Source organism: Pinus tabuliformis, chromosome 5_1 (genome assembly GCF_031772625.1).
Source record: "Pinus tabuliformis cultivar Carrire ecotype Pingquan chromosome 5_1, CPIR1, whole genome shotgun sequence".
Lineage (NCBI taxonomy): Eukaryota > Viridiplantae > Streptophyta > Pinopsida > Pinales > Pinaceae > Pinus > Pinus tabuliformis.
In genome coordinates this window covers 384007146-384151324 of record NC_142305.1, presented here as the reverse complement: position 1 = coordinate 384151324, position 144179 = coordinate 384007146, and positions in this window count along the sequence as shown.

Sequence of the window (144179 nt, the reverse complement as noted above, 5' to 3'; positions counted from 1 at the left end):
GACCTACTTCAAGAAGATTGCATTTCCCTTCCAAGGAGGAATTACAATCATTGACCAACAAACATTTCTCCCCAACAGTTCACAAGTTACGGGAAGCATTCCAATGATCCATGGAAGCAATCATTCGCTCCAAAATATCGGAGTAGGTCTCCTAAAAGACCCTGCCTTAATGGGTACTTTTGCCCTACCCCCTCCAAGTAATCTGGCGGAAGTGGCCACAGTGGAATATGAAACCCTCTATATCTAATGGGTTTGGACTCCGAGGACGGTTCTTATCTCATGTCGACCTCGTTAAAAAATGAAACAAGGAGTCTTGAGAATGGTTCTTTTACTGTGTCAACCTCATTAAAAAATGAAACAAATCCCTTTTCTCAAAGGTAAACCTTCATTCCAACCACCGAGTTGAATGCAATGAAGCTTGGGGGGCATGCACCTCGATTTGCGTTATTACGCTGGGGGCATGCAAACTTATCATCGAGCAGTTTTAACACATAGTTCATGCTCATTAAAAAATAAACATAAGACCGAGCAGTGTTTTTCCGCGTTTAAGCTCGTTAAAAAATGAACTATCCTCCGGTAAATAACAACCGTGAATGTTACATTATCAGCCATTAAAGCCTTGGTCGTGTTTGCACCGTCACCTCCACTTTTCCATTGGCCGATCGTTCACCTCCATATGATTGTTTACCCATTTTGAGGAACAGCTGCGAAGAGTGATTTCACTAGCCATCCTTGTGACATTGCCGTGATTGGAAAATTCCAACCCATACCTGGAATCAGCTGCTAACCCGTTTTATCACTCGTTCCTCAAAAGACGAGTCTTCTTTAAGCTCTTTTCATCTGACTCGTAAAATATGAAAAGATTGCCGAGTTTTGGCCTTCCAGCTCGTTAAAGCGACCGGAAGAGCTATCCCTCCTCTAGATTTTAATCTTTTTGGACCTGAGGGATTATTGCACAAAAAGATCGAGCGCTTGTTTTGTTCGGCTCGTTAAAACTATCGAAAACTCATCCCTTCTGTATTGTTTTATACTTTTTCGGACTTAAGGGATTAGATGACGAAAAAGGACTTTCGGAGTTGACTTTACGTACCTTTTTAGACTCTCTAAAAATGAAAAGGACCGAGTTATCTTTGTTGTTAGACTCGTTAAAAGCATTAAATAGCGACAAACTTGTCTTTAGACGAGAACGAGTTTCACTATCGCTAGGCTCGCTAAAACATAGCGATGGGCTTGCCCGAAGGGCAAGTTATAGAACAAGCATATGTTATCCTCCTCAAGCTTGACAAAAATAAAGAGGTACTGGTCAGCAATGACTGGGGAAAAATTGGGAGAAACTCAAGAAAACTTTGATGGTAGCAAGTCGCTCTTGAACATGACACTTTTCCTCCGTACCACAGTCGGGTTGGGTTGTTTCATTCACCGGTCACATCACCATGGTCTCGCCATACCATCCATATTTGGGGTAATGCTACCGATCCATCGCGTAAGTGTCGCCATATGTTCAAGAGAAGTCCCATCCACTGCCATACATTATCCTTCATCCTTTCATGACCGCCACCCTGAATCATATGTCATCAGATCGTTTGCACCTCCATCAAAATCATTAGCTCCGTTCCGTGTCACTGATGTGGGATACATTAAGGCCCTCCTTTGACGGATCACTTCTTGTCGACATCAGCTCATTATCCAAGAAGTTGATCTAGTAACAACCCCTTCAGTACTTTGAAGCTTGCATGCCTCAATGGCAAGTTTCTCACTTCCGGCGACAGGTATACATCAATGACCTTCGACCGAAATATTTTGCGTGGTGTTTGACGCCAAGTCCTTTATTCACACCACGTGAATTGTACTGCAGTACCTTGAGGGTCATTATCATTATCGGTGATTCCTCTCGCGCTTGTTAACGGTTTACCTCATTGACCGATAATCAAGCGATGTCTTTCCATGTTCGACTTCAGAACATTTCTCACATGGATCGACTTTTACTTAGAGTGAAGATCGAACAAGTTTGAAGACCCCGGATCTAGTTTCATCCATCCGGGCTGCGATATATATTCAGGAAAGATAAAGACATTGACATGTACATCATTGCAGCAGATAATCATCCTACCCAAAGGATGATAATTTCATAAAAATTATCAGTCTACCATCAGACGATTGTCTGTTCTATGTACAGAAAAATGAATTTATAAAGCTGAGCATGGGAATGCCCACCTCAGCTAGATCATGAAAGCAGTATGAAAAATAATGTATTGTATTGTATCTTATTACAGGTCTCCTCCCAGCAATGAATGAACTTCGGATCCTCCTGATAAAGCATTTCACTCGATAAACGGCCTCATACTTTAGGGGGCAACTGTTATAGACATTTTTGTGCCTTAAAGCTATAAGCATGAAATGTCCATAATCTAAGGGATCCAAAGTCCCTAAACATGTTGTTCCTACCCCTAGAGGAACAAGGCTAACAAACCACAGCAATTCACAGAAGTTCTCCACCAGAAACTGCTCAAAAACAAGTCAATTCAGGATCAATTCAGAGGCTCCACTAGCTGTCTGCTCTGAAATGCAAAGTCTGCACTGGCTACCTGCACTACAACGCAGCTAGAAGCACTACCAGGGTGCACTGAGTGGGAATTGACAAATGGAAAGTTCATTCAACAAGGTGTCAAGACCCTGGAAGCTTCCAGAATCTTCCTCAATGACACTTGCCTCAGTGAATTCGACTAGTGATGAGTAAGAGGTTCTCAATCTCCAAGTGGAAGCAAGAACTGACAGAGGGAGAGGACACTAGTCAAGTCTCAAGCTGACTCATCCTCTCTCCAAATATCTATATATGGATCTCTCCTCCATGAGATCTAGAGGCTGGAATTTTGTTATTGCAAAGAATTGTTGTTGGTTTGAGATTGGAACCATTGGGTGCTTAATGCTTTGAAGGAAGGTGAAGATATGAATTTCATTTGTTGGGAAGGAGATGCTAGATTGGAGCCCTCTGGGTTGTATCTCTTCCTGAACCTTGTTATTCATCAATAAAGCTATCTTGGTTTCTCCTATATACTGGTGTATCTTTGATGTATGATTTCATTAGTATGTTTAGTTTATTTCTAATCTTGAACTAGTTATGAATATGAATCTATGTCTTTGTGTAGTGTTCTCTTCTTGTGATCTTGCAGAAACCTCTTGAAGTTGGGTGAGCGAGAAGGCAAGTAGCTGGGAACTCCCAAAGAGAAGAGAAACTAGATCGAGGGACAAACGGAAGACACTGGTTAGTCCATCCATCTCTCTTCATTCTTAATTCATAAAGGAAGAATACTAGAATAGCTGTTTCTGTTTGTTGCTAAGGCACTGTGACATTGCCTTAGCAACAAACAGAAACAGCTATTCTAGTATTCTTCCTTTATGAATTAAGAATGAAGAGAGATGGATGGACTAACCGGTGTCTTCCGTTTGTCCCTCGATCCAGTTTCTCTTCTCTTTGGGAGTTCCCAGCTACTTGCCTTCTCGCTCGCCCAGCTTCAAGAGGTTTCTGCAAGATCACAAGAAGAGAACACTACACAAAGACATAGATTCATATTCATAACTAGTTCAGGATTAGAAATAAACTAAACATACTAATGCAATCATACATCAAAGATACACCAGTATATAGGAGAAACCAAGATATTTTTATTGATGAATAACAAGGTTCAGGAAGAGATACAACCCAGAGGGCTCCAATCCAGCATCTCCTTCCCAGCAAATGAAATTCCTATCTTCACCTTCCCTCAAAGCATTAAGCACCTAATGATTCCAGTCTCAAACCAACAGCAATTCTTTGCAATAACAAAATTCCAGCCTCCAGATCTCATGGAGGAGAGATCCATATATAGATATTTGGAGAGAGGATGAGTCAGCTTGAGACTTGACTAGTGTCCTCTCCCTCTGTCAGTTCTTGCTTCCACTTGGAGGTTATTGCTTCCACTTGGAGATTGAGAACCTCTTACTCATCACTAGTCGAATTCACTGAGGCAAGTGTCATTGAGGAAGATTCTGGAAGCTTCCAGGGTCTTGACACCTTGTTGAATGAACTTGCCATTTGTCAATTCCCGCTCAGCGCACCCTGGTAGTGCTTCTACCTCCGTTGCAGTGCAGGTAGCCAGTGCAAACGTTGCATTTCAGCGCAGACAACTAGTGGAGCCTCTGAATTGATCCTGAATTGACTTGTTTTTTAGCAGTTTCTGGTGGAGAACTTCTGTGAATTGTTGTGGTTTGTTAGCCTTGTTCCTCTAGGGGTAGGAACAACATGTTTAGGGACTTTGGATCCCTTAGATTATGGACATTTCATGCTTATAGCTGTAAGGCACAAAAATGTCTATAACAGTTTCCCCCTAAAGTATGAGGCCGTTTATCGGGTGAAATGCTTTATCAGGAGGATCCGAAGTTCATTCATTGCTGGGAGGAGACCTGTAATAAGATACAATACAATACATTATTTTTCATACTGCTTTCATGATCTAGCTGAGGCGGGCATTCCCATGCTCATCTTTATAAATTCATTTTTCTGTACATAGAACAGACAATCGTCTGATGGTAGACTGATAATTTTGATGAAATTATCATCCTTTGGGTAGGATGATTATCTGCTGCAATGATGTACATGTCAATGTATTTATCTTCCCTGAATATATATCGCAGCCCGGATGGATGAAACTAGATCTGGGGTCTTCAAACTCGTTCGATCTTCACTCTAAGTACAAGTCGATCCATGTGAGAAATGTTCTGAAGTCGAACATGGAAAGACATCGCTTGATTACCGGTCAATGAGGTAAACCGTTAACAAGCGCGAGAGGAATCACCGATAATGATAATGACCCTCAAGGTACTGCAGTACAATTCACATGGTGTGAATAAAGGACTTGGCGTCGAACACCACGCAAAATCTTTCGGTCGAAGGTCATTGATGTATACCTGTCGCCGGAAGTGAGAAACTTGCCATTGAGGCATGCAAGCTTTAAAGTACTGAAGGGGTTGTTCCTAGATCGACTTCTTGGATAATGAGCTGATGTTGACAAGAAGCGATCCGTCAAAGGAGGGCCTTAATGTATCCCACATCAGTGACATGGAACGGAGCTAATGATTTTGATGGAGGTGAAAACGATCTGATGACATATGATTCAGGGTGGCGGTCATGAAAGGATGAAGGATAATGTATGGCAGTGGATGGGACACGGTTGACTTCTCTGAACGACTTCTCTTGAACATATGGCGACACTTACGCGATGGATCGGTAGCATTACCCCAAATATGGATGGTATGGCGAGACCATGGTGATGTGACCGGTGAATGAAACAACCCAACCCGATTGTGGAACGGAGGAAAAGTGTCATGTTCAAGAGCGACTTGCTACCATCAAAGTTTTCTTGAGTTTCTCCCAATTTTTCCCCAGTCATTGCTGACCAGTACCTCTTTATTTTTGTCAAGCTTGAGGAGGATAACATATGCTTGTTCTATAACTTGCCCTTCGGGCAAGCCCATCGTTGTGTTTTAACGAGCCTAGCGATAGTGAAACTCGTTCTCATCTAAAGACAAGTTTGTCGCTATTTAATGTTTTTAACGAGTCTAACGACAAAGATAACTCGGTCCTTTTCACATTTAGAGAGTCTGAAAAGGTACGTAAATTCAACTCTGAAAGTCATTTTTCGTCATCTAATCCCTTAAGTCTGAAAAAGTATAAAACAATATAGAAGGGATGAGTTTTCGATAGTTTTAACGAGCCGAACAAAACAAGCGCTCAATCTTTTTGTGCAATAATCCCTCAGGTCCAAAAAGATTAAAATCTAGAGGAGGGATAGCACTTCCGGTCGCTTTAACGAGCTGGAAGGCCAAAACTCGGCAATCTTTTCATATTTTACGAGTTAGATGAAAAGAGCTTAAAGAAGACTTGTCTTTTGAGGAACGAGTGATGAAACGGGTTAGCAGCTGATTCCAGGTACGGGTTGGAATTTTCCAATCAGGGCAGTGTCACAAGGATGGCTAGTGAGATCACTCTTCGCAGCTGTTCCTCAAAATGGGTAAACAATCATATGGAGGTGAATGATCGGCCAATGGAAAAGTGGAGGTGACGGTGCAAACACGACCAAGGCTTTAATGGCTGATAATATTACATTCACTGTGGTCATTTACCGAGATAGTTCATTTTTTAACGAGCTTAAACGCGGATTGAAACACTTGCTCGATCTTATGTTTATTTTTTAACGAGCATGAACTATGTGCTAAAACTGCTCGGATCTTGCGTTTATTTTTTAACGAGCATGAACTGTGTGCTAAAACTGCTCGAATCTTGCGTTTATTTTTTAACGAGCATGAACTGTGTGCTAAAACTGCTTGATTACCCAGTCATATGATAAGAATACTCATTAAGATTCTATTTTTTATGGAGCTTCATCTCACAAAGCTTTGCTCCGGATCCTTTCGTTATGCAAGTTCGGAAACGACTAATCCTACGAGTTTAAAGGGTTAGACCTACAGGTTTAAAGGGAGGACCTAAAAATTGGGAGAACAGATTTTAATCTTTTTGGACCTGAGGGATTATTGCACAAAAAAATCGAGCGCTTGTTTTGTTCGGCTCGTTAAAACTATCGAAAACTCATCCCTTCTGTATTGTTTTATACTTTTTCGGACTTAAGGGATTAGATGATGAAAAAGGACTTTCGAAGTTGAATTTACGTACCATTTCAGACTCTCTAAAAATGAAAAGGACCGAGTTATCTTTGTCGTTAGACTCGTTAAAAGCATTTAATAGCGACAAACTTGTCTTTAGACGAGAACGAGTTTCACTATCGCTAGGCTCGTTAAAACATAGCGATGGGCTTGCCCGAAGGGCAAGTTATAGAACAAGCATATGTTATCCTCCTCAAGCTTGACAAAAATAAAGAGGCACTGGTCAGCAATGACTGGGGAAAAATTGGGAGAAACTCAAGAAAACTTTGATGGTAGCAAGTCACTCTTGAACATGACACTTTTCCTCCGTACCACAGTCGGATTGGGTTGTTTCATTCACCGGTCACATCACCATGGTCTCGCCATACCATCCATATTTGGGGTAATGCTACCGATCCATCGCATAAGTGTCGCCATATGTTCAAGAAAATTCGTTCAGAGAAGTCAACCGTGTCCCGTCCACTACCATACATTATCCTTCATCCTTCCATGACCGCCACCTTGAATCATATGTCATCAGATCGTTTTCACCTCCATCAAAATCATTTGCTCCGTTCCGTGTCACTGATGTGGGATACATTAAGGCCCTCCTTTGACGGATCACTTCTTGTCGACATCAGCTCATTATCCAAGAAGTTGATCTAGGAACAAACCCTTCAGTACTTTGAAGCTTGACTGCCTCAATGGCAGGTTTGTCACTTCCGGCGACAGGTATACATCAATGACCTTTGACCGAAAGATTTTGCGTGGTGTTCGACGCCAAGTCCTTTATTCACACCACGTGAATTGTACTGTAGTACCTTGAGGGTCATTATCATTATCGGTGATTCCTCTCGCGCTTGTTAACGGTTTACCTCATTGACCAAAACATTTCTCACATGGATCGACTTGTACTTAGAGTGAAGATCGAACGAGTTTGAAGACCCCGGATCTAGTTTCATCCATCCGGGCTGCGATATATATTCAGGAAAGATAAAGGCATTGACATGTACATCATTGCAGCAGATAATCATCCTACCCAAAGGATGATAATTTCATAAAAATTATCAGTCTACCATCAGACGATTGTCTGTTCTATGTACAGAAAAATGAATTTATAAAGCTGAGCATGGGAATGCCCGCCTCAGCTAGATCATGAAAGTAGTATGAAAAATAATGTATTGTATTGTATCTTATTACAGGTCTCCTCCCAGCATTGAATGAACTTTGGATCCTCCTAATAAAGCATTTCACCCAATAAACGACCTCATACTTTAGGGGGAAACTATTATAGACATTTTTGTGCCATTACAGCTATAAGCATGAAATGTCCATAATTCAAGGGATCCAAAGTCCCTAAAGATGTTGTTACAGCTCCTAAAGGAACAAGGTCAACCAATGACAGCTTCTCCCAGAAGTTCTCCACCAAAAACTACTCAAAATTGGTCAAAACTGGATCAGCGCACCTTGTACACATGGGAATTGCATTTCAGTGCACCTTGTACACACGGGAAATGCGTTTCAGTGCACCTAAATACACTGTGAGGGTGCGCTGATCAGAAAAAGACAAGTGGCGGAGACAGTTTGCGAGGTGGATGATCATGGAATCTTCCAGAAACTTCTCATGGGACACTTGCCTATCAAAATCGCCCAAGGATGAGTAAGAGATCAATGAAATCTCCAAGTGGCATCAAGAACTATCAGAGAGAAGACACTAATCAAAAACCCAGAGCTGACTCACACCTTTGAAAATATCTATATATAGATCTCTCATCCCAGAGATCCAGAGGTTAGAGGCTGGAATTTTGTTATTGCAAAGAATTGCTGTTGGTTTGAGACTGGAATCATTGGGTGCTTAATGCTTTGAGGGAAGGTGAAGATAGGAATTTCATTTGCTGGGAAGGAGATGCTGGATTGGAGCCCTCTGGGTTGTATCTCTTCCTGAACCTTGTTATTCATCAATAAAGCTATCTTGGTTTCTCCTATATACTGGTGTATCTTTGATGTATGATTGCATTAGTATGTTTAGTTTATTTCTAATCCTGAACTAGTTATGAATATGAATCTATGTCTTTGTGTAGTGTTCTCTTCTTGTGATCTTGCAGAAACCTCTTGAAGCTGGGTGAGCGAGAAGGCAAGTAGCTGGGAACTCCCAAAGAGAAGAGAAACTGGATCGAGGGACAAACGGAAGACACCGGTTAGTCCATCCATTTCTCTTCATTCTTAATTCATAAAGGAAGAATACTAGAATAGTTGTTTCTGTTTGTTGCTAAGGCACTGTCACACCTTAGGTGGATAGGATCGTCCTGCATAGGCATTTTTCCCCACAACACCTGGAGATTTAGATCTCCCTCTAGATTCAGATCTCCCACTCGATGACTTTTTTTTTTTTTATTCTGGGACATTCCTTGTACAAACAAGGCATCACCATTTTAGCTCTCCATATTTTTCCGTCTCATCTCCTCCATCAGTAAGGATGATACTATTTCATCAAACTGCAAGGCAATTACATAGCTACCTATTGCAATAACCAAAATATCCCACAAATCTAGTAGAGAACACAATAAACTGATGCACTTATCTTCATCTGAAATTTTAATATCAATAGATAATAACTGACTTACCATAGTATTAAATGCGTTCATATGCTCTGTCACCGAGTCTCCATCTTTCATCCTCATGTTATATAGCTTTTTCCTTAGGAACAGTTTATTCACCAGAGACTTAAATTGGTACAAAGTCCCTAACTTGTCCCACAAAGCCTTAGCCATAAATTCCCCTAATACATTCAACAATACTGAATTTGAGACACACAATCGTATTATTCTCTTTGCCTTCCGATCTAACTTTTTCCATTCTTCATCGGACACTCCCGTTGGTTTAGTACCTGGATCTATCATGATCCACTGATCTTTATCCACCAATAGATCCTCCATTTTGAGTTTCCATAACTCAAAGCTCTGACCATTACATTTCTTGATATCTATCTTTCTACTGCTCCCAATATTTTTTCACCACCAGAATCGATCCCACAATTCTCCCACTGAATGGGGTCTACCACAGGCCCGAGCGAAACCCCTCAGCAAAAAAGGCGTCCCCTTGAAGCCGAAATAGCTCTGATACCAAATGTAGGTTTTAACCCCATACAAAAATTACCTGCATACGAGTTCTAAAACGCAGAAAATAAACAATAGTGAGAGCATACACATAGAACAAATATACACAGAGATTTTCCCCTGGATCCCAAAACCGGGACTACCAGATTGATTTTTCATTATGTTCCTTTCAATGTTACAATAAATATATATACATTTTGAAGCATCTAATACCATGGAACGAAAACCATTGCACCCAAAACCATGTGAGAAAACCATGCACAAAACCATAGGTAGGTTCATTGCACCTAATATAGGGTCCAAAAAATTTTCCTTGGGGCGCTTCCCTAGACCCCGTAGAGGGGGGCTAACCACCCCCCTGTGACCCCCTGTTGCGCAATCACTGCAACGAAGAGGGAGCTAGTCGTGGAAATAATATAACACAACCCAACACTCCATGAACTTAACATGTCATTTGACAATAATCCTCCTAGCCCCTAGAATGAATATCTGATATGCCTTAGAGGTCTCATTGTATTCCACAAAGTACCCCCTCCGCAATCTAATCTAGCTCTAAGCATGTATCTCTAGAAATGTGACAATATGCTAGGCTGCCAAATATCCTGAAATGAATGACATCTAGCCTCTTCCTTATGAATGCCTCTTTTGGTGTCATCTTGTCCAATGCTCTATGTGGAACCCAATTATGAATGTAGACTACCATACTGCATTCCTCTACCCATAAGTAGCGTGGAAAATCCTAGTCATACAACATAGATCTAGTTTCCTTCAATATATAATGATTCTTCCTCTCAGTGACCCCATTCTACTATGGGTTGTAAGGAACTGTCCATTCTCACTTGATTCCTGCCCTGGTACATAAATCTTGGAACTCCTTTCCCATGTACTCAACTCCATTGTCTGATCAAAGAACCTTCACTTTCCTACTTGTCACATTCTCTACTAGAGATTTGAACTCCTAAAAGTGACTAAAGACCTCATCTTTGGTCTTCAAGAAGAATATCTAGGTATTCTTGGAGAAATCATTGGTAAAGGTAGTGAAGTACTCATATCCTTTAAGCGACTTTGCTGACATCGTTCCACATATATTTAAATGCACTAGATAAAAAACACCCTTCGATTTGGTGTCACTCCTTGGAAAAGTTTCTTTTGCAAACTTCCCCAAAACACATCCTCTGCAATCATTGTCATGTTCTATGCTTACCTCTGGAACACCTTTCACCGTCTCACGAAGAAATCTAAGTACTCCATGATGTATATTTCCCATCCTCCTTTGCCATAGCTCCCCCTGATCCCTTGGATTAATGCTTCTAACAAGTGCCTTAGGAGTATCCATCTACAACCTATACAATCGGTCACTCCTAACTCCAATTGCTATGGGTGATTTCTAATCCTTATACCTAATCAACACGTGTGCCCCTCTAAAGAGTACATCATACCCTTTATCCTTAAGGATAGATACAAAAATCAGGATCATGCCCAAGCCTGAGACATGTAACACATCATGAATAGGAATTGGCTTTCCATTCTCCCATTGAAATATAACAATCCCTCTTGCAACTAGATTGCACTTGGACTTGTTCCCCATTTTCATTTGGAATCTAATTTCCTCATCCTTATATATGGAGAATTACTCTCTAACTCCTGTCATGTGAAATGATGCCCCACGGACTATATACCAAACACCCCATGAGGTCGAGCTAGATAGGTAAGCAATAAGTGTGAATTCCTGATCCATTATGTTGGAGAGATTAACTGCACTCATTGACGTTGTTGTCTCTTCTTGCTCTTCTTCTTAGTCTTCTTTCTCTATGGAAAATTGATGACATAGTGGCTAAACTCGATTTGACCTTGGAAAGGTCCTTCTTGTTCTTCTCACCTTTTGGGTTTGGTCCCTTACTAGACCCCTTATTCACTTTTCCTTTTCCTGCTAGAGCCACATTCTCCTACTACTCCTCACTCTTCTTGATTCCTACTATTGCTGCCACTTACAAGACTAATTCTAATCTCCTCCTGAGTGAAATCGCTCCATAATTGATCCCAAATTGGTAAGGTGTCTCATCTATTAATGACTTTAATGAATACATTCAATTTCTTAGTAAATCCATTAAGGGCTATACACACCATCTCATCATCATCTGGTTTATCTCCCACTGCAGCTAACTTGTCCTTTACCAATCTAAGCCTGGTGAGGTAACTTGTAACGTCTTCACCCTTTTTCATCTTGGTATTCCTCAATGTTTCTATGATAAGTAGCTTCCTATTAGTGGTAGCATCATGGAACAGTTTCAAAATAGCGTCCCAAATTTTCTTTGTTCTATCACTTAGTGATATGTGAAAATATATGGTCCTTGACTCCATCAATGATTATCCTCCTCGTTTTTTCATAATCCTTCCTATATGTTATGAGTTGTGCTATATCCGTTGGTATGACTACCAACAAATCCATGTGGTCACATACTCCTTGAAACCATTTTCTTCCAACAATAAAGAAATGATGGCTTTCTAGACACCAAAATTTGAGGCTCCATCCAATCTGCCTTAATCTTTTAAACTTACTGAGGCCATTTTTCAAGCTCCTGGAAATATAGAAAAACCCAAATAAAATGACGAATACAAACTGGGTTTTAAAACCTCATATTTTCTCTTCTTATGCCTGCAAAGAACTCTACTTCCCTCAGATATAATTTCATACCATGTGAATTTTTTTATACTATTGCAGTTACTGGTTATTATTCACCTATCTGAAAATATTATTTGTCTTCTTCAATTTATATGTGGAAAATATTGAATAGAACATTGTTGTAAATTCATGGAAATTAAATCACATGAACTGAGAAAATATTGCACACACATAAAATAATGAACACAACTATTTTTGGACAAATGTCTCTGGAAAAACTTTGAAGAGAAAACCAATTTAGTAGATTATGATTTTTATTATTCTTCTTCAACAAAATATGTGATTGAAATTTTACAACTGCTTGTTGTAAACTATAAAAGCTTTAGTAATTTATTTTCTACAGTGACCAGCACATAAAAATACCTGGAGCAAACTCAACCTCCCTCTGCAAGTGCATATAGCCTCACATGTGTGGCCTTGGCTAACGAAATTTTGGCCTTATGGCCTCTAGCAATAAAACTCGACCTCCTCTAGCAATAAAACTCGACCTGGCCTCTCAACCTTTACTAGAAAAAATTGTGCTCAGAAACTAACTCTTTATCCCACATGTGTGATTACAAACTTAACCTCCATAAATCCTTATGCACCAGGAAAATCTCAACCTCCCGCAGACAAATCAAACTGAAAATTTCTCTCTAGGTCTCGAAAACTAGAAGAAACTAATGAAGAAATTCTCTCCAAAAATCTTATAGTCAATCATTGTCAATTCCTCACTATTTGGTGTCCTCCACACTATCACTATGCCCTTGCTGTTAGTACAAATTTGTGTCTCAAATGTATTCTCCAAATTCCCATCGATCTCCTCTTATAATATCTCTTTGAGTAATCAACAACCACGATCTAACTCCAATTGATGGATAAGATCATCTTGACTTCTAAAACTTACTTTTCTGGAAGTCACTAGAGGAAAATCAATTTATCTCAATTAATCTTGATTAATTAAACCATTTCCCTAAGTTAGACTTAGGAAAATTAATAAACTAGCTAATTATTTCCAATCAAGGCAATTTTCCTTAGAAACATTTCCTGGGTATTGGAGAAAATTAATCCACTGTGTTTCTTAGCCTCATGGACACCATCTGACACTAGAACACCTACCTGGGCTACATCAACTAATAGAGAAGTCATCAATAAAAGTGACATAGTACTCATATTCGCTCAATGATACCGAAGACATAGGTCCACACACATTAGAGTGAATACAATCAAGTATCCTTGATATCCTTCTATCAATGCTTAGAAAAGCAGTCTTGGAGTAATTTCCCAAAGCACATCCCCTACAAAAATCATGGTGTTCAGTACTAAACTCTTGCATTCTTGTAACAATCTCCCTTAGTATCCTCAGAGCCCCATGGTGCAAGTGGACCATCCTCTATGCCACAACTCACATAGATCACTACTACTGGTAGTCGAAACCAATGCTATCGTAGGTTAAAAAATGAACCTGTATAGCTTCCCATGGTGGACTCCAATCACTTTGGCCAAAGTGATACTAGATACCCTAAGATACATAAGAAAATATCCATCTTGGAACGCCACCTCATCTCCCTTTTCCTCATTAGTTGACATTGCTATCAAGTTCTTCTTAAACCCTGAAACATATAAACCCTTTGTCACTTTCAAGGAAGGTTGTGACTCCCTTTGATACTAGAAACCTTCACAATAGAATCATCACCAAGAAACACCTCCATATCTACCTCCCTCTCAGTAAGACTAGTAAAGTGCTCCCTGGCACCTATCATATGGCATGAGGCTCCACTGTCAATGTACCAAATGCTAGAAGGTGTGCCACTAGTGGCAAGTCTCACCAACAAGGAGAACTCCCTCTTAAACTTGGTGGAAAACTCATCCACCTTTGTTGAAGCTACACTTATCTTCTTCTTATTATTAAGACTCACTATTTTTTCCCCTCTTTGTTCCTGTGTCCCCTCTCTGGCTCGAACTCTTCTGACAAAATGTTGTTTCTCTTTGGAAAATAAAACTTCCCAAGGAAATCAATCTCAAGCGTGTTCCTCCATATACTCATCAACTTCTTCTTATAATCTCCAGTTTGAAATGCATCGACAAAGATTAAATATTAATCAATGGTTGAGATCATTTCCTAGTCTATCAATGTGAGTTTCTAGAGAGATCTCACCTTCCTCAATTAGTTACTGTTAATTAATCATTTTCCCTAAGTTAGACATAGGAAAATTTTATTTATTAATTAATTAACATAATTAAGGAATTTCTAGGTGGCTTTTCCTTGAACCTTTTCTGGGTTTTATATTCCTAGTGTTTCTTGGCCTCTGATAATTGTTGAGACTAGAACATCATTCGATGCTACAAAAACTAACACTCCCTCTTAATGAGGAAGGTGTTATCTCCAACTCTAGTGCTGCACTATTTCTACAACATCCTATCTTTGTAACATACTCCATACATATTACCGATGTCTAGCCACTGTGCCTGCCAACCACTACACAACTCTGATGTCGCATCTGTGCTATTGCTGACACTGCACTATACAAATTGTATTGTTGCCAACTCTACATCTACACTGCAACTCCCTCTCAATTGTTGTTATTGCTACTGCAATTAAGAGGCATCCAAAATATTGAATCATCTATGTCTATGTGTTGCAACTATCTCTTGAGAATCTGACTGCTACTAGCCCTTAAACTTTCCACTGAGGAATTTGTGCTTCTACTAACTTTTCTATTGAGCCTCCTTAGCATCTAGCTGCTACTAGTCTTCAACTGTGACTCTGGAATCTGACTGCATGAACGATATTGATCCTCCTGCTACTAAATATTGTGGGGCCCTGTAGCGAGGTAATGATCCATGAGGAAACACCATCTGATGCATTCCTCAAGGGGCCCTGCCCAAATCTGCACAACTCTAGGACTATAGCTCCATATTGCCCCACTTAAGTCCTAAAGGTGTAACTGCAAACATAGAAAAATCTCCTCCATATTGGAGGACAATTTGTCTATCTTTGTGGATCTTGTCGCCTGGTCCTATTTCTCTTGTTTGTTCTTCTTCCTTTAAGGACACTAAGTATTGTGGTTTCCAAACTCACCACACTTGAAACACTTGACCTTAGATAGGTTCTTTTTTTCTTTTTCTTCCCCTGTGAACCTTGTCCCTGATTGGGACCCTTTGATTCAAGGGCCACATTATCTTCCTCCTTCTCACATTTCGATCCCTTGATGTTGCTTCTGCTGATGGAGGAGGTCACAAGTGCTTTCCTCATCTCCTCCTGTTGTAGGTCTAACACAACTTATCCCACCTAGGTAGAGTATCTTGTCCCAAAATTCCTTGGACGAAGATTTCCCAATCCTCTAAGACATTATTCAAGGCCAAACACACAAGATTTGTATCTTGAGGCGCTTCCCCAATGGTTGCAAGTTGATCCAAAATTTCTTGAATTCTGGTGAGAAATGGATCAATGCCTTCAACCTTATGCATCTTGATGTTCCTCATCTCCTCCTTCAAGAACATCCTCTGTTTCTCTGAAGGATTCTACTATAACTGCGCGAGCGCATCCAACGTCTCCTTGGTTGTATTCTTGGTTGATATATGTGAGACTATATGGTCCCAAACTCCATCCAGGATCATATGCTTCACCTTAGCCATCTCCTCCTTGAATTCCTTTAGCTAATATGCATTACTAGGTTCTTCCACAACGTTCTTTGCATAAATTTTCAGACCATGCTCATCAAGGAGAAAGGACATCCAAGAATTCCAAATGACATGGCTCGAGACACCATCCAATCTATCTTGATCTCTCAGCCCGACTGTGGCCATCTCAGAAATGACTCAAAACTTGAAAATTCCTCATATTTTCCTAGTTGGCTTCCTATTATGAAACTCACACCCCCTTCTAGAATGCGCGGAACTACTCTGTATGCCTCGCTCTACCATCAACTACTTCATAGAACTATTCGCTCAACCTTTTCGAATTTCCTTTTCTAGAAAATTGGTGCACGAGTTGTAACCCTAGCTACTCGAACTCGCTAGTCTGGAAAATTTGTACGACCTTCTACAACTGAAAATTATGGTTCTCCTCCAAAAAACTGGGACTAAAAACCCTCTAGAAAAATATGGAAATTCCTTCTGTGTTTGCACTTTCTCTTACACTCAACTTTGATTTTGCTATAGCAAAAATGTTGCAAAACCCTTTTGTATCCAAACAACGAATCTGCTCAGCGAAAACTGATCTTCTCTACCTGAATTGCTTCATGGATTTATTGTTGCCTGCTAAAACTGCTACTGAGCTCCACGAATTTTTCCTGCCACCTACATTGGAAAAAGGTGAACCCTCTACCTAGCTGCCTAGTAGTTTGAATTGCCTTGCTAACCTCTACGCAAATTGAACCACCAAACTCCCTCTGAACCTGGATAATTTCTTCCTTCCGCTTCCGAGCTTCCTTTCTGATCAAATTTTCTCTGATACCATGTAAAATTGTTAACTATTGCAACAATTGGAAATTATTATTCTAACAATAAATTAATTTTTTAGTTTATTTTCTATGAAAAACAACAAATAATTCACAACTACAATTTCACCAAAATAATTACGGCAGAAGATAATTTGGAAACTAAGATAATATGGGCATGCACACACAAAAATATGACACTATTTTTTGGGACAAAAGTCCTCAGAAAAACCCAATGTGGGAAAGTCGGTGCAGAAGTTGATGGTTTTATGATTAAGCAGCAATAAGAAACTTATGAGTACAACCAGATGCCCAAGTTGGCAATCCACTACAAGAAAAATAGCCACAAAAATTAATGAGACAATTTTTTGTCTCACCTGGCATTGATCCAACTCCAAAAATAGCAAATACTAGACTCCACGAAACCCCCGCATCAGCCTTTGGACCATTCCTGTGCAATAATTGGTATGCTCTGCCTTGAAACTACAATTATTCAAGCCATCTACCCAATCCAACCTCTGAGAATGACTCGTTGGCCCCTTCCAAAAATTCTCTCGACCTCTAGCAATTAAATCGACCCTCTATCTGGCCAAATTGAACACTGTCTCTAAATCTTCTCCAAAAGCACTGCTTAACCTCACTAAGGAAACTTTGCCCTCCTATAACTAACTCTCTAGAACTAGAAACCTTCCTCAGAATGCTACTACTCTCTGGAAAATCGAACTGCCCAAGGAAATTGATCTCAAGTGTGTCCTTCCATCTACCTATCAAATTATTCTTATAATCTGTATTTGGGACTCCAACGACCAAGAATATATCTTAATCAATGGTTGAGATCATTTCCTAGTCAATTTGTGTGATTTTCTAAAGAAATCTCACCTTCCTCAATTATGTTGTTAATTAATAATCTTCCCTAAATTAGACTTCGAAAATTTTAATAATTGATTAGTTAACTTAATTAAGGCATTTCTAGGTTGATTTTCCTGAAACATTTTATGGGTTCTAGAGTCCTAGTGTTTCTTGGCCTCTCTAACAATTGTCGAGACTATAACACCATATGATGCTACAAAAACTAACAGAGACTGCATTTGTAGGGGTGAACAATAGTTTATGGGTCAATCCAGACTACGTCAAGTTGCACCTAAATAATTCCAAATGGTTAGTGTCTATTATGTATGTAGGTGGCATTGGTTTTGGTGCAATATTACTGATGACAATTGTCACAACATAACAGTCCCTTCTGACAACTTTCATGTTTCCCAAGGTATTTCATGATTGCGAATGCAAAAATGGTCTAGTTAGTAAAAAATTCAACCCAAACTCATATTATAGAACATGATGAGAGGATTCCATGTCAATGTGATTTTCTAATCTGAGCAACTAGTGGAAGCTAGTTACAACTTATCAAACCTAGTCAATAGAGCATGAAAAGCTTCCAAGGGGATTTTTAGATAGAGAATTGGGTCGTTTGTGACATGCATGATGTCAAAATTGGTCTACTCAATGAGAAGAAAAAAACTCACATTTTAGATTTTGAAAATCCTCAAGGGAATTAGAGATCATCCCCTTGGGGTTGATGATGTGGCAAGATAGGTTTCGAGGAGGATTAACAAGGGAAAAACTTGATATAATTTGATGTTTAATATAGCAACATTAGTCTAAAGAATTAGAAAATCAAAACCCATGTCTCGGTTTCTCCAAATTCCCAAGAGTGTTAGATTTCTAGCAAGGCATGATGATGTGGTAGGTAGGTGAGAATGTGGCAATGTTGGGAAAGATATGAAGATTTCAATAGATACCCAATATAGATTCAGACAAACTTCAACATACCCAAGTGTCAAAATTGTTAGGAAGTCAAGGGTATTAGAGATCCAACTTCTAGGTGGCTAAGTCCAATCAATAAAGGTAAAAGTCAAGTACAAATTAGTCATTGGTGAATTCAACTTTTTTCCCCCGAGGAATTTGTGAAAATTACATGTTGTAGATGTTGTAAAGCATATCAAAAAGTTGATTGTTGATCACTCAACAATTATCTGAAAAATTTTAGTGTATATAATTGTCCAAATCCACCAAAACATCTAATATATCAGTTCATCTATACGTAATATATAAATAATGATCTTCTATAAATAAGAGTCCAGTCAAAAAGCTTGTTGCCATAAAGCCATCAAAATTGGTGAAGTCAACTAGCCGTAAAGGGAATTAGTTAAGAAATGGACCATGAGAAAAGGGAATTTTGAGGTAAATTGTGGAAACTTGTATAAGTTGATCCCCTACTAGGTGAATTAAAAATTACATTTTAATATTTTATGAATTAATTTACTAAACCGTTGTTATTGACTTGAGACAAGTGTTATCTAATAAAAAGAGCTCATCTATTTGCAAACTCTTGTACACTTTGTATAATTTTGGAGTGGTTTTTAATGTTCTTTTTCTTGCTATTGCTATTGGACATTATTTTTTGAAATATAATTCCATCTTGCTAATAATTGAATTTATCCTAAGACTAATGTTCTTTGTCATTGATGAGATAACACACTACGTGGAAGAAAGCAATTAGGGTTTTCCACTTGTCTGTTTTGGATTTGTAGGTGAATCAATCCAAGGAATTTAAACTACATTGAAAGGAGGCTTTATTATTCCATGTATTTTGTATTTTTCCACACAAAGAGGACAAAAGTTGGAGATGCAGCAAATAAAGGGCCACTCCTAAGGAAAATTGAAAGTTGTAAGGTGAAATCAGTAATAATGGAGGTGATTTCTGGAAGGATCAAGCCCACTTCCTTGACAAGAATTTGGCATAGAAAATTAGAGGGACATCTACTTCACATTCCAACAAAAAGTGAGACTCCAAGGCACAAGCATAACTTCAACAACAAAATCCATAAATTCTAAAATTCTCCTTTTTATTTTGTGTAGCTAGGGTAGGATTTGCTTCTTGGTTTTTATTGTCATATTAATTTACAAGTTATTACTTGGGGAAAGTTAAGAAAATGGTTATATCTAACCCCTATCTTGATACAAGTTCATATTCCCTTTATTTTACTCTTGTATCTAGCTTCTTCGTTGCATATCAACAGGTTAAGAAGGGTTTTTCTTTGTTGGACCCACATTTTCAACCACACTAGAACTTGATATTTTCAATGTTATATTAATGTATGTACATAATTTTATGTTAGATTTGATTTACTTTATTTTTCATTTGTTTAATTCATCAAATAATTTTATGAAAAAATTATGGGTAAAAAAACTAACCCAAAAATATGAAAATCAATTTCGAGCTAGTTGGAAATTGCATTTTCAACAAAAAATTAGTAGAAGGGAGGCCCCAAAGCCTCTATAATCACCCTCTATCCATTCCACACTTTAGGGTAACTCCCTAGAGGTGTTTTTCACATAGTGTATTGGTTGATTAAATAGAATAGGCAAGTATGCCTGAATTGTTACATAGGCTTAAAAATATGTCATACAAGACAACAAACTATTTTCATCTGTAGCCCTATAACTAGACATCAGAATTGATAAATAATTACATATTTGGTTATGATAAATTTAATAGACAAAAATATATAAAACAAGTCAAGGACACCTCCACCCCTTTGACTCCATATAAGGCACTGGACATAAACCATAATTGTTGGGGGATATTTAGAGATTCCTCCTATGGCCATTTAGGGGGTATTGGACCTAAATAGTGAAGGCTTCGAACGAGGTGACAATGGGTCCCTGCCTTGTGTGTGCCCATCTAGCAAGGTTGTTAGGACCTTAGCATCTTTTCTAAAATGATCGATAACAAATAGGACTTTGGCATGCATTGTTAATTCATCATGACTCAATGGAAAAGAATTATCCTTCGTCATCTAGAAAAGGGAAAAGATGTATTAGCTAGTTCTTGTTGTGAAAGGAGTCCAGTAGTAGATTTTAGTCATATTATCCTACTCTATTTCATCCCTCCTCTTCCACAACTTTTGTATAAAACCATCAAGATCCTTAACCTAATCTCCAAAGGTATGAAACAAATGTATATATGAAGTCAATTAGAAAACCACTTGTGTTAATTACCTACATAGTCATGTGACTAGGAAAACCTAGTAACAATATCAATTACATGCAACACATTTGTAATACAAATTTACATTTGCTTCAAATTGCTAATACTTTTCTTCACTGCATTGAAATCTAAAACCACTCATCAATATAGGGATTTATAGAATTATGATAATAACATTCATGTTACAATCCAAAAATAGGTGATAAGAAAAATTCAACTTGTGTATAATATAGGAATACATGAACAAACAAAAAAGAAGAAAGGTGTATAAGATAAGAAGCTTGTAATTAGTATGGAAAAGATTGCCAAGAAATTAGCAACTATCCACTTTTTTCTTATTTATTTTCCCTTCTTGTTGATTTGTTGTTTAGTGATTTCAATTTTTTCCAAGTTGTTGACCCTCATCGAGTTATTCCTATGTCCAATTTTTTGACCCTCATCAATTTATTTCTATATCATATCTTTTGAACATATAATGAAAATTATAGAGATTTGTTACCACAAAATCTAGCAGCTTAGTTCAAAGCCTCATTAAGCACTCTCGGTCTTAGGGAAATAATGAAATCATCCACAATCATCACCTTAGTGGCTTCTCCCCTATTGTTCACCCACCACTATCATCTTATTGGCTTCTCCCCTACTGTTCACCCACCACTATCACCTTAGTGGCTTCTCCCTTACTATTTTGTCATTGGATATTATCCCCACAAGGGAGGATTCCCCAACAAATCATAAAGCTTAGGTGAAGAGATCCTGTTTTCATTGCAACAAACACCCTCCAAAATTTTACCTACACTTGAATTTTGGAGCCTACTGTGGATCTTGAGATCGGTCGTTTCATGGTCACTTCTTGACCAGTCAAAGTCACTTGCTCACACATACTTAGTTTGCAACAAGTTCATGAGTGCATTATTTTATGCAAGCTTGAATAGGCATAGCACAATCCATCAAGATAGTTCCTGTGAAATATTCAACCTATGTCGATAGTCAGTGCACATTTTCATTGACAATCTATCACTTTTGGTTGCATTTGTACTTATATTTCAGTGAGTTTTTAAATTGTTGCTTTTGCACACCTTCGCTTTCAAAAGTGTTGTTTTCATGTTTTTGACTGTTGCTTTTGCTTGCTATCCCTTTAATTAGTATCAGACACATTATCTTTTCTTTAGCATTTGTCGCTTTCACCGTCGTTCGCACATTGCAAATGTTGTTCACACTTCTCCTACTCATATAGAAAATGTCGTCCTTTAGCATGTTAAGTGTCACACAATGTATAAAATCTAGTTATGGTGTATTTAAAGGGGTAATATTTGTGATAATGAGTTATTCTTATCATGTAGACATGTATCACACTCATTTCCAAAGTTTTAAGCACTGTCGCACAAGTGTCGCCATGGTCTTCGTAAAGTGTATCTTTGACGTCGCACTTGTCTTAAGTCTTCGAAAAGTTATCACACTAAGGGAAATATATTTTTCAAGTGTTCTATATGATCTATGTTGTGTCTTCAAGTGGCTAAGTGTGTGATCACAATCAATACTTATCATTGTTTACATCAACTTCTTGAGTCCCACACTTAGTCAAAACTGGAAAATTTCCTAACCGAGAAACATAGCTTCATCCATCCCTCCTGAAATGAACATTGCATAGTATTAGCCCTCAATATGCAACCCTACCTCTTGGAACTCCTCAATGTGGAGTTTCTGCCTCCCTGATTTCCCCAACTATGCAATCAGAACGCCCAAGATCAACTCTCTCACCTCCAAAACTCTGTAATTTGTTTCCCCTACCCAATAAGAACTATGCATTATGCACTCTCAAGGCTCAAGCCTTAGACCTGAGCTCCTGAACTATGCAATTGGGCAATCACCTGGCTTCCTCTACCTTCCAGAACTATGCAGTGGGAAAAATCAATGCTCAATCCATCATCCTGGCTCCTTGAGCAACCAATCTATGCAATCTATTACATAGTCCAACCTAAACTATGCATTGCGCAATATCAAGGATCAAGCCTGACCCTTAACTGCCTGAGCTACACAATTGCACAGTCGCTAAGCCTCTCCCTTAGCCTACCACCCGGTTCTGGCTCAATTAGTGGAATATCATGCAACATCTTAAACTAGGGGTTTATTAGACTGTGTCATCTTTTCATGAGTAAATTACATATGTAGGTACTCTTTCATGCTGTGACAAGATGATGAAGAATGAGATGGAGAAGGAGAACATCCTAGCAGACACCTCTATAGTTGGGAATGAAATTTGATTGATCAGGAGAAAGCAAAGGGACATCAGTTTGCGACCACAACTCAAGACTTGATAACACTAAAGGCTCCTGATCTATAAGCCATATGGAGGTGGAAGAAAGATCATTCTCAAGAAGACATACGACAAGAAGTAGCAAGCATGGATTGACATTTCCATGTCATCATGAAGTCCATTTCATCGGTGTTATGGCATGTCATGTCACAAGTCATCATATGCCACACCATTTTTTGGATTATGTAAATTCTTATTCTAAATGTATTGTAAAGTGGAAGTCCAAAGGACATGAACAAAATATAAAGAGTCATGGGAAGTCAAATAGTCATGAGGGTAGTCAAAGAGTCACAAGGGATGTGAAGGATCACCCCATTAGTTATATATACACCTTCATTGTACTAGGAGAGGACTTTTGACCCTGGCTCCTCCCACAAGGCATCAAAGATACAAGCTAGTTTTATTGGGGAGAAAGTAATGGCTCCAAAGCTCCACTATTGGAGCTAGTGGCGTTCATTGTATAAATGTGTCTTGGGAATTTTACTTAATATATGAAGCCTGATGGCCAACACGTTCTTCATGCATGGATTATGAATATTTGTAAGACTATTATTCGAATGTTTATGATTCATGTTTGTTTTCACATGTACTAAAGTAGTTGAACCATTTTGGTTATTTTAGTGTTTATCATATTGAGAATTTGTTATAGTGGTTGAAATACCCATCGCATCTTTGTAGACTATTCCGCTAGATGTTAGATGGATATCTCTTGTTTGTGTGTGTTTCTATTAGAGTGATACTATTACCTCTATCCTAGAGTCTTACTTTCTTCTCCCTCTACAGTAGAAGAACCTTGATACACCTGCAACTGAACATTCACAAGACACACTTGATTTTTGCAATGGCACATACACGATTCTCTCTCTTACTAATAGCTAAAGCCAAGACAAATCTATAAGAATACATGGAAACCAGGCTGATACTCTAGATGGGGCTCCTACTCCAAATAGGGTGAGGTCTAATTGAGACTTCACATCAGGAAGACCCCTGTGTTTGATGAATTTCCAACACCGTCAACAAAATGGCGGTAGAAGGAGGGCCATATGACAAATTGTGCTTGTTGAGTCTGTTTTGAATCTCTTATCTTAAATGTCTCATCTCAAAATAATACTCTCGGGATGTTTTTCTAACCTATTCCTCGGTAAAATTTTAATCCTCGATGAGTCTCTTTATCACTTTTATCAGTTGAAGTTTGATGGTGAGGATGGAACATTCGTAACTAGTGCATTTCTAATTTTCTTAAATTTTGTGAATATTACGAAATCAATGATGAAGGGTTTGCTTTTGTGGTTTTCTTCCTCGCCCTTGCAAATCGTTTTAATCACAAAGGATGTGAAGGATCACCCCATTAGTTATATATACACCCTCATCGTACAAGCAGAGGACTTTTCACCCTCTCTCCTCCCACAAGGAATCAAAGAGACAAGCTAGTTCTTTTGGGGAGCAAGTAGTGGCTCCAACGCTCCACTATTGGAGCTAGTGGTGTTCGTTGTATAAATGTGCCTTAGGACTTTTACTTAATATATGAAGCTTATTGGCCAACACATTCTTCATGCATGGATTATGAATATTTGTAGGATTGTTCTATGAAGGTTTATGATTCATGTTTGTTTTCACATGTACTAAAGTAATTGAACTATTTAGATTATTTTAGTGCTTATCATATTGAGAATGTGTTTTAGTGGTTGCAATACCCATCACATCTTTGTGGACTATTCTGCTAGATGTTAGATGGATATCTCTTGTTTGTGTGTGTTTCTATTAGAGTGATACTATTACCTCTATCATAGAGTTTCACTTTCTTCTCCCTCTGCAGTAGAAGAACCTTGGTACACCTGCAATTGAACATTCACAAGCCACACTTACTTTTTGCAAAGGCACATACATGCTTCTCTCTCTTGCTGACAGCTAAAGCCAAGGAAAATCTATAAGAATACATGGCAACTAAGTTGATACTCTAGATGGGGATCCTACTCCATATAGGGTGAGGTCTAACTAAGACTTCACATCAGGGAGACCCTCTTAGTTGATGAATTTCAAACATCGTCAACAAAATGGCACTAGAAGGAGGGCTAGATGACAAATTGTGCCCATTGAGTCTATTCTGAATCTCTTATCTTAAATGGCTCATCTCGAAATAATACTCTTGAGAAGTTTTTCTAACCTATCCCCTGGTAAAATTTTAATCCTTGATCAGCCTCTTTATCACTTTTTTCAGTTGAAGTTTGATGGTGAGGACGAAACATCCATAACCGAGCCCCTTTCTATTTTTCTTAAATTTTGTGAATATCACGAAATCAATGATGAAGGTTTTGCTTGTGTGGTTTTCTTACTCACCCTTGAAGATCATGTTAATCACAAGGGCTGTGAATTATCACCCCATTATTTATATATAAACCCTAATTGTACAAGTAGAGGACTTTTCACCCTGGCTCCTCCCGCAAGGAATCAAAGAGACAAGCTAGTTCTTTTGGGGAGCAAGTAGTGGCTCCAACTCTCCATTATTGGAGCTAGTGGTGTTCATTGTATAAATGTGCCTTGGGAATTTTACTTAATATATGAAGCCTGATGGCCAACACGTTCTTCATGCATGGATTATGAATATTTGTAAGATTTTTTTGTGAATGTTTATTATTCATGTTTGTCTTCACATGTACTAAAGTAGTTGAACTATTTTGGTTATTTTAGTGCTTATCATATTAAGAATGTGTTGTAGTGGTTGCAATACCCATCACATATTTGTGGACTATTCTACTAGATGTTAGATGGATATCTCTTGTTCATGTGTGTTTCTATTAGAGTGATACTATCACCTCTATCTTAGAGTCTCACTTTCTTCTCCCTCTGTAGTAGAAGAACCTTGATACACCTGTAACCGAACGTTCATAGGCCACACTTGATTTTCGCAAAGGCACATACACACTTCTCTCTCTTGCTGACAGTTAAAGCCAAGGAAAATCTATAAGAATACATGGCAACTAGGCCGATACTCTAGATGGGGTTCCTACTCCAAACATGGTGAGGTCTAACTGGGACTTCACATCAGGGAGACCCCCTTAGTTGATGGATTTCCAACAAGGTCAACAAAATGGTGCTAGAAGGAGGACCAGATGACAAGTTGTGCTCGTTAAGTCTGTTTTGAATCTCTTATCTTAAATGGCTCATCCTGAAATAATACTCCCTCGATGTTTTTCTAACCTATACCCTGGTAAAATTTTAATCCATGATGAGGCTCTTTATCACTTGTCTCAGTTGAAGTTTTATGGTGAGAATGGAACATCTGTAACCGAGCACATTTCTAATTTTCTTAAATTTTGTGAATATTATGAAAATAATGATGAATGTTTTGCTTGTGTGGTTTTCTTCCTCACCCATGAAGGTCATGTTAAGCAATGGTGTCCTACCTTACCATCTGCTTCCACCCATTATTTTCATCATTTCCTCGGGGAGATTTATCAAGCCTTCGGTAGTTATGATTATCGAGATGTTTATAAAATAATCAATAAACTAAGAATGAAGCCTAATCAATCAGTTGAAGATTTCTCTAATAGATTCCCTCACCTTTTTCATGAACTTCCTGGAGAAGCCATAGATTGGGATTTCTTTAAGCACAAGTTTGGGCGTTTGGTTCACATCTATTTGCACGATTAATATGAAACTCTTGATGCTTCTACTTCCCCAACTCTTGTTAACCGTGAGACACCCCTAATTTCAAAGGAGGAATAAGCTATTCAGTTTTTTCATTGTCCTCCTTCTTTTCTAGTTTCGATGAGATTTCCTTTGTGTGATGATAATAAAGTTGGGAAATATGTGCATCAAATTCCTAATCCATCTTCTCATCCTCCTTTCTCTTTTCATGATTCAAATTCAATAGAGGAAATCCCAGAATGGCTCACGAACCCTATGGTGAAAACCAATTTTTCCATTCCTCAGGATGGTATTAACACTCATAAATTTAGTCTTGAATCTCATTCGAATATCTATTATCCTTTATCATCTATGTTCCATAACCCTTTGTACCATGATTCTCTTGATCGATCTACACCACTAACTAGTTTTTCACACTCTCTTGATTTTCAAGTTGTTGGTCCAAATTGTGATCAGGTTCAAGGTAGTCACATTACGTAGGTAGAGGAGCAGGAAGGTGAAGATTATTTTAATATTTCTTCTCTTTTTTCAAAATCCTCCATGTGAAGATGGTGTTTCCTTATTCTTGATTGATATTGAATCTGATAATCCTAGTAGTCAATCAAATGCGATTGGTTTGAATAATCAATCTCAACTCTTGGGAAACAATCATTCTGATGAGGCTTAGTTTGTTGATATATGTGATCATGGATGCCCAAGTGCACCAACTGATCTTCTAGTTCCTCAATAATATTTTAATTTAGAATATTTAGATGTAGAATTTGATCTAGTCAAAGGAGATGTTCTTATCGAAACCCCCTCTTCATCTCACTATCCCTTGTGCCCTATTGTTTGTGATGCATCTACTTGAGATGGAGACACTCCATGCTCTTCAAATTCTTCATCTGATGAGTTAACTTCTCAATTGACACAAGGTAGTAAGGTTATCCATGATAAGAAACAAAATATTTGAATCATTGAGTATTCTTTCCATCCCTCATCATCTCTTGTTTTGCATGAAGACAAATCTTCAAATAATCTTTCTCATGAAATTTCTCTGATTCATATATATTCATATTTGCAATTAAAATAATCTTTCAACTTAAGTAATTTGGTTGTTGAAGTTGAAATGTCTAGTCAAATTAGTGACAAAGATGGTTGTCATCTGGTGAGAAGTGTTATTACTAAAACTAGTGGTAGCATCTATCCTTACACCATGCATGATTTGGTTTAATTTTAAAAATGTGATTTTACAATCCTTAAAAGTTCTGAGACTTGTCAGCAAGTCGAGGCACTTCAACCTCCATTGATGCTTATGTTAGTATCTCACGACTCTAGTAAGGTCCTTGAACTAAGTCAGATCTAGTTTATCTCGCGGAATACGTCTCTTTTCATGGTTTCACTAGATGTAAATTCCTTCTTGAAATATGTTTGGTATTGCAGATGTAGTCTTTCAATCTTTCAAGATTTTATTTCTAATCAGATTCGCAAATCTTCCTCAGTTGATTCAACTTCACAGAAATCTCTTGTATCAAACTTGGGTTTGGAATGTGTATCTCTCATATAATCATGGAACTGTGAAGTTGACTTTTTCAAAAATCATCTTTGGCTGAAGCAATCATGCCTATCAGATTCATTTCAAAATAATCAATTCCTGGTTTTTCTTGTGAATGTTATATCACGAATATTTTTTTGCATTGCACCGGTAATCCTCTTGAGTGCTAATGAATTTCTGAGTTATTGTGCAAATCAAACTTTTCTTCATTCACTATATCTTGACTAGTCTCATGTGTTTTTTTTGTACTAGAATACTAGAATTCCTTTTCACTTATTTCAAGTATTACCATGACAATACAACATGCGACCAGTCATAAGGAAATCATTTTTTGCATTTTATCATGCGAGGAAGGTTATTCATTTGTTCAATGAATTTGCAAATATGTTCAAATTGATCTATCTTTGTTATATTCTAACCAAGAATATCTGGCCACAAATGGTCCATATGATCATAATATTAGCTGTAATTTGTTTTATCATTTTTCCACCAGCATATTTGATGAAAATTATTTCACATCGATTAATCTCTATGATTTATCTCACTGTTCGGATACTTGTTAAGAAGCTAAGGCACTTCAACCTTCATTGATGGTTATGTGAGGCCCTCACTATCTCGACAAGCCTTCTAAACGTGATCATATTTATTTTCCCTCACAAGATTCTCATCATGATCCCTCACCCTTAATTGCAAATTTATCTCTTAAAATATTTCAAGGTTCTCATGAGGACTATTCTGACTTTCATGATCCAATCGTTGAATAGTTGGAGAAATCTTACTTGGCAGGCTCCGTCGTGATTAACATGTTTCTATATTTCCCCATACTTTCCAACAAGTACAGTGTAGATGAAGATACATTCGCAAGAATCTTCCAAGTTTTGTTTAACTATGGTCTTCGTCAAAAAGGTAAGAATGTGAACAAGTTAAAATTAGTGGTTGTGACACATCTTTCTGCCGACATGCAAGACCTTATTTCTATTGTGCAATTTATTCAAGTGTAGAAATTCTCGATGTAGATCACCTGATAATGCAATGTAACTAAAGCAAAATACTTGATCTACTTCTACTATCCAACTTGCGGAAGCTTAATTGATTTTGAGCAAGATCAAATAGAACACATATAACAGAGAAGAAGAATCAATCACACATGAAACATAGAAGAATAGTCCGACGAAAGCCTCATCTAAAAACCCCGCTATCTGTATTATCATACAAGTGGAAATACCTCAGGATTACACAAAGCTTTAGCTCTCACAGCTATCCAACTCTCAATACAATCCCTCTCACTGCTCATAGACATACTAGACAACTCATATGCCTTTCCCTCTGTCCTCCAAGCCTCCTATTTCCTTGTGTTGTGTTCCCTGGGTGCTCCTGTTGTAACCTTGTGTGACACTGGTCTCACACACTACTCCAACACACTATAAAAATGTGCAAATATCAAGGAATGAATTCCTTCTGCATGTAAGAGATTTTCTTATAAGAAAATTTTTTCAACTGATAGTACATTGTCATTGCCTTTAATAGCAACTGGGCCTTTGTCTGAACTAACATGCATGAGTTATTCATGAGAGAATATTCAGTTATCTGGAGTACACTAGTTTCATGTGTGCATGCATTAGACTGAACTCACAATCAATTCCACAAACTGTTTGGAACTAATCTAAGTAGACTTAACTCAGTTAACTGAGATAACTAATTACAACTCAAATACAAATCATCCTTATCTCCTTAATTAAGGGATAACTTCCTCAATCAAAGGGATAACTGTTGCATGACTTCACAAAGACTTCATGTTTGAATTTCTCCAACTAATTAACTGAGGATGAATTAATTAATTATTTTTCAAACAGCTGGTGAGACTAAATTCGAATTTTAATTCAAGGACAAATTAAAATTGGAATATATCCTGAAATTTTATCTATATCAATATTATTTTTAGCATTTCTAATTGTTATTTTCAACATCAAGATCTTATATTTTCTATTGCACATTGTTTTATCTTAGTTTCAATCGATCATATATTTGTGATTGCAGGTCAGGAAAAACTATAAAGGCTACATTAGAAATTTCATTATACCTGATGTTACAGGGAAAAGTGTCTATATAGAACTGCTCTATCCCACTAAGGTGTGACAGCTGCCTTAGAAACAAACAAAGAAAATCTACTTTCGTTTTTCCTTTATGAATTATAGATAGAGAGGAACAGAAAGACCAACCTCTGTCTTGCGCTAATCTCCTGATTTGATCCCTCTCTTCTTTGATAGTCCTCAGCTACCTGCTCCCTTGCACGCCCAGCTTCACAAAGTACCTGTAAGATCACAGAAGCATAGCACTATACAAAGACATGGATCTATAATCATAAACAATCTAGGATCAGATGTAAATTGACCATACAAATGTAACAAGCATCAATGACACAAAAGCATGGAGGAAAACTCAAATAGCTTTTATTGATAAACAAGAAAGAGCCAAGAGGAGTTACAACCAGTTGTTCTGACCCAGCATCAACCTCCCAGCAAAGAAGCCCCTCTTCACCTCAAACAAAGCTTAGATCACCCAACAATCTGATGTTTGTCTCAAGAAACCAACAGCAATTCCTTACAATATGCAAAATTCCAGCCTCTGGATCTCTGGGATGAGGGATCCATATATAGATATCTGTAAGGGGGATGAGTCAGCTTGTGATTTGATTAGTGTCTTCTCTCTGATAGTTCTTGCTTCCACTTGGAGACTGATGGTCTCTTACTCATCCTTGGTCGAATTCAGTGAGGCAAGTGTCACAGGAGAAGATTCTGGAAGCTTCCATTGCCTCTCCACCTCGCGGAATGACACTGCCATTTGTCATTTCTCGCCCATCGCACCCCACAGAAGGGACTTTTGAAATGCAACGCACCCTCACAGTGTATTTAGGTGAGATGCAACGCACTTAGCCAGTGGAGCAGCTGCAATGATCCTGTTTTGACCAATTCTGAGCAGTTTCTCATGGAGAACTTCTGGGAGAAGCTGTAATCTGTTGACCTTGTTCCTTTAGGGGTTAGAACAACACTTTTAGGGACTTAGGAGCCCTTGGTTTATGGACATTTCATGCTTGGGGTTGTAGGGCCCAAAAATGTCTATAACAGTTGCCCCCTAAAGCATGAGGTCGTTAATCTTTTGATGTCGGGTGAAATGCTTTATTATGAGGATCCGAAGTTCTTTCAATGCTGGGAGGAGACCTGTAATAAGATACAATACAATACATTATCTTCATAATATTTTCATGATCTAGCTGAGGCGGGCATTCCCATGCTCAGCTTTATAAATTCATTTTCATGTACATAGGACAGACAATCGTCTGAGTGTAGACTGATGATTCTGATAGAGCCATCATCCTTTTGATTGGATGATTATCTGTGCAGCAATGATGTACATTTGATGTCTTTATTTCCCTGAATATATATCGCAGCCCGGATGGATGAAACTAGATCCGGGGTCTTCAATCTCGTTCGATCTTCACTCGAAGTACAAGTCGATCCATGTGAGAAATGTTCTGAAGTCGAACATGGAAAGACATCGCTTGATTACCAGTCAATGATGTAAACTGTTAACAAGCGCGAGAGGAATCACCGATAATGATAATGACCCTCAAGGTACTGCAGTACAATTCACGTGGTGTGAATAAAGGACTTGGCGTCGAACACCACGCAAAATCTTTCGGTCGAAGGCCATTGATGTAAACCTGTCGCCGGAAGTGAGAAACTTGCCATTGAGGCATGCAAGCTTCAAAGTACTGAATGGGGTGTTCCTAGATCAACTTCTTGGATAATGAGCTGATGTCGACAAGAAGTGATCCGTCACAGGAGGGCCTTAATGAATCCCACATCAATGACACGGAACGGAGCAAATGATTTTAATGGAGGTGAAAACGATCTGGTGATATAAGGTTCAGGGTGGCGGTCATGAAAGAATGGAGTATAATGTATGGTAGTGGGTGAGACACAGGTGAATTCTCTGAATGACTTCTCTTGAACATATCGGCGACACTGATGTGATGGATTGGTAGCATTAACCCCAAATGTGGATGGTATGGCATGACCATGGTGATGTGACCGGTGAATGAAACAACCCAACCCGACTCGGACACGGAGTGGAAGTGTCATGTTCAAGAGCGACTTGCTACCAACAAAGTTTCTTCAAGTTTTCTTCCCAATTTTCCCCAGTCATTGCTGACCAGTACCTCTTTATTTTTGTCAAGCTTGAGGAGGATAACATATGCTTGTTCTATAATTTTCCCTTCGGGCAAACCCATCGCTATGTTTTAACGAGCCTAGCGATAGTGAAACTCGTTCTCGTCTATAGACAAGTTTGTCGCTATTAATCTTTTTAACGAGTTTAACGACAAAGATAACTCGGTCCTTTTCAATTTTAGAGAGTCTGAAAAGGAACGTAAAGGTAACTCCAAAATTCCTTTTTCGTCATCTAATCCCTTAAGTCCGAAAAAGTATAAAACAATACAGAAGGGATGAATTTTCGATACTTTTAACGAGCCGAACAAAACAAGCGCTCGATCTTTTTGTGTAATAATCCCTCAGGTCCAAAAAGATTAAAATCTAGAGGAGGGATAGCACTTCCTGTCCCTTTAACGAGCTGGAGAGGCCAATGGCTCGGCAATCTTTTCATATTTTACGAGTCAGTTGAAAAGAGCTTAAAGGAGACTCGTCTTTTGAGGAACGAGTGATAAAATGGGTAGCAGCTGATTCCAGGTAAGGTTTGGAATTTTCCAATCACGGCAGTGTCACAAGGATGGCTAGTGAAATCACTCTTCGCAGCTGTTCCTCAAAATGGGTAAACAATCAAATGGAGGTGAATGATCGGCCAATGAAAAAGTGGAGGTGACGGTGCAAACACGACCAAGGCTTTAATGGCTGAAGTACTACATTCACGATGGTTATTTACCGGGGAATAGTTCATTTTTTAACGAGCTTAAACGCGGGGGGAAACATTTGCTCATGTCTTATGTTTATTTTTTAACGAGCTTGAACTATGTGCTAAAACTGCTCGATTGAATGGTCCCTTTTTTATTTTACCATAAATAGCTTTGTTCTTTCAAAGATTGTACTGTATTTTCAAATGCTTCATCAAACTAGTCAGAAATGAACAATATATGCTTGAAAACGAGTTAGAACACTAATATTTTACTTTGAACTACGTAAAAAGTAATGAAAAAGTGTTTTTACCTCTCATTTTACCATTTCATTTGAACTTTGGTTTGTTGGAGCTTTGGAGGTGCTTTCCCCCTTTGATTTTCATCAGCTGATTTCGGGAGATTCTGTGGACGATTCTCGGCGCCGTCTGGACCAGGTAGGAGCTAAACCTGAGCTCTTTCATTTCATGGTTTCCATTTTGCATTCTGAGCTTGATTCCTAGTTTTTCTGAGCCCCTGGGGTTTGAAAAACTCGTTCTGCCTTCAGCGCACCCTCTGTGTATCGAAAGGTGCGTTGAATGTTGGCCTGTCTAAAGGCCATCTGACATGCAACGCACCCAGAGCACTACTGTAGGTGCGATGGGCGCAGAGAAGGAATTCTGTGCACAATTTTTGATGGAAATTTTGCCTGTTTCTTACCAAAATCAGGATCTAACTCTTCTCTTGTTTGTTTTTCAGAGATCTTTGGAGTAAGATGACCATTACATGGCGAGAACGTGAGCATGAAGAAGAGGACATGCTTGCCCTACATGATCCGGTTACAGTAAACGCACTGCGGAACTGTGGCTTGCTGAAGTTTTTCCGCATTTCTAGCATGAGACAACAGATCAACTTACTGCAGTATTTGCTCGATGCTTGGGATCCTACCAACCAGGTTTTCCAGATCAGGGGCAAATCTATCCCCTTGACTGTAGTAGACATCTATTTCTTGACTGGCTTGTCGAGGCGGGGTGCCCCCATCTCTTTATCAGGTTCGGCCCGAGGAGGTGACTCTGTGAGAGATTATGTTCGCCGGTACTGCAGAGAAGGATCTCAGCCGAGTAAAGACGGCAAGATCATCATCCGTGATGTCACTGACAGGTCCCTCAGGACTATTCTGTTTACTTTTGGTAGGATGGCCGGTGGTGCGGCTCTTCATGTAGCCAACCGATCTTATATGCAGTATGCCTTGGAATGCCTCCAACCGAAGGTGTTCAACTGGTGCGACGCAGTACTTCTTGTGATGAAAGAACAGTTGACCAAGATAAAGAGCGGGAGGTTGAAGAACTTTGGGTATGGTTCTATTTTGACCGCCTTTGCCTTGGAGAAGATACCACTGATGCAGCCGCAGTATATTGCACTCGATTTACCTTCACCTACTGAACCACGTATGCAGAGATGGGTTGACCATATGTCTAGGCATGCTGGTCAGTCTCAGATTTCATTTTCTGATACCTTCTTCAGGTGGTTTGATCGTCAGGAGATGGTTTATTCCGAGTATCCATATGCTGGCATGGACTTCCGGGGTGATCCAGATTTAGTACTGCCGGATGGCGAACAGTGGGGCGCCATTGGTAAAATCTTTGACCATATTCCTGTTTATCGTTTTTCATTTATAATGTCCTTGTGCTTTATTCTATCAAGACTTTAATCAAACTCATGTGTACATGCAGATGTTGGTCCTGTTCGTCCAGTAGTTCGCCTGAGAGTACCAGCTGCCGCCCCAGCAGGAGAGGCTGTCGGAAGGGCTATCCTTCGTGACCTCGATGTGGCCGAGACTCTCACAGCATTACAGGAGCAGGTTGAGGGCCTCACTCTTGGTATTCCAGATGTGAGGACTGACGAGCTACCTTTGAGGTTACAGCGGCATACTACTGGTGTGCCAAGACGATGGACTCGTCTCTTACGCATGATCGCACAGGCTGTGACTTGCTATCACGAGCATCATTAGACTAGGGTGCCCCCTAGCATTTTGAGTTTTTGGTCATTTGACCGATTTTGTCTTGGTTACAGAACATTATGTGTAAACCATAAACAGTTATATATATTTTTGATTTTCGGAGTTTTATTTTGGTTAAGTTACATGATCCAAATGCAAACATTGATGGTATGTTTCTTTTTATAAATGTTGCAAATGTCTATCTAACACATAATTTGCTAATGAGTCAGTTAATGTGTTTAAGTTTCTGGAAATATGTTGATATTGAATAAAATCAAATTGTCTTTCCAAAATCTTAACCCTTAGGAACATGCGATAAATAGCTGGGTTTCGGACGGAATAGATACCAGTGAGTTGTAGTATTACGAGTTGTGAGTCTAGCCTGACAATTAGTCGGCGTATACCATGTGTGATGGCATCAGAGAGAAGTTCTATCAACGCGCTATATTCAGCGATGTTATTTGTTGATCGACCAATACATACCCCTCTGAAACTTACTAACTCGCCGCTTGGATCAAAAATAGCCCAGGCTGCGGAAGATAGGTTCCGCGAACTACGACTCGCTCCGTCGGCATATCCAACACATGACTCCAATAGGTTTGACATCTGCAACAAATGTAAAAAGTGGATTACTTGACCAAAATAAACACTTTAGCGAAAACAAAAACATAACAAAAGCATACAGGTTACCATTACGCATAGTAACGCTTGAGGTACAACCCATTACGAGGTTGCGCCAGTGGAATTCCGTCATAATCCATTAACTCGTAGGCTCCTTTTGCTAACACTCGTTTAACAATATAGGGGCCCATCCATAAAGACTTAAATTTACCTGCTCCCAATTTATCGGATTCTTGGTCGTAAAGCAAGACCAAGTCACCTTCTGAGAAGACACGGGGTTTGACATTTTTGTCGAACTGCGCCTTGACTCGTTTCTTATGGGCTTCGTTAGCCAAAGCGGCATCACGACGGGTTTCATCCAATTGGATTAATTCCAAGAAACGAGCTTCTTCTTCTGAAGTTCCGGGGAGGAGATCAATTGCGAGTTTGAGAGACGAGATTTCGCACTGGATTGGTAAGACTGCTTCCAGGCCATATACCAGTTGGAAAGGTGTAAACCCGGTTGCATTCCTTACCGATGTTCGGTAAGCCCACAAAGCTGAGTACAGGATTAGGTGCCATCTTCTCTTGTGAACTCCAATCATCCTTTGCAGCATGCGTTTCAGGACCTTGTTGATTGCTTCAACTTGTCCGTTGGCTTGCGGATAATATGGAGTAGAGCTGTCGTGAGACAACCCTAGTTTGGCAGCTAATTCGACCATCATGTGATTGCGAAAATGCGATCCATGATCTGTGACTATAGCCTGTGGTACGCCGAATCTGGCGACTACATGATTGAAAAAGAAGAGGGCAGCTGTTTCACCAGTATTATCTAATGTAGGCATCGCCTCGGCCCATTTGGTAAAATAGTCAACTGCGACTATGATATACCCATGCCCCCCGGTCGAGGTGGGGTTACATGTCATGAAATCGATGCCCCATTTGGCGAATGGCCCAACAGCAACTATTGGCTGCAGAGGTGCGGGTGGTCTTCTGGTTTTGCTATCGAAAATTTGACAAGCATGGCAACTTCTGACTGCGGTTATGCAATCTTTGAACATTGTTGGCCAGAAGTATCCTGCTCGTAAGATTTTTTGCGCTGTAGCATATCCAGATTGATGCCCCCCACACGCGCCTGAATGACAATCATTCAGGACTTTTTCGGCCTCCTCATGGGTGAGGCACCTTCTCAGAACTGTATCGATACCACGACGGTAAAGTGTATCACCGACGATCATGTAGTCTTTTGCTTGGTATCGAATACGTTTTTGTTCGGAGTGGGAGGTGTTTGGCCTATATTTTTGGGTTTGGAGATAAATGATTATATCCCCATACCACTCATTGCTTGAAGATATCAGAAACAAACTTTCGTCCACGATTGTTTCTTCGGATGTTTCATCGTTGGACGACGATGGGAGATCGCACAATAATTCTGCGAAAACTAGAGCTTTCTTTGACTTGGATTTTACAAATTCCAGATCAAACTCTTGTAGGATTGCTATCCATTTTGAATATTTTCCCCCCAGCAACTGTCGCGACAATATATAAGTCATGGGGTTGCAATCTGACAGAATGGTAGTTTTTCGAAAGAGGACATAGTGTCGAAATCTCTGTATCGCTTGAACAGCTGCGAGTGCTAGCTTTTCAACGTAAGAATATTTGCTTTCTGTATCATTTAAGTTTTTACTTAAATAATATATAGGATGTTCAATTCCATCGACTTCTTGAACTAAAACCATTGCGATGGTCGTATCCGCTGCAGCCAGATACAGGTTAAAATCTTTTTGATAATCAGGAGCGTACATTAATGATGCTTTCATTAGGGATTCTTTTAAAGCATCAAAGGAAGCTTGCGCAACCTGATCCCAGACAAAGGGTACTTCCTTTTTCAAAAGACGTGTATAACCTTTAGCAAGTTCGGCGTAATTTGGAATGAACCTCCTCAGAAAGTTTGCTTTCCCTTGGAGTTTCTGAATCTGAAGCAAATTCGAAGGTGGAGGCAAATTTATGATTGCCTGGACCTTACATGGGTCGAGACGAATCCCGTCCTTTGAGACTACAAAGCCAAGTAAACGACCAGAACTGACGCAAAATACACATTTGTGTGGATTGAGTCGTATCTTGTAGTGTCGGCAACGTAGAAATATCGCTCTTAAATGCTGCGGGTGATCAGTCCGCTTTCGCGAATGAGCCGGAAGGTCGTCGAGGTATGGTTGAACGATGTTTTTGATGTCATGGAAGGCATAATTCATTGCCCTCTGAAACGTCGCCCCTGCGTTCTTTAAACCAAAGGGTAATTTTCGATATGCGAATGTGCCCCACGGACAAATAAATGCAGTCTTTGACTGGTCCTGTGGGCGGATATTTATTTGATTATACCCGGAGAATCCATCCATGAATGAAAAGATTTCGCATCCGGCGCATTCATCAATTATCTGGTCAATGAAGGGTGTAGGGTAGTTGTCTTTTGGACAAGCTTGATTTACATCCCTATAATCGACGCACACTCTAATTGTTCCTTGTTTTTTCATAACAGGGACAATATTCGATACCCAATCGGTTAGAGGAACCGGGTAGATGAAACCAGCATGGAGAAGTTTTTCAACTTCTGCCTTAATGGCAGCGGCTTTCTTGGGGTGCACCTGCCGTAGCCGTTGTCGTACTGGTTTGACATCTGGATACATCTTAATTTCGTGTTCAACGATACTCGAGTCAATGCCTGGCATTTCACTATATGACCAAGCAAAGACATCTCTGAATTCGCGAAAAAGAGCGTTATATATTTCCAGTTCTGAAGGAGAACAACATTTGCCAACATAAATATTCTCTACAACATCTGTTTTGGTCGAGATATTTATGGCGATAGTCTCTTCAATGTTGGACAAGTTTCGCTCGGAATCCACCGTGTTTACAGTATTTGATAGGAAATCAAAAACTGAAGGATGATAAAGGTCATCTTGAGTATCTTCTCCACAATCCGGAAGAAGGGAACGATGGTGGGAATCATTCCATGGTGCCCCTTCAATTACCATTGATTGGACAATTCCTTCGTCGGTGACATGCACTCGCGACCAAGGATCTGAAGGGGTACCATATTCTTTAGACCTATCTATCCAAACGCTTGATGAGCGTTGATTTGGGTTTGCCTCCCATGCTAGGAACATTGATTGCTACAATATTTCCGTTGGGCTTGGGGGCAAAACCATTGCATGATCCATGTCGATATCGTTTTCTGAGATCTTTTTAGAAGATATCATATTGCAGGTTCCTATCGACGCTACTTCCGCCAGTTGATTGGAGGTGGAAGGGCGAAAGTTCCCATTAATATAGGATCTTTTAGTAGGCCTACTCCGATATTTTGAAGCGAATGGGGGCTTCCATGGATCATGGGAATGCTTCCTGTAACTTGAGAACCATTGGGGAGGAAGTTTTGTTGATCGACGATTGTAATCCCTCCTTGAAAGGGAAATGCAATCTTCCTAAAATAGGTCGACACAACAGCAGCCATAGCATATATCCATGGTCTTCCTAGTAGGATGTTGTAATCAAGATTTCCATCGATTACTTCAACATCTATTTCTACCGTTTTCCCTCCTAGTTCAACTTTCAAGTTACTTAGAATACCATATGGGGTATATGTCCTTCCGTCGAATGCTTTTAATGTCGTCGAAGATCGCGACAAGGTTGGAGATCCTAAAGTTTTCCAGCAACTCATCGACATAATGCATGTAGATGCCCCCTCATCAATAATTGTTCGATGAACAGTTTTGTTGAGGGCTTTCACTTGAACAAGGAAAGCTAGTTGAGCTGGTAATTGAGGATCGTATCCTTTATGATCGAAGGATACAAGATTGGAATCCTTTGGGTCTATCCCACCAATGGCTGATAATAAAGCCTGCCTTTGGGATGGGCAATTCTGTAGTACTTCAAGAGTCGACATAGCGGATGGCGATTGGGCCAAATCTTCCACTATATTATAATGTTGTGCCGCTCTAGCGCGGGGATTAAATGTCGACTTGTGTACTACTCCCTTTGGCGGTTTTATTGTCAATTCAGGAATGATGGGCGGCGCAACTTCTGTCGAAGTTGTTGTCGAACTACTAGGTTGATCTTTATCCTTGTTGTTCGACAGCTGTGGATTCCCATAATCTTTGTTCCTTGTCGATATCAAAGCATCATTTTGCTGTTTTGAAACCGACAACATTAGCACTTGAGACGGGGAAGCATTTCCACTTTCAACCAGATTTGTTCCTGGATTTGGAAACGGATCAGTTAACACTGCGGAGGTTTTTGAATTCTTGAAGAATTTCTTAAGCTCAGCTCTGTGTGGACAATTTGCGGTCCAATGATCCTCATCGCATATAAAGCATGGATTTTTTGGTTTCCTATCTCCAGGAGGGTTTGAAGAAGATTTTTCAGGTGATGATTCCTCCTGTTTCTTCTTCTTCCCTTTGCCTTTCTTCTTGCTCCCTGGTTGTTTGGTTTCTTTGCCTTTATCTGTCGATACGGCATTTACTTCCGAAGCAAGAAGTTCATCTTTTGCATTTTGACCTGAAATCTTACGGGCCTTTTTGGATGTAGCCTTTGTCGATTTCGTGTCTGTTGTGCCAATCACGCCATCGCCGGCATGAGAGTCATTGTTTGATTTAGGAGGAGGAGGAATTGAGAATTCCGGTCTAGGGGCGTCAGGTATTTTATCGTAGAGCGTGCCGGACTGAGTGTAAATCAAGTCCAAATATTGCGCACGAGCGATAACTTGCTCTTCTGTTACGACTCCCCCCTTTGCCACATCTTCCGTGATGGAAGGTAGTAATGACTTGATAAACCATTCAGCTAAGAGCTGATCGGGGACATACGTTTTTACCATTCTACGACGACGTCGCCACTCATGTATATGATCAGATATGTGAGTGGCCGTTGTCTGTTTGAAGTTGGTAAGAAGTTCTGTTCCCGTTTCGTACCTTATTGGTAACTGAAAATGGGTTAAAAAGGTTGTGGCTAAGGTACTGAAGTTGTCGAACGAAGCTCTAGGCAATTCGATGTACCATTTTGCCGCTGGACCCGTTAACGTCCTCTGAAAGAGGCGAAGTCTTATCGAATCATCATTTAGGGTGTTTGATGAACACCATAGATGAAAGGTCATCACATGATTCGATGGATCTTCACCCGGATTTCCATTAAATTTAGGAATATCTGATGGAAGTTTATGCGGAATCGCTGGCCACCAAGGGGCGTAAGCGATTGGATCGTTTGTTAACCGATTTAAATCAGGTAACTCTAAAGTTGCCACAAAGGGTAACTGTTGATTCAGGTTAGGTGAAGCATACCCAGGATAAGATGGGATTGCCTGAGCAGTTGGTCTTTGCATACCGGCATAATGCATTTGATGCTGGTAACTTTGGTAAGGTTGGTGGGCATGACCATTGTAAAATGGTTGATTTTGACCGTTTTGAATATACGGCTGTCCACTATTTGCAAAGATTTGTTGCTCAGAACCTTGGTATACTTGTTGGAATTGCGGTTGTTGGTATTGTACTAGCCATGGTTGTGAAGCCATGTGCTGTTGCCCGATACTAACAGTTTGACCAAGATGAGGGGTAATTGTACCCGTCTGAACCTGTGTCATTCCACCAGTCGGCGATTGTGGTTGAGTCGCAGGGTCAAGGGGCTGTTGCATTACAACCTGAGAAACCTGAGGTTGGCATACAACAGGCAGCGCTTGAACTTGCGACACCGTCACAATAGCTGGCGTAGTTGGTATATTTGACATAGGTAAGCATTGTTGCATCGAATATACAACTCTTGGTTGTTGAGGTAGTATTGGTACCCAACCGCTTGAGGTAATTCCAGTATAACCTGAATGTTGTTGTGAACTCCCGTATGGATATCCTCCCGGAGGGGATAATGAAAGGGTATACTGCCCCCCATACGGTGGTAATCCAGAACTCAAGGGAATGGTTTGCCCTTGGGGGCCGGACTGCCCAAATTGACCTCCAAATGGATCAATTTGTTGAGACTCAACATAAGAGTTTCCGGATATTATTCCGGATGAACAAACAGGAACAGACCATACTGTCGAAATGGCCCCTGAGTGGGCTCCTTCTAGCGGTTGAGAGCTAGTCGGGACAGATGGTATACCGGCGAACATTGTTGGAGTGATAGCAGGGAGTTCTGTCGTCGCTGTGTCAGACGACACAGTCCTAGATGTTGACGGTTGTTCAGACATTTGTAGTCTATCCAAAAGATTACCTAGCGATTCTACAGGAGCTTCCGCTGGTGGTAGACTAACTTCTGATGAAGAAGGATATAGAGTGATCCCGACTCCAAATTGCGATGGAGTACTCGTTGGAGGATCTTCTACAATCTCTTCTATGGCAATCAGACCAGGTGGAAGGGGAAGACCGTCAGGTCCGTAGAATATTTCTGGTGCCGAAGAAGGTATGGAATCGGCAGCGACAGATGTTTGAAGAGCAAGACTCTCCGAACCGGTTGTAAATGGAACTGGTTCGGTAACACAAGTGTTTACTCTCAGACTAGGATCAGTATCACTGTCCTTCTGTGGCTGCTGAACTTCTTCTGTAGAGGCAGGGATTCCAGAAATGTTTGGAGTAACCGGAGTCTCTGATGTTGTTGGAACACTTGTTCTAACTTTAACAGGAGATTTGGAACCGGTTAAACGAGTTCGCTTTGTCCGTACTAGCTTCGATTCCGGAGACAAAGACGGTTGACTCGTAAGCCTCCGCGAACGACGGGGTTTCAATTGACTTTCTTCCACGATTGCGGATTACTCGATCAACTAAAATAAAGGGGAAGTATGTTTCCGAATTAAATGAATTTTAGACGCTTTGACACAACTTGTTTTTTCAGTTTTTAAGAGTCGAGAAAAAACAAAAGATGACTCTAGTCTCCTTCGATTTTTAATGAGCCTGAAGTGACAAGTGCTCAGATGGACCTTTTCCGTTAAGGAGTCTGAAAAGGAACGAAAGGGACTGCTCTGGAAATCTAGGTAGAGGGATTACCAAACCAATCGCAAAACTGCAGAATACTTTTTACGGTACGGCAGTCAATCTTCCCGAATGCTGTGTTCAGTGCATTGCGATCGATAGGGCGGCAGACACGGCTTCCTATGGATAAAGGATTAAGCCTATTGGGGTCTCCCAAAATATACTCGACGGTACGTGGGAGCACAAGTCCGTACTGGCACTTATCGTCTCAAAGTGGAGGAATCACCCAACCATCAGTGAGAACAACAGTTACCAGGCTTTACGACGCCGGAATACGTCTCTAGCCTAGACTTCTAAATGTTGTGCGTTAAGTTCCAAAGCGTTGTTAGATTCATTGAATTTATTTTAAGTTGATCTTGTTTATGAAGTTTGCCTTTCGGGTTCACCACGAGATGTAGATGTAATTCCTAAAATGCAATCTAAGATGATAAACAAACTTTTTATCTCCTTTATGCAATGAAAATCCTAGCTACTAGGGAAAAGAAAGACAGAATCTTTTCACAAAGAGCAAAGAGCACACTCTAAATGCACTTTCCTAAATCAAGCCAATCAGACTGTCTATATGCAAATGCACATGCATGTATTTGTTTTCGACTTTCTTAGTATATGAATGCTAAAAAGAAAGTTGATGCACAAATCTGAATTTCTTTTCAAGCGACAAATATCAACAAGTTTCTTTTCGAAATCAAAAAATGGAGACGATCACAACACTTTACGATTTTGAAATGAATACTTGTTCTCGACACTAGAAAATTACAAATTCAGACCAAAAGCAATAGTAACAGGATAATCGACCATCAACAGCAATCAAACTCTTTCCTACGATTGAAATCGACACTTGCGACAGTTTCAAATCAAAGGACGACAGTACGATTATGCTACTTTTGCAAAGGAGAACTGTAAATGACTCAACAAACACACAAAAACATCTACAGTTCTTTTGTACAAAGGAGGCGGAATAACAGCAAGGAAAAGGGGTTTCAAACAGACATATACTGATCACAGGCAGCAAAATTCAGGAATAGAACTGGAAAGAATGAACCACAGAAGCCACAACTGCACAGAGCTAGTCTGATCAGCGCACCTGTAACACAGAGAATCTGAAATGCAGCGCAGGTTGTCCACTCGGGAAGTGCGCTGAAATTCAGAATCTCTGAACAGTACCTGCGCTGGGCCAGAAACGAGACTCTGTTCGGGTTCCGGGTCACAGTTTGCAGTTCAGTTCTTGGGTTTTGGCCGAGCAAAAAGCAATCAGTAATGCAACAATCAGGGGTAGATCTAAGGAGGATCTAAGAGCTATCACAAGGGCAATCAGATAGTTTGTGAATCAGTTGTTTAAATCATAAACAGATCCAGTAGATGGATTGAAGTAGCAGTTATCTACTTTGCATTTGTTATGGCAAATGCAGTTCGAATGCTACTTGTAAGTTTATGAAACAAACAACAAAGAATGATAAACAAACAAACTAATTAGTCCCCAGCGGAGTCGCCATTTTGTTACAGGGAAAAGTGTCTATATAGAACTGCTCTATCCCACTAAGGTGTGACAGCTGCCTTAGAAACAAACAGAGAAAAGCTACTTTCGTTTTTCCTTTATGAATTATAGATAGAGAGGAACAGAAAGACCAACCTCTGTCTTGCGCTAATCTCCTGATTTGATCCCTCTCTTCTTTGATAGTCCTCAGCTACCTGCTCCCTTGCACGCCCAGCTTCACAAAGTACCTGTAAGATCACAGAAGCATAGCACTATACAAAGACATGGATCTATAATCATAAACAATCTAGGATCAGATGTAAATTGACCATACAAATGTAACAAGCATCAATGACACAAAAGCATGGAGGAAAACTCAAATAGCTTTTATTGATAAACAAGAAAAGAGCCAAGAGGAGTTACAACCAGTTGTTCTGACCCAGCATCAACCTCCCAGCAAAGAAGCCCCTCTTCACCTCAAACAAAGCTTAGATCACCCAACAATCTGATGTTTGTCTCAAGAAACCAACAGCAATTCCTTACAATATGCAAAATTCCAGCCTCTGGATCTCTGGGATGAGGGATCCATATATAGATATCTGTAAGGGGGATGAGTCAGCTTGTGATTTGATTAGTGTCTTCTCTCTGATAGTTCTTGCTTCCACTTGGAGACTGATGGTCTCTTACTCATCCTTGGTCGAATTCAGTGAGGCAAGTGTCACAGGAGAAGATTCTGGAAGCTTCCATTGCCTCTCCACCTCGCGGAATGACACTGCCATTTGTCATTTCTCGCCCATCGCACCCCACAGAAGGGACTTTTGAAATGCAACGCACCCTCACAGTGTATTTGGGTGAGATGCAACGCACTTAGCCAGTGGAGCAGCTGCAATGATCCTGTTTTGACCAATTCTGAGCAGTTTCTCATGGAGAACTTCTGGGAGAAGCTGTAATCTGTTGACCTTGTTCCTTTAGGGGTTAGAACAACACTTTTAGGGACTTAGGAGCCCTTGGTTTATGGACATTTCATGCTTGGGGTTGTAGGGCCCAAAAATGTCTATAACACCTGACCCCAACCTTCTAGCTAGTTACGTTAGGAGTAGGTCTATTGAATATTATTTACCTGCATACTCATCCTGCATTCATTATTTATAGTTTGTCTTCTATTTTTTTATTTTTGTTTTGCATCATGTTTTCGTTTAGCCTCCTTCTATTTTGCCTTCTAGTTTTGTTTCCTTGATGTGTGTTGTATTTTCTTTTGTTTTGTAAGATCTTGCATGAAGATGCGCTTTCAGCTCAAAAGGCAATGTGGCAAAATAGAAAAGGACTTTGTGACGCTGCAATAGTTGGCTAACTCTCTATCCGTCTTCCTTGTCTTGGTTACACATTTTGGTCGATGATGTTTTGATGGAAAATATGATCCTTACGTAATGAAAGCCTTGTGTTGAACCATGATCACCATGTCTATTCTGGAAACCTCATGCCTACACGCAGGTCTTTATGTTTCAGTGTTTTTAGGATTATCCAATCAAGTAGAGAAGGACAAGGGGAAAATATAAACTATCAAACCAATATCAAAGGTCTTATATATGATTCTCTGAAGGGAAAACCTCTTCTTCTCTCAATAAGTCGAGATCCCTCTTCCACCCATAAAATAAATAACTGTCGATGCACATTCCTATATAAAATAAATAAATAAAGGAGAAAGAAGAGAAAGAATTCCTGCACAGAGAGGTGAAGCAAGCAACTTCGTGGGGGTAATGTCCAGACCTACTGGAAGCATAGCAATATTTGTGTCCTTGAAGTGACTTCATCTGGGTACTATCTAGGCCAGCTAGTAGGAGAGAAACAACAAAGATGGAGAACTGTACTCTGAAAATCTAAAGCTCGCGGACTTCATTACCCTCTTCTAATTCAAAACATTGTGTGATCGTTGATTTTGTGGCTTTGTTTGATGGAGTAAAGGAATGAAGGGGACTATGTTTATGCATGAGGTAAGTGTGAAAGCCATGGTAATTTGAATGATGAATCAATACTCCCTGAAGAACTAGAACCTGCATGAAAGAATTGATATTTGCGATAATGAGTTATTCTTATCATGTAGACATGTATCACACTCATTTCCAAAGTTTTAAGCACGGTCGTAGAAGTGTCATCACGGTCATCTCAAAGTGTATATCTGGCATCACACTTGTCATAAATCATCGCAAAGTTGTCACACTGAGGGAAGTATGTTGCTAAATTGTTTTGTGTTGATTTGGGGTAGCATCAGATGTGATCTTAGCCTCAACTTTTGGAGGGAGGATTGGGCACATGTATTTCAAAGAACCCAGAAAGTGTTTTGGGAAATTCCACCTAGAAGTGATATTATTAAAATAATTAATATTTTTAATGGGTTCCTAAGTCTAAACTTAGGAAAATCAAAATATTAATGGGAATTAATCTAATCATGGGTGAAATTTCTAGAAAAAGACACGGATCAAGCCAAAACTATCTAAGCCTTTGATTAAGATTTAATCTAGGCCATTGGTTGTCCAACAGGAAGATATAAGAAGGGGCTTGAGGGTCATTTGGAAGGCACACTGAGAGGTCAAGGAAATCAATTTTCTGAAGTGAGAAGTTCTCAGGAGGAAAAATCGATTGAAGAGATCTCTTGTAGCATAGGGGCAGTGAGAATCCAGAAGAAGGAATTTCTGAAGAGTATGAGGCAAAGGGAGAATTAAAAGATGCCCAAAGGAAGGCTGACACTGGCCCACGCAGTGTTGACGTAGAGGCAGCATGGTCCTTGAGGGGAAGTCAAGTTTCCTACTAAGGGAAGTCAAGTTTCAGTCACTGGAAGTCAGGGTGTGAGTCTGGGAGGCAGAAGTTCCATTTTCTCAACTAGCATAGGATCTAGAAGAGGGGCAGCATAAAACCCAGCAAGGATGATGCAAAAACTGTCAAGAATGACAAAGTTCTGTGCAGAGGACACACAGAGGGTGACGCAAAGCCTCCAGTTTAGTAGGATCAATCACCGATTCTCCAGCGATAGGGTGAGATAATTTCACCAGTATTTTGTTCAATATTCTCTTTGTATCAGATTGCTAGTTGAGCATCCTAGAATTGTACTCATATTTTCTCCTAATAAAGCCCTTAGAGTTGCTGCATATGTTTTCCCGCATTAGGTTTTTCTAGGGACATTTGTCCAAAAATAATGGTGTCCTATGTGTTTCTATTTTCCTTACTTAGTTTCTGTGTTTTAGAATCATATTTAATTTGGTGTAGGTTGCTTCAGTAATTTACTTCAATATTTCATGAAGAAATCTAAAATAAGTTTATAATGTAATTTACAATCTAGGTGAAGTAGATTTAGTTGGTCGCAGTGGACTCCTGAGATTGTTAGATCTAGGAATTTTCACATGGTATCGAAGTTGTTGATGTGAAACAGGAAGAGTAGATCTAACACTTAAGCAAGGGCCAACTTATCGTATCAAGCAGCAATTAGAATCCCCTAAGGGATTGCATAGTTCTAGCTAGGAGGGCTATATTTTCGTGGGTGTCTCTCTCTGAGTGAGCCGACAGATAGGTAAGACTACCAAATTGATAATTTTCCAAAGTAGAGGAAGCTATGAAGAGCCACACTGAGCTAGAGGGATGTAGCTTTTTGCAAGCTGAGTGATGGGCAGAAAAGTCGTCAGAAGGAGGAAGAAGATCGCATAGTGAGGGAATACTTCCTGAGTGATTTCTTATCGAGGAAATCAATATTTCTCATTTGCTGACTAGCAAAGGAGCAGCAGCTTACCAACTCCATTAGGGAGTGTGTAAGCCAACCTAGAAGCTATGTAGTGGGGAGAAAGAGGGAGTTGCTTGAAATTTTTTGGAGGATATGGAAACCAGTGCCCTGAGGGATCTGGACAGGTTGGACAGAGCTTCCAACTACATCATATTGAAGGCTAGAATGTATTTCCTTATAGATGAGCATTCCCTCAAGATGTTTCTTGATAGTGTGGTAGTTTTCCCAGCAGATGCAGATCTGCTGAAGAAGTATAGAACTGAGATGGAAAAGGCCAAGAGGTTGATCCTTGATGGATTCAAGGATCGCGTGGTGTGCCATGTTGCTAGAAAAGGGACTACTAAGGAGATGTGGGATGCCTTGGCCACATTGTATCAGGGGTCTTCTAAGAAATGGACGATGTACTTAGAGCAGAAGCTGAGATCTGCTCAGATGTATAAGGGAGAACGTGTGGATCCATTCCTCACAAAACTAAAGGAGACTCATGATGATTTGTCGGTTGTGGGGCACACACTTTAGGATTTAGAGTTAGTGTGATTGTCTCTAAACTCTATCTTGGATGAATGGCAATTCTTTGTCCAAAGTATCCTGGACAGAGCGACATTTCCAAATTGAGATGAGATGTGAGCATCTCTTAAACAAGAAGAGGTGAGGAGAAACCTGCTCAAGGTCAAACTTGATGGAAGTATAAGTAGCAGTGGGTCGAAGCCCAAAGTAGAGGAGGACGATAACACAACCCTTGCATCGAAGGGACAGCAGGGGAAATAGAGACGAAGGAAGTACGTCTCCAAGGTGCAATGTTTCAGATGTGGTGAGATGGGCCACTATGCATCCCAATGTCCTTTGAAGAAAAATGACAAGGATGAGAAACATGACCCTAAGGTTGCATCCGCAAAGATTGAATAGGAGGAGGAGTTCACCATGATAGCCAAGACACCTCCAGGAGGCAGGAGGGCTGATATAGAACTGTAGTTAGATAGAGCTACAGATGGGCAAGATCCTTGAGGATCCCACCTCTTGGATCATCACCTTGCTATGGGAGCCCATGATCAATAGTAGTGGGATGGAGGATTTTTTAGTTAGTGCCATGGAGTGTTCATTCGACAGATGCAGTAGTTAGTAGTGCCAAAATGTGAGTAGTACAGAGCAGAGAGGAATCAATGTGAGTGTAGAACCTCTATTTTACACCTATTTGTCTACCATTTTCCTCCACTTTTCCTTATCTTTCCTTCACTTTTGCCTCATTTTCACCATAAAACCTCTCAGATCATTACATTCAGTGTCAATAAGCATGATCAAGCAAGTTTTGCTAATGGATGCTTATTTGTTTAGTTTTTGACTTACTTGCAGGAATCCCGCAGCTATCTGATGATCCCGCAGCTATCTGAAGATACTGCAGCCTTTTTGTTAAATACTATGATCCACGTGTCGGTTTGCTAGATGGGCCACATGGGCACTCAGGTATTAGTGTGCTCGAGGTTCCTGTCCCTTTGTTCCAGCCATCCACGTCACTTTCACCCATGGTCAAAGCTGGTTTAGCCACGGTCAACTCAAGGTGGTTTAAACGGTGTTTGAGAGCTGTTTGGTCACGGCACCTTAAATGGTGATCTGTCTATGATCTACGGGTGGCAGAGGACGCAATCCAACAGGGGATTTATTATCCATGTCGACAAGAACCACTGAACTCGTCCACGCAACCGTGATGTGTCCAAGGACCATTAATACGCATATTGTTTTATTGTTTTTCTGTTAACTAGTTGTACGCGTAGGATAACTTAGAAGCTCCTATAAATTGATGCGTCTGCGTACGCTCAAAGAACTTTTGATTAGTTGTATTTTGCTGCAATCGTGTTGAATTTAGAAGCGTTTGTGAACTCTGTTTTCTAGTGCTATTCCAGCACTCTGTTTTGTAAACTTTTTGCAAATGGAGAAATCAATATAGCACTGTTTTGAAGTTTCCAGATCTTTGAGTTCTCTTGTGGCTGAATGAACAGAGGGCCCCTGCTCATCTCAGCCTTTGTAAAGTATTTCATGTGCAGCATTCCATTATTTTCTCATTTGTTTCCTTAAGCATGTATAGTTTTATTTACTTGTTTTCCTTTATTTTCAGCTGATCAGTGTTATTTCTTTGCAGGTTTCTTTTAGCCCGGGATTTATTTTATATGTGTTGTGTTTGCTTTACAGCTAATGGTATTTGAAGTTGACAATTCAAGTGCTGCCTTTGTCTTTATAGTTAGTTTTTAATCTTATTTCTCAAAGAGCTGTTAACATACATGAATGATCTTCATCATAAACTACTATCTTTTAAGATCAAAATATCACTAACTTGCAGCTTGTTTGGGTGCTTTTTGGACTGTTCTTAAGCTACTTTCTTTCCGTACTTTACACAGTACATGTGCTTTGAAGTATTGAGTTAGAAAGAGTAAATCATTACCACTAGTCTTTAAAGTAGAAGTTTTTGATTTTAAAGTGCTTCCTAGACTATTTCCTCACTACTTTCTAATCATGCTTTCCATAGTACATATGGCTGAAGTAGAGAATTAGAAATAGCAAATTATTATCATTAGTCTTTCAAGCATATTTTTCTCACTTTTATAATTCCACTTAAGCTACTTTCTTTCCGTGCTTTACACAGTACATGTGCTTTGAGGCATCGAGATAGAGAGAGATAATCTTTATTCTTGGGTTTTAAAAGTGATTCTCTTTTTTTTTATTAGCAGCAACTTGAACGGTGTCTAGTGCCATTGGTAGTGGTCATTTGCTTTCAAGTTTATTTCAAGTCATTTCAATTTCATTTATTCATTCCAAGCATTTCCTTTCAAGCAAATAGTTAGAGATCACTCAACACACACTTCCACTCATTTAGAATTCACTCTACACACACACCATCACTCACTTGTTTATAAATTCTCATTCCATCTAGGAACATAATTAAACCGCAACAACACCCCCAACGATAAGAAAAACTCTAAGAGGATACTTAAGTACATATAGTACACCTTCACTTCATCAGCTTACGAGCCCCGGGTTGACAATAAATACTAGCAATTTAGATAACACTAAATTGACTAAACATTTTGGCGCCGTTGCCGGGGAAGTGAAATTAAGTAGCCATATTCTTAGAAGAAAAAAAATATATAAAAAAAAAAAACAACAACTTCAAGAAAAGAAGTTAATAACCTATCTAAGTATGCTCTCCTCTTGCACTTTGAAGTGATCTGGAGGATCAGAAAGGAGAAAGTTATTAATCTAATAGTTTCTTGAGTATGCTCTCTTCTTGCACCTAGAGTGAACTGGAAGATCAGAAAAAGAACTATTTAACTTGACTTGAGGATAAAATAAAAATGACATGCATAGAGCTAGAGATTCTAGGGGAAGGTTTTTAGCTAGAGCTCGAAGTTCAATTTTTACAAGTCCATCTGCTTCAAGAGATAGACAAGAGATACCTCCCTTATCTCCAACCGAAACTCCTAGTCCTGAAATTCAAGAACCAAGAGTTGACTCTCCTATACCTTCTATTGAGTTTGAACTAGGAAGAGACTCTTCTCTTTCTCCTACCAGACAACCAATTGTAATTGAGGAAATAGACTCACCTGAAGAGGAGGAAGAAATCTCTTCTCATTCACCCTTTGTAGAAGAACCAGAAGATTTTGAAATCCCTAGGAGAATCATCATGGCAGAAGAAGAAGGAGGAGGTAGAGGTAGAGGAGGAGGAGGAAATAACAATAACAATGGAGGAGGTAGAGGTCCCATTGGAGGAAATAGAGATGGGGATAACACATTTGGGTTTCCCATTGTTGATGAGGACTCCCGAGCCACCATGAAAAACATATCGCCATCTGTTCTCCCAAATTTTCATGGATTAAGAACTGAGGACCCTGAAACATTCTTGTTTGAATTTGAAGTTGTGTGTCGAACTTATGACTATCTGGATGATACTCAGAAACTCAAACTGTTCCCATCAACGTTAAAGGATCAAGCTTTGAAATGGTTCATGGGGTTACTTACTCAGTCCATTAGGACCTGGGATGAAATGAAACAAACCTTTTTGGATAGGTATTTGGACTATTGTATGCCTACTAATCATAAGGATGAGGTTTTCAAAATGATGCAAAAAGAAGATGAGAGCTTAGAAGATTTACTTGAGAGATTTCAATATAATTTAAAAAGAGCAAAAATGAGCACCTTGGATGAAGAGACCTTAAAAGCCCTCTTATTAAAAGCCATTAGGGATGAGTGGATAGATATCTTAAACATGATGGGGAAAGGGGATATTTCTCAACTTCCTCTCAGTGATATAGCAGAACTATGTACCCATCTCTCAAGAGGCAAATCAAAAACTCAAAAAGGGCCTAGAGATCCTTCTCTCCTTAGGGCAAATAAATCTGCAACAGGATCAGTGAGTAGGGCTGAAATCGGTAATATGCTAGATGAATTTAAAACTGACATCTTAGGGAGTCTTAGTGAACAAATTGATACCCTTAAGATTCAGAATAAACAAAAGGCAGAAGCCGAGGCTATGACCATTTTTTGCCCGAAGTGTAGAAAGAAGCATGCTTTAAGGGAATGTCCCTTGGAAGCACAAGTTGTGGAAACCTGTGTAATTTGCTCAGAAACTCATGAGACCAAGGAATGTCCTTCAATCCCTGGCCTCAAGGCAGTCTTTCAAGAAGATCCAAGTACGCTTGAATCTCTTTGTTTTGTTGCAAGGAAACCTTGGCAGGGGCAGCAAAATCAAGGGTTTAACAACTCTATGAATTTCCAGCCCCCACCAAATTGGAATCCTTGGCAACAACCTTGGTCACAACCACAAAATCCTTTCCAAGCATGGTTGCAAAGCATGCAAATGCAAAATCCTTATGGGAGATTTGCCCAATTCTATCAATATCCTCAATCCTTTCAGAATCAGCAAGCTCCCCAACTTCCAAATCAAGGTCAACAATTGTCATTACCATTCCCTCAACAACAACCTCCTCCACAAAATCAAAATTCTCAACTCTTGTTACAATCTCAGCAGAGGCCAAATCAACTTCCCTCTCAACCTCAACCAAACCCCAATAATAGGAATCCTCAAAATGCTTATGTGATGGAAGGTCAACCACTTATGGAAGGTCAACCATTCCCTACCTATATGGTTGTCCCTCTCAATGAGGTCCAACTCAGATCAGGTAGAATCTTAGACCAACCTTCTACAAGTACTCAACAACCAAGCATTTCTGAGGAAGAATCTCTCAAAGCCAATAAAGGTTCTGAAGTATCCCTTCAAAACCCAAGCATTAAAGAAAAAGAAAAAGAATCAACTCCCTTAGTAGAGCAACCTACATCTTCAGCTATTCCTCCTTTTCCTGAAAGATTGCAAATTGATAAAGGAGTGGAGAAGCAGATTTGGTTGCCTGACTATAGCTTTCTAGATGAATTGAAAAATGTCTGTATCAAGATCCCCTTGTTAACAGCCATTAAGGAGATTCCCATTCTAGCAAAGACAATAAAGGAGATGAGTTTGAAAAAAACAATAAAAAGAACCAGAGACACAAAAAGGATACATCTAGTTGGAAAAATTGCAAACATTATGATGGGTAAAATTACCATGCAAAAATATGTAGATCCCGGTAGCCCTATTGTTAAAACTCATATTAATGGGGTTGAAATCCCAAATACTTTGATTGAGTTAGGAGCCGCTATCAACATTATGAGTAGACAGACCATGGATCAGTTAAAACTTCCTAATCTTCTCTTTACACCTACTTTGCTGCAACTTGCAGACAGATCAATCATTAAACCTGATGGTGTATTGGAAGACATTCCAGTCTCACTAGACTCTTGGGAGTATCCAGTTGATTTTATGATTTTAACTCCCAAGAACAATCTAGGAGGACATCCTCTTATTTTAGGAAGACCTTGGCTGGCCACAGCTGATGCTTTCATAAGTTGTAGGTCGGGAGACATGTATATATCAGATGGTAATTCTACCAAGAAATTCAACTTGTATCCTCCCGCAAAGGCAATAACAGAAATAGGAGAAGATGAGTGGATTAATGATGAGGAAACTCTTCAACCTGTTCTAACCATCTCTGAAATCAGTGAGGACAGTCAAATTCTAAATACATTAGAAAATTTTGAGGCACCTTTAGAATATGACTCTTCACAATTCCAGTTAGATGCAGATATTGAATATCTCTCCTCTAGACAAATGTCTCTCTTCTCAATGGAAGAGTTTGGTAGTTCTACAGTTGAAATCTTTCCAGGAAAAACATTAAACATTAACAAAAACTTGGAAAGACTACAACAAGAAGAATTAACTAAACTGTTGCAAAAACATTCCACTGCCTTTGCATGGGAATATACCGACATGAAAGGAATCGACCCTAAGACTTGTATTCATCATATTTACATTGAAGAAAACAGCAAACCTATTAGGCAGCCACAAAGACGGATGAATCCAAATCTTAGGGAAATTGTGAAAGAAGAACTTCAGAAATTGCTCAAGGTAAACTTCATTTACCCCATTTCAGATAGCCAATGGGTTTCTCCCTTGGTTATAGTGCCCAAAAAGAATGGTAAATGGAGAGTTTGCATTGACTATCGAGAATTGAACAAGGCAACCTTAAAGGATCATTTTCCTCTACCTTTTATTGATCAGGTATTAGACACTTTAGCAGGTAAAAAGTATTTCTCATTCTTGGATGGTTTTAGTGGTTACAATCAGATTCAGGTAGCACCTGAAGATCAAGACAAAACCACCTTTACTTGTCCTTGGGGGACTTTTGCCTATCGAGTACTCCCTTTTGGTTTATGCAATGCACCAGCCACATTTCAAAGGGCTGTACTAGGAATTTTCTCAGATCTGATTCATGATTGTGTAGAGGTTTACATGGACGATTTCACAGTCTATGGTAATACATTTGAAGAAGCTTTGGCAAATTTGGAAAAAGTACTGGTAAGATGTAAGGAAACAAATCTTTCTTTAAGTCATGAAAAGTGTTTTATGATGTTTACTGAAGGGATTGTTTTAGGACATCATATTTCAGGAGATGGAATCAAAGTTGATAGATCTAAAGTAGAAGTCATCTCTAAGTTACCTGTTCCAAATTGCCAAAGAGATGTTAGAAGTTTTCTTGGGTTTACTGGTTATTACAGAAGATTTATTGAAAACTTCACAAAGATAGCATCCCCTCTTTTCAAATTACTTACCAAAGATTGTGAATTTAAGTGGGATCCTGAATGTCAATCTGCCTTTGAAGCTTTAAAGTCTAGAATATCTGAAGCACCCATTTTAAGGGGTCCAAATTGGAAACTCCCTTTCCACATTTCTACTGATGCTTCAGATACAGCTTTAGGAGCTGTTTTGGGACAAAAGGATTTGATCCCTTATGCCATTTATTACACGAGTAAGAATTTGACTCCTACTGAGTTAAATTATACTGTTACTGAAAAGGAGTTTCTAGCCGTTGTTCATGCTATAAACAAGTTTAGACACTATATAACCGGCTATGAAACCTTTGTCCACACTGATCACTCTGCCATTAGATACCTCATGAACAAACCAGTCACTAATGGTAGAGTTACAAGATGGCTTTTGCTTTTACAAGAATTCAACATAACTGTGTTAGATCGACCAGGTAAGCAGAACACAGTAGCTGACTTCTTGTCCAGAATCCAAAACACTAATGAGGACTCTCCGGTAGAGGACAAATTTCCAGATGAGTATTTGTTTGCAGTAACTACCAAGACTCCTTGGTATGCTGATATTGCTAATTATTTAGTTACTGGAAAATTACCTTTACATTTATTTCCTAATGAGAAAAGGAAAATCATTCAGGATAGTTCACTTTATTCTTGGATTTCTAATGAATTGTTCAGAACAGGGCCAGATTTGATGATCAGAAGATGTGTACGAGAGGATGAGATGCCTGACATCCTTAAAGCATGTCATGACGAACCTTGTGGCGGACATTTTTCTGATAAGAGGACTGCCTATAAAATCCTTTCATCAGGATATTATTGGCCTTCTCTCTTTAAGGATGCAAAGCAATATGTTAAAAGGTGTGACAGTTGTCAGAGAACTGGGAGACCAACTCTTTCAAATGAAATGCCACTACAGCCACAGGTATGCATCGAACCTTTCGAGAAATGGGCTCTAGATTTTGTTGGACCAATTAATCCGCCATCCAAGCAAAATAGATATATACTGGTTTGTACTGATTATGTTACCAAGTGGGTAGAAGCTATAGCATTAACTTCTGCTACTGAAAATTCAGTTGTTCAATTTCTTTTCAAGGATATTTTCACTCGTTTTGGTGTCCCAAGAGAAATTGTAACAGATCAGGGAAGCCAGTTTACATCAAGGATGGTGGAAAAGCTGATGGAGGAATATAAGATTAAGCATAGAACATCTACTCCATACCATCCGCAAGCGAATGGTCAAGTAGAATCTACAAATAAAGTTCTTGAAAGCATCATCACAAAGACTGTTCATCTTCATAGAAGAGATTGGGCAGAAAGGCTTCCTGAAGCCTTATGGGCCTATAGAACTACATGGAGGAACACTACAGGACATTCTCCCTATGAACTTGTTTATGGGAAGGAAGTCCTGTTCCCCATTGAGTTCCAAATCAAGACCTTCAAGACAGCAGTTCAATTGGGGATGAGCTTAACAGAAGCCCAGAAGCACAGAATGGACCAGTTAAATGAACTAGATGAAATGAGACAAGATGCAATTCTAAGAACCGATCTAGTTCAGCACCAAAGAAGCAAATGGCATGATCGACATATCAAAGAAAAGAAGTTTCAAAAGGGTGATTGGGCACTCTTGTTTGATTCAAAATTTAAAGACTTCAAAGGAAAATTTCAAACTCATTGGCTTGGGCCATATGAGATTGATGAAGTCTTTAACAATGGAGCAGTTAGAGTGAAGACTATTGATGAACTTCAAACTCCCTTTATTGTGAATGGCCACCGGTTAAAAGTCTATCACAAGCCACTCTCAAGAGAGGAGTTTGTTAAGTTATTCCAAGGCGATTCTGAAATGAGGCTGGTGGAGAAGAATTCTTCTCCTCCATCAGCCTAATCTCTGTTTCTTTCAATTTCAATTTCAATAAAAAAAAAAAAAAAAAAAAAAAAAAAAAAAAAAGAAAAAAAAAAAAAAAAAGAGAAAAAAAAAAAAAAAAAAAGAAAAGAAAAAATGAATAAATGTATGAACCTGAAAACCAATCTCTGATTGGCAGTCTCATGCAGAAAACATAAGGTGAAAATCAGGGTCACCTGACACCTCATGTTTTCCAAAAAAAATCTCTCTCTTTCTTTCATTTCCATTTCATTTATTTCATCTCACCATTTTCTTTCATCTTACCATCTTCACTTCACCTCACTGCTTTTCACTCATTCATTCATTCATTCATTCATTCCATTTCACTTCATTAATAAAGTTTTTTTTAGGCAACTAAAGTATTTTATGCAGCTAGAAGACTTCATTACAGTTTCTGCAGCCATTTGACAATCCTGCAGTCGATTAGCTTTCCTGCAGCCTTCTGTACCTGCACAAGAAACACAGTTTGTCTGAAGAAAATATTTACAGTTCAAAATCATCAAAGACAAGGAGAAAAGATCATGTGCTAGCAATAAAGTTAACAAAAGGTTAGTAAATCATCAGAAGCCAAATCAAATGTGATCCGAGGTATGTTCAAAACTCTAAACCTATGGTTGTTTCATTATGCGAACTTTCTGGGTTATGTTTTGTTGGCCACTAAACGTAATGATTACCCATTTTCTTTTTCCCATGCGACTACAAATCTCCGAATCCTCCACGTCTACCAGCTCATAATAACCACGATTTTTGAAATTACATATGGCTGTTTCGGTCATTAAGGTCCTATACCCTAATGACGTAACCTACCGCATTACGTCTCTCAGCTCTCGTCCCACAGCCATGTGTCACTCCACATCCGAAATTGGAGAATGTAGCCGTTCCGTTCGTCATTTCAAAACCCTCTATGTTCATAACACCCTATTCCTCGCCATTATCTCCCTTGTTTCGTTTTCACTCACTACGATTACCTCCATAAACCATCCTCTGTTTTCCCTCTGCCGTATAGCCGTAAACCTGTAATACAGTCGTATTACGACTGTTAGTCACTGTTTTTACCGTGTCCACGCTAATTCCACCGCTTAACTCTAAATTCAAGCCGTGAATTCCCGGTGTCTGAGACTGTTTATGCACCGTATACCCTTTGTTCCACAGAGTCTGAACAGAGACCGAGAAGTTACTGTGTGAAGTTACGGAGTTACTGTGTAAGGTCACCATCAAATTTGTGTTTAAACAAAGCTGAAGAGTCGATGGGAAAGCTTCTGAGGGCTGAACCGGAAGGTTCGAAATTCTTGGAGGCATATCCACAGGTTGAGGAGGCACTACAAAAAGCCAATTGGTTACAATGTATCAGAAAGTTTAAGGGCTACCATAAGGAAGTAACCAAAGCCTTTGCAAGATCGCTTACGGATAAGGACAGCCAGGCAAAGGTGGGAGATTTAACAATTACAGTCAGCGAAGGAAGCATAGCAAGGGCTACCTCTCTTCCACAAACCGGTGAACGTTGGTTCAAAAACCGGGCAGTCCAGGATCAACAATGGAAGCGGATTTTTAAAAACCCAGGTATGGACACAAGTGTTTTTACCAAAGGCATCCCAATTTCCCATGTTAAAGAAGAATGGAAAATTCTATTGTTATTAGTACAAAAGTTTTTCACCTGTGAAGGGAGATTTGGAGTGTTGTATGTCTATCATGGTAAAATTATGCTGCAGTTTCAAGGAGAACATGATATAAACCTTCCTTATTTCCTATTTCAAAGCCTTAGGAAAATGTGTTCCATGGCTCAACGAAATCCACGAAATGTAGAAGCTTACCTTTGTCACCATGGTCTTGTAAAGTTATTGATAGAAGAACAGTTCAAAGAAAAACAAGACACATGGGAAAAATTCCTTGTAAGGAATCATTTTGCAGAGCCTGGAGAGTCTTCTATACCTAGAAAGAGCAGAAGGAAGAGAAGGGAAAGTATCTCTGAGACTGATGTCTTAGAAGGACAAACTGTAGAAGAAATAGAAGTCCATCATCCTGAACCTGAGATTGAACCCACTGAAGACAGTGCTCAAGAGGTCATCTCGGAAACCCTCGCTGAACTTGCTAAGGAAGCTGCCAAAAAGAAAAGAGAGGACAAAAAGAAACAAAAACAAGATAAGGGGAAATCCATAATCCGAGAAACTGACCAGACCCCAGAGCATTCTAGTGGTGAAGAAAGAGATAACCAGCCTTTAGCACAGAGGATAACTAAACTCCATGAGAAAACTGCCCTCTCTGAGAAAGTAAAAGCTCAAAAACCAAAGGAAAAGGCACAAAAAGAAACACATAGTGCTGCCACTGTAAGAAGGAGTAGTAGATTGCAGAATAAAAGGAAAGCCACGAGGACACTCTTCGTTGATCTTAGCACACCTGAGAAGGGTGCTACACAAGCAGACCTTGAGGATAGTCCATCATCACGTGAGGCAGCTACTCCTCCAAGAGAAGACAGTCCATTTCAGCCGGAGTTTGAAACTGAAATTGAACATGAATATAGTCCAAGGAAGTCACCAATTGTTGACCCAATTCAACAAGAGGTGTACAACTATTATGAGACATTAGTGCAAAACACTGCTGGCCCAAGTAATGTCATACCTCATGAGCAGCAAATAGATTTACTTAGACAAGAAATCTATGAACTGGAAGTGCTGAACCGTCACATTAAACAGAGAAATGAAGAAATGAAGCAGCAAGCTGATATTGCCAAGGCAATCCAAGATAATACCTATCTTCACATGAGCATGTGGCAGAAGAAACATAGCAGACTCAAGAAGAGATGCAGAAGGCTGAACAGAGCCTTAATTAATTTGAAATTCAGATGCATGTTCAAGAGGCCAAAGGTTAATGTTTCTACACAAAGGAAGAGAAGGAGGTTGGATGTCCTAGCTGAGGCATCCCAGCAGATGGACTGAATTGTGTTTTCATTGCATGAGGACATGCAATACCCTCGGAGTGGGGGTATGTAGAACCTCTATTTTACACCTATTTGTCTACCATTTTCCTCCACTTTTCCTTATCTTTCCTTCACTTTTGCCTCATTTTCACCATAAAACCTCTCAGATCATTACATTCAGTGTCAATAAGCATGATCAAGCAAGTTTTGCTAATGGATGACTATTTGTTTAGTTTTTGACTTACTTGCAGGAATCCCGCAGCTATCTGATGATCCCGCAGCTATCTGAAGATCCTGCAGCCTTTTTGTTAAATACTATGATCCACGTGTCGGTTTGCTAGATGGGCCACATGGGAACTCAGGTATCAGTGTGCTCGAGGTTCCTGTCCCTTTGTTCCAGCCATCCACGTCACTTTCACCCATGGTCAAAGCTGGTTTAGCCACGGTCAACTCAAGGTGGTTTAAACGGTGTTTGAGAGCTGTTTGGTCACGGCACCTTAAATGGTGATCTGTCTATGATCTACGGGTGGCAGAGGACGCAATCCAATAGGGGATTTATTATCCATGTCGACAAGAACCACTGAACTCGTCCACGCAACCGTGATGTGTCCAAGGACCATTAATACGCATACTGTTTTATTGTTTTTCTGTTAACTAGTTGTACGCGTAGGATAACTTAGAAGCTCCTATAAATTGATGCGTCTGCGTACGCTCAAAGAACTTTTGATTAGTTGTATTTTGCTGCAATCGTGTTGAATTTAGAAGCGTTTGTGAACTCTGTTTTCTAGTGCTATTCCAGCACTCTGTTTTGTAAACTTTTTGCAAATGGAGAAATCAATATAGCACTGTTTTGAAGTTTCCAGATCTTTGAGTTCTCTTGTGGCTGAATGAACAGAGGGCCCCTGCTCATCTCAGCCTTTGTAAAGTATTTCATGTGCAGCATTCCATTATTTTCTCATTTGTTTCCTTAAGCATGTATAGTTTTATTTACTTGTTTTCCTTTATTTTCAGCTGATCAGTGTTATTTCTTTGCAGGTTTCTTTTAGCCCGGGATTTATTTTATATGTGTTGTGTTTGCTTTACAGCTAATGGTATTTGAAGTTGACAATTCAAGTGCTGCCTTTGTCTTTATAGTTAGTTTTTAATCTTATTTCTCAAAGAGCTGTTAACATACATGAATGATCTTCATCATAAACTACTATCTTTTAAGATCAAAATATCACTAACTTGCAGCTTGTTTGGGTGCTTTTTGGACTGTTCTTAAGCTACTTTCTTTCCGTACTTTACACAGTACATGTGCTTTGAAGTATTGAGTTAGAAAGAGTAAATCATTACCACTAGTCTTTAAAGTAGAAGTTTTTTATTTTAAAGTGCTTCCTAGACTATTTCCTCACTACTTTCTAATCATGCTTTCCATAGTACATATGGCTGAAGTAGAGAATTAGAAATAGCAAATTATTATCATTAGTCTTTCAAGCATATTTTTCTCACTTTTATAATTCCACTTAAGCTACTTTCTTTCCGTGCTTTACACAGTACATGTGCTTTGAGGCATCGAGATAGAGAGAGATAATCTTTATTCTTGGGTTTTAAAAGTGATTCTCTTTTTTTTTATTAGCAGCAACTTGAACGGTGTCTAGTGCCATTGGTAGTGGTCATTTGCTTTCAAGTTTATTTCAAGTCATTTCAATTTCATTTATTCATTCCAAGCATTTCCTTTCAAGCAAATAGTTAGAGATCACTCAACACACACTTCCACTCATTTAGAATTCACTCTACACACACACCATCACTCACTTGTTTATAAATTCTCATTCCATCTAGGAACATAATTAAACCGCAACAACACCCCCAACGATAAGAAAAACTCTAAGAGGATACTTAAGTACATATAGTACACCTTCACTTCATCAGCTTACGAGCCCCGGGTTGACAATAAATACTAGCAATTTAGATAACACTAAATTGACTAAACAGTGAGGAGGCACAGTACAGAGCTTCAGCAATGTAGTGGCTTCATAAGGAAATGTTGTACTAGCAGCAGTTATGATTTCAGAACCAAGGTGTATCCACTAGATACTTGTCCAGTTTTTGGGTGTTTTTAGTTGCTTCTCTCAGCAACTGAGTTGAAGTACAGATGCAGTGTTAGCAGTGGCAGTTCTAGCAGCATAGCAGATGCAATGTTTGAGAGGGAGATGCAGTACAAATGAAGCATTGGAAGTGGCAGTGTCAAAGGTAACATTGTAGTAGCAGGAACAACATAGTAGTTGGTGGACATCATGTCAGACATCAATGATGTAGATGGCGATGCTTCAGAGTCGGAGCAATATGCAGCAACAATATATTTCTAGATCACATTCCTCACTAAGAGGGAGTGTTGATTTGGGGTAGCATCGAATGTGCTCTAAGCCTCAAATTTTGTGGGGAGGCTTGGGCGCGTGTATTCCAAAGAACCTAGAAAGCGTTTTGGGAAATTCCACACAGAAGTGATTTTATTAAAATAATTAATATTTTTAATGGGGTTCCTAAGTCTAAACTTAGGAAAATTATAATATTAATGGGTATTAATCTAATCATGGGTGAAATTTCTAGAAAAAGACATTGATCAAGCCAAAACTATCTGAACCTTTGATTAAGATTTAATCTAGGTCGTTGGTTGTCCAACAGAAAGATATAAAAAGGGGCTTGAGCGTCATTTGGAAGACACACTGAGAGGTCAAGAAAATCAGTTTTCTGAAGTGAGAAGTTCTTAGGAGCAAGAATAGGTTGAAAAGATTTCTTGTAGCATAGCGGCAGTGAGAATCTAGAAGAAGGAATTTTCGAAGAGTATGAGGCAAAGGGAGAATAGAAAGATGCCCAGAGGAAGGTTGACGCTGGCCCACGTAGAGGCAACGTGGTCCTTGAGGGGAAGTCGAGTTTCTTGCTAAGGGAAGTCAAGTTTCAATTGCCGGAAGTCGGGGTCTGAGTCCAGGAGGCAGAAGTTTGATTTTCTCAGCCAGCAGAGGATTTGGAAGAGGGGAAACATAATACCCAACAAGGGTGACGTAGAAATTGTCGGTAGTGATGCAGTTCTATGTAGAGGCCACATAGAGGGTAATGCAAAGCCTCCAATTCAGCAGGATCAGTCACTGATTCTCCAGTGACAGGGTGAGATCATTTCACCAGTCTTTTGTTCATTATTCTCTCTCTATCGGATTGCTAGTTGAGCATCCTAGAATTGTACTCAGATTTTCTCCTAATAAAACCCTTAGAGCTATTGCACCATTTTCCCGCATTGGGTTTTTCTAAGGAAATTTTTCCAAAAATAACGGTGTCCTATGTGTTTCTATTTTCCTTGCTCAGTTTCTATGTTTTAGAATCATATTGAATTTGGTGTAGGCTGCTTCAGTAATTTACTTCAATATTTCATGAAGAAATCTTAAATAAGTTTGTAATGTAATATACAATCTAGGTGAAGTAGATTTAGTTGGTTGCAGTAGGATTCCTAAGATGGTTAGATCTAGGAATTTTCACATTTTGGATGATATATGTTGTGTCATCAAGTATCTAATTGTGTGATCACAATAAAGTCTTATTATTGTTCACATCAACTTCCTAATTCCCACACTTACTCAAAACTGGAAAACTTCCCAACTGGGAAACCTAGCCTCATCCAACCCTCCTGAACTATGCATTATGTAGTCTTAGCCCTCAAGTTTCAACCCTACCTCTCAGCACTATGCAATACATAGTTCCTGCTTCCCTGATTTCCCCAACTGCGCAATCATAGTGTCCAAGCTCAACCTCTCACCTCCAAAATTGTGTAATTTCTCTCTCCTACCCAGTCAAAACTGCACATTGCACAATCTCAAGGCTCAAGCCTCAGCCTTGACCTTCTTAATTGCAAAATTATGAAATAACCTAGCTTCTTCTGCCTTCTAGAACAAATCAGTGCTCAAGCCCTCAGTCTGGCTCCCTGAGCTCCCCAAATGCGTAATCGTCTTGCACAGTCCAACCTAAATTGTGCATTTTGCAGTCTCAAGGCTCAAGCCCGACCCTTAACTTCCTGTGCTACACAAATGTGCAACCACTGAGCCTCTACCCCAACCTACCACCCGGTTCTGACTCAGTCAATGGATTATCATGTAACATCTTAGACTAGGGGTTTATCACATTGATGTCATCTTTTCATGAGTGAATTACAAATGCAGGTACTCTATCATGTTATGACAGGATGATGAAGAAGGAGATGCAAAAGGAGAACATGCTAGAAGAAACCTATGTAGTTGGGAATGCAAGTTGATCGATCAGGAGAAAGAAAAGAGATAATAGTTTGCGACCACCACTCAAGACCTGATAACACTGTGTTAGCTACCTATACCCATAGGTTTCATTTTTCATGATTGGCATGGGAAGTGCCAATATGATCTACTTTGGGGATGCAAAGATCTCATATTCTGATGGAAAACACACATTTGCATTTAGTTGATGCTGCCCTATCTCCCAATGGGTGATCCAACAGCTTAAGCTAGGTCAGGCCATGTTTCAATTTTTGTTATAGATTAGAGAAAGAAGTCTGTCCAAACAGTTCAATCTTGGCAGACAAAGTAGTTAGGTAGAAAAAGAAGGTTCCCAACTGTTTAATCTGGGACCCTGGAAGTAATAAGGATAGATCTAGATAGAAAATCAAAATAAAAAGCCAAAAGAAAAGAAAAAGGCACATAAGGGTTTGCAAGCCTAAGTGCACCCTCCATGAAGAAACAAAAAATGCTAGGCAAGTAGATGGGGTTGCAGAAATGGCATTTATTTCAACTGAATCTTGCTGGTCTAACATGAAAGAAACATCAAGGCATAGAGAAGCTTCTCTTCTCCATCATGTTGCAGCAAAGCAAAGGAGCATGTCTAACTTCCTCTTTCCCCCCCTTTCACATTCATTACTAACATCCCCACACCAGTTGCCTTCATGAAAGAATTCAAGGTTTTATGTTGGTTCTTGGTTCTTTAAGAGCCACATTTCTTGTCTAAAAATTCTTTTTACTTTGATCTACTCTCTAAACTAAGTGGTTTTCATATAAACTTAGTGTTTCATCCTCTCACCCCCTTCCCCCCCTTCATATTAACCCCTAACTTCTTATTATCTAAATCCCTTATGTTCCCCTTTTCCCTACTATTGTAACACCATGGTGTATAAACCCCTAAACATGTATAAATATCCCCCCTTGTTAGCACTATAGCTAAATAAATTTGTTTAAGGGAGACATTAGTCCACCAGGGACTATGGTCAACCCTGTCATGGGATTACTCTAGCCTCTGGTTGGAGTAATAACCTCCCCCCAATCCATCATCCCCCCTCTTTTCCTAAAGAATTTCATCAAAGAGCCCCTTTCCCTTCACTCAAACCTAATCATAACCCTTTTTCCCCCCACAGATTAACTCAAACCCCGAAAACCCACAAAAAACCCAATATCTAAAGTCCCGCATCCCAAATATTAAAATGATTCTTTTAATATACGGGCAGGTCCCCCCCAACATGCGCGACCGGTTAAAACTCCCACCGCCCCAGATCTAACGGTGGGCGGTCAATCTCGGATCCCGACCTGCCTCCCTTTAACGTCCGGGGAGAGGGCGGTAATGGGGGCCGTACCCAGGACGCGTGGCATGTGCTGGGGTTGTTCGGAGCCCCCCTCCCCGATACCGCCTATCACCAAAGGTGGTGCGGGGAGACCGCTTACCACCTCCCTAATACCACCCCTGCGGCACCACGTCACTCACACGTCATCATGACGTCGTGCCTCCTCCGCCCGCCCCTGCGCCGCGTGGCCTTCCACGTAGCCCTGCCACTGTTCTCCGCCCGCCACCATGTCCGTCCGCGCTGGCCTCCAGCTCAGCGTCCACGTCACCCTCCGTACCCCGAGACCCGCCATGACGTCGTGCTGACGTCATTGGCGGAAAAAGCGCCAATGACCCTTTTTGCCCAAATTTGTCGTTAAAAACAGCCAAACTAGCCGTTTGTGGTCATTTTCAAGCGAAAAGGATGCAACCATTGTTAACCTGTTTACCACGAAATTGCCTCCGAGCCATCAAATTCAAGGTTGCAGCTGCCATCACTCGTCAATCCAGCTGCAGTGAGCTCCCCCTGCTCGGCCCGAGGACGTTCAGTGCTATTTTTCCAGGTATTCACCGCAAGCTCCTTGTTTCGCCCCTATGCATGCCATTTCTATACAAATTCTCCACTAAGCATCGCTCAAATCCTAAATTACACACTGTCTACTACTGAATTTGCAATTAAATCAACCTGCATTGCCCCAGCTCCAAGAATTTGACATTCTAACCATAATTCGCGGCTTGACAATTACAAATTTAGCCCCGAGTTGCTCGGCATTGTTCCCTTTTGCCGGGTGGAAGCCCAAGTCTGCATGTCACCAAATTGAAGCCCGCACACCCTCTGCAATCACCCTCATCAATTCACAATCCCTGTGAATTTACCAAAAAACAGCAGAGACAAGTCTGCCAAGCCTGCTTATCCCACTTTGAAGAAAAATCCAAGCATTATCTACAGTAAGCCTGTCACTTAAGCTCTGAAGAACCTTGCAAACCATTGCACTCACCTTGTTCAAAATCAGATTACACAATGGCTGCTCCTGCACCCTCAGCCCTCACTGTTGCTCCTATAAATGCACCAAATAAAGACCTGGAGTCCTTGCCTCTTGCTGACAGGGACTACCTCATTGAAGACTTTGTGGGTAACAGGGACTTTTTGCAAACCTTCAGGCAATTAAGAGATGACTACCTGAATGGTCAGGATACATATGGGATATGGGAGTCAAATCTGCCATACTACTGTCTCCCCTCTGTCAATGTTTTCCCTGAGATTATTCGCCTATGTGCTGAAAATTATGATGTGCAGCACAGAGCTATTAAGTCTCCATCTGGGAGCATCCTCTTTCACATTAATCCTGAATCCATCAATAAGATGCTCCACTTTGATCAAACTGAGCTGCTGTTCCCTTTTTCCATGAATTATCTGCTGGACACTGGTACCAAGATGACCAGTGAGGATATTCAAAAGATCACCAGGACATTTATGAGACCTAAATGCCAGCCCACAGGGCCACCTCCCTACTTGGATGTCTATTTTCCTAAGGTAGGCAGACTATTGTTAGACATGATTGCTTATGTGTTGGGATATAGAACAAGTGAGCATGTGGATGAAACAATGCTGGTATTGCTAGCTGCTTACAGCCTAGGCCAACCCCCTGCCCGCAAATATAACTTTGCCAAGTTCATAGCTAACAAGATTCATGATCAGTTGTGCAAAGTAGACAGACAGGGTGTCTTCAAGTATTCATCCTATATCTACCACCTTTTCATGTACTATCAGTCCGAGGTTTTTCCATGCTACATCAAAAAGCTGGATTATAAAGGGGAAAGAAGATCTGTTATCTTCTGGACATCTGTCTATCACAAAGTCCAAAATTCACCCTATTCCTATTGTGAATTTATTGACCAATTTGTATACCCTGTCTCTTGCTTATTGATGAGGTCCCCTCCTCCCAGAATATCAACTGAAATACAGAAAGTCCTGCAGCTCTCCAAGAATTACAAAATAGGTGATTGGTACCTATATGAGGATCATACAGTCATCAGAGTCTATGGCTGTGAGCTCTGTCCATACAGGCTCCCAAAATATGTGTCTATGAGGATATTTGCCTTGGAGTATTATAGGCAGTTAATTCACTCTGACCTCACTCACTTTCACAGCTCCAAAAAGAAAGCCCATCTCAAGTTCAAGCACCAGGTGGGCCCCTTCATCATGAATAAAAAAGAAGGATGGGAAGATGCTGACCTAATCCTCAAAGACAAATACAAGCTATCACATAGTTTCCGGTGGGTCCCTTACGACCCTGAAGGCTTCATTACTGCTAGAAGAGTCAAGTACAGGCTACTAGGTTATAAGCATTGCAAATATCCACACATTGAAAAATATGCCAACCAACAAGAATGGCAGCAGGATACTTTAATTGAAAAATTAACTGAAGAAGAGACAATGCTAAAGAATGTCAAGGAACTGGAAAAGACTCTTGACCTAGATTCTGTGCAGCAGGTACCCTTCAAACGACCGCACTCAGCAGGAGAAGGGACCTTGGCCTCAAGGACTGCACCAGCCACACAGGCACCTTCTACAGCAGCACCAGGTACAGACAAAGGGAAAGGGATAATGGGTGCTGAAGAAGAAACCGTGAAAGAAAAGCCTGCCCCTTCAAGTGAGCAGCAACAAGAACAGACTCCCCCTCCACAAACTGAGCCACAAACAGCTCCAATTTTGCAGACCCCAGCACAGGAGGAGAAGGGTACAAAAAGAGATAGAGAAGAGTCCACTCCTGCTAGTGGATCCTCCCAACAACCCCAGACCAAAAGGCAAAGGGCTGACTCCCCAGAGGTAGAAGACATCACTGAAGAAATCCTTGACAGTTCAAGGAAAGACAGGGAGGGCAGCCAGCATACAGGTACAAGCTCCTTTCAGCAGGAGCAAGGATTACAACTTTGTTTGGAGGTGTCTTCCTCCTCTCAGTAGAGCAAGAAGCCCAAAAGCACTAAGGCTTCTTTCAAGCAAATAAAGGCACAGAATGACTTGCTGAGGGTGGAATTTTATAAACAATTTCTTAATGCAACACCAGCCCAAAAAGAAAGGCTAATGTCTGTATATGACATTCAAGAGGAGAAAATGATCCTCAGCCATTTCAAACCTACAGTGCCCCATCCAAAATCAGCGGCAGATTATGTGAAGACAAGGGTGGAGGTCCTAGCCAAAGACATCCATCCCATGGACCAAATTGAACTCCACAAACAGACTGGAGAAATGGTCTATGCAACCTTGGTAGACAGGGCAACCATGGCCCATGAACTAAAAGAGTCACTAAAAAATACCAACACTCAGTTGGATTTTGAAAGAATGTCCTCCCTAGCCAAAGACAACAGAATAAAATCACTTGAGGACATTATTATCGACCTAGGACATGATCCTAAGGATCCTAAGGGTGTAAGGGCCCTTATGAAGAAAAAGGAGGATGACCTCAATGCATTAAAGATGAAGTTAAAGCTGCTGCCCACAGAGCACCCTCAAACAGCAGAGATACAAAAGGAAAAGCAGGTTGATGAGCAACTGGACCTCATAATTCAGCTAAACCAGAAGGTCCTCGATTTGGAGAAAGAGCTTGAAGGGGCATTACAAGATAAACAGGGAGAATCCACATCCCAAGCTCCTCCAACTACCTCAACCACTGCAACAACTACAGAGGCAGCAGTGGCTCCCACAACAGAAGCAGCAGCAACAACAACAGCTCCAGATTCCAGCACAAGCGTGGAAGAATTGACTAAGGCCATTAAAGAAATGGAGCTCCAGGCAAATGAAATAAAACAGGCCAAGGAAAAATTGGCAGAATTAGATGCCAAATATGATAAATCAAAAATGACTGTGGTAGAACAAGGCAGAGAAATAAAGGCCCTAAAAGACAAGATAAAGGCCTTGGAGAAAGAGCTGAATCTGGAAAGCACCATGGCTCAAATAAAAAGGATTCTATGGGCCAAAATTGACCAATCCATCACTAAGCAATGGAAGTCAATTAAAACCATACATGAGCAGATGGATTTAATCGGCCAGGCACAGACAGAGATTCAAAGGGCCAAGACAGCGCTGGGAAACAGGCCTGACCAGGCCAATAGAATGATAGACTTTTTGAACAGGCAAGAAAAGGAGGAACTGGCAGCCATTGGCATAGTCAACAGAACAGAGGCCGTCCTCACAGCTAAGAAGGTACTCACTCTCAGGAATTATGTACAAACTGTGGAGAGGAAGTGCTATGAAATACAGGCTGAGGTGGATGAGTACCAACTCAAAATGGCAGCACTACAAGCAAAAGGACTGCCCAGCCTACTAAGCAGTGCAGGAAGACTGATCTCCAGAGAGCAGTACACCAACAGGATGGCGACTTACATTGAAAATCAAATCACTGCATCTGGCAGTACTTCTGAGGAAATAGGGCCTCCAACAGGACAGAGCTTATACAATAAACTTGAAGGCCTGTTTTTTATTGAAAATGAGGTAAAGCACCTTTTTGAAATTCCTCCAAATTTTTACAGATATACAGAGGCCGATGAAACTTTAGTGAAAATTCAGATACATCAGTTGCCCAAGGAGGATTGGTGGCAGGCAATGCTTCAAATTCTGCCACGATAGCTCCAGTTGCTCAGTCATTGCCAGCTCCAACTCACTAGAAGACAAACAGCAGAATAAAGTTAGCATTTAAGGCAGCTGAAAGGTGACTAAGCACATGGAGAATGACAGCTAGCCCAAAGGATAAGAAGATACGCAAATTTTGGATAGCGTACCCTCAACCGACTCCAACAGCCACCAAGTCAACAGTTCATGACTATTTTGGACAGCTAAAGCACTGAAGAGTTATTACAGCATTAACTTTCTCAGCTACAAGGCTCCAGGAGTTGGCATAACATCAATGAGCCATTAACTCATTTCCTTGATATTTTTCTTATGTAAATTTTGTATATATACCCCCCTTAGCAACGCATAAGGGGTTGGTGATTTTCACTCTGAGGGAAATGTATTGTACACTTTCAGATTATCTAATACAAAGGGCTGGACCAGCTCAGTGATTTCCTGAAAATTTGATGTCTTGCTGATGACATGCGTGCTGTTGCAGAATTCTTGTGCTGTCTGATGGAATAATAAGTTTTTCTTAATCTCTGTTTTGTCTTCTTATGTTATTAAATCATACTCATGTTTCACTGATCTAGCAATAGAGAAAAGGGATAGTGCAGGATATGTTTGGTTACACCCTGTGCTCAATCTTTTATTGCTGTAAATGTTTTCTTCAGAATTAACTATGGACATGAATTCTTAAATGCTCATGTTTTTCATTAATTCTATAACTATGAATGTTATCTAGAAATTCTTCAGTGCTTCTAAATAGCATTCTCATTTCTTTTACATATCAGTTTATTGGAAGATTCTTAATGGCCTTCCATGAACTGGATACATCACACTTAATCACAATTTCAAAGCATTGTTTCTCAGACACTTACCCAACTCTGCAGCATCACTACTGTATCAACACAGCACACCAAACTACTAAAGGACCACTGACTCCATACCCAATGGCCTAGAACATTCTAGTGAACACATAGACATCTTGATTGAAATCATCACCCAACCAAGTCCAAAAACAAACCTTAAGCATCATAGCTAGCCTAAAATTCTTCTCAAAACAGAGACAAACCTTAAAGAGAGAGCCCTTTCTGATTACAGTTTGGCTAGAAGCTGTAATCCAAATATTGGTTAGTGGTTACCCCGGCTGTATTCCCTTGGGAGTCAAAGGGAACAACCTGGGTGTTAACATAATTGGCGACTCCACTGGGGAGTTCCTCAGGATTTTCTAATTTCTGTATATTTCTTAAAACTGCTTCAGTCAATTTTCATGCTAGCTTTAAGATATACACAGTCACTCCAAAATCTTGTCTGGCCCTTGTAGACACAAAAATATTCCAAAAGACATACTAAATAACAAGTTCAGAAGCTGGCTCCCAAGAAGAATCCGTGATATACAAGGTCAAATCCTGACCCCAATCCACCAAATGTTTTTGAAAATCCTAATACAATCCCTAAAATCATTAGGAAGTAGCAAGGACGGGAAACTTTTGCTGATTTAAGTCCTGAGACAGCTCATCCAAACCCTGTTCCAACTCCAATCAAGGTTCTATTTAGGTCTACCCCTGATTCCCCCAGTTCACCATCTACGTCTCAAACTCCTCCTTTCACACCTCCATCCACTGCACATATTCCCTTGACCAACACTCTTGTTTCTACCGTTCCCACTACCCTTGTTGTACCAGTCGTTCATGCTATCCCAGTTATCCCTGTCAATCCTATAAATCCTGCAAATATGGCTAATAGATATGCACCCCTGCAGTTGCCTGCTAATGCTGCAGCTCTACCTCAGGACTACCAATCCAAGATCTCATATTTTGACTCCACTGGCCCTTTCACAGCAATTCAGCATGCCAAGAGGATGCAAGACCATTTTGAGAACTATGAAATAGATGATGATAGTGTGAGAATGAGAATCTTTTTTCAGAGCCTGATAGGGGATGTAAGAACCTGGTTTAGATCACTAGCTGTAAATACCATCACAACTCCTGATGAGCTTTATCAAGCCTTTACTAACAGATGGGAGAAAAAGAAAGATCCCCTGCACATACTTGGTGAATATGATACAATCAAACGAGGTCCTCAAGAGACCGTTTTGGAGTATTGTGCAAGATTCAACAATGTATATAACGCAATACCACAGAATTTAAGACCTCCTCCTGATTTAGCCTTGTACAAATTTCCTGATGGTTTTGACCCTGATATGGCATATCAATTGAAGGAAAGAGCCCCTGAAACCCTTGAAGATGCCCAAAAGGTTGCTGTCATAGTAGAGGCTAACCTGATTGCCAAGAGAAACAGGGCAATATTGGAAAAGAGAACCACCTTCAAAGAAGAACCCTCAGCCTTTGATCAAAAACTGGATGCAATACTCACTGGTATGAAGAGATTGGGTGATAGAGTAGAATCAGTTGAGAGAAAATCATCATGGGAAGCACCACAAAATAACCCTATCAGGAACCCCAATTTTAGGAGAAATCAAAACCCAAACGCTGGCAAGGCCGGTTCTGATCTAGACATAAGACCTCCTTTCCAGGAAAACTATACTGAGGCATCCACTTCGAATGAGCAAACAGATGACACCCACATTAACTTGATGGGCCTGAATGATGAGCATCACGTTTTACTAAGTCAAGAAGATCATAAGGATGATGACATTCAGCAATTCCAAACCAGGTCAGGTGAGTCATTTGACTTTAAACAAGGATATGACACAGCTGTTTATGAAGTTCATAAGCAATACAAGCTAAGAAGCAGAACTATAAATGTGACACAGCCTGACAAGACAAAGGACACTCCACAGCCTAAGAAAGCTATTGTCACAGAACCAAGTGACAAAACTGGTCCAATTACAGATGAGGTAACAGTTGAGGAAATAACTGAAACATCCCCCTCAAAACAGCAACCAGTAGATACAACACCCTTCCAGCACAACCCAAGCAACATTTCTCAAAAGACAAGTAAAAGGGATAAGCCTCAAGATCAGAAAGAGAATCAAGAGGAGGGCATCAAGGATTCCATTGAAAAGGAAAGGGCTATTAACCAAAATACCAAGACCCAACCTGATAAACCTTTTGACTTAGAAGCTGAAATTGGCAAATTGAAGGTAGCTATCCCTCTCTCAGAACTAGCCAAGAATGACATTTATAAACAACAAATCAAGAAGTCCCTACAACTTACTCGCAATAAAGATAATGTCAATGTATTGGATGACACCCTAGAATTGCTTTTCGGTCCAGAGGTTGATGGAAAGACAGCAGTCACAGGGATCTTGCCTTTCTATGTCAGCCTACATGTTCATGATAAGATACTACACAATGCAATGTTTGACTCAGGTGCCTCTCACAACCTGATGCCTAAATCAGTCATGGAGAGATTGAATCTAGATATTACAAGACCATATAAGGACCTATTCTCATTTGACTCTAGCCAAATTAAGTGTTTAGGCTTGATAAAAGACTTATGTGTGTCCCTTGTTCAATACCCAAATAAAACAATTCTAATGGATGTTGTAGTTGCTGATATCCCACCCAAATATGGGATGCTCTTATCAAGATCATGGGGGGCTAAACTCCAAGGTTCCCTACAATTAGACATGTCATATGCCACCATCTCAATCTTTGGTCAACCCAAGAGGTTATATAGAGAATCACTTATGAAATACATGGTCAACAGTGAAGAAAAACCTCAAAACTTTCCCATATATGTTGTCCATTCCGATATAGATTCATATATTCTCTTCAATGATAATTCAGGTCTTACAAATGATGATGAAACCAAGACACTCAAACAAGATCAGGACATTAATGAACAAGCTGCTGCTCTAGAAATAAAGCTGATCCAATCAAGTGATGAGACTGTCCTAAAAGACAAACTAAATGAAAAACCAGAACTTCAACTCACAACCCCAGATCACAGAGAAGTTATTAAGTCTCCCCTAGAACAAGAGATCCTATGGTTCCTTGAATTTGATGGGTCAGTCAACAAATTAGGGGCAGGAGCTGGAGTTTGGATACATAACAAGCAGAACAGTCATGCAGAAGGCCGAGCCTATAGGTTAAACTTCAGATGCACCAACAATATGGCAGAATATGAAGCTCTTTTGCTAGGCCTCAAGCTAGTAAAATCCTTACAAGCCATAAAAGTTTCAATCCTAGGAGACTCAGACCTAGTTATCCAGCAAGTAAAGGGTAATTTTGTCACCAATGACAAAAGACTAAGATCGTATAGATCTGCTGCTGCTGAACTGCTACAGTCCTTCACTGAATTTCAAATTACCAAAATTCCTAGAACCCATAACCTGCATGCTCATAGTTTGGCTACATTTGCAAGCACTTGTAAACTTCCTTTTGAACCCAAGCATTGCTTTATAGCCGAGGTAAAACACAGACCTTCTGTCCCAAACAATGTCAAAGACTGGCAAGTGTTTGAGGATGATACCCATATAAATTAATTTTTGACTCTGCAACAAGAATTTTCAAGGCTAAACATTGATATGGAGGCTGCAAATGATTCACAAACACTAGGTGAATAGCACCAAACAAGTATTTCGCCCAAAACAGCAAACCAAATGTTACATCCAACCATTTTCAACAAAGAAAATCTGCAAGAGCTTAAACAAATCAGTTGTGAGGAGATAGCTAATAATGAAGCTGAAATTATACAACTGAAAGACAACTTCCTCCCAACAGGCCTTACTCCCTTGGAAGAAATTTTCGATTCAAATGATATTCTCAGGAAGCCAAAATTGCAGCCCCTCAATACTACCATAGAAGAGTGTAACATTGGAACTGCAGAACAACCCAAGATAATTAAATTGTCTGCACCTTTACCACCTTATCAGAAGCCTAAATACATTGACCTCTTTAAAGAATTCCAAGATGTCTTTGCATGGAGTTATGAGGATTTAAAATCCTATGACACCTCTGTTATTCAACACACTATCCCTCTCAAGCCAAATCAAAAACCCTTTAAGAAAAAATTGAGGAGAATCAATCCTATGCTTCTCCCAGCAATGGAGCAAGAGGTACAGAAAATGTTTAAGGCTAGCATCATAGAACCAATCAGATTTTCTGATTGGGTTTCAAACTTGGTTCCTACCAGAAAGAAAATTGGTGAAATAAGGCTTTGTGTTGATCTAAGGAACTTGAATCAAGTGTCCTTGAAAGATAATTACCCCTTACCCAAGATGGATCACATCTTGCAAAGAGTAGTGGGGGCCTCAAGAATTTCTTTACTTGATGGATTCTCAGGTTTCAACCAGATCCTAGTTCACCCTGATGATCAGGACAAAACAGCATTTACAACCCCATGGGGAACCTTCAAATATGTAAAAATGCCTTTTGGATTGAAGAATGCAGGGGCTACATTTCAAAGAGCAATGGATATTGCTTTTGCTAAAGAGATTCATGACTTCCTTGTCATTTATTTAGATGATCTCACACCTTTCTCAAAATCTGACCAAGAACATTTGAAACATCTAAGACAAATATTCATAACCTGTAGGAAGTATGGAATTTCTTTAAATCCCAAGAAATCCCTGTTTGGTTTAGAAGAAGGTAAGCTGTTAGGTCACATCATTTCAAAGGATGGCATTAGAATTGACCCAGACAGGATACAAGCTATCTTACAAATGCCCCACCCTAGAAACATCAAAGAATTGCAAGCCTTCTTGGGAAAGATTAACTTTTTAAGGAGGTTTATCCCAAACTTAGCAGAATTGATCAGATTACTGAATAACATGCTAAAGAAGGATTCAAAAGTGAAATGGACGGTAGAAGCAAATCAAGCTTTTGAAGGCATAAAGTTGGCCCTTACCCAAACACCAGTCTTAACAAACCCTCAATTTGATAGAGAATTCATTATTTTCTCTTTTGCCTCCCAGCATACCATTGTTGCTGTCTTATTACAGAAAGATGACCAAGGAAATGAGAAACCCATTGCTTTCTTTAGTAGAGCTCTTAGAGATGCACCTCTGAAATATCAAATCATGGAGAAACAAGCTTATGCTTTGGTCAAAGCCATCAAAGACTTTAGGATTTACATCCTATATTCCCATGTTATAGCTTATGTACCAAGTCCCATTGTGAAAGACATACTTACTCAAGAGAATTTAGAGGGCAGAAGAGGAAAATGGATAGCCAACATCTTGGAATTTGATATTGAAATAAAACCTACAAAACTGATAAAAGGGCAAGGTTTGGCCAAACTAATGACAGAAGTAAACTTTCAAGCCTTAGACATTAACCAACTGGACAGTGAACCGGAGCTGGCGACTCCAAAGATCAACGTAGCCTTTGAACAATCCCCTTGGTATTCTGATATATGTTATGTGTTACAAAACCTGTGTGCTCCCCCAGGATTGTCCAAAACTAAATGTAGGTTCCTAAAAATGAAAGCTTCAAAATTTTGTGTCATGAGTGGCAATTTACTTTGGAAAAACCATGAGGGTATATTGTTAAACTGCTTAATTGAGAGTGAGACTAACAAAATCATGGAAGAGTTTCATGCAGGTGATTGTGGTGGACACTTGTATTGGAAGTCCACTGTGGATAAAATACTGAGGGCTGGTTACTATTGGCCCACCTTGTTCTCTGATGTTAAAAGGTTTTCTACCTCATGTCATAAATGCCAAGTGTTTGAGGGAAAGAGAAAGTTACTGCCACTTCCTTTAAGGCCTATTGCAACAGAGAGACCTTTTCAACAATGGGGCTTGGATTTCATTGGGGAAATTCATCCCTCATCTTCAGGCCAACATAGATGGATCCTCACAGCCACAGACTACTTCACCAAATGGATTGAGGCCATCCCATGTAGACAGGCAAATGATTCAACAATCATTCAGTTTTTGGAGAATAACATATTGTCTAGATTCGGCTGCCCCAACAAGATAATAACAGACAATGTTGTTGCTTTTAGATCCAAGAAGATGGTAAAATTCTGCCACAAATTTCATATTACTTTGGGCGATTCCACTGCATACTACCCTCAAGGGAATGGCCTAGCTGAATCATCAAATAAAAGCCTTGTGAACATCATAAAGAAGGTGTTGGAAGAAAATAAGAAGAATTGGCATAAGAAGCTTGTGAATGCTTTATGGGCAGATAGACTAACAACCAAGAGGTCCATTGGGGTCAGCCCATATGAGTTAGTTTATGGATTAGAAGCCAAATTTCCTTCATCACTAGGAGTACCTGTCATGAAGTTACTCCAAGAAAGTCAAGCTGAACCAAATGACATGCAGAGAAGGATAAATCAGATAATATGTTTGCAGCAAACCAGAGATCAAGTGTATAGCAGAGTTCAAATCCTACAAGAAAAGCTGAAGAAAGCCTTTGACAGAAGAACTAAGGCTGAAGATTTCTTCATAGGGGACAAAGTGCTTAAGTGGGATTCAAGAAGAGAAGACAAGGGTAAGCATGAAAAATTTGACTCCCTTTGGAGAGGGCCTTTTGTCATACAAGCACTACAGGTAAATAACACTTATTTTTTGGAAAATTTGGATGGCACTGACTTAGGTGAAGGTCCTGTAAACGTCAGGATGTTGAAGCACTATTTCGACTACTTTCCATGTATATAACAGAGTTTTCCCATCTGTATATAATCAGCTGTATATATTTTCTTTCAGCACATAAATAGTTCAGTTTGAGAAGCTACTACAAATAAGCATAAAGGGGCTTTATATGCCAGGAATTCCACAGAGGTAATAGCCTCCAGTTTTGAAGTACAAAGAAAGAATTTTTAAATTTTGGTAAGAACAGATCAAGGGCCAAGGCATTCTGACCTGCTGTTCTTGGTCTTTCAAGAAGAAAAACCATCCCCAAGTCAAGCCACTGTTAGCTACCTATACCCATAGGTTTCATTTTTCATGATTGGCATGGGAAGTGCCAATATGATCTACTTTGGGGATGCAAAGATCTCATATTCTGATGGAAAACACACATTTGCATTTAGTTGATGCTGCCCTATCTCCCAATGGGTGATCCAACAGCTTAAGCTGGGTCAGGCCATGTTTCAATTTTTGTTATAGATTAGAGAAAGAAGTCTGTCCAAACAGTTCAATCTTGGCAGACAAAGTAGTTAGGTAGAAAAAGAAGGTTCCCAACTGTTTAATCTGGGACCCTGGAAGCAATAAGGATAGTTCTAGATAGAAAATCAAAATAAAAAGCCAAAATAAAAGAAAAAGGCACATAAGGGTCTGCAAGCCTAAGTGCACCCTCCATGAAGAAACAAAAAATGCTAGGCAAGTAGATGGGTAGGTAGATGGGGTTGCAGAAATGTCATTCATTTCAACTGAATCTTGCTGGTCTAACATGAAAGAAACATCAAGGCATAGAGAAGCTTCTCTTCTCCATCATGTTGCTGCAAAGCAAAGGAGCATGTCTAACTTCCTGTTTCCCCCCCTTTCACATTCATTACTAACATCCCCACACCAGTTGCCTTCATGAAAGAATTCAAGGTTTTATGTTGGTTCTTGGTTCTTTAAGAGCCACATTTCTTGTCTAAAAATTCTTTTTATTTTGATCTACTCTCTAAACTAAGTGGTTTTCATATAAACTTAGTGTTTCACCCTCTCACCCCCTTCCCCACCTTCATATTAACCCCTAACTTCTTATTATCTAAATCCCATATGTTCCCCTTTTCCCTACTATTGTAACACCATGGTGTATAAACCCCTAAACATGTATAAATATCCCCCCCTTGTTAGCACTATAGCTAAATAAATTTGTTTAAGGGAGACATTAGTCCACCTGGGACTATGGTCAACCCTGTCATGGGATTACTCTAGCCTCTGGTTGGAGTAATAACCCCCCCCAATCCATCATCCCCCTCTTTTCCTAAAGAATTTCATCAAAGAGCCCCTTTCCCTTCACTCAAACCTAATCATAACCCTTTTTCCCCCCACAGATTAACTCAAACCCCGAAAACCCGCAAAAAAACCCAATATCTAAAGTCCCGCATCCCAAATATTAAAATTATTATTTTAATATACGGGCGGGTCCCCCCCAACATGCGCGACCGGTTGAAAACTCCCGCCAGCCGTTGATCTTCCGCCGCCCCAGATCTAACGGTGGGCGGTCAATCTCAGATCCCGACATGCCTCCCTTTAACGTCCCGGGAGAGGGCGGTAATGGGGGCCGTACCTAGGACGCGTGGCATGCGCTGGGGTTGTTCGGAGCCCCCCTCCCCGATACCGCCTATCACCAAAGGTGGTGCGGGGAGACCGCTTACCACCTCCCTAATACCACCCCTGCGGCACCACGTCACTCACACGTCATCATGACGTCGTGCCTCCTCCGCCCGCCCCTGCGCCGCGTGGCCTTCCACGTAGCCCTGCCACTGTTCTCCGCCCACCACCGTGTCCGTCCACGCTGGCCTCCAGCTCAGCGTCCACGTCACCCTCCGTACCCCGGGCCCGCCATGACGTCATGCTGACGTCATTGGCGGAAAAAGCGCCAATGACCCTTTTTGCCCAAATTTGTCGTTAAAAATAGCCAAACTAGCCGTTTGTGGTCATTTTCAAGCGAAAAGGATGCAGCCACTGCTAACCTGTTTACCGCGAAATTGCCTCCGAGCCATCAAATTCAAGGTTGTGGCTGCCATCACTCGTCAATCCAGCTGCAGTGAGCTCCCCCTGCTCGGCCCGAGGACGTTCAGTGCTATTTTTCCAGGTATTCACCGCAAGCTCCTTGTTCTGCCCCAATGCATGCCATTTCTATACGAATTCTCCACTAAGCATCGCTCAAATCCTAAATTACACACTGTCTACTACTGAATTTGCAATTAAATCAACCTGCATTGCCCCAGCTCTAAGAATTTGACATTCTAACCATACTTCACGGCTTGACAATTACAAAATTAGCCCCGTGTTGCTCGGCATTGTTCCCTTTTGCCGGGTGGAAGCCCAAGTCTGCATGTCACCAAATTGAAGCCCGCACACCCTCATCAATTCACAATCCCTGTGAATTTACCAAAAACCAGCAGAGACAAGTCTGCCAAGCCTGCTTATCCCACTTTGAAGAAAATTCCAAGCATTATCTACAGTAAGCCTGTCACTTAAGCTCTGAAGAACCTTGCAAAACATTGCACTCACCTTGTTCAAAATCAGATTACACAATGGCTGCTCCTGCACCCTCAACCCTCAGTGTTGCTCCTATAAATGCACCAAATAAAGACCTGGAGTCCCTACCTCTTGCTGACAGGGACTACCTCATTGAAGACTTTGTGGGTAACAGGGACTTTTTGCAGACCTTCAGGCAATTAAGCGATGACTACCTGAATGGTCAGGATACATATGGGATATGGGAGTCAAATCTGCCATACTACTGTCTCCCCTCTGTCAATGTTTTCCCTGAGATTATTCGCCTATGTGCTGAAAATTATGATGTGCAGCACAGAGCTATTAAGTCTCCATCTGGGATCATCCTCTTTCACATTAATCCTGAATCCATCAATAAGATGCTCCACTTTGATCAAACTGAGCTGTTGTTCCCTTTTTCCATGAATTATCTGCTGGACACTGGTACCAAGATGACCAGTGAGGATATTCAGAAGATCACCAGGACATTTATGAGACCTGAATGCCAGCCCACAGGGCCACCTCCCTACTTGGATGTCTATTTTACTGAGGTTGGCAGACTATTGCTAGACATGATTGCTTATGTGTTGGGATACAGAACCAGTGAGCATGTGGATGAAACAATGCTGGTATTGCTAGCTTCTTACAGCCTAGGACAACCCCCTGCCCGCAAATATAACTTTGCCAAGTTCATAGCTAACAAGATTCATGATCAGTTGTGCAAAGTAGACAGACAGGGTGTCTTCAAGTATTCATCCTATATCTACCACCTTTTCATGTACTATCAGTCCGAGGTTTTTCCATGCTACATCAAAAAGCTGGATTATAAAGGGGAAAGAAGATCTGTTATCTTCTGGACATCTGTCTATCACAAAGTCCAAAATTCACCCTATTCCTATTGTGAATTTATTGACCAATTTGTATACCCTGTCTCTTGCTTATTGATGAGGTCCCCTCCTCCCAGAATATCAACTGAAATACAGAAACTCCTGCAGCTCTCCAAGAATTACAAAATAGGTGATTGGTACCTATATGAGGATCATACAGTCATCAGAGTCTATGGCTGTGAGCTCTGTCCATACAGGCTCCCAAAATATGTGCCTATGAGGATATTTGCCTTGGAGTACTATAGGCAGTTAATTCACTCTGACCTCACTCACTTTCACAGCTCCAAAAAGAAAGCCCATCTCAAGTTCAAGCACCAGGTGGGCCCCTTCATCATGAATAAAAAAGAAGGATGGGAAGATGCTGACCTAATCCTCAAAGACAAATACAAGCTATCAAATAGTTTCCGGTGGGTCCCTTACAACCCTGAAGGCTTCATTACTGCTAGAAGAGTCAAGTACAGGCTACTAGGTTATAAGCATTGCAAATATCCACACATTGAAAAATATGCCAACCAGCAAGAATGGCAGCAGTATACTTTAATTGAAAAATTAACTGAAGAAGAGACAATGCTAAAGAATGTCAAGGAACTGGAAAAGACTCTTGACCTAGATTCTGTGCAGCAGGTACCCTTCAAACGACCGCACTCAGCAGGAGAAGGGACCTCGGCCTCAAGGACTGCACCAGCCACACAGGCACCTTCTACAGTAGCACCAGGTACAGACAAAGGGAAAGGGATAATGGGTGCTGAAGAAGAAACCGTGAAAGAAAATCCTGCCCCTTCAAGTGAGCAGCAACAAGAGCAGCAACAAGAACAAACTCCCCCTCCACAAACTGAGCCACAAACAGCTCCAATTTTGCAGACCCCAGCACAGGAGGAGAAGGGTACAAAAAGAGATAGAGAAGAGTCCACTCCTGCTAGTGGATCCTCCCAACAACCCCAGACCAAAAGGCAAAGGGCTGACTCCCCAGAGGTAGAAGACATCACTGAAGAAATCCTTGACAGTTCAAGGAAAGATAGGGAGGGCAGCCAGCATACAGGTACAAGCTCCTTTTAGCAGGAGCAAGGATTACAACTTGGTTTGGAGGTGTCTTCCTCCTCTCAGCAGAGCAAGAAACCCAAAAGCACTAAGGCTTCTTTCAAGCAAATAAAGGCACAGAATGACTTGCTGAGGGTGGAAGTTTATAAACAATTTCTTAATGCAACACCAGCCCAAAAAGAAAGGCTAATGTCTGTATATGATATTCAAGAGGAGAAAATGATCCTCAGCGATTTCAAACCTACAGTGCCCCATCCAAAATCAGCGGCAGATTATGTGAAGACAAGGGTGGAGGTCCTAGCCAAAGACATCCATCCCATGGACCAAATTGAACTCCACAAACAGACTGGAGAAATGGTCTATGCAACCTTGGTAGACAGGGCAACCATGACCCATGAACTAAAAGAGTCACTAAAAAATACCAACACTCAGTTGGATTTTGAAAGAATGTCCTCCCTAGCCAAAGACAACAAAATAAAATCACTTGAGGACATTATTATCGACCTAGGACATGATCCTAAGGATCCTAAGGGTGTAAGGGCCCTTATGAAGAAAAAGGAGGATGACCTCAATGCATTAAAGAAGAGGTTAAAACTGTTGCCCACAGAGCACCCTCAAACAGCAGAGCTACAAAAGGAAAAGCAGGTTGCTGAGCAACTGGACCTCATAATGCAGCTAAACCAGAAGGTCCTTGATTTGGAGAAAGAGCTTGAAGGGGAATTACAAGATAAACAGGGAGAATCCACATCCCAAGCTCCTCCAACTACCTCAACCACTGCAACAACTACGGAGGCAGCAGTGGCTCCCACAACAGAAGCAGCAGCAACAACTACAGCTCCAGATTCCAGCACAAGCGTGGAAGAATTGACTAAGGCCATTAAAGAAATGGAGCTCCAGGCAAATGAAATAAAACAGGCCAAGGAAAAATTGGCAGAATTAGATGCCAAATATGATAAATCAAAAATGATTGTGGCAGAACAAGGCAGAGAAATAAAGGCCCTAAAAGACAAGATAAAGGCCTTGGAGAAAGAGCTGAATCTGGAAAGCACCATGGCTCAAATAAAAAGGATTCTATGGGCCAAAATTGACCAATCCATCACTAAGCAATGGAAGTCAATTAAAACCATACATGAGCAGATGGATTTAATCGGCCAAGCACAGACAGAGATTCAAAGGGCCAAGACAGCGCTGGGAAACAGGCCTGACCAGGCCAATAGAATGATAGACTTTTTGAACAGGCAAGAAAAGGAGGAACTGGCAGCCATTGGCATAGTCAACATAACAGAGGCCGTCCTCACAGCTAAGAAGGTACTCACTCTCAGGAATTATGTACAAACTATGGAGAGGAAGTGCTATGAAATACAGGCTGAGGTGGATGAGTACCAACTCAAAATGGCAGCACTACAAGCAAAAGGACTGCCCAGCCTACTAAGCGGTGCAGGAAGACTGATCTCCAGAGAGCAGTACACCAACAGGATGGCGACTTACATTGAAAATCAAATCACTGCATCTGGCAGTACTCTGAGGAAACAGGACCTCCAACAGGACAGAGCTTATATAATAAACTTGAAGGCCTGTTTTTTATTGAAAATGAGGTAAAGCAACTTTTATAAATTCCTCCAAATTTTTACAGATATATAGAGGCCGATGAAACTTTAGTGAAAATTCGGAGACATCAGTTGCCCAAGGAGGATTGGTGGCAGGCAATGCTTCAAATTCTGCCACGATAGCTCCAGTTGCTCGGTCATTGTCGGCTCCAACTCACTAGAAGACAAACAGCAGAATAAAGTTAGCATTTAAGGCAGCTAAAAGGTGACTAAGCACATGGAGAACGACAGCTAGCCCAAAGGATAAGAAGATATGCAAATTTTGGACAGCGTACCCTCAACCGACTCCAAAAGCCACCAAGTCAACAGTTCCTGACTATTTTGGACAGCTAAAGCACTGAAGAGTTATTACAGCATTAACTTTCTCAGCTACAAGGCTCCAGGAGTTGGCATAACATCAATGAGCCATTAACTCATTTCCTTGATATTTTTCTTATGTAAATTTTGTATATATACCCCCCTTAGCAACGCATAAGGGGTTGGTGATTTTCACTCTGAGGGAAATGTATTGTACACTTTCAGATTATCTAATACAAAGGGCTGGACCAGCTCAGCGATTTCCTGATAATTTGATGTCTTGTTGATGACATGCGTGCTGTTGCAGAATTCTTGTGCTGTCTGATGGAATAATAAGTTTTTCTTAATCTCTGTTTTGTCTTCTTATGTTATTAAATCATACTCATGTTTCACTGCTCTAGCAATAGAGAAAAGGGATAGTGCAGGATATGTTTGGTTACACCCTGTGCTCAATCTTTTATTGCTGTAAATGTTTTCTTCAGAATTAACTATGGACATGAATTCTTAAATGCTCATGTTTTTCATTAATTCTATAACTATGAATGTTATCTAGAAATTCTTCAGTGCTTCTAAATAGCATTCTCATTTCTTTTACATATCAGTTTATTGGAAGATTCTTAACTACCTTCCATGAACTGGATACATCACACTTAATCACAATTTCAAAGCATTGTTTCTCAGACACTTACCCAGCTCTGCAGCATCACTACTGTATCAACACGGCACACCAAACTACTAAAGGACCACTGAATCCATACCCAATGGCCTAGAACATTCTAGTGAACACATATACATCTTGATTGAAATCATCACCCAACCAAGTCCAAAAACAAACCTTGAGCATCATAGCTAGCCTAAAATTCTTCTCAAAACAGAGACAAACCTTAAAGAGAGAGCCATCTCTGATTACAGTTTGGCTAGAAGTTGTAATCCAAAGATTGGTTAGTGGTTACCCCGGCCGTATTCCCTTGGGAGTCAAAGGGAACAACCTGGGTGTTAACACACTGAAATCTCCTGATCTCCAAGCCATATGGAGGTGGAAGAAATATTATTCTCAAGAAGACTGTATAAATTCCTTGTAGATTCAAATTGCATATTGTTGTAGGAATTTACAGCGTAAGTTCCTCAGACAGAACACCAAAAGGACACCGCTCACAACCAGATCACAGATCAATACACTAATATTTTGACGTGGTTAAAACCCTCAAAGAGGGAAACAGTCCACGGCCTGAGCCAACGCGGCCACTTTAGGCAATTTATTAATAAAAGAATGAAAATTTACATATGTTTCTCTCATGCACGGATTACCCTACAAATGACCCTCCATGCGCTTTAAATAGAATTCATGGACCAATCGGGTGTCAAGCCACGGATCAAGTGTCGGTAATACCGAGGAGAGAATGAACCGTCAGATCACTACATATCGTGACCGTCGGATTGTAAGTTACAAAATGTACAACGGTAAAGAAACACACTTTACCTAACTCTATACCTAACTCTACACTAGACCAAGTTGTACTTAACTATTTCCTATGTGTCGGAATATCCTAACACCCCCCCTTAAGAACAACTTGGGATAGGATTGAAGGATTTACAAATATGACACAATAGGAGAAGGAAGGAGGCACTAGAGCCTATCCCCCCTTAGTGACAACTTCCTGAACTCCAACCATAAATCGAAGTTTAGTGAACTTCGCCTCTGTGAGAGCCTTTGTGAAGATGTCTGCAACTTGATCATCTGTTGAACAATATTGCACTTCAAGAACATGGTCATGAATGAGCTTTCTGATGAAGTGCATGTGCAGTTCAATGTGTTTGCTGCGCTGATGTTGGACTGGATCTTTGCATAGCTGAATGGCACTTTGATTATCACACCAAAGTGTAGTCGGATGCTGCTGCTGAAAGCCAAACTCTGACAGGATCTGACGAAGTCACAAGGCTTCCTTGCTAGCTTCTACGGCACCACGATACTCTGCTTCTACTGATGAAAGAGAAATGGCAGCTTGTTTCTTACAAGCCCATGTAATGGGTCCTGAACCAAGAGTGAACACATAACCGGCAGTAGACTTCCGATCATCAGGGTCACCAGCCCAATCGGAATCAGTGAAACCAACCAAAAGAGGAGCTGCTTCGGCACTGTAATGAATCCCAAACTGAACTGTACCTCAAACATAACGAAGTATTCTTTTAGCTGATTTCCAATGACTTTCACAGGGGTTTTGCATGAACCGAGCAACAAGGCCAACAACAAAGGAAAGGTCAGGACGAGTATGGGTTAGATACAAAAGTTTTCCTACAAGTTGACGGTATAAGGTAGCATCAACTTCAGGAGAATTACAAGTGACTGAAAGTTTGACTCCAGACTGAAAGGGAGAAGGGGCTGGCTTACAGTCTTCCATGTGAAAATGACGTAGAATATCACAAGCATACTTGGACTGGGAAAGGGAAATACCCTCCTTGGATTGCAAGACTTGAAGACCGAGAAAATAGTGTAAGTGTCCTAAGTCTATCATTTCAAATTTCCTTTTAAGGCTAGACTTCACATGGTTTATAAGGTTGGGATCACTACCAGTAAGGATAAGATCATCAAGATAAAGAACAAGGATGATAAGAGAGTTGCCCACTTTCTTGGTGTAGACAGTATTGTCAGAATGACACCTAGAAAATCCAGATTCTAAAAGAAAGCTATCCATTTTGGCATACCAAGCCCGAGGAGCTTGCTTGAGACCATAAAGGGATTTTTTAAGTCGACATACAAGGCTAGAGTCTGTTTGTATGAAGCCAATGGGTTGTTCCATATAGATTTCTTCATGCAAGTCCCCATGCAAGAAGGAAGATTTAACATCCATCTGATGGACTTCCCATTTGAAAGAGGCAGCAAGGGAAAGAACAAGGCGGATAGAGTTCATTTTGGCAACAGGGGAGAAGGTTTCAGTGTAGTCAATGCCTTCAACCTGTGAAAAACCTTTAGCAACAAGACGAGCTTTATGTTTATCAACTTTCCCATCTGTTCCATACTTGGTTCTGTAAACCCATTTGCATCTGACAAGTTTTCGTCCCTTTGGTAGAGGAACAAGATCCCATGTATCATTTGCCAATAACGAATGATATTCTTCATTCATAGTTGCTTCCCAATCTGGATGGCCTGAAGCCTCTGCAAAGGGGTCAGGATCATAATTTACTGGAGCTCGAGCCAGTAAAGAAGAGGCTCTCTCGAACTGAGAACGTGTACGTCGCTGATCTGTAGGATCACCGGCAAGATCACCTGCTGCATCTCGAGTAGCACGAACCCATTTTGGATGTTCAGGAGCTGAAGGAGGATCCTGAGATGGTGGGGGAGGATTGTCATCCTCACTTTCATCATCTTAAGAAGAAATGTTTTCAAAAGTAGAAGAGATAGGGAGAGGTGGCACAACCGCCGGACTAGGCTCGCAGGCCGATATATTTTCATCAAATTTTACATCTCTTCTAATGATAACATTTTTGGACTTAAATGGAATAAGTCTATAGCCTTTGACATCTTCAGAATATCCAACAAAAGTACATTTTTCACTCTTAGGTTCTAAAGCTTTATGCTTTTCATCTGGAATATGGGCCCACGCTTCACTTCCAAAAACACGAAAGTGACTTACATCTGGTTTGATTGAGCTCCATGCTTCTTCTGGAGTGATATTCTTTAAAGCCTTAGTAGGAGTGCGATTTATTATCTAACTTGCACAGTTAATTGCTTCTGCCCAAAAACTAAGACCAAGTCCTTTAGATTGTAGCATACAATTAGCCATTTCCTTTAAGGTGCGATTCTTCCTTTCAGCTACACCATTTTGTTGTGGAGTATATGGAACAGTATGTTGCATTTGAATTCCATTCTCAGTGCAATAGTTGATGAATGTGCTTTTAACATATTCTCCGCCATTATCAGATCTTAACTTAAGAATTTGATGTCCAGATTGTTTTTCAACAAAGGCCTTGAAGGCCAAAAAAGTGTTAAATACTTCACTCTTGAGTTTTAAGAAGTATACCCAAGTGCGTCGGGAGAAATCATCAATGAAAGTTAAGAAATACTTGCAGCCAGAGAATGACACAACTGGAAGTGGACCGCATAAATCACTATGCACAAGCTGTAAAGGGGCTGAGGCGTGCCAAGAGGCACGTTTTTCAAAACTGTCCCGATGATGTTTTCCGAGTACACATCCGGAACAAACACCATCTCTGCAAGATACCATAGGAAGACCTGTCACCATATTCTCTTTACATAGATGCTGAAGGGAGCGATAGTTTAAGTGACCAAATCGCTCATGCCAAAGTTTGCTCACTTCATCGTTATGAGCAACAAATACTGAGGGAATATTTGATGACCCAAAGTTGTGAAACTTATACAACCTTGTGGAATCATCAGCAATGCCAGTAGCCAAAATCTGTTTAGGATCTCTTAAGTCCTTGATTACAACATCATGAGGTGAAAATTCAACGATTTTACCTTCACCTGAATGAGTTATCTGATATATAGATAGAAGGTTGCAGGATAAGGTTGGAACACATAATACATCATTAAACTGACCATTGTCTAGATGAACAGTTCCAGTCCCTACAACATTAAGAGATCTATCATCACCAACATATATATTTTTGGTGTTACAATCATTTAAAGAAGAAAACATGGCTTTGTTTTTGGCCATGTGATAAGAAGCTCCAGAATCAATGAGCCACTCATGAGAATGAGAAGAAGAAGATACATTTAATGCATAGCCAGACCGAGATGCTTGACAACCACATGCAGAAAGTGCCATTCCTGAAGATGAAGTTGAAGTTGAAGATTGCCCCAAATGAATGTTATGCTTCTTCATTGCTGCTTCCAAGGCTTCCATCTTCTTAAAGCATTTTGATTCTAAGTGGCCATCTCGATTACAAAAATTGCAATGTCTATCAGTCTTCTTCCCTTTGTTTTTATTTGTCTTATCATTTTGTTGAAATGATTTTTCATTTTGGGGCTGAAATTTCTTAGGACCCTTGTTTGGTTTAGGACCATTCTTTTTAGGATATGACTTCTTGGGATTCTTTGAATTTGGTTGCTGCTGGGCGGCTAACGCTTTCTTGGAAGAGTTTCCAAGATTAAAAAGACCAAGGTGTAAGAGTTTTTCTTGTTCTCTTATTAAAGAATCACAAAAAGAGTCAAAGGAAGGGGACTTGTAGTATGTTCCTTGAGAAATGAAGGCTTCTCTTGTAGAATGGAAGGTGGAAACAAACACAGAGTAGGCTGGTCCCAACTTTGTAAGAATGGAATAGATAAGATTACTATCTTCTTTCTTAACTTTAGCACCTTCCAAAAGATATCTAAGGGTCTTGAACTTGGACAAGAAATCTTCAATGCAAGAAAAATTATTAGGGTCCAATGTAAGCAACTCATTTTCAAGTTGATGGGCTCTAATTTCATTTTTAATGCCAAAAACTTTATTGATTTGTTTCATTGCTTCATCAGGAGAATCAATTTCTGCAATATGGAATCTAAGATCTGGAGAAATAGACATCCCTATCAGTCCACGTGCTTGATCTTGCCTATTTTCCCATTTAGCAGCCTTATCTTCATCCTTCGGTTTCTTTTCTTGGCCTGAGGCTATTCTGAAGAGACCTTTACTTCTAAGTAAATCCTCAATGTAAGCCAACCATTGGAAGTAGTTGGTGCTATCAAGGGTAACTTGGTATTGACTTTCCATTTCAATGGAAACTGAAGCTAAAGATGCTAAAAATAAGTGTTCCAATGGATAGATCTCAAAAAATTAGGCTGGTTTAAAAAAAACGGCTCTGAAAACGGCTTCCGGATGAAGAAGTTATGGCTTTTTGAAAAAAAGTTGTGGAAGTTGCCGACGAAGTGCGGGAATGTGCGGAAATGAAAAAGTCCGCCCCCACAAAATGGAGACTTGAACCCAAGACCTCTACTCTCTTAAAATAGCTTTGAACCAATTGATCTATACAAAAAATTAGAGAGAGAGAGAGAGAGAGAGAGGGGGGGGGTGCTTTGGGTTGCGTGCTTGCCTTGAGAAAGCTCTTTTTCCCTACAAAACACAAAACACAAAACCCAACACGAACATGCAAAGAAAACGAATCTTATGGCTCGAAGTTAGCTTTAGCCGAAAAACTAAATATTTTCAAAAATGAACCTTGTGGCTCAAAGTTAGCTTTGGCCGGAAACTAAATATTTTTCTCAATGTTTCTGATTTTCCGAGATCACCCTAAGGCGCAGGGAAAAGAGCATACGCATGAGAAAAATCCTTCCTTTCTGTTTCTGATTTTCCCAGATCGCACAGAGTCGCAGGGAAAAGAGCATACGTAGAAATGAAAGGTATAGATCCGGTAATAAAAAGGCTAAATAAACCGAAACCGAAATAAACAGAGAGAAAATAACAGTAAACTGCAAATAAACACTGTATACCTCCAGATCTTAAAAATGACGCAGCTAGGGCTACCGGAAACCTTTTCACGTGAAACGAAAGGGGTTACTCACTGGAACAGATGCTCCGAACACAACAGAGTAGTCCTCTCGGCCCGAAAGCAGTCAGAAACAACAGATCTAGGAAACGGCAGTCGGATGCAGTTCTACCGGCTTCCGATTTGGATCACCAACGGATGCGGCCCTCAAATAGCTCTGATACCATGTAGGAATTTACAGGGTAAGTTCCTCAGACAGAACATCAAAAGGACACCGCTCACAACCAGATCACAGATCAATACACCAGTATTTTGACGTGGTTAAAACCCTCAAAGAGGGAAACAGTCCACGGCCTGAGCCAACGCGGCTACTTCAGGAAATTTATTAATAAAAGAATGAAAATTTACATATGTTTCTCTCATGCACGGATTACCCTACAAATGACCCTCCATGCGCTTTAAATAGAATTCATGGACCAATCGGGTGTCAAGCCACGGATCAAGTGTCGGTAATACCGAGGAGAGAATGAACCGTCGGATCACTACATATCGTGACCGTCGGATTGTAAGTTACAAAATGTACAACGGTAAAGAAACACACTTTACCTAACTCTATACCTAACTCTACACTAGACCAAGTTTTACTTAACTATTTCCTATGTGTCGGAATATCCTAACAATTGTAATATGCTAAAACAATTTACTTGAAACTACTCTACTCATCAGCGAAAACAATAAACAATTGATAAAATCATGAAGCATAAAAGAGAAAGAATTCAATCACACATAACACAATAATTTTCTGGGGAAAGCCACAACTAAAAACCCCTGCTATCTATATATTGCATTAATCATAAAATATGACAATATTACAATCCTTAGCTCAAGCTTGAGAAACCTTTGCACTATCTCAATCTATCTCACTGTTTCCTGGACAAGCTCAAGCCAATACTTAACCAATTTTGTTGCTTGCCAAGATCCTATTTCCTTGCAAACTTTCCTAGGGAATTAGCCCATATTTAATTGGTAAATTCCTCATATATGAATTGTGCGATTCTCATAGGCCTTCCTCTGATTTCATGCACCACTTGTACAATTTGGATGATTATATAACTGATAGTACACTGTCCCTAAACTCCAATCTTAATTGGGTCATTCTCTGATCTGACATGCATGAGTTAATTATGAGAGAATATTCAGTTTACTGGTTAATCAGTGCTAGTTATACCCCACTACTACATGTTACACCCCACTATTGGATCTCCCACTAATTCCTCCATCAGTTAAAACTAGTTTAACTGAATTTAACTCAGTTAAACTGAATTAAATAATTACAACTCAAAATAAATTCAACCAGGGCTCCTAAAAAGTATGAGACACTCTACATGACTCTACTTAAACCCTTGTCTCGAATTAACTGAGCCAACTAAGTCAAATTAACTTGGTTAACTATTACAAGTTGTCATGACATGTGGAATTACAATTCAATTCATAATTTAATTCAAGGACAAAATTAAATTAGGGTTTTTTTGTTGCATTTTTAACACTCCCTCAACAAGAAAGTGATTATCTGCTACCCCGATATTGCCTCTGTGAAACTTGAATTCGCATATTGACAATTCCTTTGTCAAAATATCTACATCCTGCTCCTCTGTAGGAATGTACTCTATCAACGTGATTCTCCTCTACACACAATCTCGAAGATGGTGATACTGGATGTTGATATGCTTGGACCGATCATGAAAAAATGGAATCTAAGAGAGTTTGATACAGCTCTGATTATCACAATAAATAACATTAGGGTCCATCTAGTAACCAAATAACCCAATAAGGATCTTCCTCATCTAGATAGCCTCATAAGATTCTTGACCAACAACCATGTACTCTGATTCTGTTGAACTGAGTGTAACTCATCTCTGCTTCCTACTTTACTAAGAAACTACTGCTGACCCAATACTAAAGATTCCCCTTGATTTGCTCTTCCTAGCGGATGGACTCCCTGCCCAATTGCATTTACGAATCCTTGAAGCTTCACTCCCTCTGTCCGTCTATACCAAAGACCAAACAGGGTGGTGCCTCTAAGGTATCTCAACACGTGTTTAGCTGCCTTCCAATAATTTTTAGGTTGCTTAACCCTTACTTGACTAAGGAGGTTAACTGTAAAACACATGTCCAGTCGTGTGTTCACCAAATACATGAGTGAAGCCACAAGCTGTCTATAAGTATTAGCCTCCACTAATTCACCTAAAGTAGCATCTTCCTTCCTCCAATTACTCGTTAGAGGAGTCTTCAAGGGTTTGTTGCTTTCCATGTGGAACTTCTTCAGTATATTGTTGGCATACTTCCCCCAGAGAGACAAACAATTCCCCATCTCCTTGCCATACTTCCATACCAAGAAAGTAATGCATGAGCCCTAGGTCCTTCATCTCAAATTCTCTTGCAAGATCCTCTTTACAAGATTTTATCAACTTCTCATCACCTGTTAGAATCAAATCATCGACATATAATACTATACTCAATAATTTAACTTCAACCACAATATTGTAATTGTTCGCATCTACTTCACCTTTGGTGAAGCCCAACCTGGTGAAATAGTTGTCAATCCTAGTGTACCAAGCACGGGGTGCTTGTTTTAGTCCATACAACACTCACTTGAGTCTGCACACATGTGACTCTTTGTTGAAGGTCTCAAATCCTTCCAGGTGCTCAATATACACATCTTCCTCAATCATACCATTGAGGAATGTTGCCTTCACATCCATCTGATGTATCTTGCATCCCATCTGCATTGATAGTGATAGAATAGATCTTATTAAAGAGTACCTTTCTACTGGAGCAAAGTTCTCATCGTAATCAATTCCCTCCACCTAACAGAATAATCTGGCCACAAATCTAGCCTTGTGTTTCTCCACACTCCCATCTGCTGCTTGCTTTGCCTTGTAAAGTCATCTGGAACTCACCACTGACTTGTTTGTTAGTCTTAGGACCACTTCCAAAACATTGTTTCTGATAATGGAGTCTTACTCCTCAACCATGGCATCAACCCATATTGGTTTCTACACTGCTTCCTTGAATGAGGATGGCTCAACCTCTACACTCTAGCTCATCACAGCCATGTAGCCAGTGCACCGATCTGGTGACCTCCTCTATCTGCGCTGTGATGTGGGTGCTCCCACATTCTCTCTAACATCATGCATCAACCTGTAAGCCTCTCTGGTGCACTTCCTTCCATCTTTGGAAGTCTCTTCATGAATGGGTGTTTCCACTTTCTACTCCTCTGCATGTGGTGGCTCCACATCATCCTAAGGTTCCTCCTCTGGAGCTAAAATCTCCTCATCTACATGTAACTGAAGCTCCCTCTTAAGGGAACATCTCGTGGCCTTCTCTTCATCGAACTTCACATCTCTACGAACCAATGTCATCCTGTTGGATGACAGGTACACCCGATAGTTGTGACGTGTATTAGTGTTCCCCACAAATATACTCAACTCAGTTGTTGGCTCTAACTTTTCTGTTCATCCTTGGTAACATGTTAGTAAAATGATGAACCAAAGATCCTGAAGTGTGCCACATCTCGTTTCTTACCTAAAAAACCTTATTTTGGTGTACTCATCCCTAGAATTCAATGAGGGATTAAGTTATGTAAATAAACAGTTGTGTTGCATGCTTCAACCCACAAGTGCAACGGTATGCCCTAATCATGTAACATCGCCCACGTCACTCCCACAATACTTATGTTCTTCCTTTCAACCACCCCATTCTCTTGTGGCTTATGAGGTGTTATTAACTCTCATAGAATTCCTTATGATGCACAAAAGTTCTTGAATTCATTCGACGCATATTCTCCATCGTTATTGCTTCTAAGAGATTTAAATTTCTTGTCAATATATTCTTGACAAGTGCTTTAAATTCACAAAATTTAGTGAACATATGATCTTTCTTCTGCATGAAGAAAATCCATCACTTATTAGAAAAATCATCAACAAATATTACATAATATTTTTGCTTGGTCGTGCAAGCTGTCAAGAACGACCCACACACATCTAAGTGAAAATGATCAAGGATTGCTTGCACTTGACTGCCTTTATCATGAAAGGAAGATTTGGTGTAATCCCCCATTATACACCCTTTTAATGTGTCTCTCTTCTCTAGTGTACCCTTGGGAAGTCCTATAGAATTTTTTTCATAATATTCAAAGCTTTGTGGTGCAAGTGACCCAATCGTCTATGCCACAACTCACCAATGTCTCAGTTCTGCTATTTCTCTTCTTTAGTGCTCAAAACGACGTAGTCTTCTAAATCCAATTTGTAGAGGTTCTTCACTTGTCCAGAGTCTATGTGATGAAGGAAAGCCTTTCCCTTGCTAAATATCACATTGTAGCCATGGTCCTCGAACATGGCAACTGACACCAAATTCTTCTTCAAACCCAGAAAATACATGACATTTTTTAATGTGAGAAGAGAACCAGAATCCCTCTGAAAGGTAACAGTACCGATGCTAGTTGCGCTATACCTCCCATCATCTCCCATCTCGATGTGCATATGGAGGTCCTTCTCCTCCAAGTCACTAAAGAACTCTTTGTTTTCGGTCATATGGAATGAGGCTCCACTATCTAGGTACCACACACTACCCATCACCGATGTTACCATGCAAGCGATGAGGGTGAAATCTAGTTCGAATTGTGAAGAAAGAGCTTCACCTTCCGCTCCTCCTGAGGGCTTCTTACTGGCCTTCTTATGCAGACACTTTGTGGCATAGTGTCCCAGCTCGTGTCAGTGAAAACATTTAATGTTCGACATGTCCTTCTTGCCACCCTAACTGGAATCTGATTTGGAATGGGATGTTTTCCCCCTTCCCTTTCTTCACCTTTCTAGCTAAGGCACAGTTCTACTCATCATCATGCTTGCATGAGGATCCATCTCTAGTGTTCCGCCGAATCTCTTTTTGTACCAAGTCAGACGATAATTTCTCCCACTCTGGTAGCTTATGCCTCCCATTAACTGAGTCTTGATAATTTTGCTAGCTCTTGGGAAGGCCTAGAAATGTTAGGCTCACCAAATAATCTTCAGAAACTATAACACCGACACTTCCAAGCTCATCTCGACATTGGGTGAACTTAGTCAAGTACTTTGGTATTGTGTCACCCTTCTCTATCTTGATCTTTCTGAGCTTGTCCTTCAATGCAAACTTCCTATGATGATTGTTGTTTTGAAACAGGTCTATCAAGGCCTTCCATATTACAAATGGAGTTTCCTTACCATGGAGATTCGAGACAATATGATCTCGAACTCCTTCTAGGATAATCCTTCTTGCATTTTCCACACACTTCTCCACTCTGCCAAATCCTAAGCATCAGCTCGCTTAGGAATAACTTTTTCTATGAATTCCTTAAGCATGTTGTCTTCTAACATTGTCTCCATCCTGTCCTTCCAAGAAATATAGTTTGAACTACCCTCAAGGGCATATTCGAGTCTCAACAACATCCTGCTGGCTCTAAAGTATGATACTGCAAATTCGATTTCTCTTGCAAAAGACAAAATTGTATTCTCCTCTTCTATAGTGATTTCAGCTCTAATACCATGCAAAAATTCCTCGTAAATTCAAACTGTAGATTGTAATATGCTAAAACAATTGACTTGAATCTAATCTACTCATCAGCAGAAGCAATAAATGATTGATGAAATCACGAAGCATAAAAGAGAAAGAATTCAATCACATATAACATAATAATTTTCTAGGGAAAGCCATATCTAAAAACCCCTACTAACTATATATTGCATTAATTAAAAAATATGAGAAGATTACAATGATTTTCTCAAGCCCAAGCAACCTCTGCACTATCTCAATCTATATCACTACTTCCTAGACAAGCTCAAGCCAATAGTTAGCCAATTTTGCTGCTTGCAAAGATCCTATTTCCTTGTGCATGTTCCTAGGGAATTAGCCCATATTTAATTGGGAAATTTCTAAATTATGATTTGTGCAATCCTCATAGGCCTTCCTCTGATTGCATGCACCACCTATACAATTTAGATGATTATACAACTGATAGTACACTATCCCTGAACTCCAATCTCAACTGGGTCTTTCTCTGATTTGACATGTATGAATTAATTATGAGTGAATCTTCAGTTTAGTGGTTGATCTGTGTTGGTTACACCCCACTACTAGATCTCCCACTTATTCCTCCATCACTTGAAACTAGTTTAACTAAATTTAACTCAGTTAAATTGAATTAATAATTACAACTCAAAATAAACTCAACCAGGACTCCTTAAAAGTAGGAGACACTCTACATGACTCTAGTTAGACCCTCAAATTTATTCATGGACAAAACCTCAATTTAATTCAATTTAATTTAATTTAAGTCAATGAAAAAATTACAATTAGACCCTCAACTAGTTAGATGTGGAATTACAATTTAATTCAAGGACAAAATTAAACTAGGATTTTCTTGTTGTATTTTCAAAACTCCCTCTCAACAAGAAACAGATTATCTGCTACCCCCATCCTGCCTCTGTGAAACTCAAATTTGCATCTTGAAAATTCCATTGTCAAAATATTTGCATCCTGCTCCTCTGTAGGAATGTACTCTAGCAACATGATTATCCTCTGCACACAATCTCGGAGATGGTGATACTGGATGTCGATATGCTTGGACCTATCATGAAAAACTGGATTCTAAGAGAGTTTGATACAACTCTAATTGTCATAGTAAATCACAGTAGGATCCATCTGCTAACCAAATAACCCAACAAGTATCTTCCTCATCTAGATAGCCTTACAATATGCTTGACTAACAATGATGTACTCTTCTTCTATTGAACTAGGTGAAACTAATCTCTGCTTCATGTTGTACCAAGAAATTGTTGTTGACCCAATATTGAAGATTCCCCCTAATGTGCTCTTCCTATCAGATGGACTCCCTACTAAATCTGCATCTGTGAAGCCTTGAAGCTTCACTCCCTTTGTCCATCTATACCAAAGACCAAACTAAGTGGTGTCTATGAGGTATCTCAACACATGTTTAGCTAACTTCCAATAAAGTTTGGTTGGCTTAACATGGCTTGACTAAGTTGGTTAACTGTAATACACATGTCTAGTCATGTGTTCACCAAATACATGAGTGAACTTGCAAGCTGTCTATAAATAGTAGCCGCCACTACTTCACTTGAAGTAGAATCCTCCTTCCTATAGTTATCATTTAGAGGAGTCTCCATGGGTTTTCTACTCTCCATCTGGAACTTCTTCAGTATCTCATTGGCATACTTTCCTTGAGAGAAAATAGTTGCCCATGTCCTTTCCATACTTCGAGACCAAGAAAGTAATGCATGAGCCCTAGGTCCTTCATCTTGAATTCTCTTGCAAGGTCCTCTTTGTAAGATTTTATCAGCTCCTCGTCACCTGTTAGAATCAAATCATCGACATATAATACTATAATAAACAATTTACCTTCAACCACAATATGGTAAAGGCTTGCATCTGCTTCACTTTTGGTGAAGCCCAACCCAATGAAATAGTTGTCAATCCTGGTGTACCAAACACGGGGTGCTTGTTTAGTCCATGCAACACTCGCTTGAGTCCACACACATGCGACTCTCTATTGAAGGTCTCAAATCCTTCTGACTACTCAATATACACCTCTTCCTCAATCATACCATTAAGGAATGTTGTCTTCATATCCATCTGATGTATCTTCCATCCCATCTACGCTGGCAATGCTAGAATAGATCTAATTGAAGAGTACCTTGCTATTGGAGCAAAGATCTCATCATAATCAATTCCCTTGTTATGAAACCAGCTTTCAAAAATATAGAAAAGATAGATCAACACCTTAGAATTTAGCTTCTTTGATGGGGAAACCCCCTTTACATTACACAAATGAACAATTCTTGGATGATACAAATGACAAGACCTCTTTTCTATATATAGGAGTCTAAGGGGTCATAATATAATCAAAGTCGACATAGAAATAATAATGTAAGGGCACAATAATAACAATAGTGGGCTTCTATGGGGCAAAATAATAACAATATGGGGACTACATGGGCACAACAATATAATAAGGGGGTTGTACTAATAACAATAAGGGATTACACTAGTATTATAGGGACCTAACATCCCTCCACCTAAGAGAATCCTCTGGCCGTAAAAAATGGCCTTGTGTTTCTCCACACTCCCATATGCCACTTGCTTTACCTTATAAAGCCATCTAGAACTCACCATTGACTTGTTTATTTCTCTTGGGACCACTTTGCAAACATTGTTTCTGATAATGGAGTCATACTCCTCAACCATGGCTTCAACCCATATTGATTGTTGCACTGCTTCCTTGAATGAGTATGGCTCAACCTCTACACTCTTTCTCATTAGTGCCATGAAGCTAATATACCGATCTTGTGAGCTCCTATACCTGTGTTGTGATGTGGGTGCTCCCAGATTCTTTCTAGCATCATGCATCAACCGGTTAGCCTCTCTGGTGCACTTCCTCCCATCTTTGGAAGTCTCTGCATGAGTGGGTGCTTCCACTTGTTGACATTTCTAAGTATATCCGTTAGAAATTTAATCTGTATTCTTCTGGTTTATTTCTTCTACTTATTAAATTCGAACAAGTTATTTAAAACATATAAATAATGAAATAAACAAAATACAGTCTCAACATCTACATATCATCAGCTGAAAGAAAATAGACACACAAGTGACACTATTATTTTTGGACAAATGTCCCCAGAAAAAACCAATGTGGGAAAACCTGTGCAACTATTCTGAGGTTTTGTTATTATGCAGTATTTCCTTGAGTAAAACTGGGTGCCAAATTGGCTCACTCGACAGAGAAAAATAACTGGCAGCAATACCTCTCTATTCAGAAACAGGTATTCAGAAAACTTGTCCCACGAAACCCTCTCCAACGACTTTGAAGCACTGTGTTGGCCCTTCTGGCCTCTACATCAGCCCCAAACCCCTCTAGGTTAGCCCTATGAGGCACTACATAGCCTCTAGGACCCTCTGCGTCACTCCAGCTACTCTTTGTGTGGATGACACAGTCCCTCTGGCCTCTGTACTGTCTCTGTTGGGCTCAGCATGGCCTGCTCGAGCTGCTACTTCTCGCTCTTTGCCTCTGAACTGTTCTCTTGGCACTTTCTCTACCTCTTTGTTCAATACTCATTTCCCCTCACTGTTGATCACTTATTTGACTTTTCTTAGCAACCCTGTTCTAGAAAATCAAATGACTGATCACTCTGGTGATTTCTCCAACTGACCCTCAAGCCTCCTCTTATACTTTTCCTGTTCGTCCTTCAACGGCTGAAATTAAATCTCTAATCAATGGCTAAGATTAGATGTGGCTTAATCCATGACTTTTGGAACCTTCTAACCTAGTTCTATATTAATACCCATTAATATTTTATTTTTCCTAAGTTTAGACCTAGGAACTCCATTAAAAATATTAATTATTTTAATATCTCCCAAACTGGTTAAAATCTGCCCAAACCATTTCTGGGCCTTGGATATCTCATGTGTTTTAGCCTCTCCACCAATTTTCATGGCTAGAGCACATCCGATGCTACCCCAAATCAACACTCCCTCTTAGCGAGGACTATGCTCTAGTAATATTCCTCACTGAGCATTACTTTGATTATATGGCACCGGTACCTATGCTAATTCTAGGCCTCCCTGCACAACATCCTCTACACTGTTGCATCCTGTACTACTTTCCATGGCCCTACCACTGCCACTTTTGCATCCATATGGTAGCTCCCTTTGCATCTGTGCTATGGCTGGTCCATTCTCCCAACACTGCATCTGCACTACATCCCCCTCTCATCATGCTGCATCATGCTACTGCATATTGCTACTGCACTGCAACTCAATTAATGAGAAGTAAGTAATTGATCCACCCAACTATTGACATCCCTATCAAGCTAGAAACACTCGCGATGCTGCAACTCTATTTCCCATTATCAAGTGCTCCCTCTATGGCCTCTGCGCTACTGCAACAAATCCCTGCATCTCACACCGTTGCAAACCTCTCTAAGTCATCCTGCACTATTGCAACACTCTCCGTGCCTCTCACACTGATGCAGCCTGCTAGCCTTGCACTACCTAGGGACTCCTTCACTGTAGCACTCTCCACCGCTTCATCTGCATCCGTCTCTACCGACATTCGCCAGTCCTACTACTCTCTCTTCAGAGCTCCTGCAGCAAGGTATAATCCAAGAGGTTGGGTACCTCAAGGATCTTGCCCCTCATCACATGTAGTCCTCCTGACTACAGCTCGATGTCTCCCCACCTCTTCTCTAGAGGTACATGATCACTCATGGCACAATCATCATCCTCCATGACTTACTTCTCCGCCTTCATTGGCCCTACCTTAGAGTCAGACGCCTCTCCCTTGTTCTTCTTCCTTGGACACTGGTTTGCATAATGACCTAGTTCCCCACAGTGGAAGCACTTGACTTTGGAGAGGTCCTTCTTCTTCCTCTTCTCCTACTTTCTCGCAGATGCCAAGTTGCATCCTCTTCCTATTCCTCCTTGATGCGGACTCCTTTGCTACTACTTCCTACCTTGCTCAAATGTCTGATCTCCTCTTGACGAAGAGCCACCCACAATTATTCCCAATCTTGAAGATCCACCCCGCCTAGTATGCTTTGGACAAATGTCTCCCAGTCCTTAGACACTGTGTTAAGTGTGGTCCTCACCATCATCTCTTCATTCGGTGTGACTCCTATGAAAATCAGTTGGCCTTGGATCTCCTTCACCCAATCGAGGAAGTGATCTATCTGCTCCCCCTTCTGCATCTGATATGACCACAACTGATTCTCAAGTAACATCTTCCTCTGCATGGAAGTATGCTGGTACAATGTCTTCAAGGTGTCCCACATTTCCTTTTTTGTCTCCTTCTCAGTAATATGTTAGACCACATGATCCTTGACCCCATCAAGGATGATGCATTTTTCCTTGGCCATTTCCTCCTCGTACTTCTCATTAGCTATCGGGTCAACCAGGATAGCCATTGTTCTCAATGTGAAGCCCTTGATGCGATGCCTCTGAGTCTCTCTACTTCCCTCTTGAAGTTCTCCTTTCGACTCCTGCTGAGTCTCTCTACTTCCTGCCAAGAATTTCTCTGCTAGACTCCCTCTGAGTCCCGATTTCCCTTCTGGAAATCCTCCTACCAATCGTGAAGTTGCACCTCTCCAATATTTTGTGCACCTGCAACACTGATCTGTATTCCTTGCCCAGAAATATACCTCGATAGCAAATCCCTCTACCTTGATTTTTCCTTGTTAGGCATTGTTCTACCCACAATACCCCACCAACTTTGCTCCTGCAAATTGCCCACAGCTTCCTATGCCCCAGCAATTGAAGGAATGGGCCTTTACTCTCTGCGCAATCCCAGCATTGGGAAAACAACTCCCTCAACCAATTGCGTCAACTATCCTGATCTCTGCGTGACTCTGCATGAGCCTCTCTTTGCCCTCCTCAGCCTCTACGTTGGCCTCTCTCTGGCCCGAAATGATGATGCAGTCCCTCTGTGTCAACCCTTCTTCTGTCACTTCTACAAGGATCAGCTTCTATCACTTGGGATAGCTAATTTTGTTGTAGATGCTCTACTTATCTGATGCCTTCAGCTCTCTTGTTACCTATAACCACACTCTAATACCATGTTGAAATTTTTAAGTCTATCCATTAGAAATTTAATCTATATTCTTCTGGTTTATTTCTTCTACTTGTTAAATTCGAACAAGTTATTTAAAACATATAAATAATGAAATAAACACAATACAGTCTCAACAGCTATAGATCATCAACTTAAAGAAAACAAACACACAAGTGACACTATTATTTTTGGACAAATGTCCCCGGAAAAACCCAATGTGGGAAAACCAGTGCAACTATTATGAGGGTTTATTATTATGCAGTATTTCCTTGAGTACAACTGGGTGCCAAACTGGCTCACCCGACAGAGAAAAATAACTAGAAGTAATACCTCTCTATTCGGAAACAGGTATTCAGAAAACTTGTCCCACGAAACCCTCTCCAACAACTCTACAGCACTGCGCTGGCCTTTCTGGCCTCTACGTCAGAACTAAACCTCTCTGTTTCAACCCTCTGAGGCACTACGCAGCCTGTGGGACCCTCTGCATCACTCCAGCTGCTCTCTGCGTGGATGATGCATTCCCTATGGCCTCTGCGTTGTCTATGCTAGGCTCTGTGTGGCCTACTCTGGCTGCTTATTCTCACTCTCTGCCTCTACGCTGCTCTCTTGGCACTGTCTCTGCCTCTTTGTCCAATACTAACTACCCCTCGCTATTGATCACGAATTCGACTTTGCTTAGCAACCCCGCTCTAGAAAATTGAATGACTAATCACTCTCGTGGGTTCTCCAACTGACCCTCAAGCCTCCTCTTATACTTTTCCTGTTGGTCTTTCAACGGGCAACATTAAATCTCTAATCAATGGCTAAGATTAGATTTGGCTTGATCCATGACTTTTGGAACCTTCTAACCCATTTTTATTTTAATACCCATTAATATTTTATTTTTCCTAAGTTTAGACTTAGGAACTCCATTAAAAATATTAACTATTTTAATATCTCCCAAACCGCTTAGAATCTGCGCAAACCATTTCTGGGTCTTGGAGATTTCATGTTCTTTAGCCTCTCCACCAATTTTCATGGCTAGAGCACATCCTATGTTATTCCAAATCAACACCTCTCTTCTCCTCTACATGTGGCTACACCACATCATCCTGAGTTTCCTCCTCTGGAGCTAAAAGCTCCTCATTTGCATCTAATTGAAGATCGCACTCAAGGGAACATCTCATGGCCTTCTCTTCATCTAAATTCACATCTCTACAAACCATGTCATCCTGTTGGATGACAGGTACACCCAATAGTTGTGAGATGTATCAGTGTACCCCACAAATATACCCAACTTAGTTGTTGGATCTAGCTTTTTCCGTGCATCCTTGGTAACATGACAATAGACTAATGAACCAAAGATCTTGAAGTGTGTCGCATCTAGTTTCTTACCTGAAAAAGCTTCTTCTGGTGTATTATTCCCAAAAATTCGATGAGGGATTCTATTCTGCAAATAAAAAATTATTGTGCATGCTTCAGCCCACAAGTGCAACGATAAGATCTAATCATGTAACATCGCCCGTGACACTCCCACAATACTTTTGTTCTCCCTTTTAGCCACCCCATTCTACTGTGGGTTATCAGGTGTTATTAACTCTTGTCGAATGCCTTCTGATGCACAAAAGTTCTTCAATTCATTCAACACATATTCTCCACCATTATCACTTCTGAGAGCTTTAAGTTTCCTACCAGTATCTTTCTCGCCAAGTGCTTTAAATTCAAAAAATTTAGCAAACGTCTGATCTTTCTTCTGCATGAATAAATCGAACACTTATGAGAAAAATCATCAACAAATATTACATAATACCTGTGCTTTTTCGTGGAGGCTATCAAGAACGGTCCACACACATCTTAGTGAACTTGATATTTATCATGAAAGGAAGATTTGGTGTACTTCCCCAATGTACACCCTTTGCATGTGTCTCTCTTCTCTAGTGTACCCTTGGGAAGTCCTGTAGAAATTTGTTGCATGGCCTTCAAAGATCTATGGTGCAAGTGACCCAATCTTCTATGCCACAACTCACGGATGTCTCAGCTTTGTACCTTCACTGCTTTAGTGCTCAAAGCCACACAATCTTCTACATCTAGTTTGTAGAGGTTCTTCACCTAAACCCTGCTCTGCTTCACCTATCTTGAGGCTCTGTGACAAAGGAAAGACTTTCCCTTTCTAAATATCACATTGTAACCATGGTCCTCCAACATGGCAACTGACACCAAATTCTTCTTCAAACCTAGAACATACCTGACATCTCTTAATGTGAGAGGAGAACCATATTCTCTCTCAAAGGTAACAATACCGATGTCGGTTGCGTTATACCTCCCATCATCTCCCATCTCATTGTACACATAAAGTTCCTTCTCCTCCAAGTCTTTGAAGAACTCTTTCTTGCTGGTTATATGGAATTGTTGGGTATGTGTTATATTATTTCCATGACGACCACACGTGTGGGGGGGTCATATTGCCCCCTTGTACATTGTTTCAAGCGCAGTAGGGGGGCCAACTTCCCCCCTTGTTGGGGGGTATGCAGGGGGGGCAGTATCCCCCCTATACGTTGTGTCGGGCATAGTAGGGGGGGCGAATTCCCCCCTATTGGGGGGTATGCAGGGGGCAGTAGCCCCCCTGCACGGGGTCTAGGGCAGCACCTCAGGGATGTTCTTTTTGGATCCTATATTAAGTGGGTAGACCTTCCTATGGTTTTGTGCATGGATTTAGCACATGGTTTTGGGCATGATGGTTTCTATCCATGGTATTTTGTAGATCTGGTCAAGGGAACTACGATTATGTTCTAATCTAGGGTTAATGGATTGGGGTTTATGGATCCTTCGGCATGTATATATATGTATTTTACATTGAAAGGAATATAATGAAAAATCAATCTAGTAGTCCCAGTTTTGGGATCCAGGGGAAAATCTCTGTGTATATCTATTTTATGTTTTATGCTCTCACTATTATTTATTTTCTATTTTTACAATTCGTTTGTAGATAATTTTTGTATGGGGTTAAAACCTATAGGAATGAGGCTCCACTATCTAGGTACCACACACTACCCATCACTGATGTCACCATGCAAGCGATGAGAGTGAAATCTAGTTCGAATTGTAAAGCAAGAGATTCATTTGTTGCTCCTCCTGAGGGCTTCTTACCGGCCTTCTAGTGCAGACACTTTGTGGCATAATGTCCCATCTCATGACAGTGAAAACATTTAATCTTCGGCGTGTCCTTCTTCTTGTTGCCCTGACTAGAATCTGATTTGGAATGGGATGTTTTCCCCTTCCCTTTCTTCGCCTTTTGAGATAAGGCACAATTTTCCTCCTCATCATGCTTGGATGACGATCCATCTCTATTGTTTCGTCGAATATCCTCTTGTACCAAGTCAAGCCACAATCAATGCTACTCTCGTAACTTCTCCCTTCATTAATTGAGTCCTGGTAGATGTGCCAGCACTTGGGAAGGCCTAGAAGTGTTGGGATTAATAAATCATCTTCAACAACTATAACACCAACACTTCCAAGCTCATCCCGACATTAGATGAAATTGTTCAAGTACTTTGGTATTGTGTCACCCTTCTCCATCTTGATATTTCTGAGCTTGTCCTTTAGTGCGAGCCTCCTGTGGTCACTGTTGTTTTGAAATAGGTCTATCAAGACCTTCCACATTGCAAATGGAGTTTCCTTACCATGGAGATTCAAGACAATATGATCTCGAACTCCTTCTAGGATAATCCTTCTCACCTTTTCTACACACTTTCTCCACTTTGCCAGATCTTGATCATCAACTGGCTTAGGAATATCTTTGTCTATGAATTCCTTAAGCATGTTGTCTTCCAACACTACCTCCATCCTATCCTACCAAACAATATAATTCGAATTACCCTCAAGGGAATATTCGAGTCTCAACCTGTAGAACGACATCCTGCTAGCTCTGAAGTATGATATTGCAAATTCGATTTATCCTGCAAAAGACAAACTCATATTCTCCTCTTCTATAGTGATTTCAGCTCTGATACCTTACAGAAATTCCTCATAGATTCAAACCACAGATTGTAATATGCTAAAATAATTCACTTGAATTTACTCTACTCATGAGCAGAAACAATAAATGATCGATGAAATCACGAATCATAAAAGAGAAATAATCCAATCACACATAACACAATAATTTTATGGGGAAAGCCACAGCTCAAAACCCTTGCTATCTGTATTTTGAATTAATCACAAAATATGAGATTACAATGCTTTTCTCAAGCCTAAGCAGCCTTTGCACTATCTCAATCTATCTCATTGCTTCCCAGAAAAAGCTCAAGCCAATACTTAGTCAATTCTATTTCCCGCCAACATCATTTTTCCTTGCGCAATTTCCTAGGGAATTAGCACATATTTAATTTGGAAATTCCTCAATTATGAATTGTGCAATCCTCATAGGCCTTCCTCTGATTGCATTCACCACCTATATAATTCAGATGATTATACAACTAGTAGTACATTATCTGTGAACTCCAATCTCAACTGGGTCTTTCTATGATCTGACATGCATGAGTTAATTTTGAGTGAATCTTCAGTTTGATGGTTGACCACTGCTGGTTACACCCCACTAGTGGATCTCCCACCAATTCCTCCATTAGTTGGAACTAGTTTAACTGAATTTAACTCAGTTAAACTAAATTAAATAATTACAACTCAAAATAAACTCAACCAGGGCTCTAAAAAGTAGGAGACACTCTACATGACTCTAGTTAGACCCTCAACTCAAATTAACTAAGCCAACTAAGTCAAATTAAATTAGTTAACTATTACAAGTTGTCATGAGATGTGGAATTACAATTTAATTCCTAATTTAATTCAAGGACAAAATTAAATTAGGATTTTCTTGTAGCATTTTCAACAAAGACATACATCAAGAATGGCTTGACATTTCCATGTCATCGGTATTATGTCATGTCATGTCGTGAGTCATCATATTCCACATCATTTTGTGGATTATGTAAATTCTTCTTTGAAATGTATTGTAATGTGGAAGTCTAATGGACATGAATAGAATATGAGCAGTCATGGGAAGTCAAAAAGTCATGATGGTAGTCGAAGAGTCACAAGGGAGGTGAAGGATCAACCCATTAGTTATATATACACCCTCATTGTACAAGCAAATGAATTTTCACCTTGGCTTCTCCTACAAGGCATCAAAGAGACAAGCTAGTTCTTTTGGGCAGCAAGTAGTGGCTCCAACACTCCACTATTGGAGCTAGTGTTGTTCATTGTATACATGTGTCTTGGGACTTTTACTTAATAAATGAAGCCTAATGGCCAACACACTTTTCATGCATGGATTATGAATGTTTGTAAGATTGTTTTGTGAATATTTATGATTCATGTTTATTTTCACCTGTACTAAAGTAGGCAAACTATTTTGGTTATTTTAGTGCTTATCATATTGAGAATGTGTTGTAGTGGTTGCAATACCCGTCACATATTTGTGGACTATTCTATTGGATTTTAGACATATATCTCTTGTTTGTGTGTGTTTCTACCAAAGTGGTACTATTACCTATCTCTTAGAGGCTCACTTTCTTCTCCCTCTGTAGTAAAATAACCTTGATACACTTGCAACTAAACATTCACCAGGCACACTTACTTGCCTTCCGCAAAGGCACATACACACTTCTCTCTCTTACTGACAGCTAAAGCCAAGGAAAATCTATAAGAATACATGGCGACTGGGTCGTTACTCCAGATGGGGCACCTACTCCAAATGGTGTGAGGTCAAATTGGGACTTCACATTGGGGAGACCCCCTTGGTTGAAGGATTTCTAGCACTGTCAACAGACCCTAAGCCAAAGCTTTTATAAGGAGCTTGCAAACTGATACCCAAGAAAGGTCTTCAATAAAAGAGAGGCTCAAGGTGTTAAAGAGATGATGGTTTAGAGCTAAGTCACATGGGTTTAGTTTGAGTTTAGGTTCGACAAATGATTTGGTTCAATTTGAGTTTGAATTTTTTGATGAGGTTTGGATGAGTTTTGATATTAGGTCTCTCTCTCTCTCTCTCTCTCTCTATATATATATATATATATATATATATATATATATATATTAAAGTAAATAAAGAATTAAATAGTAAGAAATCAACATAAATAAACATGAAAATACTATTATAGACTTGGAAACTGCAAGGATAGATCACAAGCTTGATTTGTGACATGAGGTCATGAGCTTGAGTTATGGACTTAGTCAATGGCCATGAGGTTCACCGAACCTCAAAATTTGTCTTAGGTTTGCTAAATTTCAAACCCTAACATTAAAGCTGGACAAACCTTGTGACATAGGTTTGAAGGAAAGCACTGGAAAAGACTTGGAGGTCGAGATATTTTTTATAGACGTTAAAGTAAGTTTTTCCTCTAGCCACCATCAATGTTGTTATAAGTTAGGCTTTGAAAAGTATGCAAATTTATAGGATGAAAAACTTTATAACAATGAAAATAACCTATTTATGGTATGCTCATTAATGGGCTTAAGGTTATTGATGGGGGTAAACAAGAGATAGGTCAACAATGCAGTTTTAATGGTTGAACATGTACATGACATCAAACAAGACTTAAATTCCAACCCTAAAATTTGGGGTAAAACATGCATAAAATGATCATTTTTTCTTTTTAAACATTAATAGTGCAATGTATACTTAAAGGACAATAACATATAGGTTCAATATGTTATAAGATGCAAATTCAACCAACCCTAACCCTAATTTACCATAAAATAAAGTAACATGGAAAATTTATGATGAACCACACAGGTAGGGTTGAAACGTCGAGATATCCTAAATCGGATGCGATGAACCCTAAAACTAATCTTCAACCAATTTCAAATTGCAAAAGCCTAAATTCCGAAATACTTTACCTATACAGAAGGGAAATATTCAAAGAACTTCGTAGATTTGAACAATGCTAGTTAAAAATTGCAAAGAAGAAATTTGACCTTGCATTTCAATCATATTTATTTCTTCCTAGCATGGTCATATTTCTTCTCATTCATTTTCTTCCTAAAGATGAACCACACAAGCACGTTTGAAACGTCAAGATATCCTAAATCTAATGTGATGAATCCTAAATTTAATCTTCAGCCAATCTCAAATGAAAAATCTTAAATTTTGAAATACTTTCCCTATACAGAAGGGAAATATTCAAAGAATTTCATAGATTTGAATGATGGAAATTAAAAATTGCAAAGAATAAATTTGACCTTGCATTTCTCAAATGTTGTAGATCATATTTATTTCTTCCTAGCATGGTCATGCTTCTTCACATTCATTTTCTTCTTGAATATGAATCGCATAAGCAAGTTCGAAACGTTGAGATATCCTAAATATGATGTGATAAATCAGAAAACTAATATTCAACCAATCTAAAATCTCAGAAGCCTAAATTCTAAAATTTATGATGATCGACACACAATGATTAGTTCCTTCAATCAAAGGTGTAATGGAGTCAATAGGATGAGGTCAAATGCTAGAGGATATTGGATAGAGAGGGAGGATAGAGAGTTCACTTTACCTACCAACCCTAGCAACTTTCTTTTATAGTATATCTAAGGTCAAAGGATGCAATCTAGTTCCTTTGATGGACACTTGATGACAAATTTTGCATAATAAGAAACAAGAGTTCAGAAATGATATTGCAATTTTTAAAATGACACAAGATAAACCCTAATTTCAACAATTTATGCAAAATAGAAGAAAAAAATCATTCAAACCAATGTTATATTTATTGTTATCATTGATTTATCACTAGGGGTCCAAAATTTAAATTATCAACAATATTGGGGAAAATATCGAAAATATTAGGAAACTTAAAAAATACAAAAGTAATCAATTTTTATTTTTACAATTTGTTTAGCCTTAAAGCAACATTAGAATCAAAAAAATGCATTGCTACATAAATATGAAAATAAAATTGATATATAAGATGTATAAGATGTCAAGTGGTACATTAGATATCGATATTGAAATATGATATTTGTCTGGAATCATAAAGTCTGACAAAATGATACAAAATCATATCAAAACAAAAATAAGTGTTTTCATGAGATGAATCATGGAAATGAAAAAAATGGATCGCTCCTTTTTTTTCTTGATGGAAAATGGTTACAACATCCTCAGTAATGATATCGTAACTGGACCAAAGATACATTGACCAAAGAATTCATAAAATATTCAAAATTTTTAAAAGAACAAATAATTCATGTACATTCATATGAATTCAAATTGTTATACACAAATATGAATTTTTTCTCATGTATATGGCAAGGGTGCATATAACCAAAATAGCACCAACACAATTCATCTTTGAATCAAAATAAATGAACAAGGAGGCTCTAAATGGCCTCTCGAGTCTGGAAAAAAATAAAATAAAATAAAATCATGCTACAAAAAATAGCTACATAACATCAAAATCATTGCCTATAATGGGATGCTACAACAAATAGATACATATAGCTAAATAACATAGAAAAGGCTTAACATGCCTACTCGGTTTTGATTGAGTGAAGTGTACATTTTTACTGGGGCCATGATGGATGACTAGTTCAAAAATCAATGCCATCAACATTGAGGTACATAGAGGGCTTGGTGCTCTTTCTTAGATGTCAGTTCCATACAATCATACAACACAAAATCCAATAAAAACATTGCAATCCTACCAATCCTGGACTCATGAAAACCATTAAGTCTGCTAAATTTGAATGAGATCTAAAATTTCATTTTCTTCATATGAAATCCAATAAGGCCAGAACCACTCTCAAGCATCATATAACAATTATTGGTAATGTTAAAAATTTAAATAAAAGTGACATTCTCCTTTATCTTTCATTTTCACCTAAAGGAGAATGTCACTTTTACTTTAAGAATTTAATATTGCCATTAACTACTAGGGTATGTATCTCATGGGATGAATCATGTGAAATGAAAACAATACATTTCCCCTTGTTGCTTGATGGAAAATATTCAATATCCTCACAAGTCAATAACCTAACTCACTTTTAAAAAATGAGGATTAAAATGATAAATTTTTGGTTATAAGTTGAAAGTAATAGAGACATGGCGATAATTTTCAAATTATTGTGATAATTTCCTAGATTATTGCAATAAATTAAAATTATCTCGATAATTCAAAAGGGAAAATTATCGCAATAAATATTGTTGATATCGATGATGTAGGTTTTGGCGAATCTATTATTGTGATCATTCTGATATTATTGTGATAAGTGCAACACTAATTTAAATTTACACCATTTAAGTAAGCATCAGTTTAGCAATCCATAAAAAGTCTCTCCATACAAAACATATCTTGCCCAAGACAATTCACTACCCTACTTTTCCATTGTGTCCAAGTGAAAGAGAGAGAATCGGTGCACACTCATTATAGGAGAAAGAAATGTGTGTGACAAAAATCCAAAAAAAAAAATCCCTCTATTTATATGGGGGAAACTAAGCGAAATTTCCTTAATTTACACTAAAAGACTTGAAAAACATGACTTGAAGTGTTCAACAAGGCTAATAGGTCACTACATGACATAAAGATAGCTTTACAAAGATAGAACATAACACATGACTCCCTTTTCTCCACACATATGAGAGAAGAAGCTCTCCAACATGACATCATCCTCACTCCATCAAGAAAGCTACCAAGAGGGGTCAAAGAGTGCTCTTCACTTCAAGAAATATCAACAATGTGAGAGGGTGCATTTCCAAGTCATAACTCCTCATCCAATATGTCACAATCAATAAGTCACATGTCATCATCTTAGGGTTTTCATGGGTGGTGTTGCAACCCTAGGGCATGACATCATCATCAAGAGAAGGTGTACCAATCCTCTAAAGTGTCTCAATTCATCATCATATGCATCTAGGCTCTGAAGCAAGGAAATTTCCATCAAGAATGTGCAAGGCCAACATAAGGATGTCTTGGGTCCTCTTGGGTACATCACCAATCCTACTAACACCATGACCTCCTAGTTTATTGTTTCAATAACTAGAGTTGCAGGAGGTGTCACACATTGATGTGAAGGGTCCTCAAAGCCCAATAATCATTTATGTGTGGGAAACATTGTGATTGGAAGGTCATAAGTGCTCTCATGCTGGGCTAGACATCATCTTCAATTATTTACAGAAGTGTTAAGACATCCCTTGAGGGATATCCAATTTATTTAAGATAAATCACCTAAAGAATACCCTCAATATCAACTGTGATCAACATCATTAGGTAAAGAAACCATAAAAGTATCATAGTGGACTATATTTAATGCAAGGGCACCAAAATACTTCACACAACCCTTGCCTTGAAATGTCTTTCTAGTTGATGATCTGTAAGCAATTTACCACACTTATGTTTGGAATGGGAATCCAATTAGCCCTATTAGGTTCCTATCACCCAAAGGGGAAGAACAATTCCTAGGAATTCACATCAATATATAAGTGCATGCGATAAAGATGAGCATGGAATGGGCAAGACTTCAAGGAAGATGTCATTTTCATGGCACCAATTTAATGGAATCCAACATCTTGAGTGTAATGATGTAAAGAGGGAGCAATCATGGGGGCTCGAGTTACCCCTTTCCTTGCCTTATTTTTACCATCCTTCTAGTGTGCCTTCTACTTTAATAATTTTCTTTTTTTTCTTTCATATCTTGGGTAACCAGTTTGCTTGATGATTTCCAATATCCCTTAAGATGTAGTAGTTGAGACATCCACAAATTCCTTTTATTTAGATAGAATGATATGCTAGGAGTTAGGTGATGACTAATGATTCAGGTAGAGCTCAGGCTAGGCTTTTTTCCATGCACTTTAATTTTTCCTAGTCATCTTGTGCATTTTACATTTTTCTTTTATTTGTGGATATACAAATGCTTTTATCTTTCTTTTAGCTACATCACCCTATTAAGGGTAAAAAATTTCCAGCCCTTTCTCAAAGATGAGGATAAGAAGTTTCCAGTACTAGTGACAAATGATAATCAACCCAAAGAGTGGAGGTGGACACAAGGGACTAATAGAAATTTATACTTGTGGAGTTCGAGCACACTATGTCAAACAATGCATCCTATTTGTGTCCCTCCTCAACAATGGAAAGGAAAGGCCTTGGGTAAGTTCACACTATACTAGGGGAAAAGGGGATAACCTCCTAGGTGAAGAGCGGGAACAAGGATACAACCAAGAGTTTTCAATCATCTAGCTAAACTTGTGATTCATATTAGAATACCCTTAACATTAAATGAAAGAACTTGATTACCGAAATGGTTAGTCTACCTTGTAATATATGACCCACATTCAAAAAGTATGCTACGTGGAAGAGTGAGCGTTGATTGGACATATGTGGAGAGCTCTAAAGCATAAATATATGTGGATCATCATAGGGTTGTTGGCTATTAGTTGATCTATTAGGAGGAAAAACTTCTCCTTGGGGTTACGTGCTTTGGTGGGTAACAAGGATCATATCTTAATTCTCAGTTCACTCCAACTGAATCGATGATAATGGCAATGGTATTAGCTTAAAGATTTGACTTTTCCTATGAATTCAGACACACGTCTCTAGGTACATAATTCAAGGAAAATGAATTCCTTCCTTTAGCATAAGAAACTATATCCATATAATTCCAACTTGAATATTTCCACTTATATGGCTTTGTCCAAGTGCTTGATGCATAACAACAAATTGGCATGTAGTGCATGACTCTTTACATGTGTCCAACCACCCTTATTAGATGGCCCAACCCACCTAGGCTCTAATACCATATTAAAATCTTACATGGAGAGAATAGAAACTAAACACCAATGGTTGCATTGGAAACCCCTAATTGAGAAAACCAGCATAATAAATATCTTTATTACTTTGGCCAATTGAAGGTCTTTATAATGGGATACACTAAACCATTTAAATATGCTTCATTACAAGCTAATACAGTGGACTACAAAACCATGTGCCATTGTAAATCACCTATAATGTATTATTGACCAAGACAAAGATTAGCATAACATTCCCTAGCAACAATCCTTTCAATTCTATTAACTATATTTAAAGACATAACTAACCCACTTCTCGACATTACACCATCAAATGCCAAATTGAGTTTCTCCAATCTAATCAATGAATTTTTTAAAGGTAAAATTTCGACAACTATTTTTTTGGAAAAAAATATTCACCCATTTATTTTAAAAATGGCTTATTTTAAAATAGATATGATAAAATTCACTAAAAATTTACTGGTTTTAATAATAAATTATATATATATATATATAGATATATATATAGATATATATATATATATATATATATATATATATATATATATAGGCTAAATTCTATATATATGATTTTCAAACCAAAATAGCCACCTAAAATACTATACATAAACATAATATTTAAATACTTTAAAAAATACACAAATCTAATTTTTCATCCTATTCCCGCAACAAATCTTTAACATGCTTATAAAATTTGCTTAGCTATTCATTGAAACTTCTCACTCTTACACCATCCAAGTGGCTAATTACTCTTAGATTTCCTTATAATAACTAGTGACATCTAACCTCAAAATCAAACACCCTGCAACTTCTCACTCTTACACCATCCCCAGTGGCTAATTACTCTTAGATTTCCTTATAATAACTAGTGACATCTAACCTCAAAATCAAACACCCTACAAGCTTCAATGGGAGATATCATGAAGTAGATATCAACATAAGCAAGTATCTTTGGCAAGATCATATCAGCATATTTAATGGCAAATTAACATCAAACTCGTATCCTTTCTGCCATTCCACAAAAGGTGTTACCTTTGTTGGTTTGATTTTGATTCATTGACAAAAGTAGTTAGGATAACTTAATGATAGAATTATATTTCATAATTTATGGATTCATGGTATTACTATAACGAAATTTGTTTAAAATTTTGAAAGACTTCAAGATAGATTTGTGGATTCATGTCATTAGTATGCAATGAAGTTTATCTAAAACTTTCATTCTCTTTGGATTGTGTAAATGGACATTCTCTTTGGATAGGATAGATTTGTGGATTCATGTCATTAGTATGCAATGAAGTTTATCTAAAACTTTCATTCTCTTTGGATTGTGTAAATGGACATTCTCTTTGGATTGTGTAAATGGACATATATTGCATTAGTGACATGTTAAACTTTTAATGAATTAGATTAACCAAAATAAATAAAAATATATTCCACAAACTTCATTAAATATTATAATGTGTTTGAACTTCGTTATTATTAAAAATTTTATTTTTTTAGAAAATATTAGGATGAGAGAAAAAAGTATTTAAACACTTTCCAACAAATTTATAAATTAGCTTTAAACACCATATATTGAAGATGGGTGACTTAGAGAAATAAAATATCTAAGGCTGAAATCATTTGCTTTCATTGTTCAAACATATACTCGAGGTATGGATAATTTGATTTATTAAAATCGTTTAATTAGTAACAGCATTGTGATATATTCGTGCCATGAAACTGAAAATATTTAAAAAGTTTGAATAAGTAGCTCTGAGCGCTTATTCTGCATGCGAGAGATACGGGGTTGGAATAGTCATGAGCATTAACCAAATGTTTTACCACGTTGCTCTGTTATTTGAATTGAGATTTAGCAATAAAATTACATTACATATCATGTGCGGGGATAGCTCAGTTGGGAGAGCGTCAGACTGAAGATCTGAAGGTCGCGTGTTCGATCCAAGCTCGCCCCTTGGCTTTAGTTGGATTGTTTTTTTTTTAATTTTGATATTGATATTTATATTTATAGTGTTTACTATTTAAATTTTTTTTTAATTTTGATATTGATATTTATATTTATAGTGTTTACTATTTAACACAATACAAAGTGAAATATTATATTTTATAATTTCAATAATGCTAAATTCTATATGGTTTTGTTACGGGCTTTTTTTTGTTTGTTTTTCGCCCCTTGGCTTTAGTTGGATTGTTTTTTTTTTTAATTTTGATATTGATAGTTTTTTTTAATTTTGATATTGATATTGATATTTATATTTATATTGTTTACTATTTAACACATTACAAAGTGAAATATTATATTTTATAATTTCAATAATGCTAAATTATATATGGTTTTGTTACGGGCTTTTTTTTGTTTGTTTTTCGCCCCTTGGCTTTAGTTGGATTGTTTTTTTTTTAATTTTGATATTTATATTTATAGTGTTTACTATTTAACACATTACAAAGTGAAATATTATATTTTATAATTTCAATAATGCTAGATTATATATGGTTTTGTTACGGGCTTTTTTTGTTTGTTTTTCGCCCCTGGGCTTTAGTTGGATTGTTTTTTTTTTTTAATTTTGATATTGATATTTATATTTATAGTGTTTACTATTTAGCACACTACAAAGTGAAATATTATATTTTATAATTTCAATAATGCAATTTATATTTGTTAAGGGCTTTTTTTGTTTTTGGCCCCTTGGCTTTAGTTGGATTGTTTTTTTTTAATTTTGATATTGATATTTATATTTATAGTGTTTACTATTTAACACATTATAAAGTGAAATATTATATTTTATAATTTCAATAATGCTAAATTATATATGGTTTTGTTTACTATTTAACACATTTAGTTGGATTGTTTTTTTTTTTAATTTTGATATTGATATTTATATTTATAGTGTTTACTATTTAACACATTTAGTTGGATTGTTTTTTTTTTTTTTTGATATTGATATTTATATTTATAGTGTTTACTATTTAACGCATTTAGTTGGATTGTTTTTTTTTTTTAATTTTGATATTGATATTTATATTTATAGTGTTTACTATTTAACACATTTAGTTGGATTGTTTTTTTTTTTTTTTTTTATTTTGATATTGATATTTATATTTATAGTGTTTACTATTTAACACATTACAAAGTGAAATATTATATTTTATAATTTGAATAATGCTAAATTATATATGGTTTTGTTACGGGTTTTTTTTGTTTTTGGCCCCTTGGCTTTAGTTGGATTGTTTTTTTTTAAATTTTGATATTTATATTTATATTTATAGTGTTTACTATTTAACACATTACAAAGTGAAATATTATATTTTATAATTTGAATAATGCTAAATTATATATGGTTGTTTAAAAGACTATCTAAATATTTTGATTTGGTCAAATTCCATAAAAATTAATAATTAAAATAAAATTGAGGTAAAATAATCAATTTACCATTTGTGGTTTTTGGCCTCTTGGTTTTGACAACACATGATTTTGCCAATGTATGTAGACACCAGTGTAGATCCATCTTAACTCTGGATCTATCAAGCGGCGAGAGGGATCAAATCTCTTGAAGTGCAAACATCTTTTAGGATGAAAAGAGATTTGATCCCTCTCGACACTTGGTAAATTTAGAGTAAAGATGGATCTAGACTAGTTTAATTATAATGATAGTCCTACAAAACCCATACCATATTTTAAAAATAATTGAGTAATATGACAATATGATCGCCCATTAACCATGCTTGAACAATCAATCAAATGGACCAATTCATAAATATAAATTATACATATCAAACTCAAAATATTTGTGACATATTAAAAGAAAATTATAGAGGCTATCACATGATCTATTATAAATTGTAGAAGATTTTTAACAAAATATATAAATAAGGTTGTTATGTAGCAAACGTCTAGAAAATGATAAAAAGTAAATGAATACAATCCACTTCGAGGTGGAAACTTCTTTTTACAATGAATACAATGTATAAGACAAGATGAGATCATCCTAAGATTAGGTTTCCTTTGTATAGAAATAGAGTACAAATAGTACAATTATAATGAAAGTGATAAAAAGTAAATGAATACAATCCACTTCAAGGTGGAAACTTCCTTTTACAATGAATACAATGTATAAGACAAGATGAGATCATCCTAAGATTAGGTTTCCTTTGTATAGAAATAGAATATAAATAGTACAATTATAATGAAAGTGTACAATTAAATATTTTGACCTATATAATAATATAACAATGAAAATGCAATAACTCAATATCTAGGTCTTAATAAAAGTTTGAGGGTTAACATGACACTTGTCCGGGTCTTAACACGCCCTCCCCTTCAAACAAGTGTTCTCCTCAACACTTGACTAACTACAAGTGTTTCTACATGAAGGACTAACTGTAGATGTGTACACATGAAAAACTAATCTTTCCATGTCACCTCTTCGATTGGTAGGATTTTCCATTTGACAAGGTACTCAGTGATTGCTCAATTTTGCACCTTCTTAATCCTTGTTTCAAGGATTGTTTCTAGTTATAGTATGGTTTTCCTTTCTTCATTAATTTATGGTAAAATAGTTTGTATTGGAATCTTGTCGTCGACTTCCCTCTTTAAGTAAGGATCACAAAAGACTGGATGTATATGCAAAGATGTATGAAAATCCAATTCATAATCCATACTTCAAATTATCTGCAATGCCTTATGGGGGCCATGACACCTAGGTGCTAATTTATTGCCCTTGTTTTGTTGCTTGAGGGGCATTTGTTTATATGGTTGTAGCCTCAAAAGTACCCAATCCCCCGCTTCAAATTCTCTTTCACAACAATTCTCTTTCAAGGGTGATGTGATAGATGGAGGATGATATCGATAAACTTCCATAAATGGGGACATTTTTTATGAAGTGTGGAAGGATATGTTGTTCTGCCATTTTACCAAGGGAAACCGCTTGACCAATTGTGTTTGTTTATCAAATGCAAAGCAATGAAGATATCGTTCCAGAAATTTATTCATAATCTTAGTTTTCCCAATGGATTGAGAATGGTAAGAGAAACTATGAACCAATTAAATACCCAAACAAGAAAATAATTCAATCCAAAAACTTTTAGTGAAATTAGATCTCTATTATTTACAATAATCTTGGGGATTCCATGTAGCTTTTGAATCATTTCCATGAAATTTGTGGCTATTGTACTTGCTTTAAAGGATGAGAAAGAGAGAAAAAATGGGCATACTTCATGTCAACTAGATCTACAATTACCATGATGACACTGTTTCCTTTAGACTTGGGTAGACTTGTAATAAAATATATTGAAACTTCTTCCCAACATTGGCTTGGTATGGCTAATAGTTATAGAAGCCATAGCATCTTTATTACCTCTGCCTTAGTCAATTAGAAGATCACCCATTCAACCACATTTTTACACATAAGACCTTCCCAAAAAATATTTCTTAATCCTATGGTCGTTTTTCAAGAACCTTGATTGTCCTCCTATAGGAGAAGTATGTAATTACAAAACAACATTCTGTTTGAATTGAGAATTATTAAGAAAGTATAAGTGATATTGATATCATAACAAATAATTTTTTCCAATGTAATTTTTTCTACTACATTAGGTTCCTCCTATAGTTCTTGAAGGAATGATCTTGCATACCTTCACAACTTGCTTCCATTCTACCCTTACTTCTTCCACCTAGTCTGATTGTGGAACGGAAGTAGCGCATAGTAAACCCTCTATGTGATAAATATATCTTTTTATACATTGTGAGAAGGATTACATGGCTATCTTGTTGATTGGGTGGGATTGGGAGTGCTTCATCTCCTTTTTCTTTTTCTTTTTTGTGGATGAATTGTCAAATATGCAATAGGCATATGACAAGATAATACATTTGACAGATTAATTCAAACGTCGTTGATCTGTACTACAAGTTTGAATTCAACAATATCAACCATATCATTGGCACCATCATAAATGAGCTCGTAATTGACATCTTTAGGAATTTCAATTGCAATATTCATAGTGTTGGTTTTCGTGTTCTCCTAGCTGTCTAAGAAGCGTGGAAACTGTATGATCTATTTCTCCCACAAAAATATCAAATTTAAGGGATTGGATTCCAACAAATATTTCTACAAACAAACAAATGAATATCATTCATTGTGCTCAAGAGTGATGTTTAAGAGAGGGGTACTGAGGTTTAAGAAGGATGGGAAAGAATGCTTGAGAAATGCTTACATAAACTATTTTAGTCTCAAAACTAATGCCCACAAAATCCTTTCTCATGAAAATGTAGGATATTTATTTATAGATCACCGTCAATGATTTGTAGACTAGTATCAAATTAGATTTGGTGTATAGTGGTCAAACTGGATTGAATTATCAAAATTTCAAATTCTTGAACTCAATCAATTGAATTTCGTAAGCTTTGTATTTTCACAACATGCCATGCAACACACCTAACTTGTGATTGGCTAATTTGCAATTTATTTAATAGAGGAGAAGTTTGTGATATCAAGACACCATTCTTGTAACATACGCAACTCCCAAGGTTACTTTATGGAGGTGGGGTATCAAAATATCTCTTCCCATGACTATATTAGACCCTTTTTCTAAAGTTTCCATCATCTTCTGTGCATCTTCTACTCATTGAGAGCTTTCCAATGATATAAATTTTACTTCATTTTGAGTTATGTGGACAAAGTTATGGCCCTCATAATATTTGTTAGTTATGTCCCATCAACATCCATACAACTGACATGTGGCTATCACATGGTGGTCCTGCCATGTGTCACGACCATCCTACACCATGTCACCAAGTCTTGTGGCTCATAGGTGTCATGCACACACATTTCGTCGCCATATTGTGTCATCTCTGCAAGACATTCATGCCAGTGACCAAGTCACTTATGGATTTAGGTTTTTTGTAAAAGCCTCATTTATAAAAGTCTCAAATTAGTAGATCTTAGATATGTATTTTGTCCAAGAATGGGGAAGTATTTATAGGAATGGAAACTATTATATTTTGGATTCCCACTCTTGAATTTGTCTAATAACGATAAGGGATTGTCACATTTGATGATATGTCAACTAATGGTTTTCAATATAGATTCTATCAATGTTGGGTTTCCCAAATGTGCTCATTAACAAAAGTTATATATTTTGGGACTTCCACTAGGGTTAATATTTGAACCTTTTAGATACCTCTATTTTCCATCCCATGAGACTTAGCTACCACATTAACTCCTTTCTAACAATCATGGCACATCATCTTGCCATGTCATCATGTCATGTCATTGATCACACATCAATAGCCACATCACAAGCCACACCATCTATCTTGTTGGCATATGGCTCCAAGTTCTTAAAAAATGGGCATTTATCAAAATTTCTAAATTTTTGGACTTCTAAATCTGGGTTCTGTTCAGCGATGAGAAATACCAACAAAGGAAACTACCAAAATATGGTACAAACAAACATATAGATTTTGTCAAATGATGGAGAAAGCTCCCAATAACTATTTGAAAGAGGAATAGATGGATTTCGGGCCTTTTGGATCCATCCAAGATCTATTGGCAAATGAGAAATACTAACAAAAGGAAACATCCAAAATCTAGATCTAATGGGGATCCAAATTCTATTTTATAGTGCTACAAGCTTCATTAATGGTCAAAATTTGAATCCAGATAAATATTCAAGTTTCCTTTTAGGAAAAGCTATATATCTATACCTCCACCCTTTTATCCCTCTTCTATCTAAGCCTACAGTCTTAGCATTGTCGAGCCATGTGACCTAGTGCATGGCTAATGAATTCAAACATCCATATATAGACAAATCCTTAAGTGTCCTTTTTAGGAAAAGCTGAATTTTTGGATATTTTCCCTTTTATCCCTCTTTTAGCTAAGCCTATGGCCCTAGCCTTGCTGACCCATATGTCCTAGTGCTCGGCTAAAGATCCCCATCCTCCAATTTTTAAGAGATTATAGACTTCAAAAACTATTTCCTAACTTTCTCCTTGTATATTTCTTCTAAATATTATTGGTGTATGCTTTCCCAATTTCCTCTAAGGAGTCATAACTCCTACTTAGCTTGAAAAGGCATCTACAGTTCATGCCTACACAACTTAATTTTCAATTTTTTAATCTAAGTTTCATAGCTAGAAAAAAACAAGCATTTGCATTCATTGAAAATGATTGTACCAATGAATGAAGTCCTTCCCATATTATGTTATGCAACCAGCTCACAAAATAGAAGAAAGAGATAAATCAACAACTTTAGAAGTAGCCTCTTCAAGGGGGCAATCTCCTTTACATTACAAAAATGAACAATTCATGGATGATACATTTGACAAGACCTCCTTTATATATATAGGAGTCTAAGGGGTCACAATATAATCAGAGACGACATAATAATAATAATGTAAGGGCACAACAATAACAATAATGGGCTTCTATGGGGCACAATAATAACAATATGGGCACAACAATAACAATAAGGGGCTACAATGACAATAATAATAAGGGAATACACTAGCATTATATGGACCTAACATGCCCCTCTCCTTCAAAAAAGTGGTGTCATCAATGCTTGAGTATTTCTAGATTCTTCTGTATAAAATTCTCATCCTCCCATGTGGAATATTCAGCAGGTAAGTTCTTTCACTTAATGAGATAACCTGAAATTGACGGATTTCATAGTTTTTGAGTTCTTGTTTCTGTGACTGATTCATGCTCGAATTCGATTTTTCCTTCCTCATCGAGTTCTGCCAATATTGTTTGAACTGGGAGCTTGTCACCTATAACCTTCTTTAAGCATGAAACATGGAAAGTTGGGTGCACTCGAGAAGATGTAGGAAGCTCCAATTCGTATGCCATAGTACCAATATTTTGCAACACCTTGTACGTACCATAATACTTTGGTGATAATTTATTATCCTTCTTAGCTTGCTTGAGGGGCATTTGTTTGCTTGGTTGTAGTCGTAGAAATACCCAGTGAGCTACATCAAAAATTATTTCGCTGCGATGTTGATTTGCCTGTTGTTTCATTCTATTCTGTGCCAAAGTGAGGTTATCCTTTAAGAGTTGGAGAACTTGTTGTTGATGCTCGATGTGATCTTCCACTTCTTGAGCCTTAGAATTTTCTCTTAAATATGATGTGATAGACGGTGGATGACATCCATAAAGTGGCATAAATGGGGTCATTTTGTTGTAGTATGGAAGGAAATGTTATACCACCATTCAGCCAAAGGCAACCATTTGACCCATTGTGTCTGTTTATCAGATACAAAGCAACAAAGGTATCCTTCCAAAAATTTGTTCACTATCTTAGTTTTCCCATCAGATTGAGGATGATAAGATAAGCTATGAGCTAACTGCGTACCCAGACAAGAAAATAATTATGTTCAAGATTTTCCAATGAAAATGGGACCTCTGTCGCTTACAACAATCTTTTGGTTTCCATGTATCTTTTGAATTGTTTCCATAAATGTAGTAGAAAATGTACTGGATTTAAATGGATGAGATAATGCACAAAAGTGTGCATACTTGGTAATTCTATCAACTAACACCATGATAACACTCTTTCCTTCGAACTTGGGTAAACCTGTGATAAAATCCATTGAAACATCCTCCCAACATTGACATGGAATTGATAAAGGTTGTAATAGAACTGAGGTCTTAATTGTCTCAATTTTATTTTGTTGGAAAACCAAACATTCCGCCACAAACTTTTGAATATCAGACTTAAGGCCATCCCAAAAAAATTCCTTCTTAACCCTGTGGTAAGTTTTTAAAAATCCTGAGTGCCCTCTTAAGGGAGAGGTATGCAATCCCAAAATAATATTTTGTTTGAGTTGGGAATTCTTACATATGTATTAGTGATCTTTGTGCCATAATGAATCATTTTTCCAGCTAAATGTATCAGATGTACTAGTATCTTGTTGCAACTTTTGAATGAGTGCCCACACTTCTTCGTCATTCTTCCATTCATCCCTTGCTTCATTTATCCAATCTAGTTGGATAATAGAAATGACACAAATAAATGCTTCCACGTCCTCATCCTTTCTTGAGAGTGCATCTGCAACAACATTTTTCTTCCCTTTTTTGTAGATGATTTCAAAGTCATAACCCAACATCTTTGTGACCCATTTTTTCTTCTCTTCTGAAGATAATCTTTGTTCTAAAAAGTATTTAATACTATCATGATTTGTTTTTACCTTAAAGTGTCTTCCCATTAGGTAAGGTCAAAATTTCTTAAGTGCGTGTAGTATTGGAAACATTTCCTTCTCATAAATAGCTTTTTATAAATACTTACTTTTGATTGGATGAATTTCAAAAGAAATGGGTCTTGCTTCTTGCATTAAAACAACACCAATTCCATTTCCTGAGGCATCACATGCCACAATAAAGGATTTTTTGAAGACTGTCGTAGCTAAGGCTGGTGCTTGGCACATTGCCTCTTTAAGATGTTCAAAGGCCTTCATTGCTTCTGGTGTCTAAGAAAATGCATCTTTCTTCAGTAATGTTGTTAGAGGTGCTACTATTCTCCCATAAATCTTTAAAAACTTGTGATAATACCCTGTCAACCTGAGAAATCCTTGTAGATGCTTTATGGATGTGGGGATTTTCCATTCCTTAATGGCTTTAATTTTTCTAGGATCTACCTTAACACCTTCATGAGATACAATATGACCTAGATATTCCTCCTCTTGTACTCCAAAGAAACATTTGGAGGTTTTTGCATATAATGTTTATCCTCCAATAGTTTGAGCACCCTATCAACATGTTGAACATGATCCTTAGAACACTTGCTATAGATTAGTATATCATCAAAAAATATTAAAATAAATTTTCTAAGGATTTGAAAATGGAATTCATCAAACCTTGAAATGTAGAAGGTGCATTGGTAAGGCCAAAAGGCATGACCAAAAATTCATAATGAACCTCATGAGTTCTAAATGTTGTTTTCTGAATGTCTTCAGTCTTCATTCTTATTTGATGATATCTTGAACAAAGATCCAACTTGGTGAAGTAAATTTTTGCATGCAATTCATCCAATAATTCATCAATGATAGGAATGGGAAATTTATCTTTAATAGTGATCTTTTTGAGCTCCCTATAAGCCAGACAAATTCACCATGATCCATCCTTCTTGTGCACCAATACTACTGGAGTAGAGAAAGAACTTAGACTAGGTTGAATTATAATAGCCTCTAGCATTTCTGCAACCATACGTTCAATTTCACTCTTTTGGGCATAGGGATATCCATAAGGCCTGATGTTTGGAGGAACATTTCCTGGAATCAAATGAATAGCATTCTCATGATCACGAATAGGTGGGAGGCCTTTGGGAGTCTCAAATACCTTGGAATGATTGTCCAAGACATTTTGGAGATCTGAAGAAATAGATGATTTCGATGTGGGAACCTCTAGCGAACATAATTGTGCAATTATGCCTTGTTGTTATTTCTTCAGAAACTTTGTCATGTCGTTAGAGTTGATTATCTTTCTTGGTTTCCCTATGATACCCCTTCATTCAACTTCATTTCCTTCCAAGAAAAAATCAAGAAAAGTTCTTGAAAATTAAAAGCTATCGTACCCAAAGGTATGTATCCATTGGACTCCTAGTACAAGATCAACACCACCCATTGGAATGGAAAGCATTGGACTACTCAATACATATTATCCCATGGATAGCTTGATATTATGACACTTTCCAGAGAAATTAATGGTTCCTCCATTTGCAACCATCACTTGAAACTCTAGTGCTCGATATAGGAAGCAATTCAATTCCTTGGCTATCTTACAATGAACAAAATTATGGGTACTGCCCAAATCAATCAACACAAATACCTTTTTGTTCTTAATATGTCCTTCTATCTTGAGAGTTTGAGGAGTGGTAATTCTGGCCAATGCATTACAAGATATGGTAGGAATCATTTCTCCTTTCTCTAGGGTTTGTTCTTAGTGTATATCCTCTTCTTTTGACATTTCTTGTTCATTTTCTTCCTCCTCTTCACAATATATGTAAAATAATTTCTTCTCAGTACACTTATGGCCTTTAGTGTATTTTCTATCACAGCCGTAACAAATCCCTTTTTCTCTTTTTTATTCCAATTATTGTGGTGTCAGCCTTATAGGTTTTGGAAGGCTAGGGGCAACAGCACTTCCATCTTTATAGTTGTGAGTGGTAGGATTCCTTGTTGCCATAATTTTTCTTTAAATTTTTCTTCCTTCCGAACCTGAATGCCTTCTCCAATGAATCAATTTCCCAAAGGTGAACCTCATGTTGGATGTTATCCTTTAAAGTCCCTATGATCACATCAATCATATGCTCCTCTAGAATATCTTTTACCCTTATATTCAATTTTTGGAAGTACTCAATGTGCTCCACCATTGAACCCTTTTGTTTGAGATCTATCAATTGGCTAAAAAAAGTGTTGCTTTTTGTATCCTCATAATGTGCTATCATTTATCCCGTAAAAATTGACCAAGTGACAATTTGTTTATGAGAGCAAATCCATCAATACCATACAAACTTATTGGGTTCCAAATATAAAGTTGCAATGTGTACCTTTTGTGTGTTTTTCACATTATGGAGATCGAAATATTGCTCCATATGTAGTATCCATGTTACGGTATCCTTGCCATCAAAATTCCTCATATCAATCTTTGGAACATGGTGGGTCTTCAATCCAACGTTAGAGTCTATGAAATCATGATTAAAATTTATTTTGTTCTCGTCATGAGTTTCCTTTACTACCCTTTTGCCATTAGTAAGCATTTCTTGTAGCAACTTTGTCAAATCTATCTTCAAATATTCCATGTTTCCTTTAAGTTTTGCTTCTATACCATCCATATTAGCTTCCATGCCATCCATATTAGCTTCCATTCCATTATTTAAACCATCCATCTTAGCTTTAGTTACTTTTTGTGAGAGCGAAATTTGTTGCACTTGGTCTCGTAATTTTGATATATCATGTTGCATTTCTTTTTCTTCTTCATGTGTCATAGTAGAGATTTCAGGTTGCTTACTAGGTATTTCCATTTTATTTCTTTAGGTCATCAATGAATGATAATTATGCTTCACAATGCCATTTGAATCACTTCAAACTACTTTCTCAATCAAAACTTATTCAAATTTAAAAAAAAAAAAAAAAAATACAAACCTTTTTTTTCCGCTTTGTATGTGCTCGATCTTGAAATGACTATAACTCTATAATTTTGGATCTTCCAAGTTATGAAATTTTGGCTTCAGATATCCCTCAAAGCCCACTTTCCAACCCCATAAGTTTGATCGCGATTGGATTCTCCAAGAATGAGTCATGCCCAATCTCCTGTGATGACCGGATTATAGATGGGTTCAATAGAGTGAACTTTTAAGATGTGCCACGTGTCATCTTTTCAACTTTCATCCCTAAAAATGATACCCAACAAACTGCAGTCTGTCCTATTTTTGTCACATTTTATGAAACTTGAATCCGATTCTCAGAGAGAGAGTTATGACGATTTTCCCAAGGTGACTTGTTTGAGATCAAATTTGGGAGCCTACAACAACCCTAACTTCCTCATTTCATATCTTTGAAAATATAGCAAGACAAGCTTTGAAATTTGGTCACGAGGTTCATCACAATTTCAGCTCAAATTTATTTTAATTTCATATTCTGAATCTTCTTAGAAAAAACTTTATAGCAAACATTCCACGATGGCCTATTTGAAGCAGTGAATCCCTAGAATCCAAAGCTTTTATACCTATTGTTATACAACCAACTCACAAAATAGAAGAAAGAGATAAATCAATGACTTCAGAAGTAGCCTCTTCAAGTGGGAAACCTCATTTACATTACACAAATGAACAATTCATGGATGATACTAATGACAAGACCTCCTTTCTATATATAGGATTCTAAGGGGTCACAATATAATCAGAGCCGACATTATAATAATAATGTAAGGGCACAATAATAACAATAGTGGGCTTCTATGGGGCACAATAATAACAATATGGGGACAACATGGACACAACAATAACAATAAGGGGATACAATGACTAATAATAATGGAATACACTAGTATTATAGGGATCTAACTATTATGATAGGTTTCTTAAGTTTATCAATGGGCTCATTAGCTCTTAAGGTCATATTATGTGAATAATGCTTCCATTGAGTCTTCACTCTAAAGCCCGGGCCTTTGCTTATGATTTTCAGTCTACTTCATCAATGGAACCCACAACTCATACACAATAGACTTAAAGCTTCCTTTGGCTACTTGGTGTTAATAAATCCCAATGCAAATTACCCAATTATGCATCAATTAATATACTGAGGAAGGCCTTATAGGCATGCATAACCATACATAATACATAATAACATGTATAGTAAAAAATTTACACAACATTAAGCATAATTACTTACAATATACACTTTTACTAGAGACATAATTTATACACATATTAATAATTTTGTATACAAATCTTGAATATATATCTCCTATAATATACCACTAACTAGTTGTATACCTTTAACATTCATCTGAGCCATAGAAAATGTTTCTATTAATCTATGAACGCCAAGTCACCCCCAAGCTAGGGCCATAACTCCATAAGAGTAAAGATCACCTAGAGCCAACTGCAACATATCCATGTCAATATCATACATGTACTAGGCCAAACGCTAACTTCATTAGTCTTCCTAACTATAATTCCAGATCCCCCACACTACCCAACCTAAGATAGTGCACCCCTACACTGCTTCTGTAGTCCATCAGGATGTACCATTTCTCCTCTTGAGCTTCAAATGTAAAACAATTTTGAAGTTTCAAAAAGTTGTGGCTTTGGAAGTTCTGATTGTTATTGGAAGTATTATATGCACTCCTCTGGCCTCACAATGAGCATAAGATCCCATCTAATTCTCCCTCCAATATTTGAGCTTTCCTGAGATGAGCAAGGAGAATTGAACAAATAATTCACTAGGCACATTGGCACAGCTAATTCTCCCTCCAAGCTCTAGCCTCTCCCAATATGAACAAGTAGAATTGTTCATCCAAATTCTTCCATATAATTCTCAACAATTTACTAGGTCACAAGGTTTGAAGGTTGTTTAAGCTTGTAGCTCAACTAATCTCAACATAGCCACCATGAATTAGAGTTGAATTAGGGATAGGACAACAAGGTAACGCCAATAAAGTCAGGAGGTCAGCTATCACATGGTTTCTCTAAGCAAATTAGATGGTTTAATGGTACCAACTCCCCCCAACATAATGGGGAACATGACTTATATGTGCATGCGTTGTCTTTCCCAAGTGCCATGTGAGGAACTCATGTCCTCCTAATTGAACATAAGATATAATATCCTTTAATAACTATGGATTTCATTCTAAGTGGCTTTGTAAATGTTTTTCATTTACTAGGCTTGAGAACCATGTCATTGTTCTACCCTGTCACCTTTTCGTCTTGTGGAGTTCTTGCCCCGATACTCTTTATGTTGGGTGGTTTGTAGCCATCATTTATTTTTTTATTATCATGTGTGTGATTACATTTTACAATATTGGGCTCATTGGACTTAAAATAGATAATCAGACGCATGCATTCCCCAAAAAAAATAAACGCTTGAATATACATGGGCATACAAGCCCAACACAACCCAACTCACTCACCTAACAACAAGATGCATGAATACATAGAAGGGGTCATCCTAGGTATTTTGCAATTATCTTAACTTAACTATGTCATTTGGTATCAAAGTAAATTGAGTTTAGTTGTGTCATTTGATACCAAAGAAAGGTTGATTTTAGATAGAGAGAGGGTTATGTGTATGAAACTTCTTAGAAGCTAGGAAAAATCTATGAAAGGGAATGATTAAAAAAGTGGTAAGGTGATAATAAATAAAGAAGTGCAACTAAGAAGAAAAGGTGGTAAAGTGATTAGATATATATATATACATATATATATATATATATATATATACACAACTACTAATCATAGAACACTTGGAAAACAAGATACAATAGAAGAAATACATCATGTCAAAAGAAAAAGTAAGAGACTATTGAATAGCTTTGAAGGGTGAGTAATGGACCACTCAATGGGGTGGCTAGTATAGCAATGTGATTAATTGACTTTGGTAACTGAAGAGTGGTTGAAGTGAGAATAGAGGATAGGGATGATAAAAACCTACAACTCTATATATTTGTGTAAGTCTTTATTAAGTGGAGGAAATAATTGTATGAATTCACTAGTTATTTGCAAAAGAATTCACATGGCAAAGGAATGTATAAATTCACTAGTTAATGGAAATAGAATTCACATAATTAAAATTGATATGTAAAATTCCATGGATATTCCATTAAATAGTTTTCCAAAACAAATCTGATAAAATTATATTTAAGATCTGAAATTATACACTATTACAATTTTATTAAATTTTTGGATTTGTAGATTTACTATTAATAGTGCAAGCATGCAGATTAAAATTATGCATAAAATAGAGAATGAAAAAACTAAATATCTCACACACATAAGACATAAGATATGCTCTAGGAAACACTTTCAAGAGAAAACCCAACTAGAAAGTGAGGTCACTCCACTCTCTTTCTCTATTTGGAAATATAGTTGCAGGTACAAAGAAGTATGGCTTGTTGTGGGCTGCTATAGTGCACAAATCCTCTTTGTGTGCTCTACCTACTATCCCTCTTGGTTATTTTTTCTCAACTATGGAACAAATTCACTCGAAAAAATGGAATCCCTTTTCCTCCTAATGGCATGATTAAAACAAAACCTAATACCCTACTAGTGGTTAAGTTTGACTACCTCAAATCTTAACCAAAGTTATGTTATAGACTCTTCTAGAGAATTTTACATCATAATCACGTGGATATACCTTTTCCATGAATAATGGGGGCTGACGCAACATCGTCCTGAATTATGTCTGTGAAAATAGGAAGGTCAACTTCTTAGTGGCATAACCTTCACATACAGACTTCGATTGATGCTCTTCTTGCATTGTTGGAAATATCTTTGTGTGTAGAACAACATGCAAAGCTGTAGCACTAGTCAGTGAAAGTTTTACCCAAAAAAAGCATCGTTTGATGCCTCAAAACTCTCCCGGAAGGTTTTAGGCCTTGTTCTGCCAAATTGAGTTACGTAGATAAAAAAGGTTTTGTGAGTTCATTCCTCCACTTTTTCCACTTTGAATGCATCGAGATGGATGAAAAACAATATAATGATCCAATATGGATCACACCTCTCCATTTTGGGAGGATTTTAATCCCCAAAAGCTTCTATTGAATGAGGTGAGTAAATTTTTCCTCCACCTTCTCTCTGGTGTACCATTTAGCTTTGCCTGGAAGTTGTCATGTCAACCGAATATGTCAAAGGTCATGCTTCCCATGTATTGTAGTTTTGGACCTCTTCTAGAAAACTATATCTTTTTTCAACTATGCCTAAGCATCTGGTGCCAAACTATAGAAGGTAGGACATGTTCCTCTTCCTGATCTAACATGGAAGGCACATAGAGTTTCAGATTCTCTACAATCATAACAAAGTAAATGTGCATATATGGTGGTAAACTTAGTCGATAGGAATTATCACCCACCTTTTCTAGTATCTCAAAGATACCATACCTCAATGCCTTGATTTTCTTACCGATCCCTTGAAGCCTCTCCTTGTTCAACTGTAACCATACTCTGTCTCCCACCTTAAACAATTTCTCTATTCTGTGTTGATCATGCTAGGCCTTATACTTCTCCTATGACTTTTATAATATCTCTTATACCTATAAATGGATATTCCTGATATTCTCTATAAAAATTTCACACCTCAAGGCATCTCTTGTAAGATCTTCCCTCACTCCTCCTTGCTTCCCATATGCAACATCCGAAGGAGAAGGTGGAAAATATCCAAAACAAGTTTCAAATGGGAACTTTCCTGTAGAAGTGTGGACTACTTTGTTGTAAGAATGTTGTGAATATACCATACTTTCATCCTAGGTCTTCATATGCTTATGTTTGTATCCCATCAAAAGTTGCACCAAAGTCCTATTCACTACTTTTGTCTGCCCATCTATCTGTGGATGAAATGTTGTAGATACTTTCAACTTCATGTCCATATTATCCCACAATGTAGTCCATAGTGCATTGGGAAATATTGTATCCCCATCTAAAACGATGTTCCTTGGTATCCCAAAGTGCACTAAACCTTGTCCAAATAATAAGTTTGTTGCTTATTTCCCACTGATGGTATTTTTACAGGGCATCATAACATACATCTTGTTGAACCTATCAACTACCACAAATAGGTAGTCATGTCCCTTCTTGGTTGTTGGTAAACCTCCCACAAAGTCCATGGAAATTATTTCCCAAGGACGAGTGGGTACAGTTAAGGGATGATGACCATGCTTCCTATTGCCATGCTTGCTGGTACACAAAGCATGCATCCTCTTATGAACCTAGCTACCTTCTCTTGCATCTTGGGCCAATATACCTACCTCTATAAGTTGGCAATTGTCTTCCCTACACCAAAATACCCTACAACCTTGGAGTTGTGAGCCTCTCTAATCAGTTGCAATCACTCACCTTTAGGAACACATAGCTTATCCAGCCTATAGAATAAGCCATCTTGGAGATGATAGTCATTGGTGGTGTCACCATACTGCACATGAATCTAAACCTACAACTACTGAAACACCTCCTTGAAGTCCTCATCCTATGAATATGCCTCTTTGTATACATCATGGGTGAATGGATCCATGTGCATAAGAGTCCCCAAATTTTTCATATTTATTGTGGGTGGCCTTGAGAGCATATAAATTAACATATTTGTGATTCCATTTTTGTACTTGATTTCCAAATGAAACTTTTGTACAAACTGCATCCACTTATAATATTTGGTCTATTGTATCTTACTCTAGGCCTGCAAGTAGTATCATGGTTGGTGATCTATGTGGATTATTGTCTCCTTTCCCATCAGATACTACTTCCACTTATTCACATCTTGCACTAGGGCATATAAATCCTTATCGTAGGTAGGGTAGTTAATAACTGCCCCATGAAATACTTTAGAATGGTAGCATACAGGCCTTCCTCCCTGCATCAAGACAACTTCCATAACATACCCACTCGCATTTGTCTCCACTTCAAGGGTTGCTACAAGTTTGTAATGCTAGAACTGGTGCTTGACTAATTTTCTTCTTTAGCTCCTCGAAAGCGCTTTGCTAACCCTTTCCCCATTGAAAACTTTTGCAACATGTTGTTATGGAGCGGAGTGGTGTTGCTACCACTGAAAATGAGGCTACAAATTTCCTCAGGTACTGTGCTACCCCAATGAAACCCCTAACCTTAGAAATATTAGTAGGCACTTTCCATTTCATGATGGCCTCCATCTTGGCATGATCTCTCTTTAGCTCTCCTCCACCAATCACATACCAAAGATACACTAAATACTATTGTGCAAACTCACACTTCCTAAGATTTTCTAGTCGTCGGTACTTCTTTAATGTCTACAACACCTACTTCAAATGTGAGATGTGATCCTCCTAGGTAGAACTGTATACCATTATATCATCCAAATAGACAATAACAAATGAATCTATAAAAGGGTGAATTACATCATTCATTAATCACATAAATGTAGTCGGTGCATTACATATGCCAAATGGCACGACTAACCACTCATAAAGACCTTTCTTAGTTTTGAAGGTGGTATTCTAGGTATCTTCTTCTTTGACTTGAACCTAGTGATATCCATAATTTAAGTCCATCTTGATGAAGTACTTTGCTTGCTACAACTGATCCAACAGATCATCTATCATGGGTAGGGGGTATCTTTTCTTTAGCATGATTTTGTTCTATGTCATGTAATCTATACACATCCACCAAGTCTTGTCCTTCTTTGTCACAATGATGATGGGTGAACCACATGGTGATGTACTCGGTTGAATGACACCCTGTTCTAGTAGCTTCTACAATTGTTTCTTCATCTCACTTTCTTCTATAACAAAATGCATGTAAAACCTAATGTTTGACAATGGGGAGTTCGGCAACAACTATAACTCGTGCTCCACTTTCCTCTTAGGTGGTACCCCTTTAGGCTCTCAAAACACATCCATATATTCCTGTAGAAACTCTTCCATTTGTTGTTTATGTTTCTTAGTACACCCCTCTAGGGATGCCTTGCCTCTTACTAAATTTTATACAAACAAAATTTCTATTAAAAACAATAAAACATACTTCTCATTAGAACTGATCAATTTCTTGGCTTGGTTGGCACTTGCTAGCGAAATCTTTGACTTTCCTTTGTGCGCTTTGATGATGAACAATTTTCCATCCTTGACGAGCCGGTACTGGTTAGCTCTTTGCATGAATATTGAATCTCTCATGTACATGTAGGGAATCTTGAACACAACTCCACATACATTAAGGGGAACCACATCTAGTTCTACTTTATCAATAAAATCAACAATGATAACAAATCTAATTTTGCACTATGTTGTTACCTTCAACTCAACATCCCTATTTACCCATCCTAGTGGATATAGGTTTGGATGATCATGAACTTCCAACCCCAACTTCTTGACTAGCTATGTTTCAATGAGATTCACCTACAATCTTGAGTCAAACAAAGTATCAATCTTTGTCTTCTTGACCTATATCTTTATATGGAATAGTTTGGTCATTTATTTATCTTCCAATTGATGAAGGCTACTCAAACTCACCTCCTTCTGCACTGATGTACAGATGATCTTCTCATCCATTTCTTAGTTTCTTTCAACTTGGTTGCTTGGATCAGTGACCATGAGATTCTTCTTATTATTATCTTTATTTTTGTTCATTGGGTTCAACTCTGGATGCAACTTCTAACACTTCTCCTCTATATGGCCATCAATGTTGCAGTGGTTGCTATGATCTTTGTAATGAAGTGTTTTGGATGTCATCTTTTAATATTTCTCGCCTTTTTGCTTCTTCTTCTTCCCCTCCTTATAAGTGTCTTGTTGCTCCTTTTGCTTTGATACACTTGATTGCACTCTCTTAAGGCCTATATTCTCCATGTATTTTTCTTGTACACAAGCCTCGTCCACTTATTTAGGCTAGAAAAACATCACTTGCTTCCATGGATGGTGGTGTAGACCCCCGAGATACTTGAGGAGTACATATGGGATCTTTAGGGAAATAATCAATATTATGACCATCTTTCTAAACTTTGTGGTATACTCCTACACACTTTGGCTCGACTTTTGCCTGAAGTAATGCCACTGGATCCATTAGTCCTCTATGTGTACCCAATTGGGTTAAAATGTGACTTAATGAGGGTTTTAAATTCCTCCCACTTAGTCACTAGAGGCTCGCCCTCCAACCTTAAGGTCTCTGTGTGGCTCTCCCACCATGTTAGTGCATGGCCCTCTAATTTCAACCAAGAAAATGAAATCTTTTGTCCTTCCTCAATTTGATGGATATTGAAATAAACTTCCAGTTGTTGCAACAAGTAATTCAACTTCAGAGCATCGATATCATTATGGTACAGCTTGATATTGACTATTGATTCCATTTTAAATAGGGACTGTGATTAATTCACAACACTCAAACTAGGTTGATCTTTTTCAGGTTCTTTCTTCGGTTGGTTCTCCATTTATTCCTGATCTCCCGATCCCCCTTCTGATTTGTCATCTGCATTTGAACTCCCATATTCTCCAAATATCCCAATATTATTTCTCAGGGTTTCCTTGAGGAGGTTTACAATGTGATTTATGTCTGTGAGTTATTGTTTCAGTTGTGAAAACCTCACCTCTATATGATCACAAGGGTCATTCACAGATTCATCAAGCATGATTAGGTTTTTACAATTTTTGGCCCCACCAATCTAGATCCCCTACTAATCTCCATAAAATACCAAAATACACTTCCTTTGATACCAATATGATCCATAAACTATCATGGATATTCCACAGAACATTTCATAGCAACAAATCTAATAAAATTATTTTTAAGATATGAAATTATACACTAGTACAATTTTATTAAATTTTTGGATCTGTAGATTTACTGTTAATAGTGCATGCATGTGAATTAAAACTATGCATAAAATAGAGAACGGAAAAATAAAATCTTAGAAACACACATAAGACACAAGATATGCTCTGGGAAAACCTTTTGGGAGAAAACCCAACTGGAAGGTGAGGCCACTCCACTCTCTTTCTCTGTTGGGAAATATGGCTGCAAGTACAAAGAACTATGTATTGTGGCCCATTGGCTACTACAACGCAAAAATCCTCTCTATGTGCTCTACCTCCTATCCCTCTTGGATACTTTTTCTTTTCTATGGAACAAATGCACTCGAAATAATGGAATCCCATTTCCTCCTAGTGGCCAAATTCTAACACAACCTAATAGCCTACTAGTGGTTAAGTTTGAATACCTCAACTCTTAACTAGAGTTACAATATAAAATATTGAGAGTCTTTTAAATCACAATCATGTGGCTAGCCTTTTTCCATGAAACGACATCCTCCCAAATTATGGGTGTGCAAACAGGAAGGTCAACTTCTTAGTGGCATAACTTTCACGTACAGACTCAGATTGATATGCTTCTTATGTCACTAGAAATATCTATGTGTGTAGAATAAAATGAAAAGGTGCAACATTGAAATGGAAACTTTTACCCCCAAATAAGTTCCTTTGATGCCTCAAAATGTTCCTGAAAGGTTTCAGACCCTGTTTTGCCAAACTGGGTCTCACCAGTAAAAATGGTCCGATTTGCTAATTCCCTCACCTTTTCCACTCTAAAAGCATCGAGATGGATGAAAACCAATATAACTATCCAATATGGATCACAACTCCCGATTTTGGGAGGCTTTTGATACCCAAATGATTCTACTGAATGAGGTGAAGAAATTTTTCCTCCACCTTCTCTTTGGTGTACCATTTAGATTTGCCTGGACATTGTCCTTTCAACCTAATCTTCCAAAGGTCATGCTACCCCTTTATTGTAGTTTTGGACCTCTTCTACAAAACTGTATCTTCTGGCAACTCTGCCTGAGCATCTGGTACCAAATCCTCCATAGAAGGTAGGGCATGTTCCTCTTCTTGATCTAGCATGGAAGGCTCATAGAGTTTCAAATTATCTACATTTAGAATGAGTAAATGCACAAATATGGTGGTAAAGTGAGTCGATAGGAACTATCACTCACCTTTTCTAGTATCTCAAATGGACCATACCTCAGTTCCTTTATTTTATTACAAGGCCCCTGTAGCCTCTCCTTGTTCAATTGTAGCTATACTCAGTCTCCCACATTGAATATTTTTTATGTTTTTTGTTGATCATGCATGGCCTTATACTCGTCCTGTGACTTCTACAATGTATCTTGTAGCTGTAGATGGATCTTCCTGATCTTATCTATAAAATTTTCAGCCCTCAAGGTGTCTCCTGTAAGAAATTCCCTCACTCCCCCTTGTAGCCCATATGCAATTTCCAATGGCGAAGGTGGAAAATATCCAAAACAAGTTGTAAATGGGGACTTTCCTGTAGAAGTGTGCACTGCTTTGTTTTAATAATGTTGTATACATACCATATTTTCATCCTAGATTTTTGAATGCTTGTGGTTGTATCCCCTTAGAAGTTTCACCAAATTCCTATTGACTACTTCTTTCTACCCATCTACCTATGGATGGAATGTTGTAGATATTTTCAAGTTTGTGTCCATATTCTCCCACAATGTAGTCCAGAATACACTGAGAAATCTCATATCCATATCTCAAGCGTTGCTCCTTGGCATCCCAAAGTGCACCCAGGCCTGTCAAAAGAATAAGTTTGCTACTTCTTGCCCACTAATGGTATTTTTATAGGGCATCAGAACACACATCTTGTTGAACCTCTCAACTACCATGAACATGTATTCATATTTGGTAATTGTTGGTAAACCTCCTGGAAAGTCCATGGAAATGCTTTCCCAAGGACGAGTGGGTACAGGTAAGGGATGATATAGACCCCGTTTCCTATTACCAGGCTTGTTGGTACAACAAAGGGTTGGCTTAGTGGGTCCTAACCCAGGTTCAGAGTTAATTGCGCCAAACAAAACCCTACACTACTAGCCCTTTCGACAACAACCCACGTAGTGCAAGCTAAAGTCTCACCTAAAGCAGTATGGGGGGATGCTGTAACCAAGTTTCCGCATCCAGAGATCAGTGTGACGTCTTTTATTGACCTAGATATGCCTTTGCATAGATCTATGATCCCCTACGGCTCAATAATGAAACTTCCTTTAAACGGCCTCCAAACCTTTAAGAAGGTCTACGATAGGTTGTTGCAGACCCTTCACAGATGAATCAACCACTTACGCACACCATAGAATAACCCTAGATCTGAGTTCACGCAGATCTACTTAAGTACTTAATAAATATAACAGAATGTATTATAATCTTCGCGGAAGTACTTAACAAGAATTGCATACAATTAATAAGACTTATCCAATAGAGTCGCACATCAATAAATCAATAATTCATAAAAACATTATTACATCACAACATATATCGCAACATAAATAACAAAAGTAAACAGATAATGTTGGGTCCCTATAATACTAGTGATTACCCCATTACTATTGTAGTTATACCACTTATTTATATTTTTGTGCCCCTATTACCCCCATATTGTTATTTCTGTGCCCCTTAGAATCCCTCTATTGTTATTTTTGTGGCTTTATATTATTATTGTTAGGTCGACTGGATTATATTGTGACTCCTTAGACTCCTATATATAGAAAGGAGGTTTTGTCATTTGTATCATCCAAGAATTGTTCATTTATGTAATGTAAAGGAGGTTGCCCCCTCGAAGAGGCTGAATTCTAAGGCGTTGATCTTTCTTTTCTATCTTTTCTTGAGCTGGTTTCATAACATTTGGTATCAGAGCTTTGGATTCTAGGGTTTCGCTGCTCCAAACAGGTCATCGTGGAATTTTCGCTATAACTTTTTTTCTGTGACGTTTCAGAAGTCACAAAAAAACCCCATTTGAGAAGACATCGCGCTGAACCTTGGGCCCGAATTTCAGAGCATTTCGCACGATATTTTCGGAGATATGATCTGAGGAAGTTGGTCTTTTTGCAGACTCCTGAATTACATTCAAAACAGGTGACCTGGGGAAAATCGTCATAACTTTCCTTCTAAGCATCGGATTGAAATTTCGTAAGAAGGTACAGAAAGAGGACAGACTCTAGCTTTCTTGTATATATTTTTTAGAGTCAAAGGTTGGAACAGTGACACGTGGCACTTCATACAAGTTCGCTCTACGGAACTAGTCTATAATCAGGTCACTGCGAGAGATTGTGCATAACTCTTTCTTGGAGAATCCAATTTGGATCAGACTAGTGGCATTGAAAAGAGGACATAGAAGGATACTACAGGTCACAATTTTAGAACTGGATGATTCAAAATTACAGAGATACATCAGATTCAATATCAGGCTTCTACAAAGTAAAAAAAAGGTGTGTAGTTTTTTTTTTAATTTTTGCATAAGCTTGGTTTGAAGGAATTCAAAGGGCATAGTAAAGCATTATTATCGGTAACTGATGCCCCGAGGAAAGAAAATGCAAACACCTAGTAAGGAACCTGAAAGCTCTAGCATGACTCATGAAGAAGAGGAAGAAATGCTACATGATATATCAAAATTACAAGAACAAGTGCAACAAATGTCACGCTCACAAAAGCTAACAGATGCTAATATAAATGGCGTGGAATCTAAGATAAATGGCGTGGAATCTAAGATAAAGGGCATGGAAGCTAAGATGGATGATCTGAAGACAGATTTGAGGACAGATTTGAAGACAGACATGGCAGATTTGAAGACAGATTTGACAAATTTTCTACAAAAAATACTTACTAATGGTGAAAAGGTTGTAAAGGAAACTCATGATGTGAACAAAAGAAATGTTAATCATGATTCCATAGACTCTAATGTTGGATCGAAGACCCACCATGTTCCAAAAATCGATATGAGGAAGTTTGATGGCAAGGATCCCGCCACATGGATATTACAGATGGAGCAATTCTTCGATCTCAATAATGTGCAAAACACACAAAAGGTACGTATGGCAACTTTATATTTGGAACCAAATCAGTTTGTATGGTATCAATGGCTTTGCTCTCGTAAACAATTTATCACTTGGGCAATTTTTACGGAAGAATTGATAGCACATTATGAGGATACAAAAAGCAACACTTTTTTTAGCCAATTGATAAGTCTCAAACAAAAGGGTTCAATAATGGAGCACATTGAGGAGTTCCAAAAATTGAACATAAGGGTAAAAGATATTCCAGAGGAGCATAGGATTGATGTGTTCATAGGGTCTTTAAAGGATAATATCCAACATGATGTGCGCCTTTGGGAACCTGATTCATTAGAGAAGGCATTCAGGTTAGCAAGAAAAATGGAAAGCAAAATTATGGCAACTAGGAAGCATACCATTCACAACTATAAAGACGGAAGTGTTGTTGCCCATAGTCTTCCACAACCTACAAGGTTGACACCACAACAATTGGAAGAAAAAAGAGCAAAAGGGCTTTGTTACAATTGTGATAGCAAATACACAAAAGGTCATAAGTGTGCTGAGAAGAAATTATTCTACATAGATTGTGAAGAGGAAGAAGAAAAGGAGCAAGAAAGGTCAAAAGAAGAGGATATATTCCAGGAACAAAGCCTAGATGAAGAACAAATAAATCCGACCATATCTTGTAATGCATTGGCGGGAATTACCACTCCTCAAACCATCAAGATAGAAGGACAAATCAAGAAGAAAAAGGTAATAGTGTTGATTGATTCAGGAAGCACCCACAATTTTATTCATTGTAGGGTAGCAAAAGAATTGAATTGCTTCCTATATCCAGCACCAGAGTGTCAAGTGATGATTGCAAATGGAGGAACAATAAATTGTTCTGGAAAGTGCCATAATATCAAGCTATCCATGGGAGAATATGTATTGACTAGCCCAATGCTTTCCATTCCAATGGGAGGTGCTGATGTTGTACTAGGAGTCCAATGGCTACAATCCTTGGGTACAATAGCTTTTAATTTTCAAGAACTTTTCATGAAATTTTCTATGGAAGGAAAGGAAGTTGAATTAAGGGGTATTGCAGGGAAACCAGGAAAGATAATCAGCTCTAATGGCATGACAAAGCTTCTAAAAAAGGAGCAAAGAGGTGTAATTGCACAATTATGTTCGCTAGATGTTTCCACATTGGAATCATCTATTTCTCCAGATCTCCAAAAAGTCCTGGACAATCATTCCAAGGTATTTGAGACTCCCAAAGGTCTCCCACCTATGCGTGATCATGATCATGCTATTCATCTGATTCCAGGAAGTGTTCCTCCAAACATCAGGCCGTACAGATATCCCTATGTCCAAAAAAGTGAAATTGAACGTATGGTTGCAGAAATGCTAGAGGCTGGTATAATTCAACCGAGTCAAAGTTCTTTCTCAGCTCCAGTAGTATTGGTGCACAAGAAGGATGGATCATGGCGCATGTGTCCAGATTATAGGGAGCTCAACAAGCTCACTATTAAAGATAAGTTCCCCATTCCTGTCATTGATGAATTACTGGATGAATTGCATGGATCAATTTACTTCACCAAGTTGGATCTTCGTTCGGGATATCATCAAATCAGAATGAAGATTGAAGACATTCCGAAAACGGCATTTAGAACTCATGAGGGTCATTATGAATTTTTGGTCATGCCTTTTGGCCTTACCAATGCACCTTCAACATTTCAAGGTTTGATGAATTCAATTTTCAAACCATTCCTTAGAAAATTTGTGTTAGTATTTTTTGATGATATACTAATCTACAGCAAGTCTTGGAAGGATCATGTTGAACATGTTGACAAGGTGCTACAACTATTGGAGGAGAAACAATTATATGCAAAAAGATCCAAATGTTTCTTTGGAGTCCAGGAGGTGGAATATTTGGGTCATATTGTATCTCATGAAGGAGTTAAGGTAGACCCTAGCAAAATTAAAGCCATTAAGGAATGGAAAATCCCCACATCCATAAAGCATCTGCGAGGATTTCTTGGGTTGACAGGGTATTATCGCAAGTTTGTTAAGAATTATGGGAGAATAGCAGCACCTCTAACAACATTATTGAAGAAAGATTCATTTTCATGGACTCCGGAAGCAACAAAGGCCTTTGAACATCTTAAAGAGGCAATGTGCCAAGCACCGGTCTTAGCTACACCGGACTTCACAAAAACCTTTATTGTGGAATGTGATGCTTCAGGAAATGGAATTGGTGCTGTTCTAATGCAAGATGAAAGACCCATTGCTTTTGAAAGTCGTCCAATCAAGGGAAAGTTTTTAAGCAAAGCTATTTATGAGAAGGAAATGTTGGCAATACTCCATGCACTTAAGAAATGGCGACCCTACCTAATGGGAAGACACTTCAAGGTAAAAACGGATCATGATAGCCTTAAATACTTTTTAGAACAAAGATTATCCTCTGAAGAGCAACAAAAGTGGGTCACAAAGATGTTGGGTTATGACTTTGAAATCATCTACAAAAAAGGGAAGCAAAATGTGGTGGCAGATGCACTCTCAAGAAAGGATGAGGATGTGGAAGCATTGTTGTGTGCCATTTCTATTATCCAACCAGATTGGATAAACGAAGCAAGGGAGGAATGGAAGAATGACGAAGAAGTGTGGGCACTTATTCGAAAGCTACAACAAGATTCCAGTACTTCTGATACATTTAGCTGGAAAAATGATTCGTTATGGTACAAAGATCGCTTATACCTCTGTAAGAATTCCCAGCTAAAACAAAAGATTCTTATGGAATTGCACACTTCTCCCTTAGGAGGGCACTCAGGATTTTTAAAAACTTACCACAGGGTTAAGAAGGAATTTTTTTGGGATGGCCTTAAATCAGATATTCAAAAGTTTGTGGCGGAATGTTTGGTTTGCCAACAAAATAAAGTTGAAACAATTAAGACACCGGGTCTATTACAACCTTTATCCATTCCAAGCCAACGTTGGGAGGAGGTTTCAATGGATTTTATCACAGGTTTACCCAAGTCTGAGGGAAAGAGTGTCATCATGGTGGTAGTTGACAGACTTACCAAGTATGCACACTTTTGTGCATTATCACATCCATTTAAAGCCAGTACAGTTTCTACTGCATTTATGGAAACAGTTCAAAAGCTACATGGAAACCCAAAGATTATTGTAAGTGACAGAGATCCCATTTTCACTGGAAATTTTTGGACAGAATTATTTTCTTGTCTTGGTACTCAGTTAGCTCATAGCTCATCTTATCATCCTCAATCTGATGGGCAAACTGAGATAGTAAACAAATGTTTGGAAGGATATCTTCGTTGCTTTGTATCTGATAAACAGACACAATGGGTCAAATGGTTGCCTCTGGCTGAATGGTGGTATAACACTTCCTTCCATACAGCAACAAAAATGACCCCATTTATGGCACTTTATGGGTATCAACCACCATCCATCACATCATATTTAAGAGAAAATTCTAAGGTTCAGGCAGTGGAACATCACATCGAACATCAACAACAAGTCCTCCAACTCTTAAAGGATAACCTCGTGTTGGCACAAAATAGAATGAAACAACAGGCAGATCAACATCGCAGTGAAAGAAGTTTTGATGTAGGTGATTGGGTATTCCTACGGCTACAACCATATAAGCAAATGTCCCTAAAGCAAGCTAAGAAGGATAATAAATTATCACCAAAGTATTATGGTCCGTACAAGGTGTTGCAAAAGATTGGTACTATGGCATACAAATTGGAGCTTCCTGCAGCTTCTCGATTGCACCCAGTTTTCCATGTTTCATGTTTAAAGAAGGTTATAGGCGACAAGCTCCCAGTTCAAACAATATTGCCAGAACTTGACGAGGAAGGAAAAATTATATTGGAACCGGAAGCAGTCACAGAAACAAGAACTCGACAGCTACGAAATCGATCAATTTCAGAGTATCTTATCAAGTGGAAGAACTTATCCGCTGAAGATTCCACATGGGAGGATGAGAATTTTATGCAGAAGTATCCAGAACTACTCAAGCGTTGAGGACAACACTTTTTTGAAGGAGAGGGGCA